The 110281-nt window shown below is 45.7% G+C and overlaps 1 protein-coding gene across 3 annotated transcripts; it reads left to right on the plus strand.

Annotated features, from left to right (window-relative positions):
* Nucleotides 1-2348: 2348 nt before the first annotated feature.
* LOC115099191 (putative cation exchanger C521.04c) lies at nt 2349-106365 on the plus strand. 3 transcript variants are annotated; one of them, XM_029616620.1, is made up of 21 exons: nt 2349-2523; nt 17325-17474; nt 18388-18518; nt 27596-27704; nt 28594-28710; nt 45418-45479; nt 59214-59372; nt 59870-60055; nt 60742-60844; nt 61150-61291; nt 66876-66956; nt 73600-73783; nt 74206-74305; nt 81690-81820; nt 83907-83944; nt 86684-86796; nt 91569-91717; nt 92509-92603; nt 97345-97423; nt 98165-98273; nt 104510-106365. In XM_029616620.1, the coding sequence occupies exons 1-21, from the start codon at nt 2394-2396 to the stop codon at nt 104581-104583; spliced, it is 2442 nt and encodes an 813-aa protein (XP_029472480.1). In that variant the 5' UTR covers nt 2349-2393; the 3' UTR covers nt 104584-106365. The 3 variants fall into 3 exon arrangements, with proteins under 3 accessions (XP_029472480.1, XP_029472481.1, XP_029472482.1); XM_029616621.1 differs by lacking the exon at nt 66876-66956; XM_029616622.1 differs by lacking the exon at nt 28594-28710.
* The last annotated feature ends 3916 nt before the right edge of the window (nt 106366-110281 follow it).

Raw genomic sequence — 110281 nt, forward strand, 5'->3', positions numbered from 1 at the left:
AAAAGTCAGTATGCTTGAAACTTTAAAACACTTTACCTCAATTATTTCAAGCACTCACTAGAATTAAAACTTCTTTATTAATCTGTATTAATTTATATTTATTAGAGTTTATAAATGCACAAGTATATCATGTAAAAAGCAAAGAAAACACAAAGCCATCAATTATGTAATAAAACAAAAATGAATGTATTCTTTCATGAATTGTCTTTGCAGAAAGCCAGAAATCATCATAACTACAATAAAATATCATTAATCATCAGAACAGGTGCAGAGCAGAGCTAGGACAATTCACATTACAACTAACATGAAAAAAAAATTCAAATTCTGGTGTCACCTCAGCAAAACATATACCTCCACTGCTATTTTGTGAAGTAACACAAACTCCTGCAAAGAAAGAGACATCTAGAACCTTGCCATACCATACAGTCACAGCACTGACTCTCAGGACTCAATAACAGCTTCAATGCAAATACTACACCAGGCCCTAGAACATTAATACATCACCTGCTGGAGTAACAGAACAAGCTGGACTGCTACAGAAAAACTACATGCGAGCAGATATACTGCACTTCAGTCACACACATACACACACACAGGCAAAACAGAGACTGACCCTTAACTGATATAGAAATAAGAGACTACAAATTAAAAACAGAAACACGCAAACAAAATCAAAATAGAAAACCTGAGAAACTAGACTCAGAACAGTGGAATACTGAAGAAAGAGCAAAATACAGAAATGTAAGAAATGCACATTCCCAAAGATGGCATATTCCAATTGCTAAAATCTCAAAATATTTTATTTTTTATCTTTTTGTCTGATCTTTGTATTTTTCAATTCAATTGGTCCCGGTCCTTTTTTTCCCCATTGTTCCCCTGTCGCTCATTTCCTAATTCCTTTTCAGTGTCTCTCTTCTCCTACTGTCTTCTTCCCTTCCTCCCTCACACACACCCGCTTTCTCTCACAGATTCCCTCACACACACACGCTCTCCCTCTCATATGCCCTTCTCCCCTACAAGCTCACATTCTCTCCATTCTTATGTACACATAGATACACACCCAGGCTCCCATTCTCACCCACTTACATGCATTCAGGCTGCCATTCTCATCCACACACACACACAGGGCCTTTTCATTAGCACAGCCAAAGTCCTACTTCCGCCGTCGCAGGGATGGGAAGGGAGCCCGCGAAGGCATTGCAGCTCTGGCCCTCCTCTTCGTCATCGCAGGGATGGGATCCTGTGGCGGTGTTGCTTCTGAGGCCCTCCGCTTTGCCACTGCGGGGATGGGACCCCATGGCGGCATTGCAGCTCCAGCCCACTGGACCATGTCTCTCAGCAATTGTGTTTTTAAGAATAGCTTTGACCATTTCACCTGGCACAGACATCAGGCTCACTGGTCTATAATTTCCCGGATTACCCATGTTGCCCTTTTTAAAAACTGGCATCACAGTGGCCACCCTCCAGTCTTCTGGTACCATGGCTGTTTTAAACGATAGGTTGCAAATCACCAGAAACAAGTCTGCAATTTCATTTTTTAGTTCCTTCAGAACTCTTGGGTGATTACCATCCAGACCCAGTGATTTGTTATTCTTTAGTCTGTTAATCTGTTACTAGGTCTTCCAGTTTCACATTGATTCCATCTGAGTAATCACCATCAAAAAATGTTTCTGGTGTAGGTATGACCCCAGTATCCTTCTAGGAAAAGATAGAGGCAAATAATTCATTTAGCTTTTCTGCTATTTCCTTGTTACCCCCTTGATCAATAGCAGTCCAACTGACTCCCTTACAGGGTTTTTTGTGTCAAATGTACTTGATAACTTTTTTATTAATTGTTTTTGCCTTTATGGCAAGCTTCTTTTCAAATTCTCTTTTAGCCTATATAATTATTTTTATGCACTTAATGGGCCATGCTTATGCCCTTCCCTATTTTCTTCAATTGGATCCACTTTCCATTTTTTGAATGATGTCCCTTTCCCTTGAATTGCATTTTTCACCTCACTATTAAACCATGCAGACAGTCATTTGCTTTTCCTTTGTCACTTTTTAATGCACTGAATACATTTTGTCTGGACCTCAAAGATAATAATTGTAAATAGTGTTCATACCTCCTGCAAGTTTTTAACCTTGCAGGAGGTATGAACAAATTTCCCAATTTTATAGTCTCCCTTTTTATAGTTAAATGTATTTTTCCCTATAGATAGAAAATGGGAGAAAACGTTTGGTGAATAGGCCCCTTAGTTTTGGTGTAAGGGAGAAAAGCGGGTAAGCCTGTCTTGGACGCTAGAACTACAAGTCCCGGCATGCTCCTGCGCGGGAACCAGCGCAGGCGCGGCCTTTTATAAACGTCCCTGGCTTAGTAAGTGGGAGGCGTCAACGTATGCCGGGGTTTGATGGGCTTCTGCGGTTCCGAGTCTGACCTGAGTGACCTGGAGGGCAGCGGTCGGCTCCTGCGCTCCGCAGCCGCCATGTCCGCCGAGGCCGAGTACACCCGCCGCAGGAGGTTCACGCACGACGCGTTCGGTGAGAGCTCGCCCGTTACCTGCGCGCCCCGCCCCCGCGGACCCGGGCTCCTCTTCGGCCCCTGCGGGCTCTCCGGAGGGGTTTCCCTCCTCTGTCTCTTTCTCCAGAGACGCGCCTGGCCAGCGCGTTACATTTTCCTGTTGCTGTGTGCCGCAAACTGGTCGCTTATAACTGTTTTGTAGAAGAACTTACTTTTGTTCTTTATAGAGTACAGTAGTCTGCCTTCTCTCAAAGTTAAACTTTACTCTCTCCGGAGCAATCCTAGATAGTGGGTCCATAGGAGCAGCTTGTATTTCTTCCCACCTCATCTGATTTGGTTCTTCCTTGTTTGTTTGTGTTTTACAAAACTTCTGGGGTCCTAGTCTCTAACTGAATAGTTGCGCTGCCATTATTGGAGATCCTTTTTTTAATCAGGAGGAATCTGTTTGATCCTTGTATTTATATGGCGTTTACAGTATGCGAGAAGGTTTGCCTGGGTAGAGTCTTCTGCAGTCCAGCGCTGCAAGGCACCTGGTGAGCAGGGGGTTCTCCTATGCTTTCTTTTAAGGACCCTTTTCTGTCAACGTACTATTTCGAGGGTGCTGGACCAGTTTTATAAATGGTCCAGGGTTAAGTCTTGACTGAAATTTAAATCCTGCTGACGTGGCATCCACCAACCTGCTAATTCTAGGTATTTGGTATTTTGTCACTTCAGCTTGAAAGACTTAATTTATTGGGGGAGATGGTTCCTTGATGGTTGGATGAAATACTTTTTACTAGAACAGGATTCTCTTCCTTTCCTCAAAAGGTTAAGCATCAGACAGCTTTATACTTTTTATTTAAAAAAAAACTCTAGTGTTGAGATTCTTCTAAGATATTTTCTTAAGAACCCTGCCCCTGCTTTGCTAATGAGTGGGTGAGTGTATAAGATCAGGTATCAGCTGTTTGATCTAGGCAGAAATGAACATTGCCTGAATTTATTGCAGGTTCTCGCGCGTTCAGGAAGAGGATATACCTTTTGGTCCTTACTAAAGGCATTTTAGTTTCAATGCTGTGGTTCATTTGGTTGCTTTCGATGTTAAAAGGTAGCTACCACTGGAGGCATTTGCTCTCTAACACGTTGCAGAAACCTCAGACCCGCAGAGCCGTGCCAGAGGTAATACAGAAGGCAGTTGTGGAGAAGATGCTTTGGCAACTTCATAGCTCTTAAGAATTTGCAGTTGCCGAACGTCCTCCTGGTACACTGGTAAAACTGGATATGATATGAAGCCTCTAAATAGTAAGAGACAACTTAAACTGCCTGCCTGTACAGTGCCTAAAGGGGCCTATAAACTCTTATTCCACTCCCATCTTCCAGCCCCAGCTTTGCCAGCGCACTTTCATTTCTTGTGGGGAAAAGGTTTTGTAGGGATCCATTTCTGGGTGAAGACCAGAGGATAACGTTTGGGGACAGCACAAGGCCTTTCATTTCACAACTCTGTATACACTACCTTTTTAAGAAAGTTATCACAAGGTGATGTCTGCAAGTAGTTAAAAACAAAAACAACCCAATCACATGGATAATGTGCACCCTCAACAATTCACATCATTGCTATCTCAAAGCTGCCTTTAAAAATGTATTTTTCTGATTTTTATATTCAAAGCAGATTACATTCAAGTACTGTAGTTATTTCTCTGTCCCCAGAGGGCTTGCAATCTAAGTTTGTACCTGAGGCTAAAAGGGTTTGCATGCATTGGGAGAGAAAGCAGTAATCCGACTGAAGACAGATAAAGCAAGAACATCTTGCCATCTTGGTCGGTGGGATTTGACTAATCATTAAGCTTTAACATTTGGGGATGAATTCAAATCCATCTCTGATCACGGGGGACAAGAACTGTGTTCATGCCAGTCCCCATAGCATTTTTAAGTGATGCACACTTTCTGCTAAAACCTCATTTTCTCCTTTTTTTTTTTTTTTTAATTTTTAGCTTTAAAAATTCTTAACGTTCTCTCTCTCTGATCAGACTCTAGCTCATCTGTGATTTATGTATATTTGTTATTACTTGATTAATTGCAGTTATTATAAATGTAAAACAAAGTGATGTATAAACAATTAGTAGAACTAACAGTTTAATACTAGTAAAGATGTATCATAAAACACATTAAAAAAAACAACCAAAAGTCCGGTCAAGATACATAAGAGAAAAATAAAATGAGTAAAACAAATCAAAAGAACAAAATATAACCAGAAAAGCAGAGAATCGGGCCAAAATTTGAGAAGACATGCATAAGTGAGTTCAGGTATTAACTCAAATGTTGGAAAGCTCGTACAAACAAGTAAGACTTAAGTGCTTTCCTAAACTTTATGAACTCTCTCCAGATGAATGTTGAGAGGTAAACAAATAAGAAAAGAAAATAGCTCTAGAACTTTCAGAACGAATGTTTTGAATAGAAGGCAGCACTAGACATTCTTGTTGTGAAGACCGTAGCAGGTGAGAAGGAAGGTGTAGGGAGAAATAAGAGGCACGATAAGATGGAGTGCCCCAACGCAGGGGCACTAAGAACTGGAAAGGGGTCATCAAACCACAGAACTGGTTCCTCCCCCAACATCTGATACAAACCCAGAGCCGTGGGCCCAGCAGTCTGTGAAATGTCATTATTTTGTGTACACAATAGTTATCTGGCTGCCAGAGCCAACGGTGCCTCCCTCCCTCACCATCCCTCCAAACCTACAGTAGGCAGCTACAGAGCTAAGCAACCGAGCCAGTACAGTGGCTTTCAGCAGCCACCTGCCGGGACTGCTACAGGCCCTTGTGACAGGCTGTTTGTAGTTACTGCTACTTTCTGTTGTAGGTAAACATTATCATTTTTTTTCTTGGCCTTTGTATATCGTCATGTACCAGCTTTTTTTTTTTTTCTTTTCTGGCATTATATAAACAAATTGGAGCCGTTGCTGCGCACTCTTGATCAGAAGTCTGGGATGTGGCACGGTGGGCGCAAAGGTTTGGCTCTGTCTTTCTGCTATCTTAAGCTTTCAGTCCCTCCCCTTCGAAGGCTTTCCGTAATATTTGATTTCTTCTTGATTCCGCTGAAGTTCACAACTCGTTATAACCCCTTGGGTGTTGTGGGGTGGTGCCAGGGTCCCATAGGCTGCGGTGCATGTGAACGTGGCCTGGCCTCTGCCACGCTTCTGGAAGTGAGATCGTGCTTGTGCTGGTCCGTGCCCGGACAGGCAGGCGGCTGGGGTTTGTGGAACCCGTTTTGTGAGCTGTGCTTCTTTCATCAGCTTGGTACGGAAGGGATCAGAGCACCTGATATCTAAGATAAATAAGTGGGGTAAAGGGATGGTAGGAGGATGGTGGTTCCTTCCCCAAACTAAGCAAGCAGCCTATTTAAAACGTATTTTTAAATTAAAAAAAAAAAGCCTAATGCTGTCTTTTCATTCATTTCTGTGTATCCAAGGGCCAACGTGGCAGCCAGGTTCCTTTTTTAAATTGGAGAGGCAGGGGGGATACATGGAATACCCAAACTTGGCTATCTTATTTTTCCATACTATTGCTCTGTTCTTTGCCTGTCGGAGTGGCGCAGGGACCAGAGGTGGCCTTTTGAGCATGATGTGCTGATTCACTGTTTGGTCTAATTTGGAGAAATTCCTCCATAGTGCTGCAGGATTCGTTCCGGTCCCCATATTTGCACCCTTTTGTCACTGGCAGGCTGGGGAGCCGTATGCTGTTTAAAATAAGCTGGGATGCTCTCTGAATGCGAGCATCTCGCACAAAATGGGGTTTGGCGCTCTTTGTTACAGGCGTACGGAAACCGGGACGGGTTTGGTGGGGTGGGGGTGAGGCGCACTGATAGCTCAAGGCTTTACTCCTGCTGCTGTGCATTTTTCCACAGTAAGTTAACCCTGGTATTTAATAGGGGTTTTAATGTGGGAAAAAAAATGCATGCTAAAATGGGAGTAAAAGCCAATGCTAAAATTAGCAGAGGTGCATGCAAATCCCATCCTAAAGAAGGTATTACCTATTCCCTGCAATGCTGGGGGTGGTGTATTACGGGGCAGGTGGCCCGAGGTCTTGAGCTGCATCCTTCAATCATTAATTGTATGCAGATGACCTACAGTCTTCACCCCTGTTAATTCTCATATTAACATCACGTCTCTTTAATTTGTGTGCTTTAAACAATGGCTTTTCCTCACTAAATTAAATCTTATCAAGTTAAGTAGTGGATCATCACCTTTTGCTGTTGCTGTTTAATTTGAAGGGGTGACCATACCCATTGCTGACTAACGGGCCCATTCAGTAAACTCCGCGGGGGAGCCAGCGGCACCTCTCCTGGGCGCACGATTCAGTATTTAAATTGGGACCCGCGCTAATAAGGAGGTGGCTGTCAGCGGGTCTGACAGCCGATGCTTAATTTTACCGGTGTCTGTTGTCTAACCTGCTGACAGCCACGGGTTTGGAACATGGACGCCGGCAAAATTGAGCATCCATTTTCCAACCCGCAGGCAGGTTTTTTTTTAATTTTGGGGGCCTCAGACTTAATATCGCTATGATATTAAATTGGAGGGTGTACAGAAAAGCAGTTTTCTGCTTTTCTGTATACTTGCCCGGTGCCTTAACTCCTGCCTTTGCTTTCTGTATTGCGGGTGACTACCTAATAAGCTCATCAACATGCATTTGCATGTGATGAGCGCTATTAGTTTCAGGGGGGGGGGTTGGCCATGTGTTTTCCACGCGCTATTACTCCTCGCTGTATAAGGGGTAATAGCGCGTCAAAAAACACGCGGCCAAACGGGGGCTAATAGTGCACTCGACTGAGCGCACCGTTCTGTATTGGCCTGTAAGTTAGAAACTTGAGGGTTATTCCAGTCCCTGGATTTGCTTTCAAGTTTGATTATAAAATCAATGTTCAAAGATCTCTTCCAACTTTGTGTTCTGAGGAAGATCAAATCTCAACTTGAGGCCTCTGGTTTTAGAACAATATGCCAGGTCCTAGTCCTGATGGGCCTGGTCTATTGTAATTCTGTTCATCTAGGCTGTCCCCATTATGCCATTAAAGCTTTACAAGTGGTACAGAATTCTGTGGCCAGAATACCAATAGTGCTGTGATCATATTACGCCAGTACCCCATACACTAAGTTAGCTTCTAGTTGCATGGAGGGGTCAGTTTAAGATACTGATGTTGATTCACGAGGCTTTGGATGATGAAAGAGAGAATAGTGAACTATCTACAGTCTGGAGAATTGATGGACCAGAGGCAACATGGATTCACCAGGGGAAGATCCTGTCAAACAAATCTGATTGACTTTTTTGACTGGGTAACCAAGGAATTGGATCAAGGAAGAGCACTCAATATCATATACTTGGATTTCAGCAAAGCTTTTGATACGGTTCCGCACAGGAGACTGGTGAATAAAACGAGAAGCTTAGGAGTGAGTGCCGAGGTGGTGACCTGGATTGCAAATTGGTTGACGGACAGAAGACAATGTGTGATGGTAAATGGAACCTTCTCTGAAGAGAGAGCGGTTTTAAGTGGGGTACCGCAAGGATCGGTGTTGGGACCGGTCCTGTTCAATATCTTTGTGAGCGACGTTGTGGACGGGATAGAAGGTAAGGTTTGTCTTTTTGCGGATGACACTAAGATCTGCAACAGAGTGGACACGCCGGAAGGAGTGGAGAGAATGAGACGGGATCTAAGGAAACTGGAAGAGTGGTCGAAGATATGGCAGCTGAGATTCAATGCCAAGAAGTGCAAAGTCATGCATATGGGGAGTGGAAATCCGAATGAACTGTATTCGATGGGGGGGGAAAGGCTGATGTGCACGGAGCAGGAGAGGGACCTTGGGGTGATAGTGTCTAATGATATGAAGTCTGCGAAACAATGCGACAAGGCGATAGCAAAAGCCAGAAGAATGCTGGGCTGCATAGAGAGAGGAATATCAAGTAAGAAAAGGGAAGTGATTATTCCCTTGTACAGGTCCTTGGTGAGGCCTCACCTGGAGTACTGTGTTCAGTTCTGGAGACCGTATCTACAAAAAGACAAAGACAAGATGGAAAGCGGTACAGAGAAGGGCGACCAGGAAGGTGGAGGATCTTCATCGGATGACGTACGAGGAGAGCTTGAAGAATCTAAATATGTACACCCTGGAGGAAAGGAGGAGCAGAGGAGATATGATATAGACTTTCAGATACTTGAAAGGTTTTAATGATCCAAAGGCAACGACAAACCTTTACCATAAGAAAAAAATCAGCAGAACCAGGGGTCACGATTTGAAGCTCCAGGGAGGAAGATTCAGAACCAATGTCAGGAAGTATTTCTTCACGGAGAGGGTGGTGGATGCCTGGAATGCCCTTCCGGAGGAAGTGGTGAAGACCAGAACTGTGAAGGACTTCAAAGGGGCGTGGGATAAACACTGTGGATCCATAAAGTCAAGAGGCCGCCAATGAAGAGTGGGTGACTCGCCAGAATGATGGCTACTGCCTGGACACAATACCCTTATTCAATAAACATACACATGGTTACTGTGACTCCAACATCACTCTAAGCTTCAACAGCAAGAGGAAATGTGGAAAAAAGGATTTGCACTCACAAAGCCGGGAGTAGCTGGCTTGTTACGGCGGTTACTACCCCAAACCAAATGTGCCTGATACTTCACTTTCGATGCATATCCAGCATAGCTCTCTGCTTCAACGGCAGGGGAGAAGAAAAACAACCAATAAGGGCTGTATAACATAGTCTGGGTTAAAACAAATAAGCATGGGTGTAGCTTGCTTATTGCGGCGGTTACTACCCCTACTACCCCCTAACTAATCAAGCTAGATATTTCACTTGGATGCAGCTCCATCACTGCTCTCTACATTAATGGTGGGGGAGGAAGGGAAATAGAACCAAGAGCTAAAAGAAACAGATAAGTATGAGAGAAAAAATGTGTGAAGCTTGCTGGGCAGACTGGATGGGCCGTTTGGTCTTCTTCTGCTGTCATTTCTATGTTTCTATGATATTCCGCTTTGTATTAGCTCAATTTTGAAGGTGTATCGCCCCACCAGAGCCTGCCGGATGTCCCTGATCCAGACTCTCAAGGCTGAATTTTTCTCTGAAAGAAGGTTTGCTACCATGGCACCTGCTTTATGGGTCAGGATCCTGCAATTATTAATAAGGAAAGAAGCATGTGCAGAAACTTTCAGGAAACAGCTGAAGGCTGCTTTCTTTTTGCAGAAGTATTTAGACTGATCTGAGTATCTTCTTCTTTTTTTTTTTTTTTTTATAATCCATGCTGTACTTGATATTTTGAACACCTCAATATATCTGTCTTATTCATGTTTATTATGTATGTATATCTGTGACCTGCTTAGGGCTTGGATAACATGGCATATAAATATATATATTTTTTTTAATTTTATTTTTATTGAATTTTAACCAAATATACAGAACTAATTAGGTCACAGATAATGTTAATATCCTTAATTAACACTCAAAATAATTATTGCAACATATTTTCATAGGAAATAGGGAGTCAAATATCGAATGCGCAGTTACAGAAAAGGAAATATAATTTCTAACTAAATATCACACCCTTAGGAGTATAATTCCTGAGCATTACATTATTACCATTTCCTGGGACATAATTTCAGGAATGTGAATCCAAATATACACGTAACTGTGCGGGGTCTAAGAAAATATGCCTAGTTTCACGATATATTAATACACATCTACGTGGGAAACATAGTATAAATTTTGCACCCCTATTTATGGCTTCAGATCTCATTTGTAGAAATCTCCCTCTTTTCCTGGGTAACTTTTGTTACATCTGGATAGATCCAGATTCTATAAACGTGAAATACATGATCTTGGTTTCTGAGTAAATTTCTCAAAACAGCATCTCTTTCTGATATAAATAAAAAAAGAAACTAACAGTTTCCCTTGTTTCAATTATTGTATTAAAGTAATTTCAAGCAGTGTAAAAATATTTAAAGATTCTTCTTTCCCTCCTTACTGTTAAGGATTTTCTGGCTTCTTTTCTTTAGCCCTCGGTAGATAATATATTTTGGATAAAGCAGGTAACCCCTCCTCTGGGAATTTCAGAATATTCTTAAGATAACTTTTAAACAGATCTCGTGGTGACTGTCCTTTCGTTTTCGGAAAATTAGGTATCCTCAAGTTTACTAGTCTGTTCTCATTTTCCATTCTCTCGAGCCTACTATAGTTGGCATATATTTATTTTTAAATAAAGGCACATGTTCTGAACACTGGAAATTTTAACTCCTGGGTCAGAGCGGGAGTAAAACTGAATTCACGTTTAGTGGCCAGTGTACTCGTCTCGAGCTACTTCTCCCACCCAGGGCAGAGCAAACAGAATAACTTCGGCCACCAGAAATGCAAGTTTTTGCTCCAGCTCTGACCCAGGAATTAAGTTTCCCGCTGTTAAGCGCCAAATGCGCTTAAGGCGCTTCTCCACAGACACCAAAATTTGTAGAAACAAATATTAACTTTTTTTTTTATTGCACATCAGTTAGTAATACAGGTATCCTTGGGAGGTACAGAGTCGCAGCAGTTCTATGGTGAAATGCTCCTGAGAAGTACTATTTTCTGTCTCACTCTATACATCAGCTATTTCTTCTTTTATAGATGAAACTGGCAATCTCAAAGGTCCCTAAATTGCATGAACCTATGGGAGTATCACATACACAGTTTCTCATGTCAAAAAGAAGATGAATTAGACTTATGTTACTCTGATCCCCTTCCCAAACTGGGGCCTACTTGCCAGGTATTGCATTAGTTTTCTCTTGGTCCTTTGTCCTGTCATTTTTTTCACCCTCAGGGAAATCTTCATGGCTTAGGCTCTGTTTCTTCAGGTGCCGCTGTAATTGAAATTTTAGCCTGAGATTGTGGCCCTATGACCCTCCATCACAAGTTTTAGGCAGCTCCGGCTGCTGCAGGATGTCTTCTGGAACTTCTTCAGGTCTGGCTCAATAGGGCATTTAGGGTTCACGTGGCCAGAATTGCAAGCAGGCCAAGGCGGCAGAGGATTCTGGGTCAATCATTCTCCATATTGGTCTCAGACTCAGGCAAACACATCACAGCACAAGCCTTCAGGGTGTGCACCTACAGCTGGACAGTATGCTGGCGCTGTGCATGCCAGCTTTGGCATACTGTTTAGCTGTGGGTGCCTGCCTCGGAGCACTTCCACTTTTTCGCTAGCTGTAGGTGCCCTCCCAAGAGATTATGCATTGATTATTTGCCATGCCTTCCCAAATAGCATTGCACCAACAGCTGAACAATACACACTGTGCATGTAGCATCCAGCTATTCAGGAAAAGTCAGAAAACCTGTGACTGGTGCCTGCCTCAGAAGTTACACTGGAAGATTTAACTTCTGCATATGAGGTGGAGTAAGCTCACATTTCTGGTGGCCAATGTTATCTGTTGGGTTCAGTGTGGAATTCAATGTCTGAGTTAGGAAGGAGTTGAATTTCCAGCTTAAGCTCTCTGGGGTGGGCACCTACAGCTGGGACAGTATGCACTTTGGTGCTGTGATCAGCTAGGGTCTGTGGCATTTCACCGGGAGTGATTTTGGGCAGATCAGGTGGGCCTTTTTGTTCTTACCCTATATCAGGGTTGGCAGGCTGCAGTATTGCAAAGAACCCACCTACTCCTGAGAGTAGAGACAAGGGGAGAGGTGAAAAGAACCAAAGAGCAGATAAAGGGGGTGCAACCTAGTGAACCTGTAGGGTGGCTGGGTTTCTGGAGGCAGGCTGCAGCCCCCTAGAGACTGACCAGTTCCTGGTGGCTGGGTGCTGTTCAGCAGTGCAAACCTAATAGACCCCCATGTTCAGGTATCAGACTTACTAGTTTTGGCAGCTGTCTAGAAGGCCGATGTAATTAACTAAGTGTTAGAACTGTGCACTGAAACTCAGCACACTTACTGCAGTAAGCTAATAGTATACTAATGCACTGAAATAAAAAAAAAAGTGTGCAAAGAAAATGCTTAGCACAAAGATGTTTATGAATCTCATTTTATGCACAGAAACCCTGAATTACTTATGTTCTCTACTATATCTGTACACACAATGCCCCCAAAACCTGTGCATTTATTTCCTCACCATAACTGACTCATACTGTCGCACGTCTTGATGTCCTTGTCATAGATCACACGGACATCTGATGTGATGGCTCAGCAATGTTTGTTGGCAGATGGTGCCATAACAGTGTTAGCTGCCTTCCCTAGGGCTGATTGCCTCTCCTGACACACCCAACCCCAGCCATCTTCAGACGGTAGGCTCAAATCAGTCCACTGTGATACAGCACTATAGTCCAATCCTGAGGCTGATCCATTTTTTTTTTTAATCCCAAAAAATGCAAAATCTTTGGTCATAATATTGTGGATCAATGCATAGACACTTAGAGCAAAGTGGAGAGTTGTTTGTTTTTTTTTTTTTTTTTTCATTAAATGCTACAAATAAACATAGAAAGTTAGAAATGATGGCCGCAAAGGACCAAATGGTCCATCCAATCTGCCAAGCAAGCTTAAGGTAGTAACTACCAATCTGTGCAGGCTACGCCCATATTTCTCTTAACGGTAGTAGTTGTTGCTGTGTGCAGTTATCCCTAAACCTTGGTACCCATAATATAACAAGTCAGAACGCCACACAAGATACACAAACGGTATTAAGCTCTCTAATGATTTTACTGGTGGTAAGACATTATATAGGATTTACACGTGTACATGTCAAACTCCTAATCTTGGTTACAGATCATCTGAGATGGGATGGAGTCCTCCTGTTCTCTTTGGCATGATGAAGTACCTGGAGTAGAATCCCCACTCTTTGCCTTGGTGGTTCGGGCTCGATCCCTCTGGCTATTAAGAGGGAGGAAAGCTCTGTTAGTAGTACTTACTAATGTGCTACCAGCCCCCAATATGGGCAAGGAGGGCAATTTGGCAGGACACACAATAGGTTCAATTGGTACCTCTGCGGATGATGGAAAGAACCCACTGGTCAGAGGTTAAACACAGCCACTGGTTCGCAAATAACCACAGCCTGCCCCTGGCCAGAGGGTCCATTACCCTGGGTACGGGTGACTGGCTTACACTCCCTGTGGCCTAGTCAAAACTCCGTCCCCAGGTTTGGCTGAGGAGTCTGCTGGGGCTTGGTAGCTCTCTGCTGCCTATGATTGTGAAGGGAGCGAGGATGTGGAGGCTAGAACTTCCTTTGAAAGACTTCCTTGGCCCCAGCCTCGACAGTCTCTGGAGGAGGAGGATGGATCTGGAGTACTGGTGGAGAGCTGTTTGGAGAGTTTCCTGATGGTCCCGAAGTTGGGCCACAGCATCCTTCATCCTGTCTGCAAAGAGATTCACTCTGGTACAGGACATGACAGCGAGTTGTTCTGTACCTCTAGTCGGAGATCAGAGGCCTGTAGCCATGCCATTCTGCAGGTTCAGATTCCCACTGCAGAGACTCTCAATGCTATCTCAAACATCATAGGTCACGCAGACCTCGTGTTTCCCGCACTCCAGACCCTTTGTGCACCAATGACATGAGTGTCTTACTGCTGTTGAGGCAGCTGCTCAGCCACCTGCTGCCAGATGTCCCATGAGTTTTGGCCCATGTAGAGCTGGTAGGCAGCGATGTGGGCAATAAGCATGGCACCTTGGAACACCTTCCTCCCAAGAGCATTTATTGCTCTGTTGTCATTCCCCTGGGGTGCCAAGGAATTGGGTCAGAGACTGCTTGGCTCTTGAGGTTGGATTCAACTGGTGAGGCAGCTGGCTTATTGAATTCAGTAGCCTTCTGGATGACAAACTCCATCCACCTTCTTTAACAGGGAGGCACTGTGAGGGGGTATTCCCAAATCCTCAGCAGCAACTTCTTAAGGATCTCGTGTACCAGGACCACCACGATCTCCTTAAGAGGTTCCATGAACTGAAGGATCTCAAGCATTTTGTGCCTGGCATCCTCTGTTAAAAGCTGGCATGGGATGGCTGGATGGGGGACTACAGGCCTCAGTGAGAGGGACCCGGCAATGGAACGAAGAGCAAAAAGCGTGGAAAAACGCTAGCAAGTTTTCCACTAGGCAAAAGCCAAGATTTTGGAGCTTATTCAAACCATGAGGCTCACAGCTCTGCGGGAACGTGAAGGAGGAACCCTGTGTGGCTGCATGGTAGAGGGCATGCTTAGTGTACCTAGTCAAAGTTCTAGACACTTTGACATAAGTTTTTCGTATCTGGCTCCATCTGATGGCGTCTCCCATGTGTGAGGATTACCACCCTGCTTGTCCTCGGCGAAACTGATGAGCTAGCCACGCTTAATACCTGCCTGCCACCCTGAAGAGTCGACTACCTATCAGAAGAACGAGTGAACTGAAGAAGCTAGAGAGGCAATACTTGCATGGGGGCTCCATGGTAGGATTGAAGCTCTTTGGAGCTAGAGAGAAGTCTGGCGCTGTCGCATGTCACACCACATGGCATGGTTAAGCCTGCTTTCTACAGAGAATACAATTTATGGTAAGCAAGCGTGCTTCTATGGTCCAGCAAACTCCCAGGGCAGAAGTGACCACACTGTTCAAACACTGCCTGGATTAATTTTTATCCCTTCTGCTGAGCTCAAGTCTTCAGCTCTCCAATATGGTTTCATTCTAGCGATCGAGGTAAGGCTGCATTTGGTTTTACATCGGCTTTTGCCACTTCTCATCCTTTAGTTTCCAGCTCTTTGTACAGAAAAGTGGAATAGCTCCAGCACAGAGGGTTTCTTTTGCTTCAGGATCCTTCTCCCCAGTAACCTGTAGTAATGGGGGGCAGGCTGCATTTGCTTTCTTATCAGCAAATTTTAAGTCGCATGGAGTGCCACTTTCAACTCTGGTATTTTTGTTTCTGGATAAAAACACTCGTACAATGAAGAGAGCAACTGAGGGAGGAGAGCATGCATGCCTGCCAGTTATCGACAGAAGTGTGTGGTATAAAATAAAACTGAGGCACACTGACATTTTAGGTAGCTTGTGGGGTTTGTGTGAATAAATATTTACACCATAGTTTAAAAACAGAGGAAACTGCAACACTTGTGCTTTTGTTCTGCTGTTCTATTTTTTTGTTTCTGTGCTATTTTGCTGATATTTTATTACAATTTGTATGCTGGCTGTTTTTTATGCTGCCTAGAGCTCCTTTTGGAAAGAGGTGACTTTTTTTAAATCTGAACAAATAAAATGTGTTTTGTTTGGGGTTTTTTTAAGTGTGAAAAAGTGGGATATTTGATTAAAATTTTGAAAAATACATATGGGGAAAGCCTGAAGTGCTCGTATAGGTAAATGGATCAGAGGTTTTTCAGATTGACTTAGAATCAGAAATGGTGGCTCTCCTTAAAGGTTTAGACTCGACAGCTTATGACCGCAAGATGCTGCTGGTCTGCCAAGTCTTCTTTCATGGACCAGTTCCCAGAAGAATTGAAATATTGCACTGGTAGGTTGACCCTTGGGGTTGCTCTGTCGCATCTTGTATACTAGGGATGTGAATCGTGTCCTCGATCGTCTTAACGATCGATTTCGGCTGGGAGGGGGAGGGAATCGTATTGTTGCCGTTTGGGGGGGTAAAATATCGTGAAAAATCGTGAAAAATCGTTAAAAAATCGAAAAACCGGCACATTAAAACCCCCTAAAACCCACCCCCGACCCTTTAAATTAAATCCCCCACCCTCCCGAACCCCCCCCAAATAACTTAAATAACCTGCGGGTCCAGCGGCGGTCCGGAACGGCAGCGGTCCGGAACGGGCTCCTGCTCCTGCATCTTGTCGTCTTCGGCCGGCGCCATTTTCCAAAATGGTGCCGAAAAATGGCGGCGGCCATAGACGAAAAAGATTGGACGGCAGGAGGTCCTTCCGGACCCCCGCTGGACTTTTGGCAAGTCTCGTGGGGGTCAGGAGGCCCCCCACAAGCTGGCCAAAAGTTCCTGGAGGTCCAGCGGGGGTCAGGGAGCGATTTCCCGCCGCGAATCGTTTTCGTACGGAAAATGGCGCCGGCAGGAGATCGACTGCAGGAGGTCGTTCAGCGAGGTGCCGGAACCCTCGCTGAACAACCTCCTGCAGTCGATCTCCTGCCGGCGCCATTTTCCGTACGAAAACGATTCGCGGCGGGAAATCGCTCCCTGACCCCCGCTGGACCTCCAGGAACTTTTGGCCAGCTTGTGGGGGGCCTCCTGACCCCCACGAGACTTGCCAAAAGTCCAGCGGGGGTCCGGAAGGACCTCCTGCCGTCCAATCTTTTTCGTCTATGGCCGCCGCCATTTTTCGGCGCCATTTTGGAAAATGGCGCCGGCCGAAGACGACAAGATGCAGGAGCAGGAGCCCGTTCCGGACCGCTGCCGTTCCGGACCGCCGCTGGACCCGCAGGTTATTTAAGTTATTTGGGGGGGGTTCGGGAGGGTGGGGGATTTAATTTAAAGGGTCGGGGGTGGGTTTTAGGGGGTTTTAGTGTGCCGGCTCACGATTCTAACGATTTATAACGATAAATCGTTAGAATCTGTATTGTATTGTGTTCCATAACGGTTTAAGACGATATTAAAATTATCGGACGATAATTTTAATCGTCCTAAAACGATTCACATCCCTATTGTATACTACCTAAAGTTGCCCTTCTTATTTTAAGCTGCAGCTCGACAATGCAACAGGACACGGAGGGTGTATTTGTTCTTCAACTCATCAGATAAGACCGAGGCGGCTTGCTTTTTTTTTTTTTCCCCTTGTTGATGAATATAATATACCATTGCTCCTCTGCTTTTATGAGCTCAGAATGCCCTGGATATGAACCTGTTTTTTGGGGTTTTTCCATTTTATATTTCACAATTCTGTTTCTTGCAGATTTTCCCAAGGAGTTTGAGCACCGAGCTGAGGCTTATCATCGGAGGGGGTCACTATGCGACAGACACTGTACTATAAATCTACCCACCGATCTGGACATGCATTCAGGGTCCCATCAGCACAGCTTACTGGTGCCCAGGCTGCTGCCAGGTCAGTGAGAAGGGAACCCAGAGCAGGCCTGGGTGAAAAGACCTGTCGGGAGCCTTCAAAAACTTTACATTCCTATTTCCTTAGGCATGAGACTTCAGAGCCAAAATGGGGTGTTCTGAAATGGTCTTGTGGCTCTGATTTTGATGCTGTAGTATGACCTTTGACTTGAGCTATTTGCTTAGGGGTGGTCTGGGCATGATGCAGGGCCGGTGCAAGGGTATTAGGCACCCTGGGCGACCCTTCTGCCTTGTGCCCACTCCATCTCTGGCTCCAGCCCCATCGCTGACCTCATTCACTCACAGGCCCCCTCTCTTACACACACTTAGGTTCCTTGTCTCCCTCTCTCTCGCTAACACGTTTGCTCTCTTGTACATACACAATCCAACACACAGGCGCTTCTTGCAGCCTGCCAAGTCTCTGCTTCTCTCAGCCGCAAGCAGGATGGGTGCTACTCACGCCCCACATGGCTGCTTCTGGCTGGCGCCCTAGGTGACTGCCTAGCTCGCCTGTTGGGATGTGCCAGCCCTGGTGTGATGTCCTTGGGGCGGCCCCCCTTTCATGGGAAGTATAGCAGGACCCCTGCTGGCAGGAGAGCAGTGCTGAGACAATGTTCCCCCTCCAGCCTATTAAGTGTGGTGACATGTAATTACTTAGGGATGCCGTCTGGGGGTGATATGAGGGAGCTAAACGATTACCGGGTCCTACAAAATTCCTGAAGATAAGTCAGTGGTTAGTTAAGATCCTGCTCTTTTTTTTTTTTTTTTTTCTCAAAACAAAAAAAAGAAATTTCTCTTGAGACAATGACATTTTGAGCTTTTGGAAAGCTTCTGCTCTGAGCCCACCATTGAGTAACAGCGAGCAGCTACACACGTGTGTCGCATGATCTGCTTTTTATTTTGTGCTTATCCCACAGTGACTTCATCAACCCCCACCCATTGCCCGCACAACTCTGAAGAGGCACCCATTTGCGAAGGCTGCCTGACGAAGACTACTCTCACTGCAGAGAATGAGGTGGAGGCTCACAAGCTTTCCAACAACTACAAGGTCTGCCACCGCTGGGGCAGTGATCGCTGTCTAGATAAGAGGATAATGCAGGCTGGGGGGAGAAGGTGCAGCTGGGTTACAATGCCCCCCCTACCTCCCATAGAAGTGAATGTGACCATGTTTAGCTGGGGAGACAGAACTGAACCCGTGCTGGATATGGCCATGTTGAAACTAGATTCCATCCCAGAAAATTCAAAATTAATTTGTGTGTATCCTGCAGGGATGCCACACCTATGACTTTGTAAATAGGAAACCAAGTGGCTCTTAGCAATAGCCTAATCTGTTCCGTTGCATAATCGTAGGTCCAATGGTCACTTAAACTTTTTTTTCTTTTTTTTTATTAGAATAATTTTTCAGATAAGATATTCTTGTAGACACTTTGAAATAAGAGAACAGAACAAATTACATTGTCACAGAAATATTAAACACACATTAAGAAAAAACAAGAAAAGAAAACAAGCAGTTGTGAGACCTGATGTATATATTACCATAAAGAAGGACTATAGGAAAAAAGCCTTAACATCCAGAGACAACATTAACCTGTAAATCCTAATGGGGTATGTAAAGGATATCTGGTGATCAACCAGTCTGTAAGCACCAAACTCTCAGGATTAACTTTAGCAATGTTTTCTGTTTTTAATGCCACAAATAGAGGAACAGTACTCATCCTAACACTACTCGTGTATTTTTAAATTGTTCTGCATCAAGGAACTGTGGGTACCTTCCATGGACACATTATAACCATAGCTCGGTGGCTTGCTTCTTTCAGGAGTTTACCTCTAAGTAAGCCCAACACTTCACTTAAATGTACCCTTCTTCCAGTGGTAACCAACCCAGGGTTGTAGTCCCAAGACACGCCTTCCCATTGGTTTTTTCAACATCCTGACTCATGGCTGAAATTCCCATCCTCCAGCCACAGTAAATCCAGAGAGAGTACTCTTACTGATAAACCTGAATTTTATAGTGAAATGGAAGTCTTGCCCTAGGCTAGCATACCACCTCTCCATTTATTCCCTCTGGTTGGCAAAGTGAAGATCTAGACAAGCTGTTGTGGAAAAGGGCTTCCTGATCTCCTCCACTTGTTACAGAACACAACCCTGAAAATCTAAACACACATGTCCAGCTGTTGAACAATGGTCAACCATCAGGATTTGTTAAATATTCAAACAGCTGCGATGTTCAGGATTTGGATGAGTTGAGGATTCTGACAATGAGTTAGTGAACCCGGTCTTGGATGGACTTCTGGGACCGCCTAAGGCCTTTCCTTTACCAAATAAAGTGAAGAAGTTGGTGGATCGGGAGTGGGAATCTCCCGAGGCAGGCCTAAAGGTAGCCAGAGCTATGGTTAAACCATATCCCTTGCAGAGCAGACCTTGGTGTGTTGGAAGCTTCCCAAGGTAGATGTGTCAGTGACCAAAAAGACAAGCATCCCTATGATAGGTTCTGCCACTCTGAAGAATATCCAGGATCGGAATTTGGATGTTCTGCTTTGAGCCTTTGTACAGAGGTCTGTGGGAGCTTGATGCAGAGAGAGAGCCTGCTTGTGCTGGGTGCAGAAGAGACAAAGTGTCCGTCTGACCAACGAGACTGCTCAAGCTGTCTGCTTGGAGGCAAGAGTGACCTCTGTGGCAGATGCCCTGTACAACCTGGTCTGGTCTTCTGCCAGAAATATGGTTTCTGCAGTGGCAGCATAGACTCCTGTGGTTGCAGAATTGGTCAGCGGATATGTGGTCTAAAGCACAGCGGTAACCTCCCCTTTAAAGGAAAGCTGTTCGGTGAGGATCTGGAACAGCTGATGGGTAACTTGTTTCCCTTTGACTCAAACTGCCTCAAGGATGATACAACCTTTCCTTCATGCACTTGTTTTTGGGACACAAGGAGATTTTGATCCAGCAGAAGTGCTTTGCCTACAGCACAGAAGCAAGGCTTGGGTAGGCAGCAGCAATTTCAGGGGTAGTGTAGGCCTTTCCATGAAGGTGCTGGCCAGGGTGCTAGAGGAGGTAAGGTTGGCCAATGAAGGCAAGCTGGGCCCCTCCTCTCTGGAAGTCAGGGAGGCTGTCCTCCTTTTTTTAATCTTTGGAGAAGGTACAGAGAAGGGCAACCAAAATAAGGGGAAAGGAGCAGCTCCCCTATGAGGAAAGGCTAAAGAGGTTAGGACTTTCCAGCTTTGAGAAGAGATGGCTGAGGGGGGATATGATAAGAGGTGTTTAAAATCATGAGAGGTCTAGAATGGGTAGATGTGAATCAGTTATTTACTCTTTCAGATAATAGACTCGGGAGCACTCCAAGAAGTTAGCATGTGGCACATTTAAAACTAATCTGATAAAGTTCTTTTTCACTCAACACACAAACTCTGGAATTTGTTGCCAGATGATGTGGTTAGTTCAGTTAGTATAGCTGTGTTTAAAAAAGGATTGGATAAGTTCTTGGAGGAGAAGTCCATTACCTGCTATTAATTAATTGACTTAGAAAATAGCCACTGCTATTACTAGCAGCAGTAGCATGGGATAGACTTAGTTTTTGGGTACTTGCCAGGTTCTTATAGCCTGGATTGGCCACTGTTGGAAGCAGGATGCTGGGCTTGATGGACCCTTGGTCTGACCCAGGATGGCATGTTCTTATGATGATTTATAATATACATGAATAAACAACAAAAGGTATATTCTGAACATTAATAAGGAGTTATAACAGCAGGAATTAGTCTTAATAGGATTTACTAGTAATATAACCAGAATTCTAGCCTACTTCTTGGGGGGGGGGGGGGGGAGAAAAAGGAAAATCGACCATTGCAGCTAAATATTAGATTGTAAGCCCTGTGAGGATAGGGAAATACCTATAATACCTGAATGTAATCTGCTTTGTACACGTTGAAGTGCCAAAAAGTGAAATATAAAAATATAAAAATAAATATTACAATGACTACTATACCCTGCTAAGTAACTTGTTCTACAGTAACCATTGAGGATTTATCATTCAAAAAGGTCTCCAAATGAGCAGGATCAAGGAACACATACGACGTCCCTTGGTAAGTTACTAAGCACTTGGAAGGAAATTTAAGGAAAAAAGTAGCCCCAAGAGAAATCATACACTGTTTATAAGAGAGGAATAGTTTTCTATGAAGCTGTGTTTCACAGGAGACATCTGGGTAGACAAAAACCTTTTGACCACAAAATTCCACAGATTTAAAGATTAAATCCTTATCCATATCTGTTAGAAAAGTAACCAACAAGGTAGCTCTTCTAGATATAATATCCTGGGAGTCCTGAAGAAACTGATACATCATGTTATGAATACCATCCACGGCCAACCCAACTCATGCCTGGCCCTCCACTGCTGGTCTACTCGTGGCTGGGATGCCACCGACCCGTGCTCCGACTCCGGGCCTCCTTCGGTGTGCACCTGTCCTGCCTTTGAAGGGCCAATGGTGGGAACTCCAGGGTCGTCCCCAGCTGATAACATCACTAGCCTGTGATACTTAAGCATCTCATTTGGTCTACGCTAACCGACTTGACAACGAGTTCCCTGAGCTCCTCTGGTGCATGTTTCCTGTTCTCCGGACATGCGGTTCCTGCCTCGGATCTCTGGTTGGACTCGGACCTCTGCTCTCTCTGGTTGGACTTGAACTCTGGGAACCTGCTTGGGGGCCCTGCTCGGTGCTTCCTTTCCTGGAGGCCTGCCTCCACACTTCCCACTCCTTAGGGCAGTCTCTGCATTGCTTCTCCAGAGATCAGTCTCTACACTCCCCCACTCCTCTGGGTAGCGCCAGCATTGCTACACCAGAGATCCTGTCTCTACGCTTCCCTGCTCCTCAGGGTAGTCTCAGTGTCATGTTACCAGAGAATCTGTCTACGTGCTGCCTGTTCCTCAGGGCCTGCCTAGCGAGTCTCTACATCAGTGAACCTTCTCTGGTATATCATCTCTACAATCCTTCCCAGCATTGTGATTAAGTTGGACTGACTCTCTCTCTCCTTCCCTGCACCTCGGGGCTCCCCGCAGTACTGCTGCTATGCAGGCGCCAGCAATCACATGGTTGTGACGAGGGTGGTTCGTCTACACCTCCTCTCTCCCGGGCTACAGCCGTGGTCCAGTCGCTCATGCCTCCAGTCTACCTCACCTCCTGACTGTGGGGACCTGAGGGTGTCAACTCCTCAGGTAATGTCAACCCCTACTTCAGGCCAAGGGTCCACGAAACCTACAAAATCCAACACATCAAGACTATTATTTAAGACTAAATTATCAAAGCCCCCCTCAGGACCCTGCATACATTTAAATTCAGGTATATAATGTTTAGATAATCGCTCATGATAAAGAAATTGAGTTATGTAAAGCTTCACTTATCTATAGAATTGTTTAGGAAATATGACAGTCTTGTTTTTGGAAAATTCGCAAACCTTAAATTTTTATGTCTCATAACATTGTCTAACTGCTCAATTCTATTATGTAGAAATAAGCTATGTTTGAATATTATTAGTGGTCTGATTAGTGATAGCCATTTGCCCCCTCTGTTGCAGTTACTCTGTGTTCCAAGTCCGAAAGCTTATTTGAGACTTTTTATAGAGTAATTGCATAACTGAGACACAGTTTGAGATAAGGCAGTCTCAGTCCAAGACTACTCTCCAAATACCTCTTAAAGTTACATTCTCTGGTTCTTCTGGCTCACCTGGTAGTTGTAACTTGTTCTCTAGAGACAGAGCAACTAGTTTAGGAATTGGGACCCTCGTACCAAAATTTTCATTTTCCATATGATGTGTATTAGTCAAAGCAACCAAATCATGACCGAAAGCAATTGGAGTGCTAGTAAATGTTGATACAAAACAGTCAACGTGAGAAGGCTGAGGCACCAAGTCCATTGAGCCTACATTGGAAGGGGTCCCTGATATCACCAAACCCCCAGGTGATTCCAAATGAGGTGCAGGGGGAGGATTCCTACCACCCATACTTGGAGAAAGCTCACCTGAAATTCCAGTTTCTTCTACTTCCCTTTTCTCCCTCTGAGCAGTTTATCTTGTAAAATGTTGATCTAAAGGTCCAGTTATGGGTAGTGTTTGGGGAGTTAAAACCCCCCCAAAAAACCCAAAAAACTTTCCCTTTTTCTTTTCTCCTCCCCCCCCCCCCCCCCCCCCATATTGACAAAGGGAGAAAATTGTCAGAAGGGGCGTGCCACACAGGCATGCTGCATAAGTCCTATTAGCACAGGACCCTGATGGAACGGCCAGAGGCTCTCAGCTGCAATATCAGAAGGTAATCCCCTGGCTGTCCCTGTCTTACAAGGCATGAACCAGGATCATGTCAGGTTTGTGAAGTGGTTAGAGACAGCTATGCCTTAGGCTTCCCTAAGTAGGCAAAAAAAATTGTGATCTCTCCTACCGCCTCCCATTTGGCTAGGGAGATGCAACAGGACACTTCACAGTGGTTACAGCACCTGCATGTAATTGTTCCCCCATCCCCTGCTCCTGAGGGGGAACCGGAAGGGACTCTGTGTATTTTGTGGTTCCCAAGAAAGAGGGGACTCTTCTACCCATCCCTCTTCAGAAGGTCAACGTAATGCTCCCAGGTGCTGCACTTTCAGATGGAGATGTGGACTGTGATAGTGGCAATGCAGAAGGGGGAGTTTCTGGCGTCATGTGGAGATAGGCCTCCGTCAAATCCAATTCCCATAAGAGCCTATCATCAGGGATTCCTAAGGTACATGGTGCTAGAGGAGCATTTCCAGTTTCAGGTGACAGCATTGTAGATTTTCACGAAGGTAATGGTGGCAGTGGCGGCACTCAGGAGGGAAGGAATCCTGGTATGCTCTTATGTGGCTGAATGGCTCATCAGGGCAAAGTCGGAAGTGTAGGGTTGTCATTCGGTTCGACAAGTCATGCAACTGCTGCACTCTGGGCAAATCTGGCGAAGAGTCACTTAGAGCCATCCCAGTTGTCCGGAGTATCTGGGAGCTCAGTTTGATACCCAGGTCAGGAAGGTGTTTCTGACCATGGAGAGGGTGATAACATTGCAGGTTCAGGTGCTTTGGCTTCTACAACTTTCAGTTCCCAGAGTCTGGGACTATTTGCAGGTCCTGGGTTCTATGGTGTTTGTGCTGGAGTTAGTTCCATGGACTTTTGCTCACATATGACCCCCTTCAGAGGGCAATTTTATCCTATTGGAATCTGATCTCTGAGGAATTTATTTCCTTTACCACTTTAGAGGGATGCTAGGTCCAGTCTCATGGTGGCTGTCTCATTCCAATTTGGAGAAAGGGATGGACCTGGCGGTACCGGACTGGTGACCACAGATGCCAGCCTCAGAATTTGGGGGCAGATTTTGTCAAGGGAAAGCTGCCCAAAGTCAGTGGTCACCAGAGGAGGCATCCTGGTCGATCAACTAATTGGAGACTAGAACAGTTTGTAAAGCCTTTCTCACCTTTCTTCTGTTCATTCAAGAACATACAGTGCAATGATGGTGGTATTCATTAATCAAGGTGGAATGAAGTCTGGTGGTGCAGAAATTGTTTACTTGGTGGAGAAGCATCTCGCAGAAGTGATGGCATTGCATGTGGCCAGAGTAGACCATGTTCAGGTGGACTATCTCAGCAGACAACAGCTGGATCTGGGGGAGAGGAAGTTGTCAGCAGAGACCTTTGCCCTTATACAGGTACGATGGGGCAGATTGCAGGTAGACCTCATGTCAGTTCCAGGAAATACAAAGACAGTTCAGTTTTACAGCTGCCGGAGGGAAGACGGCTCCAAGGGCATCAATGCCCTTGTCCGAGCCTGGCCAACGGAGCTGCTACACCCCCCCCCCCCCCCCCCCCCCCAATGGCCTCAAGTCTAGTATTGCATTATATCTAACATTATCCAGGCAAGATGATTCTCATGGCACCAGAGTGGCTGCACTGGCTGTGGTTTGCAAATCTGGTTCATCTCACAGTGCAGTCCCATTCGTTTGACCCATCTGCACGAGTTGTACAGTAGGAGCCCATCTCTTCAGACCAGGCAGATCGCTTTTGTCTAGACTCTCTTGGCTTTTGAAAGGCGATGTCTTCACTTGAAAGGATACTTAGAGCTGGTAAATTACGGCTTTGCTTCAGGCAAGGAGGCCTTCCACATCTCTGGCTTATATCTGGGTTTGCAGAGTGTTTTGAGTCATGGTGTTTGCAGAGCAAGCTGCAGCCATTGCATGTAGAGGTTCCTCAGGTTTTAGCCTCTTTGCAAAATAGATTAGCTAAGAGTTTGGCCTATAATTTTCCTGGAGCCACTGGAGCGCACTGTACTGTATCGGCCTGTAAGGTTGAACATTGGTTATGCCTTAGTTGCCAATTTGTATAATCTTTGTTTTGAGACAAGGAGTCCTAGTTTTAGGGTGCTCCAAAGTTGAGTTTCTGCTCGCCCAGAGTTATTTGGGTTTGTTGGATTGAACATCTTTGCCTGGGTACAAGTCATCACTGAGGGACTTCAGGTGGCAGTGCCTGAATTATTTTTATTCTCTGCCTCAATCTGTTGGTAGGGATGCAAAACCCACTTGTCTGGACTGATCTGTGGTATTCCAGGAACCAATTTTCCTATATAGCACCAAAAAAACATGTGAATTACTATATAAAACCTGTGAGCAATGCTCTGAAATATTTGAGCAATCTCACATGCTCAGCTTAGAGGGAGCTATGGTTCTGAGCCATGATTTAACTCTGCCTGATTCTAAAACAGTATGCTGAGACATACTTATTGTAGTGAAGCTTTACATGGTGGTGACCTTGAAAAAAGGCCCATGTTAAGAGATTTTTCTCACTGGAAGAGCTAGCATGAAACTTTGAATTTGCCCTTCAAACCCCTCTAACAGACTTCAAGAAGCTAAGAGCAAACAATGTCTACTCAAATGTGTCTTGGTGGCTAAAACTGGTAATTTAATGTGTTCAAGCATGTAAAAATTAACAAGCTAAATATCTGAAACTTAAGTAACACTTTTAATGTAAGAAGCTTTGCACATCACTAAAAGATGTCTGTCAAATGTAACTTCTGGAATTTGTCCATCAAATTAAATGTCCAGATTGAATAGCGCAATCTTTTCTGTATTATACAAGAATTCCAAATTTCAAAGTGCACAGTCCTAGATGAAACTGTACACACAGTTCTCCAAATGAAGACTGTCCTAAGTTCCAACCTCAAACTGACCCACACATCTAAGATACTCCAAAAGTCAACTGGAAGGTGTAGTATTGCTGGTGGTTTGAGTCCTGTGCTTTGTGATGAGGCATGAAACTCCGATCTGATATCCAAGCAGCTAGAGGAAAATTTACACAAGGAATCCAGTTTCAGTTTGTGCAAACACAAACAGGAGCCTCAGACTGGCTCCATCGCTGGTGACCACAGCATGCCAACCCCTTCAGCTCTCTAAAGTGTTGCTTGCCAGAACACCACTGCCTCAACAGCAGTCAGAACAACCAATCATCACAGGAGGGAAGGGACCAGAGGTTGAGGTTCACATATAATAGGGAATGGTAGACCTATCCAAACTAGAAAACAAGTCTTCCCCTGCTGCACAGCCCAGTAGCTTGGTTCCTGGATCCATTGCTCGCCCAGAAGACACGGAGGTCAGGGCTCCAAGAGCACAGCAGGAAGCACAAGAAAAAAAATAACAGAAACCAACCACAAAACTCAAAGTAGGGATGTCTCATGTTCATATCGAATGTGAGATTGGATTGCCCCACTGGAAAACAGGCTTTAAGAGAAACATTTACTACCATTTGTTATTTTTAAGCATCCTCTGGTCTGTCTGCAGAATCCCATGCTGGTGGTGGTTTTAGTCATAGCTGGAGGGACTGCTCCTACAGTCTAGAGCAGTTTCTAATATCTGTTTGTACCCAGGGTTCTAGATTAAAATCCCAGCACAGCCCAGTCTCTTTTTTTTTTTTTCTGGTGTAGATAAAAGGAAAGCCATTGGAATTGGGGAGGGGGGCAATACATGTTTGGATAGAGCAGATGGCTTTAGAAACATGAAGTGAATGTCTGCTATTTTTTGGTCCTTTTCCCCAAGAGTACACAGTGTATAAAGTAACACCACTTGTTCAGAGCACATTAACTATCTTTGTTTCCTCTAAGTTTGGCTTTAAGAAATGGAAGAGTCATGTGACCGAGAGGCCATGGGAAGACCGCTCCGAGATTGTGAAAGAGCTCTACTCTGACCTGAATGTCCTGAAAGGTTCAGTAGGTGAGATCTGGCGCAGCTGCCGTGGGCTTCCAGCTTTAACAGTGTTTCCTTCTGCTGGATCTGGTGCACTGCTTGATGGTGGAGGACTGCACATCCCTTCTTGCTTGCTTTTTTTTTCTTTTTTTTTTTTTTTTTAAAGGCATTGGAAGTGCTACTTGTAAAATGGGTAAATAGGGATCAGTTATTTACCTTTTACAATAGTGCTAGGGAACACCATGAAGCTAATAAGTAGCATGTTTAAAACAAATCAGTTGTGGGGGTGTGTGGTTCCCCTCCCCCCCCCCCCCCCCCCAATTCGTTATACAATTAAACTGTGGAGTTTGTTGCCAGAGGATGTGGTGAAAGCAGTCTGCATACCCGGGTTTAAAAAGGGTTTAGATAAGTTCCTGAAGGAAAAGTCCATAAACCACTATTAGCCATGCAGACTTGGAGAAGCCACTGCATATCCCTGGTTATAGGTAAGGATTGGATCCATTCTTTAGGGTCTTGCAAGGGACCTATGACCTGGATTGGCCACTGTCTGAGATGGAACCCTGGGCTTGGACCTTCTTGGTCTGTCCTGCTATGGCATTTGTCCTAAATTCTTTGAAGTTCTTTATTTAGTTGCATTGTTCTGAGCTTGAGACTCCTGAACTTTATGCAAGCACTGCAGGTGACTCCTGTAATAGCAGCATTGTACAATTGTTGTCCCATGTTCAGTCACATGGTGTGGTTCTTGCCTTTGATCTCATCTCTCCCTCTTCCCTGAAGACGTGGAAAGTTAAAACGTCCCTCTTCAACTTTCTGGACTGGAGTACCATATGTCTGAGGAAAATAAATGTGCACAGACTTTTAAAGGAAGGAAAAAGCTTCTCATCTTGTACTCATGCATGCTGTTTTTGTTTTGCAGGGTCCACATTCACGTGTGGAAACGTTCTTTATCTGTTGATGTTTGGGTGGTGGCTTTCCTTATTTTATCTCTTGGTGTCGCTGCTGATGTTTGTCTCCATACTGGGAGCACCATATGGTAGGTGGTGAGGCATGTTTGTGCATTTACTGCAGTCTTGCTGGTCTCCCATGATTAGGAAAAAGTACAGTGCCCCTGCTAGGCTTGTACAACTCTTGTGTACAGCAGCAAAGAAAGCTCCTCCTGTCCTCTTATTGAAAGTGGCAGTTCCTGTTGATACCCCAGATCAATCCAGACAAATGTGTTCCCTGTACGTACCCCGAATCAGTCCAGACTGCTGGGTTATGCCTCCCTTCCAGCAGGTGGAGTCGGAATAAACTGAAAAGGCACCCCCTGATAACCCAGTGTGCCATCCGCGATCCTTCAGTATTTGTCTGACTCCAGCAGGTGGAAGACAGCATAACCTGCGGTCTTGGTCTTACTAAATTGATTCTTAATTATTCTTTATTCAAGAGTGTCTTTATATGCTTTGGTGGCCAATAAGTACAAAAAAAAGGAAAGATTTTCTTTACTTTATTATACAGTTTGGGAGTTCAGATTCCTCCTAATTACTTGAAATATACAATTTCCTTCTAAGCAGGCATAGCTGGACCTTGAGGTCTTTCAGCTTCTTTACCTGGAGAGTCAGTGGCAGCCCTGTGAGTAGGGGAGATTTACCGGTGGGCTGGTCCCTCTCCCCTAAGAGGCAGAGATGTTTCATTCCTCTGCATTCAGGGATGTTTTCATTCCCCTGCTCGGTTTAAAAAAAACAAAAAACTACCGAGCCAGCCTGCTTATTCTCCCCCCTCTGGAAGGGGTAGAGTTTCTACCCAGGCAGATTTTTTTTTTCTCGCGGCAGTAATTGCCATGCTGCGGGGTGTGCAGTGCTCGGCATGTGGAGAGTCGGCGACACGACTCTCCCGCGACTGATTGTTCACGCAAGGGCCCTTCTCAACTGCCTCTGGAAGGCAGAAGATCTCTCCAGCAGCCACGAGGGGTTGCCAAATGGGGGCTGGATATTTATTCTCTGCCAGCCCCATCCCCATGAAGCGTGGGAACGGTGGACATTTTGAGTGGCTCTCACCCAGAGGATCCTCAAGGCTCTGGTGGAAAAGATTTTCCGCCGCCTCCTAGTTTAAGCCCTGCACTGCCTCACGATCCTACATATGAGCCTCTGCCTCCTCTCCTCCCCTATTTCCCCAGCAAGGGGGCCTTAAAGAGTCTGCACCCTTTTTAGTCACAATTTTGTGCTACTCTTACATAAAGCTTATATGGAGGCTGATTTGACTTCGCAGCAACCTCCTCCATCAGAGACCCAGGCCTGCTGACCCTCAGGAGGCACTCTGGGCTCCTTTACCTCGGCCAGTCCCTGATGCAGGGACAACACCAGCTCCCTTGCCTGACTCATGCCCCAAGACCCTGCTACAGATCTGGGCAACGTGGATTCTTCCGCTCTGGTTGAGGGGAATGATCCGCGGGTGCTCAGACTGTTTAGGAGGGAAGAGCTGGATCCTCTAATTCCACATGTGCTTACAGTACTGGATTTTCCAGTTCCACAATCAGTGGTGGATCGGCACCCGGGGGATCTGGTGTTGTCCAGCCTTTGCGCTCTTCCTAGATCCTTTCCGTTCCACCCGATCTTCTTGCAGCTCATGACTCTGGAATGGGATGCCCCGGAAGCCGCTCTTTGCGTTAGCAGGGCCATGGAGAAGCTCTACCCACTCCTGGATGAATTTTTGGAGCTCCTTAAGATTCCTAAAGTGGATGCAGCCGTATCGGCCATTGGCAAGCACACCACCATTCCGGTGACAGGCGGAACCGTCCTCAAAGATCTGCAGAACAGGAAGCTAAAGATCCTTCTTAAGAGGATTTTCGAAGTGTCTGCTCTTGGGGTTAGGGCGGCCATCTGCAGTGCTCTCATGCAGAGAGCCACCCTTAGATGGATACAGCACCTGCATATGGCACAGGAGCTGCCCCCAGCAGAGGCAAAACAGGCGGACTGGATGGAAGCAGCAGTCTTATTCGGCTGATGCTCTGTATGATCTTCTGAGAACCTCCTCACGTATGATGTTATCCACTTTGGCTGTGCAATTGGTCAGCTGATGCCTCTTCCAAGTCTCAGTTGGGATCCTTCCCATTTAAAGGGAAACTTTTTATTTGGAGACTATCTGGAAAATCTTATCAAGGATTTGGGGGAGAACAAGGCTTACAAATGTCCGGAGGACAAGCCCATGTCTACTCATCCTTTCAATTCCTATAGGGGTCATTTCCGGGGCCACGGTGCTTTCGGTCAGGTAGGGCCCTGTCGTTTCCCCCTCGACAGGCTCCGAGGTCCCAGGCTTGGGCACGTTCCTTTCGAGGCAGGCAGCCTCCCCGAGACAGAACTTTCCAAGGATTCTCCAACACCAAGTCAGCCCAATGAAGGTGCACCGGCCCATTCCTCCGTTCTGGTGATAGAGGGCAGTCTCTCTCTCTCTCAAGAGGAATGGGTCAAGATCACGTCAGATCAATGGGTCTTGGACATTATAAATTGCGTTTACGCTTTAGATTTTGCTTGCCCACTGCAGGATCTTTTCTTGGTGTCTCATTGCAGGTCTCTGACAAAAAGGCAAGTGGTACTCCAGACCCTGGTTCGTTTGAAGGACCTGGGAGTGATCGTTCCAGTCCCGCCGGGTGAGTGCAGGACCGGCAGATACTCAATTTACTTCGTAGTTCCCAAGAAGGAGGGCTCATTTCATCCCATCCTGGACTTGAAAGTAAACAGGGCTCTTCAGGTTCCGCGTTTCCGCATGTAAACCATGAAGTCAGTCATTGCGGCCGTCCACAAAGGCGAATTTTTGGACTCTTTGGATCTGATGGAGACGTATCTGCGTATCAGCATACAGGAGCATCATCGAAGGTTTATCCGGTTCATGGTGCTACGAGAGCATTATCGTTTCAAGCGCTCCCATTCGTTCTGGCGACTGTGCCTTGCGTATTCACCAAAGTCATGGTGGTGGTAGCAGCATCTCTTCGGCAAGAGGGGATTCTGGTCCCTATTTGGACGACTGGCTGATTCGGGCAAAGTCCCAACACCTTTGCAGACAGGCAGTTCAGTCTGTGTTACTGCGGCTTCAGTCACTCAGCTGAGTGGTCAACTTCCCCAAGAGTCAGCTGATTCAGTCGCAAGTGTTGGAATTCCTAGGGGCCCGTTTCGACATGGTGGTGGGCAAGGTTTTCCTCCCCGTGCAGAGAATTTTTAATTTATTTTTATCTTTTTATATACTGACGTTCGTGTATAAAATACAAATCACACCGGTTTACAATGAAACTGAAGGTCGCATGATAGCGTTACAAGGAACAGGGAATACAAATAACTGGGATTCAGGAACTTAAACATGCAAATTGGGATACAACATGTGAGAGAATAAAATTACACGATAAATACGTAATGAACACAATTGATAGGATATCAGACCAAAAGGAGTAAAAGGGTGGAAGAGAAATTCCAGATACCGATAAAAGTCCAGATCTGAATGTATTCTTAGACTGAAAAAAACGGAGCTGTTGGAGCTGAAAAATATATAGTGGGAATTATTCTTATAAGGAATAATTCTTATGGGGTGATCCTAACTGAATTAATACTCTAGGTAGGGACAGAGTGGATATAATAACAGGAACATAATAAAGGCATAATAAAATGAGTGGATAAGATATTCGTAGAATGGGTAAATGTGGAGTTCAAGTATTGGGAAATGCTAGTTTGAAGAGCCACATTTTGAGGAGTTGGGGTTTTTTTATGTTTTTTTTTTTTAAATGACAATGGGCATGAATCTTGTCGGAGGTCCGGGGGGAGTGCGTTCCATTGTGGGGGACCCGTAGTAGATAGGGCTCGTTTCCTTAAGGATGTTTTTGCTGGAGGGGCGTAAAATGTGCCTTTGTAAGCTCTTCTAATAGGTCTGGAGGAAGTGTGAGGATGCAGTTGGATGCTAAGGTCAAGAGGTGAGAGATTGTACAAGGCTTTGTGAATTATCATGAGGATTTTAGAGGATTCTGAATTTGATGGGAAGCCAATGGAGGTTCTGGAGGATAGGAGTGATATGTTCGTTTTTTTTTTTTTGTGTTGGTAAGAATCCTAGCAGCAGAGTTTTGCAACATCTGTAGGGGTTTGATGGTGTTAGCAGGGAGACCGAGAAGAAGAGAATTACAATAGTCTACTTTTGAGAGTATGATGGATTGAAGCACCATGCGGTAGTCTTGAAAGTGTAGGCGAGGTTTCAGCTTTCTTAAGACTTGCAGTTTGAAGAAGCATTCCTTTGTGGTGTTTACAAATTTTTTTAGATTGAGGTGGTTGTCCAGAAGAACACCCAAATCTCTCACATGTGGCGAGTGATTTAGGTTAGCGAATTGGGCAGAGATTGGCGTGTTGAGAAGTGTTGTCATGGGAGATGAGGATCTCCGTCTTATTGGTGTTGAGGACTAGATTGAGGCTGGGGTGAAGAAGGTTGATAGATTGAAGGCAGCTATTCCAGTGGTTCAGGGTTTTATGAAGAGACTTGGTGATCGGGATGAGAATTTGTATATCATCCGCATAGAGGTAACGAGTAATCTTTAGTAAGTAGGTGGCAGAGTGGGAGAAGGTAAATGTTGAACGGGCTGGGGAAAGGGAAGATCTTTGAGGGACTCCCAGGTTGGTGCTGATCGGATGAGATTCTTTAAGTCGAACCTTGAAAAATCTGTTACAAAGGAAGGATTTGAACCAACTGAATGCTGTTCCCGTGATACCTATGGTCTGCAAGACGGCATAAGAGAATTGCATGGTTGACCGTGTCGAAGGCCGCGGATAGATCTAGGAGTACAAGCAGATGGGGTTGTCTTTTATCCATGTTCAAGAGAATGGTATCTGTGAGAGAGATAAGGAGGGATTCAGTGTTTAACGATTTGCGGAATCCATACTGCGTTGGGCTAGTATCTTGTGATCCTCCAAGTATTCAGAGATTTGTTTGACACTTTTTTTTTTTTCCATAAGTTTGGCAATAAAAGGCAAGTTGGCTATAGGGCGGAAATTCGCTGGGTCCGCTGGCGACAGGTTTGGTTTTAATAGTGGTTTTAGGATGGCAAGCTTTAGGGGGTCTGGGACTAGGCCTTGTGTTAGAGCAGTTGTTTATGATTTCTGCAATGGGCTTGGAAATGGTTTTCAGGATGGAGATGAGTAGGTTAGCTGGTATTGTGTCCGAAGGATGGGAAGAAGGTTTGAGTTTCTTGAGGATGTTTTCAATTTCGAGAGATGACATGGGCTCGAAAGCTTCAAATATAGAGTTTCCTTGAGTTGTGGTGAGGGGGGGGGCGATCAGATTGATAATTTTTTTTATTGACGTAATTAGCGAGTTCTGTGGCTTTGCTAAGTGCTTGGTCATCCGGGATAGTAGGTGGAGTAGGTTTGGTGAGAGCTGATACATATGAGAACAGGGCTTTGGAGTCGAAGATGAAATGAGAGATTTTTTTCGCAAAAAAAAAACTTCTTTGTTCTGAGAATGGTATTCCTGTATGCGTTGAGGGTGGATTTGTAAGCAGCCAGAGTCGTGGTAGAGGGGATTTTATGCCATCTGTGTTCTTTGCTTCTTAGATCTTGTTTGAGGGACTTCAGTTCGGGTGTGAATCATGGTTTTCTGTTGTCCAGGGAATGGTGTAGCACTCTAGTGGTTATGGGACAAGTTTGGTCTGCTACTTTATTGGTGATTTTGAACCAGGACATGGTGGCTGCTGTTGCATCTGAGAGGTCAAGTTGGGTTCATTCCTTGGAGAGTTGGATGCAGAGGTGATCTGTGGGGCAGGGTTTTCTGAACTGAACTGGACTGTAGTTTTGGGGGAAGGATCGGGGTGGGAGTTATAAGATCTCGAACTGTGGTGATCCGGTGGTCCGACCAAGGGACAGATGAGCATGTGGGCTTGGAGGAATGAGAGATGCCTTCATTTATGAAGATTAGGTCCAAAGTATGGCCCGCTTTATGAGTAGGGCTGTTGACAATCTGTTTGAATCCCATGTAGCTGAGGGTGGAGAGAAATGTTTCACAATTGGGGGATTGAGGAGCAGTGTCAATATGCAAGTTAGTCTCCCGTTGTTGTTGCTGGTGAGTCAGAGTTGAGATGTTTAGCAAGGCATTCAATAAGGGGAGAAGGGTCAGCTTCTAGTATACCTGGCGGAACGTAGATGAGGCAAATTTGAAGATGATTGTATTTGAAGAAGGTGCATTCAAAATTGGGTGCTGGATTTGATAGTTGAAGGGTTAGTCTGAAGCCTTTTTTTGCAGCTAGAAGACCGCCTTCTTTGTTTTTTTTTTTTTGAGTCTAGGGATTGAGAAGATGTCAAAGGTGCGTGGGAAGTTGATTAGTAAGCACTATGTCAGAGGGTTTCAACCATGTTTCTGTGATAGCACAGATGTTTGGTTTGGCTTCCAAGCTGATGACTCAGGTTTGCCATCTGATGGCCCACCCCTTGCCCAGCATTTGGGACTACTTAGAGGTTCTTGGTTCTATGGCTTCTACTCTGGAGTTGGTCCCCTGGACGTTCACTCATGAGGCCTTTGCAGAGGATGCTACTTTCCCGCTGGGATCCCAAGTCCAAGGAGTTTCACCTCCGCTTGCCTCTCCTGGATCCAGGCAGAAGCAGTCTTGACTGGTGGCTAGAACTGGAATATTTACAACAGGGGATGGATTTGGAGAATCAACAGTGGCTGATTGTGACAACAGATGCCAGCCTCTCCGGTTGGGGGGGGGGGGCAGTTTCAGTCACGCTCCTCTCAAGGTCAGTGGTCCATCAATCATTTGGAAATCAGAGTGGTTCGTCTGGTGTTGCACAGATTCCTCCCCCTTGTCCGCCATCAGTCGGTATGAATCCTCTCTGACAATGCCACCGAGGTGGCATACATCAACCAACAAGGGGGCACACTGAGTCGACCGGTGGCTGCCGAAGCAGACAAGCTCATGGTATGGGTGGAACACAATCTGCTTCGTCTGGTGGCATCTCACATAGCCAGGGTGGACAACGTCCAGGCAGACTTTCTTAGTCATTAGCAGCTAGACCCTGGGGAGTGGGAGCTGTCCGAGGAGGCAATGCAGCTCTTGATCCGGCGGTGGGCAGTTCCCCACCTGGACTTCATGGCGACACAATTGAATGCAAAGGCTGTCTGGTTCTTCAGGGGCAGAAGGGGTAGATGCTCTCGTCCTTCCCTGGCCCCGCAACATATTTCTATATGTGTTTCCTCCTTGGCCTCTGGTGGGCAAGGTGCTGAGATGGATAGTCACACATTCTCATAACAGCAGAGTGGCCACGGAGACCATGGTTCGCAGACCTCATTAACTTGGTGGTAGACTACCCCTTGCATCTCTGTCACCTTCTGAACCTTCTTTGTCAGGGTCCAATATATTTTGATCAGGCAGATCGCTTCTATCTAGCGGCTTGGCTTATGAGAGGTGCCAGATGAGGAAAAAAGGTATCCTGAGGTGGTGATTTCTACTCTGCTTCGCGCTCGGAAGATTTCCACTTCGCTTACCTATGTAAGGGTTTGGAAGATTTTTGATTCCTGGTGTAGCGGGTTCCAGGTGTCCCCGCAAAGGGCCACAGTAGTACACATTCTCGCGTTCTTACAGGAAGGCCTGAAAGGTTTGGCATACAGCTCGCTTCGTGTTCAGGTGGCGCCCTTGGGCTGCTTGCAAGGTAAAGTAGATGGTACTTCCCTTGTGGGGCATCCGGATGTGGCATGTCTTCTGAAGGGAGCCAAGCATTTGCACCCACCGGTACGACCAGTCTGCCCTTCGTGGAGTTTGAACCTGGTTCTCCAGGCACTGTGCGACATGCCTTTCAAGCAGGCTACGTTGAAGGATTTGACACTTTAAAACGGTGTTTCTCGTGGCTATCTGTTCGGCGAGATGGATATCAGATACAAGCATTGTCTTGCCGGGAGCCGTTCCTATGGTTTTCAAACTCGGGAGTTTCGCTTCGAACGGTGCCTTCCTTCCTTCCGAAGCTGGTATTGGCTTTTCATATGAATCAGTCCGTTCAGTTACTGGCCTTTTCAGATTTGGATCACTATTCTCCTCAATCTCAGGAGTTAAGAAAATGGGACATTCGGGTACTTCTCAGATACTTGGAAGTGACTAATGCCTTTTGGTTATCAGACCATCTTTGTTATATGGAGTGGTCCTAAGAAGGGACAGAATGCGTCAAAGGCTACTATTGCCAGATGGTTAAAAGAATCCATTGCATCGGTGTACATATGTAAGGGTCGACTGGTGCCTGATGGTCTTAAAGCACATTCTATCAGATCTTGGGTGGAGGGTCAATGGTTTTTCTCCTTTGGAGATTTGCCGAGCAGCGACTTGGACATCTTTGCACACCTTTGCTAGGCATTACCGTTTGGACGTCTGAGCTCCAGATACCGATTGTTTTGGTAGCTGAGTGCTCTGAGGGGAGGGGGGGGGGGGGGGAATGATTCTTCACCTACTGGACCTGGGACGATCGGAGGGTGGAAGAGAACTCTTCTGAAGAATCGGAAGGAGACTATCCTCAGGAGGATGAGTGTGGACCAGGGCATGGATCCTGTGACTACCCAGTGGGTAGTGACCTGGATGTGGAGGATGTTCTTCTTGCAGAGGGGTATGACCCTAGGGTGGTGAGATTGTTCCATAAAGAGTTGTGGCCTCTCATCCCTCAGGTTCTGGAAGAATTGGGGATCAAGGTTGCACAGGAGGATATGAACGAGTGGATAAAACCCAGTGTTGGATGGACTGCATGGGCCACTGAAGGCTTTCCCTTTGCCAAAGAAGGTAAAGAACCTGATTGACCGGGAGTGGGATTTCCATGAGGCAGGGCTATGTCCAGGTTGTATCCCTTGCTGGAGGATGCTTTGGAAGCTTCCAAAGGTAGATGCGGTGGTGACTAAGTCTACCATCCCCATACCAGGGTTGGCAGCATTGAAAGATGTCCAGGGCCAGAAGCTAGAGATCTTGTTAGAGGCAGTTTGAGGTCTCAGCTCTGAGTCTTAGAGCTGCAGTTTGTGCTGGGTGTAGAAGGCGCAGGAGAAGACATCGGGGACCTCTGCTGATTCTAGCCAGGAAGTTCAGTTGGAGGTGGGGGGTGGCCTATGTGGCAGATGCCCTGTATGAGATGGTTCAGACTTCGGCCAGGAATATGGTGTCTTTTTAGTAGCTGCTCTAAGACTCCTGTGGATGTGTGATCAAAAGCACAGCTTTGCCATCTCCCCTTTGAAGGGAAATTGTTCAGGGAGAGCATCTGGAGAAGCTGATGAAGCACTTGGCACATTCTAAAGGGAATAAATTGCCTGAACATAAGAGGGAGTAAGAAAATCTTTCTGCTGCGAACTTAATCTCATCTCACGAAAGTTTGCTCCAAAAGAGATTCTTCCAGATCCACGCAGAAGCAGGGTTCAGGAAAGCAGCAGTCCTCTCGGGGGACCCATAGACTAGCCAGAGAGCTCCAGACAGGGTTCCAGAGGTGCAAAATCTGTCCAGTAAAGGCGAGCTGGTCTACTACTCCTTGAAAGCTATTGAAGGAAGGTGGTCCAAAGTTACTTCTGAACAGTGGATTCTGGAAGTAAGGGACAGCTATGCCTTAGAATTTTCACACCCCATCAAAGAGGCCTTTGTGGTGTCCTGGTTTGCTTAGCCTGTCAAGTGGGCAGCAGTGCGGAACACCCTTCTAAGGCTGCAGCAATTGGAAGCCGCAGAAGGTACAGGGTCAAGGAAGGTATGGTGTGTACTTTGTGGCCCCCAAGAAAGAGGGCTCCTTTCGGCCCATTCTAGATCTACAAAAGGTCAATGTGGCCTTGTGGGTGTTGCATTTTCAGATGGAAACATTGCAGCGGTACGCAAGGGGAGTTTCTCGCCGCCTTGGATCTAATGGAGACACATCTCACATTCCCATCCAAGCAAACCATCAAAAGTTTCTACGCTTTGTGGCATTAGGAGATCATTTTCAATTTTGAGCTCTTCTTTTTGGGCTGGCTACTGCCAAGAATTTTTCATGAAGGTGATGGTGGTGATAGCGGCCCTCAGAAGGGAAAGGGATACTAGTGCATCCGTATCTGGACAACTGGCTCATTCGGGCGAAGTCTGAGGTGGAGCGTCACTGTTCCCTTTGGGTGACAGAGCGACTAAAGTCCCTTGGCTGGATGGCGAAGAGCCATCTGGAGCCGTTCCAATCACTGGATTATCTGGGAACTCGATTAGACACCTGGATAGGCAGGGTTTTCTTACCCCAGAGAGGGTGGTCAGGTTGTAGCCGCAAAAGGTTTGACTCTGATCTGGCGGCTCCCAAAGTCTGGGATTATTTACAAGTGCTAGGTTCCATGGCCTCTACACTGGATTTGGTGCCATGGGCCTTTGCTCACATGCGACCTTCTCAGAAGGTGCTCCTGTCCCATTGGAATCAGTTGTCAGAGGAGTTTCAGCTACCGTTGCCTCTCCAGTGGTGGCTGCTGCATCCCAATTTGGAGAAAAGAATGGATCTAGAAGTTCTGGACTTAGGTGGTGGTGACCACAGATGCTAGCCTCAGTAGTTGGGGAGCAGTAGGTCAGGAATCTATAGGTAAAGGACAGTGGTTGCTGGTTGAGGCGTCCTGGTTAATTAATCGTCTAGAAACGAGAGCACTGTGCAGGGCATTGCTGTTCTTCCTGGAATTCAGGGACATGCAGTGCGAGTGTTCTCGGACAATGTGATGAGAGTGGCCTACATCAATAGACAGGGTGGAACAAAGAATCATTTGGTGGCTCAGAAGGTTCAGGAACTCTGGGCCAGAGCTTCATCTAGTGGCACTAGCAGCTTCGCACATAGTCCACCTGCACATTGTCTGAGATAGCAGGTGTCGACAACAGCTGGACCCGTGAGAATGGGAGCTGTCCGTGGAGGCCTTTGTGGATCTAGTTCAGCTTGCAATAGATGAGCCCGTCCAGTTAACATTCCTGAGGGGATTGCTGCGTCAGGGACCCATCTTTTTGGAACAGACTTATTGCTTCTGTCTAGCAGCCTGACTTTTGAGAAGACATTTCCGCTTGAGGTATTCAAAGCCAGTGATTTCTATTCTTTTTAAGAACATAAGAACATGCCATACTGGGTCAGACCAAGGGTCCATCAAGCCCAGCATCCTGTTTCTAACAGTGGCCAATCCAGGCCATAAGAACCTAGCAAGTACCCAAAAACTAAGTCTATTCCATGTTACTGTTACTAGTAATAGCAGTGGCTATTTTCTAAGTCAACTTAATAGCAGGCTAGAAGATCCTCTACTTTTGGCATATATCAGTTTGGAGGGTGTCCTGGTGTGGGCTTCATGACACTGATCCTTTACAGGTGAATGTTGCCCAGATTTTGGCCTTTTTGCAAGATGGCTTGTCAAAAGATTTAGCCTTTAATTCTGAGTCCAGGTAGTAGCCTTAGGTTTCAGAGGGAGGTTGCAAGGACAACCTCTAGTGTCTCATCCAGACACAGTGGATTTTCTTAAAGGAGGAAAGCATTTGCATTCTCTGGTCTGTAGCATTTGTCTGTCTTGATCTTAATTCGATTCTTTGAGTATTGTGTGGACCTCCTTTGGAACCATTAAGAAGAGCTTCTTTGAAGGATCTTACCCTAAAGACTGTTTGTTTTCTTGGTGGTGATTTGTTCGGCTAGATGAATTTCGGAGCTTTAAGCCTTTATCGTGCAGAGATCCTTCTTTGCGGATTTCCGATGTCGTTTTTGCGTGCAGTGCCTTCTTTTTTTGCCCAAGGTTGTCAGCATTTCATCTTAGCCAGATGGTGGAATTATTGGGTTTTACGCATCTGATTTCTGATTCTCCCCATGCAAGGGAGCTTTGCCTTTTGGATATGGGCTGGGTTCTATTGCAGTATCTCAAGGTGACAAATAGATTTCGGAGGTCGTACCATCTTTGTGGTGTTCATTGAACCAAAGAAGGGTTGTAAAGCAGCTAAGAGCACAATTGCAAGGTGGTTGAAGGAGGTGATTGTTTAGGCCTGTATTTGTAAATGTCGATTGATCCCTGAGGGATTGCGAGTACATTCTGCTAGGGTGCAAGCAGCCTCCTGGGCAGAGTGTCAATTGGCTTCTCCGCAGGAGATTTGTCAAGCAGTGACTTGGTCCTCTTTGCACACTTTTACTAAACATTTACTGTTTGGATGTCAGGGCCCTGGAGGAGGCCTAGTTTGAAAGTGTACTGTGGGAGGGTCTTTCAGGTTCACACCCAGTGTAGAGGGGCTTGGGTACATCCCACTTGTCTGGACTGATCTGGGGTTATGAACAGGAAAAGAATTTTGTTTTTACTTGCTAATTTTCGTTCCTGGAATACTACAGATCAGTCCAGACTCTCGTCCCCTTATTTTGAAAGACTTCTCCTGCTTCTGGATGCTGCTGGTGATGCAGAATTTGAACAAGATTGTGTATAGCTTTCAGCTATTTTGAGATAGGGTAAAGAAAAACTTCCAAAGTTGAAGGTTCAGTTTTGTTAGGGGTTCCAACTTTATTCCTCAGCTTGCTCTAGAGGGAGAAATCCTTGGAGTTTGGGAAGTAATCATTGTGGCTTGGATACAGGTCAATACTGAGGGGACTGCAGGTGGCACTCTCGGTTAAGTAGCAATACCTGAAGTGGGTGGGTTGTTTTGTTTTTTTATTTTCTGCCTCCATCTGCTGGTAGAGATGCAAAATCCACTTGTCCAGACTGATCTGGGGTATTCCAGGAACCAAAATTAGCAGGTAAGAACCAATTTTCCTATCCTGGATTGGCTCTAGCAGCTAGACATCTGCTGTGCTAGTCTAGAATCGATGATTAGTGCCCAGTGTGTGTTCTCTGAAAATCCCTGAATCTGTCCTTCTGTCAATGAGTTCCTTTCATTCAGAAAACCACAATTATAGCACCTTAATTAACTTGTACTTGATGTTGATGTGCTGACCCAGAATATGTATTTGCTGTTATGTTGACCTAGGATATGAATGTTGACCCAGAATGAGTGGTGGTTTTGTAAACATTGTGATCTTCTTTTGGAACGATGGTGTATAAAACGCCTAAATAAACAAATCTTGAGCAGAGCAGTCTTTAGAATAACTAACTGGTTTCTTAATATTAGATCTTGCAGAAAGAAAAGAACAAAAGTGTTCTGAGCTTTGTTTCATGTTGTAACTGCAGTGATCAGCTTTTGCTTCTTAATTGGCATAAGCATTGTACAGTTTATTGATTTGTAGTGTCATCTAATAAATAGAAGCTATCATAGCCCATTAAGGTTAAACCTTTGCAAATTTCAGTACATAAATTATGGGCTTTGAAGTAGTTAATCATGCTAATGAGAATAGCATAGAATTGGGTCTCTGACTAGAAACCCTAGTGCACAGTCGTCCTCCAACTCTTGTCTTCAGCACCTGTAATCGGAGGACTGTGCGTGTTTACATCTGTGTGTTTTCTTGCACCAGCAAGTTGCTCCTGTTTTTCTAGTTCTTAAACTTGACCCATAATATTATCAGGTATTGGCAACATCCTTCCCTCTGATTAGTAGAGGTCCATAGTTGTCACTGTCAGCTCTGTACTTTGGGAAAAGATTCAGACCTTAATCCTGATTTCATGTAACCTGTTAAGCGATATTTCTGCTTGTCTGGAGAAATCCTATACCTCTATTCCTTTTCCTTTTTCAAGCCCCTGTGTTGTACAATGCATTCATATGTGCAGTTTAATGAACAGATTGGGCAGTTGGCTGTGTTACTTGGTTAACTAGAAATCTTAGCTCCACAAGACCTCGCACTCTGCATGCAGTTTCCACAGTAGCAGTGTCTGAGTGGCCTTGCTCCCTGTGTGTAAAAAAAAAAAAAAAGTGCATTACAGCAAAGACCCAAAATCTGACTTCATTATTCATGCTGCTGAGTGTGCTCACTATATCTGCTTCCCACCAAATCATAATCTAACACAAAATGGAAAATACATCTGGGCTAAGATTTTAAAGATCAGTCTCACAATAACTTTATTCACCTTTTTTTTTTTTTTTTTAGTTTGTAGCTTTTGTTCAGACCCCAGCACGGCTGATTGACTTAAATGCCGCTGCAGAGGGCTATGGAACCATCTTGTAGCTGAAGCAATATTCAGCCTCTGGAGAGGGAATGCTCGAGACAATATTAATATACAGGCCGATACAGTAAGGTGCGGTAGAAAGAGGTGCGTTAGTGCCAGGCGTACCCGCATTTGCCGCACGCACAGTCTGGATCACATATCGCTCGATACTGTATTTAAATGGCATGCAAATGCAAGCCGCGTCTATGAAGCGCAATCCATTTTACTCTATAGGCGCTATACAGCGCCTATAGAGTATCCTGGGTGCGCTGGTACCTGTCATTTCAAATGTCATTTCAAATGACAGGTACCAGGAAGTGGATCCCAACTTTAAGCAAAAGAAAACCTAAAATCCAACGCACCGGGAAAGCCACTCTTCAGATCGCGACTAATTCCATGCCCCCGCTCACCTGCCCTGGCCGCGTCCATGGGTGCCGGTCTCCGGAGCAGCCCCAGTCCTCTCTCCCATCCTCCCAGGGGCAGCCGGTGGCGAGAGCAGCCTGGGGCGGATCGCGAGGCGGCTTCCAGCAGCCCCCGCCGGCAATGGACAATGGGCGCACGCCATGACCTCTGACGTCCAGCCAGGCGCTCAGGTCACGGCGTGCGTTCATGCACCCTCGCCGGCGGGGGCTGCTGGAAGCCGCCTCGCGATCCGCCCCGGGCTGCTCTCGCCGCCGGCTGCCCCCCCGGGAGGATGGGAGAGAGGACTGGGGCTGCTCCGGAGACCGGCACCCATGGACGCGGCCAGGGCAGGTGAGCGGGGGCTGGGGGATGGGATTAGTCGTGATCTGAAGAGTGGCTTTCCCGGCGCGTTGGATTTTAGGTTGGGCAGGCAAGAGTTTAGGTTATGCTTTATGTATCTCAGTTATTCCCCCCCCCCCCCCCCCCCACATTGGTAAGAAGTGAATCGGAGATGACCTTTTTTTCCAAGTGACAAGTGATCAGAAAAATAAGAGCTGCTCATCTGTTTTCTCTTATTTTTTTTGTAACCACTCCATCTGTTCTCTGGTAAATAGATTATGACACATAAAGAAAAAAAAAAGTTAATACACCGAGTGAGGCAGTACCTGTCAGGCAATTTGTGTGGTTACGTGATGTCGGCTTTCTGATCTGCTGCATCCGAAATTTTGAATTTTTTGACTGAGTATCCTTTTCGAAACTAGCTACAACTGCTTCTGGCCCATACACAGATCTAGTACTGCTTATTCTCTGCCTCTTTTTTTCTCAACATAAAACATAATTATACAAAAAAAAGGGCTGGTGTGCTCCGCACGCCGCTCTCGGTAAACTGCTGATTGGGCAGGCAAGAGTTTAGGTTAGGCTTTATGTATCTCAGTTATTCCCCCCCCCCCCCCCCCCACATTGGTAAGAAGTGAATCGGAGATGACCTTTTTTTCCAAGTGACAAGTGATCAGAAAAATAAGAGCTGCTCATCTGTTTTCTCTTATTTTTTTTGTAACCACTCCATCTGTTCTCTGGTAAATAGATTATGACACATAAAGAAAAAAAAAAGTTAATACACCGAGTGAGGCAGTACCTGTCAGGCAATTTGTGTGGTTACGTGATGTCGGCTTTCTGATCTGCTGCATCCGAAATTTTGAATTTTTTGACTGAGTATACTTTTCGAAACTAGCTACAACTGCTTCTGGCCCATACACAGATCTAGTACTGCTTATTCTCTGCCTCTTTTTTTCTCAACATAAAACATAATTATACAAAAAAAAGAGCTGGTGTGCTCCGCACGCCGCTCTCGGTAAACTGCTGATTGGGCAGGCAAGAGTTTAGGTTAGGCTTGGAAACGGGTCCTTCCTTCCTGCTCCGGAGCTGTCAGCGCGCCGGCACGGGAGACCGGCCCCATGGACGCGACCAGGGCAGGTGAGCGGGGGCTGGGGGAAAGTTTGCCCGATCCTGGCTCTTGTCCCGGGGGGGGGGGGGGGTGAGGGGGTCGTTTGCCCGTGAAATTTCGTCTCTCTGACCTGACGCTCCACACTAACGCAGGGGGTAAGGGTAGGCGGTAAACTAGCAGGTTAAACGCGCGGCAAAACTACAGGTTAAAAAGGCGATAATCGGGGCGCACGTTAACTGTATGGGAGGGAATAGCTAATCCGATCGTTTACATCTCATATACATGCCGCGGGCGGAAAGGGGTTTCCCGTTGATTTAAAGAAGCGGTAAGGATGGGTTAAAAGGGATAGTGAATCGCGGGTTGGACGAACGCCGCCAAATTGTGGGTACAAAGCGGGTTAGAAGCAGGGTAACCGCGGCCGCGCTTTACTGCATCGGCCTGATAATTAGGTATTGATGAGCTTTCTAAGTTTGCCCTTCTCGTTTGCATTGTGTTTTTTCTTTCTCAACCTATGCTCCCTTGTAAGGCCTTTTACCTCCGTGTGTTTGCATTCGGCTCTCCGCTGGATGGAAGGGGGGGGGTCTGTCATGCATGCACTGCTTTCTAACGTCCCCCATTTCTTTCTCCAGTTTCCATCCTATCCATAGTGCACTGCTTTCTAACGTCCCCCATTTCTTTCTCCAGTTTCCATCCTATCCATAGTGCACTGCTTTCCTGTGGCGGACAACGGCACGGGATGGCGTTAAACATGGCAATGGCTGGCTCTCTGTGAGAGCAGTTTGGCTGCAGCTAACCTGAGGAGTGGCTTTAGGAAGTGGGGGGTTCTGGGCGTTACTTAAAACCCGGTTTCTTTCTCTGTAACAGGGAAGCTGTGCTGGAAGCTCGCTAGCTATTTCCTTTGGCCCTTTGGGAAGGCGATTCAGAAGGTAAAGCTTATCACAGGCTGCACGGTTTGGATGAAATCTCGTTTCAGAAGCTTCTTTTACCTTTAAATGTCTTTGCATGACTGTAGGCCTTTCAGGTGAGGGTGACCGGTGGAGGTCTGGGTAAACTGGTTTTCAGGGAGGGGGGGAGCGTAAGATCCCTTTTAAAAGTAGGCATGGGTGGCTTATGATATCTGGACGGTGCCTGAATTCGTGTGGCCGGCGAGGAGAAATTGTGCTGCCGATTTTTCCTTACTGAGGATCCTGCGGTCGGTGAAACGCGCTTATGAAGTCTAAAAAGGTTCCTGTGAGACCCTTTCCATGTGGCAGTGGGTAAACTAAAATTGTCCTCTGCTTACTCGGAATTTTGTTCAAAATGTTTTGTACTGTTGTGTGTAATGTAAACTTACTAATGAAGCTGCTTTTTTAATTCCTCTCCCTCTGTCACGAAGAATATAATCTGGAGGGAGGTAGTTCTACTCGGTCTGACAGATGGTTTGGGCAATTCCGAGTGGCTGTCAATCTTTTGTACCACTGCTGGGATCCAAGATTTGCTTGTGACAGAGGTGAACAAATTTATGGGTATAGTGGAGTTCCCCCCCCCCCCCCCTCCATTTTCAAAGACTGTTCTGTAGACTTAAGGCTTTAGAACACAATGGCAGGCCGGCCCTTGATGGAAGCAGCTGAACATGTACTTGTATGCTCCAAAATTGTCTTGTCTGGCCCCTTTTTGGTTTTTGTTTTCTTTTTGACACGTTTACAGTTCAAAATAAGTGTTCCTTTATAATGACCCTACTTGCAGAGGATTAAAATGTGTCCTCTCCTGAGGTTCTTGGCTTTGCAGTTCATTCTGCATTCATAGTTGGGATGCATTAGATTGACACCTAAACAATTTTAAACTTAGGCACTCCCTGTACGTACCAGGATCAGTCCCAGACGGTGGGTTATGTCCCCTGTCCAGCAGGTGGAGTCAGACTAAAACTTCAGAGGAAGGTGCCAGCTAAGCCCGCACCCCCTCTATGCCTCTTCGGTATAGTTCTGACTCCAGCAGAGTGGAGAAGGGGAACGTCAGTTCCCCAGTACTCTGGTTTATTTTGCCTTTCTAGCTCTTAGGTCTTTCCTGACTTAACTGTGCTTTGTGTGGGATCAAGTTTGCTATGGGGGGGGGGGGGGGGGGGTTTTTTTTTTGCAGTTTTGCTTCGAGGCACTTGCGGACAGGTCTGTGCTGCTTTTCCTTCTCTGGCTTACTTTCCTGTCTGCCTCCTACCGATGCTTTCTCGCCGTGGTGGTAAGTGCCGGCTTGTGTTTGTTGTTTTCCCTTCACACATTCCTATGCACGCCGCACTGCTGGGGTAATGCTGGTGGGGCCAGCCTCTCCCTCCCCCCCCCCCCCCCCCCCCCCCACACACACACACACACTCTCGGTCGTCTTCTGGCCCGCGGCCCTGCGACGTTACATTCCCCGGGGCTGCCGATCACTGGGAGGCTCCATTCCCAGATGGTCTCTGAGTTTTTTGGATGCAGGGGGGGTGCGACAGCGGTCTGGGACTGAGCCAGACGCACGCGGCATTGAGGGATTTTTTTTCCTGCGCTTCTGCCCTCCCTCCCCCCCCCCCGCCACGCGACATGCCGCGATTCTCAGCATGCGCCGCGTCTGGCCGACCTGGGGGTCACCGCTTCAAGGAGGGGCGATGTACCGACTGCCTCCCCGGTGGGGAGGTCAGCTCGAGGCCGGGGGATGACATGGAGGCGCGCAGTCAGGACCATGCTTCTGGACGGCGGCCATCTTGTGGCAGGAACAGGCTGCCTCCAGCACCTCGGAGGAGGATGGGGAGGCCTCGTCTTTCGGCCCTATCGCCGGTCGGTAACCAGTATGGGCACCGGATTTGCTGCTGCCGTCAGGGGATCCTCTGATCTCTGATCTCGCTGGTCCCACCATCTTTCTCACTGGAATTCGTGGTCTTAACGCATAATGTATTCCTGGCCCGGATGGCTAAATCTATGAATCTCATCTCCGGTTTTCTCTCCCTCAAGCTGGCACGGGCGGATCCTGCCCCTGGGGGAGGCCCCCCCCGGGAGGGGGGACGGTAGGCCTGACCCAGGTTCTTCCTGGACCTTCCGGAGGTTACCCCACAGGACAGGGGGGACATCCGGACCCGGATTTGGTCTGAGATGTACTGCTCCTGGCGGCGCAGATGGAGGGTGTCGATCCTCTGGTCCTGCGCATCTTTCCAAAAGGAGCTGGTGGACCTGATCCCGCATATCCTGTAGGAGCTGGACATCGATGCACCGCCTGATTCTCCTGGTCCCGAACCTGCGGCGAAGAAGGGGGACCCTGTGCTGGCGGGGCTCCATCTATCTGCGAGAGCATCTCTCACCTATCCTACATTCCTGCAGTTGCTTTCTTGGGAATGGGATTTGCTAGAAGCCACATTCAAGGCAGCAGGACCAAGGAAATCCTTCATTCATTCACTACCTGAGGATTTTTCTAGACCTATTTAAGGTCCAGACAGTTGATTCCACGGTCTCGGAGGTCACTAAAGTTTCCACCATCCTGGTGTCGGGGGGGGGGGGGGCACGGCTCTGAGGGACCTCCAGGTCAGGAGGCTGGAGGTGTACCTCAAGACAGTGCTCGTAGTATCAGCGCTGGGAGTGCGAGCGGCTATCTGCTGTTCTCTGGCACAGTGAGCTGGGATTCGATGGCTGCAACAGCTTCTCACGTCGCAGGACCTGCCCCCAGAGGAGATGCACCAGGCGGACAGATTGGAGGCCATGATTGCCTATGGGGGGACACCCTGTACAACCTGCTCCAGTTTCTCACCAGATCGATGGTGGCGATGGTCTCGGCTCAACGCCTCCTTTGGCTCCGGAATTGGTGGGTAGCTATCTCCTCCAAGTCTCGTCTAGGTTCACTTTGTTTAAGGGTAAGTTCCTGTTTAGAGAAGATCTGGATCAGATCATCAAGAATCTGGGAGAGAACGCAGTGCATAGGCTCCCAGAGGAGGGACCGCGTTCCACGAGATCCTACAGTTCCTCTAGGAGTAGTTTCCGCACCTAATGCTGTTTCCCGTGCCACGAGACAGCAGACTCCGCGAACTCCCTCTACTCGCTCACATTCCTGGACCGGGCCCTTTGGGGGCGCAGATCCGGCAGGGAAGCACTGCCGCCAAGCCCCCCCCAATGATGCCAGGCCGACCCACTTGGCGGTACTCCTCACAGGGGGCCGGATTTCTCTCTCTCTCTTCTACGAGGAGTGCCGCTGTATCATGTCGGATCAGTGGGTCCTAGATGTTCTAAAGCACGGCTATGCATTGGATTTTGTATGGGCCCCAAAAGGTTTCTCTTCTCACCCTGCGGATCCCTTCAACAGCAGATTGCAGTTCGCCAGACATTGGATCGGCTCCTTGCACTGGGAGCGATTTGTTCCAGTGCCAGCATCAGAAGTGGACCGGGGACACTATTCCATCTATTTCGTGGTGCCCAAGAAGGAGGGCACTTTCCGTCCTCTCCCAGGCCTCAAGTTGGTAATAGCGGCAGTACATCGGGGGGTGTTACTGGCCTCCCTGGACCTCACGGGGGCATACCTCCACATTCCAATCCTCAAGGCGCATCAGCGTTTCCTACGGTTCAAGGTATTAAGACAACATTTTGGCTCACCCTTACCTGGACGATGGGCTTTTTTTCGAGTAAAATCCTTACCCCGGGGTCATCTGGCGCTCGACCGAGTGTTACACCCCAGCAACTAGAGCAGTTGTATCATCAATTTCGCCAAGAGCAGCCTCACCCCATCTCAGTCGTTGGCCTTCCCGGGCACGAAATTTGACTCGGCAGAGGGCAAGGTGTTCCTGCGGCCGGAGCAGGCACAGGCATCGTGGGAGCAAGTACAGCATTTCTCTGGCCTCTCTTCGCCCACAGCTTGGGATTCTCTACAGGTCCTGGGATCTGTGGCTTCCACTATAGATCTGGTACCCTGGGTCTTTGTGCATCTGCGCCCGCTACAGAGGGCCTTGCTTTCCCGCTGGAAGCCAGTGTCGAGAGATTTTCAGGCCATCATACCGATCCCACAGGCAGCCGAGGACAGCTTCACCTGGGGGCTAGACCCCTTCCATCTGGCTCAGGGCATATCCCTGGAGACTCTGGACTGGATAGTAGTCACGGCAGATGCCAGCCTCTCGGGTTGGGGGTGGTCTGACAGTCGAGTTCTCTCCAGGATCAGTGGACACAAGCCCAGGTAAGGTGGCCATTCAACCGCCTGGAAACCAGGGCGGTCCAGTTAGCGATGGAGTTTCTTCCCCTCGTTCACCATCAAGCAGTCAGGATATTCTTGGACAACGCAACCACGGTGGCGTATATAAACCTCCAGGGAGACTCAGTCGTCAGGTCTACCTGGAAGCGGACAAGCTCATGTCCTGGGCGGAACTGCACCTGACCCAATTGGTGGCCTCCCGCATCGCTGGGGTGGACAACATCCGGGCGGACTTCCTCAGCTTCAACACTTCGACCCAGGGGAGTGGGAGCTCCCGGAGGAGGTCAGGCAATTGATTGTCCACCATTGGGGGAGTCCTCACGTAGACCTCATGGCGACAGCCCACAATGTCAAGGCCCCGTAACTCTTCCGTCGCAGAAGAGAACACGGCGTAGAGGGCGTCTCTGCATGGCGGTTGCTGTGGCCCCGCCATCTTCTCCTATATGTGTTCCCTCTCTGGCCTCTAGTGGGCAGGGGCCTACGAAGAATCGAGACCCATCAAGGCAAGGTAGTTCTGGTGGCTCCGAGTGGACTCGCCGGCCATGGGTCGCAGATCTTCCTAGCCTGGCAGAGGATGGGCCCCTGCGTCTCGGACATCTTCCATGCCTCCTTCGGGGACCAATGTTTTTCAACGAGGCAGCTCGCTTCGGTCTTGCGGCTTGGTTTTCGAGAGGCGCAAGTTGGGATGACGTGGTCACCCGAAGGCCGTGATCTCGACCCTCCTGCGTGCCCGAATGACGGCCACCTCTGTCACCTACGTCCGGGGGTGGAATGTCTTTGAGACATGGTGCACGGCTCAGGCTACACAAAATGGACACGCGTCCGTGTCCCAGATTCTTTTGTTCCTGTTGGAAAAGGGTTTTGGCTTACAATTCTCTTCGAGTGCTGGTCGCAGCCTTCGGAGCCTTGTTTCGCCGGGGGCCGGAACTTCCTCTCTCTCCTCCCATCCGAATGTCACACGTTTCCTGAAGGGAGCAAAGCATTTGAAGCCACCACTCCATCCTCCTTGTCCCTCTTGGAGACTCAATCTGGTACTTCGGACCCTAGGGGGGCTCCCTTTGAGCCTTTATGGATGGCTACGCTCTAGGACCTCACTCTCTCAAGACGGTCTTCCTGGTGGCCATTCCTTCAGCCCGCCGGGTCTCTGAACTACCGGCGTTGTCCTGCAGGGAACGTATCTTTGTTTCACCGACTCGGGGGTCACTTTTGCGCACAGTACCCTTGTTTTTTTTTTTTCTGTCCACACTGGTTTCCTTCTTTCACCGGAATCAGAGGGTGGAACTGCCCTCTTTCTCATCGGCTGAGTATAGACACATACGCAAGATTGAGGTTAAGCGCTGTCTCCTGCGGTACCTGGAGGTTGCCAACGATTTTCGGCTTTCGGATCATCCCTTTGTTTTTTGGTTGGGACCCAAGAGAGGACACCTGGCGTTTAAGTAGTCTATCACTCGCTGGCTGCCGGAGGCCATCGTGGCAGCGCACCTTGGCGGGGGAAAGGAATCCCCACTGGGGGTCAGGGCTCATTCTCTACGCGCTCAGGCGACATCCTGAGCGAAGAGCTTTTCGGTCTCATTGCCGGAACTTTTTAGGGCGGCTACTGAGAAGTCGCTGCATACTTTTGCTAGACAACACCTTCTGGGTGTTCAGTCATCGACTTTTGGGTCGTTTTGCCAACAGTCATTTGAGCAGGACTATCTATGGCCCACCCTCAGGGAAGCTTTTGTACATCCCACTGTCTGGACCGATCCTGGTACGTACAGGGAAAAGAAAATTATTCCTTACCTGCTAATTTTCGTTCCCGTAGTACCATGGATCAGTCCAGACGCCCTCCCTCAGATTGGTTGGGGTTTTTCTCAGGGGATCTACTGCTCGATTCTTCTGTCGGTGACTCTCCTGGTTAGAGTTTTTTCGCTATCCTTCTGGGGAACTGGTTTTCTTACAGTTCTGTTTAGCAAGTTGCTGTTGGTCAACAGTTACGTTTACTATTTCGGTTCCAAGTTTTAGTGTTACTCTGGTTTACTTGATCCCTCAGTTTTTCTCTCTTCTATGGCTTTGATAGTCTATTTACTGAAGAGGCATAGAGAGGGTGCGGGCTCAGGTGGCACCTTCCTCTGAAGTTTGTCTGACTCCACCTGCTGGACAGGGGATATAACCCACTGTCTGGACTGATCCATGGTACTACAGGAACGAAAATTAGCAGGTAAGGAATAATTTTCTTTTTCTAATGCTGCAATCCTTTCATAACGTGCAACTTCCAAGGAAGTCGCATGTTCAGGGCTGCAAGAGCCCCCTTGAAATGAGACTTGCTAGGCTGGCCTGGTGGCAGTGCTGCCCTGCAGAGAATCTGTGGTTGGTTCCCAGCATTTGGGGATGCTGGCATTGGGGGCAGGGGAAGAAGCTCATCACTCAATGTCTACGCTAGCGGCTGGGCTTAGGACCCACGCATGCAGGCCTCGGGAAGGAGGCCATGATGTGCAGCACCGTGCCAAGGGCTCTTTACCGTGACTGGGCAAAGTGAGTTGGGAGATGGATATATCTCTATATATCCATACTAGGGGAATGAAAGCTCATAGTGCCATAGTCTAACAGAGCCTGTTTCTGATTGGGCTGGAACAAGCCCAAAGGAGTAGGGGCATCTACTGGGGAGAGAAGTTTTACCATCGTATACATCAGGCCATCCTTCAAAAGCTAAGGTAAGTAGTGATTTACTTTGCACAAGTTAAACTTTTTTTTTTTCATTTTAGAAACCAATTCTTTGCCAACAAGAATTAACAAACAGCATTTTCTTATGTCCAGTCAGATGAATCCAGAACAAGTAGGTTATGCATTCCTACTAGCAGATGGAGACTAAGTAAACTGACATCACACTATATACACCCCCTGCAGTTATATCAGTCTGCCAGTATTCTCTGTCTTCAGCAGATGGTGGATGTGCATCTTCTCACTGGGGATTGCCTTTTTTTTTTTTTTTTTAAATAAAGGAGGATTAAGGATAAAATTCACCCTAATCTCCTGTAGTGATACCAAATGGTCCCTCCCTGAGGTGATTTCCGTGGTCCCTTGGATGTGTGCCTTGGTCTGGTAGCTGGTTTTGCTGGCATGGACTTAGCTGCTTGAGGCAGTGGGTGAAGGAAGCAGAGCACGGTGGTGACAGCAAGTGCTCTCTACCCCCCCCCCCCCCCACCACAGCCGGCAACAGTCTCTGTACTCAGCCAGGTATGACTGAGCTCTGGTAATCTTGGGGGTTTTTTGTTTTTTTGTTGTACAGGGTTTCCTCCTCCCTCGGTCTCTGTGCTTGGTGCACCGATCTGATCTTCGTTTGTCAGCGAGAGGTCAAGGCTAGGCCCCACTCAGAGGCTTTTCGCTGCACGCAGTGTGGTAGGCTGCAACAGCTTTTCATGCACTTTCTAAGGCTGCCCTCTACAGGATTGTCTGTCTGGCTTGTGCTTCTCACTCTGCTTCCAGGTTGTGCGCCCAATTTTTGGGTGCACAGGGAACCTTGTAGTCTGTGTACACTCATTAAGTGATGCATAGTGGCTGCATACTGGAATTTGTTACCAGAGGATGTGGTTAGTGCAGTTAGTATAGCTGTGTTTAAAAAAGGATTGGATAAGTTCTTGGAGGAGAAGTCCATTACCTGCTATTAAGTTCACTTAGAGAATAGCCACTGCCATTAGCAATGGTTACATGGAATAGACTTAGTTTTTGGGTACTTGCCAGGTACTTGTGACCTGGAGTGGCCTCTGTTGGAAACAGGATGCTGGGCTTGATGGACCCTTGGTCTGACCCAGTATGGCATGTTCTTATGTTCCTATGTTCTTACTTACTTATGCGCACAAATGGTACTATGCGCTTAAGGTTTTGGTTTTTTTGGGGGGGTTGTGCGCTTAATTTTTGGCTGCCTATGTGTGTGTTCCTAAGTGTTGGATGCATAATTTCTAGGCACCTAGTTGAGTGCCTGTCTCTCAAAAAAAAAAAAAACCCAAAAAAAAACCTAGATGTACACCTTGGCTGCTGCTCAGCATGTTGTCTGCCATCAGGCGTCATGATGGCAGACAACATGCTGAGCATCTTTCTCTGCTTGTTATATTCGGGCATCTCAGCCAGGAGTGCCTGCTAGTTTGTGCCACTACTGTTTGGAGGCTTAAGGTGAATTGTCGTCTTCTGATTTCACTAAGCCTGGTTCTTCCCAGCCAGATGTGTGTCTGGGTAAAGACGACTCAGGTGGGGTGTCTGAATTTGGAACTTCCTAACTAATTCCTCAGCAGGGGAAGGTAGCTCAGTGAGTACTTCTCAGGTCCTTCCTGGTCTGGATGCTTCTACTTCTTCATGGGTAGAATTTTTCCAGGGGTTACAATCCTTTCTTCAAGCACAGAACTCTTCCTTGTCCCATGCTCCTAGAGCAGAGATGCCGATCCTGCCGCTGAGGATGGTGAAATTCCCCTGGATTAGAACCATATGTCACTGTTTCATCTTTCATAGAGATGAACTGCCAGCTCTGATTTCCCAGACCTTGAAATTTATCTTGCTTGGGGTGCCCCAGAGGCTATTTTCAAAGGGGGTCAGATTTTGGAAGGTCTGAACCCTCTGGATCAAGTGGTAAGAGAGCACTTGTTTTTTTCCCATATCACTATTCCTGTGTAAGGAGAAGCAGCCTTGAAGGATGCTTATACTTAAAAGATTGAGACTATCCTTAAGCGAGCATTTGAAGCAGTGGCAATTACCTTGCAGATTGCTTCTTGTTCCTTGGTGGTTTGCTCTTGTTTGCTTCTCACCCAGGAGGTGGGTGACTCTGGCTAAACTCCAGGATAGTTGTGGAACCAGCTGCTGCCACCTTAGCCAAGAGGGGTGGCTTCGATAGTAGCAGCCAAGTATCAGTTATGGTTGAGAAATTTGTTGGCTGATGTGACCTCTAAGGCTAACCTCACCAAATTGCCCCTTAACGGATTTTGGTTGTGAGTTGGAGAAACTGGCTAGTAAGTGGGGGGGGGGGGGGGGGGGGGGGATCTCTAGTTCCACATTTGGAGGATAAGAAGCAAGCGCAGCACTCCCTTCACAGAGATCATGCTAGAGGATCCAAGCATTTTCGACCATGTAGAGGAATGACCTTCAGAGGATCCACCCTTCGATGGGGTCTGTCATTTTGTCCCTGACAACCCAGAAGAGGTGCAGGCTGTGGTAGTGGAACTTCCTGAGCCTTCCAATGAAGGTTTGCTGACACACCCCTGGGAACAGGAGATAAGGGGCTGCCTCTCTCTTTTATCAGAGGTGGGTTGAAATCAAATCAGATCAGTGGGTCCTGGAGGTGATACGAGAGGAATAAGCACTGGGGTTTCGCAGTGTTCCTCGGGACATGTTCATGGTGTCTCCCTCCCACTCACCACAAAAAGAAAAAGGCAGTGGAAACTGCATTGCTCCTCAGTATGAGGGCTGTAATCCCGGTGTCCATGTCTCAAGAACATATGGGGCGACTTTTCCATTATTTCATTGTGCAAAAGGAGGGCATCTTTTGTCCTATCCCGGGCCTCAAAGGTGTCATTCATCTAAGAGTGAAGCATTTTCGCTCTGTGATAATGGCCGTGCAATCAGGGGAGCTTCTTAGCTCTCTGGATCTGTCAGAGGTGTATCTCCACACTCCCGTCTGATTAGATCAATGCTTCCTGCAATTCGCAGTTCTGGAATGCCACTTTTGGGTATTGCCCTTGGTCTGGCCACCGCTCCCAGAACCTGTTCCAAGGTAATGGTGGTAGTTGTGGCAGAGTTGAGGATGGACTCCTAGTACACCAGTATTTGGATGACTGGCTGCTTCGTGCCAAGTCGCTGGAAGAGTTGCTTGGTGATTTTTGCAAGGTGATTTCCCTGTTGCGGGAGCTTGGCCAAGTGGTGAACTTAGCCAAGAGCATTCTTCAACCTACTCAGTTGCAGGAATACCTGCAACTGAGTATACACAGCAGGCCAAGAAGGTGTTCTGCCAGAAGCTCAAATTCAGAAGTTGCTAGCTCAACTCACACTTTTGTTGAACACTCGGCACCTAACCATATGGTTTTTACCTGCAGGTCCTTGGCTTAATGGTGGTGCCATGGGTGGTGGCGCATATGCATCCTCTTCAGCGCTTCCTGTCTCTGTGGAATCTGCAGTCTTAGGACTATTCAATTTGGCTCCACCTGCCAATGGAGGTCTTCTCCCAACTCCAGTGGTGGCTTCAGGCGGATCATCTACAGAAGGGAGTTTTGCTATCCCCCTCCAGACCGGCTAGTCCTGAACTCTGAAGCGAGTCTCCTTGGTTGGGGAGCTCACTGTTAGGAGCTGACGGTGCAAGGGCGCTAGAGTGCAGAGAGTGTCTCTGGTCCCCAAAAAAACACAGAAGACTGTCTAACAAAGCCAGGAAGCAGATGAAACAAAACATAGACCAGCCTCCTTAGGTATAAGGATGCCTTTATTTATTAGACGTAATATAACTTCACTGGATAAACAGATATATGCCCAGTGCAGGCTGAGTTTTGCCCAAGGGAAGGGTTGCATCACGGGCTATGACTTAAAACAGGAAATCCCTCACGAAAAGGCTGACCTTCCCAATCGGTGACAGAACTTCATCCGTTGTTCAGTTCGAAAATACATCTGTGCGTGATTCATACTTAAACCCTATACCTAAGGTGATTGGTCTACATTTTTCATCTGCTGAGTCTCTCTGGAACATCAATCACCTGGAGGCCAGGGTGGTCCAGTTGGCAGGTTTATAGTTCGGCTGCAGTGTTGCTCAGTCCGCATAATATGACAATTCAAGACTGTGGCTTAAATCAATCGGCAGGGAGGTACCAAGAGCCAGCAAGTGTCGCAGGAAATAGATAATCTTATGGAATGGTCAGAGGTGCATCTCTAGATCTCAGCCTTGCACATCGCAGGCTAATACAACATAAGAGCAGAATTTCTTAGTAGGGAGAGTCTGAACCCAGGAGAGTAGGTGGTGTCATTCAAGTTTCAGCTGATTTGGGATCACTGGGGTGTCTCGTTCCTGGACCTGTTGGTAACTTTGCACACTGCAAAAGTTTCGCAATTCTTCAGCTGCAGAAGAGATTTGAGGTCATTGGGGATCAATGCCCTAGTGCAGGAGTGGCTGAAAGACAAGTTGCTGTATGCCTTTCCTCCATGGTCCCTGTTGGGCAAATTGATTGGAAGGATCGAATGCCACAGAGGGATGGTGCTCTTGGTTGCTCCCGATTGGCCCAGGAGACCGTGGCATGCAGATCTATGGAGGCACCTGGTGGATTTGCCTCTGACTTCTGCACACAGGAAACTGTTGCAGCAGGGGCCTGTCCTTCATGAAGATCTCTCTTTTGTCTTATGGTATGGCCCTAGACAGGGCTCACTTGCTGAAACATTGATACTCTGTGGCAGTGATCTCCACCTTGCTAAGAGCTAGAAAGTTCTCCACTTCTTCCTTGGCCTGTGTCTGGATTTGGAGGGTGTTAGAGGCCTGGTGCGAGGATCGTGGTAATCTTCCTCATTCGGTCAAGATACTGTTCATTTTGGAGTTTTTGCAGGATGACTTGAATAAAGGCTTGACCCTTTATTCCTTAAGGGTGCAAGTAACTGCGCTCACCTGTTTCAGGGGTCCAATCAATGGTGGATCCTTGTCAGCTCATGCTTATATCCCTTTTCTGAAAGGAGTGGAAAATATTCATCCTTTACATTTCCAGTACCCCTATGGAGTCTAAATTGGTTTTGGATTTTTTGGTAGGCTCTACGTTTCAAACCGCTATGTACTCTGTCCTTGTAGTTTCTGACCTTGACAAGTGTTACTTGTGGCAAATTATTCTGCGCATAGGGTTTTCTGAGCTGCACACCTTGTCTTGCAAGAGCAGTTTCTTTTTTTCCGCACGTGGTCTGAGTTTCAATTGAACCGGTCCGTCTCGCTGCCATCTCTGGTCAAGGAGAGAGATGTAGAAGTCTCATCTCTTGCGGCCCTTGCATGTCAAGTGGCCTATTGTCAGGTATCTGAAGATCACTGAGCCTTTGAGTAGGTCGGATCACCTGTTTGGTGATCCGACCTGTCTAGTATCACCTCCATGGCGATACTAGACAGGGAGAGTCAGTCTCGCAGGCTATAATAGCTCACTGGATTTAGGAGGTAGTCTCGACCGCATACGTGGATGCTGGGAAGCCGTTACTTAGTCTGATTCAGGCCCATTCCACTCAAACTCGGTGTCATGGGCAGAAGTTAGATTTTGTCTCCTGTCAACACTTGCTGAGCTGCGACGTGGTCCTCCTTACACACCTTTCCAGGTATTATCGTCTGGATGTGCAAGCCTCTGAGGACGCAGCCTTTGCACGTGTGGCTTTGACAGGACGGCTGTCAGCCTCCCACCCTATTCGGGTGTAGCTTGGGTACATCTCATTTGTTCTGGATTCATCTGACTGGATGCTAAGAAATGAGAAATTACTACTTACCTGATAATTTCCTTTTCTTTAGGACAGTCAGATGAATCCAGCTGCCATATGATTGCATAATGATCCTCCTGTGTGCCTACGTGTTACAGAGCTTACTGGTTAGTATACTCCTGTCCCTAGACTAGTGTTACATTCTTGTCTGAGCTCAGTGTTGCCAATTGACTGTTTTTCATTGTTTAGTCTGTCCACAGATCCTTTTGAAGATGTAATTGCAGGGGTGTATATACTGTGACAGTTTACTCCATCTCCGTCTGCTGGTAGGAATGCATAACCCACTTGTTTTGGATTCATCTGACTGATCTAATTTCTTTTTCTTTATCAGGTAAGTAGTAATTTCTCAGTTGTACGCATGTATCCTAGTGATCCTCCCAATGCGTGGCATATTGGTCTGAGGCTTTTACTGTATATTCTCATGTATGTCGTAATTTTCGGCTCCAAAATAAAGATTTTTATCTGTCACCTGTGGATAAGTCAAGGGTAAGTGTTCATTGTTAACAATTACCAAGAGTGCTGAAAATGCTTCCTGATATCAAATAGCTTATGTAGACCAGGTACACCAGAGGGCCTGAGAAATAGATAGACTTGATTAGAATCCAGCATATTTGAGTTATTTCTATTCTCACTGATTTTTTTTTTCTTTTTTTAAATCAAGGGCTAGTATAACATGTCTTTTGCTATAAACTTTGTTCAATCATTCCCTCCCTCCCTCTACTTTTGGTGAGTTTTGGGGAGGGTGGAGGGGGTGGGGTCTGTAATACTCTTAAGTCGAGCCAGCATTTTTTGTGCCTTTTTTTCTGGTATAAATTTCTCAACTTGTACACAAGTATATACAGTAATCTTTGACATGTATCAAAATAGCTCCGATGCACAGCTTAAATTAGTGAGGCATTTAGTCTTGTGCAGATGTGTCCTTTTTGTCTCTGGATAATATTGCATTGCATGGTAAGGCAATAACAGTAGGCAAAGGCTTTCACTTTTGCACACAAATGTTTCTCGATTCCTGAAGTGGTTTTCTTTGCTGAACAAATACTTTTTCTTTTTAGAGTAGAATGGTCCACAGAAGATGTTGTGTGAGGTTTAATAAATGTGAGGCTATCCCAGAGGCAGACGAGCTAAGGGAGAAGACTCCTCTCATCGCCAACTGTGAGAGTGCATACAACCTCCAAAAAGGCTCTTCCGTGGCTTGTGGAGTTAGGTACTGGGTAAGTCGAGTCTGTGGCTTGGATCAAAGCTGCTTGATCTCCTGTTACCTATCCTCTGGTAGAGAAACACAGAGAATCTCCATTGGGATTCAGGTTTTTAGCCCTGCTATGACAAGTAGAAACAACTTTGCCATGCTTCTACCCACGTCCAAGTAGTTTTATTGCACCAACACACATCCTACCATGTCCTATCACCATCAAATAATCCATTTCTTTGACATCTTGTGTGGGTGCAGTCATACAGTCTTTATTTTTTTTCCCCAGCACCTTGCAGGAGGGGACAGAAATTCAAGGGTTGTGCGTGTTCTTATTGCTGGTACTGGCAATATGTCTTCATAATCCCCTTGACTGAGTGACTCTAGCCAGGATACCATGATAGTCTCGAGGGAAGCCCTTTCTCTCTGCTGCTATGGTCTCTTCTTAGTGGGGTTTGCCTCCCCTCTGTAATGACAGAACTACGTTTTTGTTTCCACTGTGCTCCATCTTCACTCTTCCAGTGTCGCATCAGCACGTACGTCTGGCTCTTGCTGGGGTTCCCGCCTCTCGCAGTTGTTCATGGCCTTGTGTGCTTTTTCTCCTGGATCCTGGTGTTCTTCATCCCTATTGCCAAAATGAGTGCCAGGACTGTAACGACGATTCTCCTCATGCCCCCGGAGCGCGTGCACATACAGCAGATGAGGAAGGTACTGATCTGCGTCAAGCTTATTCTTCATACAACAGTAACTTGTTGGAGCACAAGATTACGTGACCTCAGTTTATCAATCTTCAAAAGAGAGATGTGGCTAAAATCCACTTTTTAACTGCATAGTCGAAACCCAGTTACGCTTCCCTTCCCCACGCTCCATCCCATCCAGCTAAAATCTGTCAGCACAAATTTTGGAAGACAAACATGGGGCTGGGTTTTCAGATTTAGCCGGTTAGCAAAACATTCAGCAGTAACCAGTTGAACTTGTCCCACAGCCTTTTATTTAGCCATGGATGATTATACAGACAGTTAACTTTTTCAGCTTGGTGCTTTTTTAAAAAAATCCTTTCCCAATGTGTAAACTAAGGAATGGAGCCATGATCTGCAGGTTCGCAGCCTTGGTTTAATCTCTGTGCTGCACTCTGCTGGCTCAGTAGCTTGAACATTTTGTACAGCCGTCAGCACGAAGGCACACAGCCTCTTCTGGTTGTGGACCCTTTAACACACTGTGGCCCAAGCATTTCTGTGCACGCTAGATGTGCACACACTACCCCCAGTGAGGCTTTTCCTGGCTAACCTTAAGCATGATGAGGAGCTGTCTGTTTCCTCTGCTGGTGATGGCTCCCCTCTTTGCTAATGCCAACAGATCTGATAAGGTTCTGATTTTATTTCATGTGTCTTCAGACAGATGTCGGCCATGACACAGAGGTGATACTGTGCTGCTATCATGCCTTAAATATCTACTACTACAAGTACACTATAGATGGCATCAGTGTGTTTGCTGTCAGTATCCTTTGATGTGATGGTCCACCAGCCTTCACGCTGGCTCTGTAAAGACTACAACTGGAGAATGCTTGAGTGACGACACTAGAGGAAGGGTGGGCCTGCTAATCTCCATCGTGACCTGCGGCACCTCCAGTTCAGCACAGAGACCCTATGTACACCTCTGCTAATGTAAGTCCTAATTTAGGAGGCTTTTGGCTAACTTAGGAATGATCTTTGTTACCCCGTCCTCTCCCTGGACCAAGAAAGTTCTGTGTGTGTCTTTAAGCAAAATACTTTCCTTTTTCCTTAAATCTGCTCTGTGCTCAGATCTGATGCTCTTGGTGATCGTCACACTTGCCCTGGGATATTCTGACAGTCAGAACCAGTACTCCAGCTCCCCTGTCAAATTCACCCTCTCGCTGGTCTCCATCGTGCCTCTCTCCTACTGCATTGGCATGGCTATTGCCAGGTGAGACTGAGAGGGGGGTTATTTCTTGCTTTTTGCACCTCTGTTTACCATGAAGAAAAGGATCTGGTTTCTCCCCGGGGTGGGGGAAGGAAACCTTCAGGTTATCAGTATGTTACTTCTCACTTATAGGGCATTTCTTAAGTTGAGTGGTTTCAAATTGCTCTTACGTCCTGCTTAATGGAAATACAGGATGATATGGATGCAGCTATATATAAGTAATGGCACTTTAAAACAATACATCCAACTGCAACTTGTGTAAGCATAACCTGAAGCAGATGGAAAATCAACCATGCAATAACTGAATAGCGTATGAGAAGAATTCTCTTCCCCCACAAGAACTCCCAGCCTTCTGTCCAGAAGAACGCGAACGTTCAAGGTTCAGAAGAGAAAAAAGGTAAGGCCTCAATTAGCAGCCATTCCTAACTGTGAAGTGTGTTCTGTTTTGTTTTGGGGTTTTTTGTAAATCTAATAACACATGACACTCTGATCCCTTTGCAAAACTGAAAAGGTACCCAGAAGATTAAAAAAAACAACAAAACTGGCTGGCTTGTCTCTAGTCACCCCGGTGAGTTGTTTTTTTTTTTTTTTTTTTTTTTCCCCATACCTGCAAAATTTTTCACTTTCTGCATATATACCAAGGCAGTGGGCATTCCTTTTTCCATTTTCTTGCTGAGACTACTTGCTGCTAACAAGGATATACAATAAAAGCTTAAAATGTGTTCTTGCTTGAGAATGTGTAATCTGTATATCCTGAGCTTTGTTCCATTTTATAAATATTAAATGTGATTAGTTTGTATCCAGTTTTTTGTTTTTTTTTTTACTGAAAATCTCACAGGATTCGCTCAACTCTCCATCTCTTATCACCCACATCTGCGGCTCCTGACACTCTAAATGGCACTATAATTCATTGTCAAAGCTAGATATACCCCAGGACGATATTTCTACGACATGGCTAGAGATTCGCAAAAAGACATAGATTGGGTCGGGGAAAACGCCCGAATCCAACATGACGGACTGGACATCTCGGAGGCTGTTTCAGCTCTTTCCGTGTAGTCTGTAACAGAATTGCAATCTGCAGTGGTCAAGGCTTTGGAGCTCCAGTTTCAAAAGTTGTTTAACAAACTGGATGAAATGTCAGGATTTGAGCAGCGAGTTGGAGAGGCTGAACAGAGGGTCTCGGATAATCAAGATGGCCTCTCAGCTGCTAGGGCAGATATCACCATGCTGCAAAACGCCCTGCAGAAGCAGGGCGATAAAATTGAAGACATCTAACTGCTCTCAGCGAGATAATCTAGGGTTTGTCGGTCTACCTGAAACATTTACTGATCAAGAGCTGCCAGCTTTCCTGGAATCCTGGCTTGTGGAAGAGCTGGGTAATCACAGAACAACATGGGAAACTATATATAGCATGAGCACACCGAATAGGGCCCAAGAAATCTGATGACATAAGACCTTGCATGGTGATTAGCAAATTGTTAAACTTTGCCCATAAGATGGAGATTCTTTGTGCGATAAGAGCAAGGAAACCGTTTCAATATGAAAACAAGAAGATATTAGTATTTTCAGATTACTCCGCAGAGCTGTCAGCCCTGAGAAGATCCTTTGCACCTGTCTGTTCTCAGCTACATAAACTGGACCTATGCCCCATGCTACTATACCCAGTGAAACTGCGGGTATCCACATCAAATGGGGTCCGTTGGTTTACCAATCTTTCAGAGGCACAAACATTTGCTGAAGAATGGTCTGTGCAATGTGCTACAGCAAGATCTGACATGGAAATTACCTGAGAGACTGAATACTCAAATGATTAAGTGCACGGAATAATCTTGTAGTCAGGTTCTGGGTTGAAACATGGTTTATAAGATCTTTAGCTGTGTTATTTCTTTCTGATTATCTTGGGCTGTTTGACCAAAATTTCATTCATCTGTTTATTGTGGATGGGGTGGAGAGGGCTGGGGAGCATTCTAAGTGGTCTCCATATCAGTAGCAACTGGAGTTGAGGTAGGGGAATAGCATGGTGGTGGTGGTGGTGGGGGGTATGGATGACATATGTAAGCTGTTTGAGTCACCTTACAGAGGTAGATGTCTTCATAAGGTAGCCAGATTGTCTCCTCACAGATGGCATTTGCAACTGGGAAGATCTGAGCTGGGTAGATCTTTCATAACTTTGGGTTTACCTTTATTAAATGTATTTATTTTTTTGGAACCACCATGAGTCAGGGAACAAAGAAAGCTATCTGTTACAGTGTATAGCTGGAATGTCTGTGGTTAAACGGTCAAAAATTCTTACATATCTTAAACACTCGATTCCGTAGCTTTTTTTTTTTTTACAAGACACATCTCACGGCAATAGAACACCTCAAGTTTGAGAGACTGGGTAGGGACTGTGCACCATGCTTCGGCATAAAAAAAAAAATCAGCAGGAGTAGCCATTTTAATTCATAAAAATATTTCCCTTACTGTTCAGAAAGAAATCAGATAGTATTATATACCTTCCTTTGCTGGTAGCTTCACTGTATAATAAACCACTAACTTTGTGCAACATTTATGCCCTGAATACCTATGATCCCGAATTTTTTAAAGTGTATAGTCACTTCCATTTATGGGAAAAGGGGATGGTAGGAGGCAATTTTTAATTTGGGTAGAGATCCCAGTATGGATAAATCACACCCAGGAAGGTCGGATAAAATGTCACACCCAAAAGGTACTACATTTTTAGAAAATACTTACAACTCATCGATGTGTGGTGGGTTCTTCACCCCACAGATTATACTCATCTGTTCTGGGACCACTATAGATTTTCCTGCTTAGACTATTTTGTAATTAGCCAGGACTTGTTTTCTAAAATAGAGGGGGCATATATTGATCAAATAGTGATATCAGATCATGCCCCAGTTGGAGTTAACATCACATATTGCCCTGGTAATACACTTTTTCTTAACTGGCAATATCTGTACTATTTGGCATGTGATGTGGCCTTCCAGGAATTCTGAAAATGTAAATGGAAAGATTATCAGATGAAAAATAAAGAGCATTTCTCTAATCCTGTCTTGTTTTGGTATACAGCCAAGACAGTATTGCATGGTGAAATAATATATGCAATCCATAGAAAGAGGGTCTTGGACAGACAGATTTTACAATTGGAGTCACAATTAAGTAAGGCAAAAGTTAAATTAGGGAAAGAGATTAACCCATGTAACAGAGTCCTATTTGGCAATATAGGTGGCCTCTAAAAGTATATTGTATTACCAGCTACAGCTATACTGGTATGGAAATCAAACAGGGAAGCTATTGGCCAATCTATATAAAGTCAGTAGGGGATCCAAATTTATATCCACTTTATGGACAGACTCTGGGGCTTGATTCACTCCACTGATTTTTAAAATTTTGCGATGTTTCCGAGATTTTTATGCAAAATTATATGCTGCTGGCAGTTAGTATGAGGAAATGTGTAGGAAATTCTGTGAGGGGATAAATTTGCCAAAGTTAACAGCAGACCAAGTGTGCCAGTTAAATCAATCTATTAATAGGGAAGAAATTGTTGCAGGTATTAGGGGTGCTAAGAGGCTTAAGGCTCCAGGCCCAGATGGATTTAGTTCAGAATTCTTTAAAACCCTTCAAGATCTTCTTGCTGGCCCACTGTGCTCTTTATTTAACACCTTAATTGTCCAAAGGGCTTTTCCTCCACATACCAATAGGGCCCACATCATGGTCCTGCCTTAAACCGAGCAGAGATTCACTGTCTCCGGGTTCCTACAGGCCCATATCACTGCTCAATGTAGACCAAAAACTATTTGCTAAAATTCTAGCAAACAGATTGGCTGAACTATTACCCTTAACCATTGGTCCCCATCAAGTTGGATTTGTTAAAAAAAAAAAAAAAAAAATGTACAGCACTCACAAACATGATCCTTGTTGATCGCCATTAGTTTGTATCAGCGTAGAAGCCAACCCTTCATGGTAGTGAGCTTCAATGCTGAAAAGGCATATGACCGGGTGGAGTGGTCTTACCGCTTTTGTGTTTAACATCTATGGGATTTGAAGGGGAATTTTTACAGGTGATGTTTCATACTCTTTCCTAGAAGCAATAATTGTGGCTAACTGCTCCTAATCAGAGAAATGTTCAATTACCTGGGGCACCAGACAGGGATGCCTATTATCCCCCTTCTGTTTTTCTTGACCCTGGAGCCTTTGCTTCTTAGTATTCAGACAACTAACTCTGTGAAGGGGAAGGTTTTAGGGGATACGGTGTTTAAATACACAGCTTTCGCAGACTATATCTTGATGTTTCTAACTGACTGTTAATTCTTTTGTTTCGCTGATGCAGCTGTTCTCCAGTTTTGGAACCTTTTCCTGGTTCAAACTTAATATTGATAAGTCAGAGGCCTTGGCGGCTACATCTTTAGTAATCACTCTGTGCCAGGAGAACTTCCCACTGAAAGCTGCAAATGACTTTAAATACCTGGGGATACAAATGACGTTAGACCTTTCATGTATTTACGATCTAAATGTGTCTAATTTTACTTAAGATTTCTCGTGCTAAATTGCAAACTTGGCAGGACGTATAAACCTTTTCAAGATGGTTCTACTACCAAAGTGGCTCTGGCTTGCAACGGAAACGGGAGGTGCTGAAAAACAGAGACCAGAAGACAATGGATTCTTTACTGGAGATTTCTTTGGAATAGGAGAGCCCAGAATACCATTATCTTGGCTAAAATTACAGTGGAAGCATGGGGCTTCCTGGCCTGGAAACATACTCTTTGGCTAGCGTTTTGTGCATAGTTAGAGACTGGCTATTAGATGAATCATCTGTTAATATTTAGGAAGAAAGAGCGCTTGGAACGCCTTTGGACTTGCGTTACATTTTACAAGCAAGGCGTACGCAACTCTCACCTTTGATTAAGCAACACCCTTTACTTGAGCTTTTACAGGGAGCGTGAATATCCCTTTCACGTCTACTTGGCACGTCGGCAAACTCTTCTCCTTTTTTGCCTATTCAAGGGAACCTAGATTTTGCTCCTGGGATGGAATCCGCCGGCTTTGTTGTATTCCAACAGAAAGGTCTGAGCTTGCCATTTCATGTGACAAACTGCGATGGACGTATCTCATCATTCATGGAATTACAAACAGCGCATGGTTTCAACTACAAGCAATATTTTCCCTATCTACAACTCCATCACTATAGCCAGTCGCTCCCAGCTGCTGCACTACATTCCTCAGTGCTGGATTTACATGAGGGAAGTTTCCAGTTTGATAGTACATGGAAGTTGTCTTGGGCCTCCTTTAAAAAGAGGACTTTGCTAACTTCCTTGCAGGACGGTGGTATAAGAGAGACTTTTTGTGGTACAGTTGGAGGATGTGCATGACTTTTGATGGACTGCATCACATATGTATCATAGGGAGATGCAATATAAATTTACCTGTAGGGCTTATATATCCCAACATGTGGCATATAAGGCAGGTATTACAGAATCTGCTGAGTGTGTCAAATGCCGTCTGGGGGGTCAATCATTTGTCCCATGCCTTCTGGGTAAAATATTACACTATCTAAAATACTGAATGTGTCCATTCCACTTTCTCACAGGCTCATCTTTTTTGCTAGCTTTCCCAGCATTTGCTTACATGGCACGGGAATAAAGATTTTGACACACAGCTTGTTCAGTAGGTAAGAGATTAATTCTGACTTACTGGAAGTTGCTTGAGGCCCCTTCATACTGGCACTAGCAAAATCTATTTCACAAGGCCATTCAAATGGAAAATGTATCACAAGATTCGCTTAAAGGCAGGATAAAGTTTTAGGCCATCTGGGAGCCCTACATAACAGTTGTTATCCCACAGATCGCGCAGCCTTATTCTTAACTCTATTTACCTGACTTTCCATGTTACATCTATTTTAAGGTGGCTCAAACAATAATGGGGAATTTGATCCAGGATTAAATGGGTTATTTGGGGGGGGGGAGGGGAGGGAAGGGGGAGAGGGATGGGGAATAAGGGTATAATTGGATATTTGGATTAAAGTTGGAAATTCTGAAGCTCTGTCAAGATTGCCTTGGATGCATCAGGGACAAATGTAAACCAAATGTTTATGTACCTTTTCTGCTCAATAAAAATGTATTCACACAAAATCTCACAGGAAAACATGTACATTGACAGTCCAGCATGTCACTCCTTCAACCATAATTATATCACTGGAGGGATATCCTATAGGATCATTGGCCTACTGTATCCTTGCCATGCTGAATTGGCATTGCTATTTGAGGAGGGCTGTTAGGGTGAGAGGGTCTAGCTGAACATGACACTGACCAGAAATGGGGGTTGTGACACTCGCTCCAGGGATAAGTCTTGCACGGGTCATGAGTAGATAGCTTGTACCTCTAAGAAGTGCTGGTGGGAGGGGAGTGGCTCGGCAAGCTGCTGTATGTGTCGCTGCATTCCCCAGGGAGCCTTCTGGTAAAAATAGAGCAAATTTTATTTAAAAAAAACCCCCCACAAACCTTAGAACATTTTACTCCCCTTCTGTTCAGCCGTCTGTGTTTAATAAAGCATTTTAAATGATTGAAAAACTTTGTTTTAAGGATAATGGGGTTGGAGTGTTGGTATTAATTTTTCTGTGGCTATGAAGCAGCAGATCAGAGGTGGATCCACCTTGATTTGAAGCCAGATGTCCTGATTCATGTTTGTACCCCAGATCAGTCCAGACAAGTGGGTTTTGCATCTCTACTGGCAGATGGAAGCAGAGAAACAAAGACTTTGAGGCACTGCTACTTAGCCTAGAGTGCACCTGCAATCCCTTAGTATTTCTGTCTCCAGCAGATGGTAGAAGTGCAGATCTGCAGTCTGGAATAAAAAAAAAAAGTAGAGATGCTCCCTGAGGTGTTACTTTCCTTCATAGGCCGGGCAAGCAGGGGGTTGGAAATCCCTGGGCAGCTTGACCCACAGCGGTTCCAGGGAACTGACAACCGGGGGTCCTGGCTCCCTCTGCATCCCTGAAGACTTCTTCCTAGAAACCTGACCAGCGGCAGGAAAGTATTCTAAGAAGTCTTTCTTTCTGCTGTGGGTTTCTTGTTGCTGGGCTGCTTCTACCTCTACGTTTTTAAAAAAGAGAAGCTGAGGAGCAGCAGCGTTTGGCCATTTTCCGAGCAGGCCAGAGCTGGGGTAAGCAGCTTTGCAGGGTCTGCGACTCGCAGCCATTGGCTCAAGGAGTCGGGGGCTCAGCTGGACTGTCGTTTTTCCCTCACTAGCCCTTGTTGCTTTACTCTCCTCGGGTTCGCGACCATGCAGTGAATTGCAGGTCTGACCACGTGTGCCCAAAATAGTGCCGCTGGCAAAGGCGCCATTTTGCAGGTGTCTTTGGGGGCAACTTAATTCAGCGGCTTTATGCTGCGATTGTGCATTGGGCAGGGAAGGGGGGGGGGAGACAGAGCCTGGTTGTAGGTCCACTCGACCCTAGGGCCCAGTGTCTGACTCGGCAGGGGATCTGGAGGGCCTTGCAGTGAAGGGGAAAGCATTGGCTAGGAGGAGAACGGAGGCATGGCATGAGGAATATTTCTCCCCCCCCCCCCCCCATTGTTGCTGGCATTTGCTTCAGCATAGGAGGTGGGGGGGGGGGGGGAGGATCATGGTAGTCCTAGATTAGATGGAGGAGGACATGGGGTTTTGAATTTGTTCTCCTTATGCACAAAGCATTTCTGGCTAGGGAGAATGGGGGCCTAAGCGATCTTCAGGTCCTCAGGTTCATACTGCTGCAAAGGCACCACATCTCCTTGACTAGTGGGTCAGGGGACCTTCGCTGCCTGGGCCTGGATCATTCAGAAGATCCTGGTGATTTGGAGGACTCTGACCTGAATGGCCAGGATGTGGGGCCCAGGGTTGACCCTGGTGCTGGTGGATCCCGACCAGGTAATCTTTCCTTCAAGTGAAAATTGCTTTTTGGGGAGGACTTGGAGCAGTTGATCAAGGTGCTGGGAGAATCAAAGGGCCGTAAGCTGCCGGAGGAGAAGTCAGCATGCAAGACTTTTCTATCTCATTTCTGTTTTCGGAAAGATAGTGGAAATGTTGTGGACTGTGATAGCGACAGTTCATCAAGGAGAATGTCTGGTGTCTCTAGATTTGATGGAAGCCTATCTCAACATTCTCATCTGAGCAGAGAATCAACTCCTACATGTTTTTGTGGTCCTGGGGCAGCATTTCCAGTTTCACGCCCTCATGCTTGGTTTGGCAACAGCACCATGCACGTTCACAAATGTGATGATAGTGGTAGCGCAGCTGTCCACAGGGAGGGGTCCTAGTTCATCCTTACCTGGATGACTGATTGATTCGAGGAAAATCGGGAGAAGAGTATCTACAGTTGCAAGGCTGCAGGATCTGTTGCAATCCTTTGGCTGGGTGGTCAATTGGGCAGAGTCACCTGTGCCCCACCCAAATGCTGGAGTACCTGGGGCGAGATTCAATACTCATGTTGGAAAATGGTTTTTTTGTTTTTTGCTTTTTTGTTTTTTCTCACTTCAAAGAGGATTCAGAAGTTGCATGCTCAGGTGAGACAGTTACTGAGGATGGCTGTCCCCAGAGCTTGAGATTATCTTCAGGTCCTGGGGTCGATGGCATCTACCTTTTGGATTTGATTTCTTGGGCTTTTGCTCACATGCATCCGCTACAGGGGATGCTGCTTTTGCAGTGGAATCCAATGTCAGAGGAGTTTCATCGATGGTTGCTGCTACTGGGGGCCTCCAGGTCCAGTCTCTCGCGGTGGCTGTTTTGGCCAAATTTGGAAAAGGGGATGGATCTGGAACTCCCAGAGCTTGGTGGCAGTGACCACAGATGCCAACCTCAAGAGTTGGGGAGCAGTCTGCCAGGAGCGGTCTGTGGTCAGTGGTCACCAGTGGAAGTGGCAGGATCAATCAAACTGTTGGAGATGAGGGTGGTGCACAGAGCATTGGTGGGGTTTCTCCCACTGATCTGCAGACAGATGGTCAGAGTTTGACAGTGCCACTACAGTGAAATGTATCAATTGGCAGGAGGAGATGAAGAGTCACACAATAGCCCAGGAGGCTCAGGAGCTTTGTCTGGGCGGAGCTTCATTTGAAAGGAATAGCCGCTTCTCATGTCAGGAGTGGACAATGTGCAGGTGGACTGTCTCAGCAGATAAGTTGGATCCTGGAGAACGGGAGCTGTTAGTAAAAGCCTTCGATCATATCCAGTCCTGTTGGGGCAGTCAGGTCTGGATCTGATGGCAACCACAAGCAATGCCAAGGTGTCAAGGTTATTCAGTCAGTCTGAGCCAAGTGCATAGATGCTCTCGTTCTTCTGTGGCCCGCAGGGATTCTTCTTATGTGTTTCCTCCATGGCCTCTAAAAGGCTGGGTATTACAATGCATTGAGAGACATCCAGGTCAAATGGCGCTGGTCACGCCAGAGTACTGCATTGACCATGGTTCACGGATTTGTTTCAGTTTGCAGTGGACTCGCCCCCTTGGTTTGTGTACAGGGGCTATTAAGACAAGGCTCTATTTTCTTGGATTGGGCGGATCACTTATGTCTCGCAGTTTGGCTTTTGAGAGGAGGCTTTTGAGGTTGAAAAGTTACTCTGGACCAGTGATTTCCATTTTGCTTCAGGCTAGGAGGCTGGCCATGTCTATGGTGTATGTCCGGGTCTGGAGCATATTCAACAACTGGTGTGTGGAGGAAGATATTGACCTGTTGTGGGTGGATATCCTGAAGGTGTTGGCCTTTCTGCAACACAGCCTTTCCAAGGGCTTGGCTCTCAGTTCTCTGGGTTCAGGTGGCAACCTTGGGTTGTCTTACAACAAGTTTTGAGGGAGGTCGTTGGCCTCGCATCCGGATGTCATGAAGTTTCTCAAGGGGGTCAATCTGTGTCCGCTGGTACATAGGTTGTGACCGGAATGGATTCTGAACTTAGCCTTGTGGGTGCTTTGTGGACCTCGTTGAAGGTAGTTTTTCTGGTGGCGATTTGTTCAGACTGAAGAATTTCAGAGCTGCAGGCTTTTTCCTGTAAGGAGCCTTTCTGAGAATCTGTCGGGAGTGTCGTTGCATACTGTTTCCTCCTTCCTTCCTAAGGTTACTTTTTTTTTCTTTTCCTTTCATGTGAGTCAGACTGTAGATCTTCCTGCTTTCCCAACTTAGCTGAATTGTCTGAGTCCAGGGAGCTCCATCTCTTGCATGTTTGTCGGGCGCTGTTGCGTTTTTGAAAAGTCACCAACTGTTTTCGGTGGTTGGATCATTTGTTTGTGTGTTTAGTGGTGCAAAAAAGGGTTACAAGGGCACAATAGCGAGTTTGCCAAAGGAAACTATTTGTCTCGGCCTACATTTGCAAAGGAAGGAATTCCGGATGGATAGCGTGCGCCCTCTTAGGGCGCGGGCAGCTTCTTGGGCTGAGTGTCAGTTGGTGTTGCCACGAGATTTGTAGAGCGGTGATGTCATCTTTACACATTCTTTCTCGCCATTACTGTTTGCATGTTCAGGCTCCAGGTGAGGCATCCCTTGAAGAAGAAAGTGTGTAGGGGGGGGGGGGGTCCTTTTCAGACCCATCCCTGTGTATTTTTTGCTCAAGACTCGGTGGCAAGTCTGTGGTTTTTTTGTTTTTATGGCATACTTTCTGGGAAGAATAGTCAAGTTGTACATATTCAGAGTCTTCAGAAGATGGCTTGGTGATTTTGTTATCCCTTGGGCTGTTGGTAGTTATACTATGCTCAGGGGTTTCCTATTCAGATTAAGTGCTTTTTTTCCCCCTTATTTACAAAATTGTTGGAGAGGTTGATTCTAATCTGGCTTGGGTACAGGTTAATACTGAGGAACTGCAGGTGCACTCTAGGTTATGTAGCAGTGCCTCAAAGTCTTTGTTTCTCTGCCTCCATCTGCTGGTAGGGATACAAAATCCACTTGTCTGGACTGATCTGATTAGCAGGTAAGAACCAATTTTCCCATTTTTGTGGCATGTGGCTCCAGTCCTCTCTGGGCAGCAGACCCTACAGGCAGACGTCATGTTGCTGAGGTTAAAGCAGAAGCACTGTAGATCAGGTAGCAGCGCAAAAGAAAAGTTGAGGTTCCATCCCAATTTTGTATTCTTGCCCTTTCATTCCCAAGGAGTTGCTGGTGCTCAGTTTTTGCAAATTCCCCTTCATAGACAGATTTACCCTGTTGGTTTTGATTTTAAACCAGGGTGAACAGCTGTACATTCCAAGAAAACATTTTAAAAACGTGGCGTGACCATATTAAACGTGTGGACCTCTTCAAAACATATTCTTGATGTAAAAACATAAAACAAGAGGAGGAAAATCAGCACGTGGTGCACTTAGACACAGTAAAGAAACCCAGAAGTCCAATGACAGAGCCCTGCTGTGCATTTTGCAGGCTGCTTCCTCTAGGGGTGGAAAACGGGAGACTGCAGAAGCAGTGTGTACACATTATGTATCCCATTAAGCTAATTCAGTCAAATTAGTAATGCAGGTCCTCAAAATAGTACTTAATCTAAAATATTTTCTCCAGGGCCATTTTAGTGGCTTGGTCACAACAATTTTTTGCCTTGGATTGCCCAGCTTGCTTGCTTTTTGGCCCAGCAGTTTGTTTTGTGGTATTACCCCCTACGTTTAGGGGACATCTTTCAGACTGCGAACAGAAGGGTAGTCTGTGGGTACTTTTTCTGCCAACGTTCAAAGGGGAAAAAGTGCACATAGACTTGCATCCGCTATGCGTGTTACTTTTTCCAGGAGAACATACACATGTACTCTTGGAATCTACAAAAGTGATCATCTAAGTGCCAACGCCTCTTCAGCCCTGCCCCTGGGAATGCCTCGCCTGTCTATGCACAGTTACCCATGTGGTGGCACCACATACTTAACGTACATGCACGTAGGATAAGCGACTTTCAACAATCTTGTTTCTGTGCTTTGAAACCCCCATGGTATTCTGAGCCTAGCCTCGCAGACGTTTTGTTCAAAGTATAGCAAGAACTCCTTTTACAGAGATCATGTCTGCCTGACCACGTATCTCACAGGTAGGACATTGTGCGTTGGTGTGGAAGTTAGTTCCTGACTTTCCTGCTGCCATGTCCACAAGAACACTCCTCCATGCCTGTGCATGCTTATTGGGTTTATACCTTATTTGTACTTGTGGTGTTTAATTAAAAAAAGATGAGACTTAGGAGTAAGACTAAAGAATGGTGACAAACTAACACATTGATTATTCTGGCAAATCTTTATCTAGTATTGCAGCTTTTGAACCTGGTGAACATTGTGGGGTTTCTAACCCTCTCCCCGCTCACTACTTTTGCTGTTCTCTTTTTGCATCTTGCAGTATTTCAGCACAGAGTAGCTTCGCACTGGGTGCTGTGGTGAACGCAACATTTGGATCCATCATCGAGCTGACGTTCTATATCGCCGCGCTTATCAAGGGCGCCCGGGAGGGGAATTTGTGCTATGAGGAGGTGGTGAAGTCTGCTTTGACGGGTACCGTGCTGGGCTGTGTCCTCTTTGTCCCTGTGAGTTCTGCTGAAGCCATGTCCTATGCTCTATAGGCTGCTCCCTCTTACAGCAAAGAGTGATAGTGATCTGTTACCCTGGGAGGTGGGTTAATGGGGAGACCAGCTGACATTACTGCTTCTCCACTCAGGAGCAGACTGATCTAGAAAATCCATTTCTAGGATATTTTTAAATTTGGCAATCGGCTAGGTTTATAGTTCAGGGAAAGGGGCTTGGTCTTCTGGGATAAAATAATTTTTGAAAGTTTCTCTTGGAATCCTAAAGTTGTATTTTCTCTTGATCAGTTTGAAGGAGTAACTGTATCACACTGCCACTGCAGTCATAGAGACTTAAAAGTTTTTTGTTAAAGCTCAGTTCACAGTGTAGAAGAGACCAAATGCATTAGTTCCTCCTGATTCTCTGTGCTTTGGTTTTTCCTTAGGGTCTGTGCATGGTGATAGGAGGCATTAAGCACCAGGAACAAAGGTTCAACAGCAGATCAGCTGGGGTCAGCTCTGCTCTGCTGTTTATCTCTGTGGGAGGTAAGCTGGAAAAATGCAGGATATAAAGTCAACCAGATCTCTCTCCCCTTTGGAAATCCCCTCTGTTGCTGCATGTATCCCTTCAAGGCTGGACTTAAGTTTGATGCTCATAGGCAGAGGACTGGGTGTGGTAGATTTTCACCCTTGCAAATCGTAGAGCAGCTGAGGAGAGCATGTGCCTAAATCCAGCCATGCATTCCTTTCTGCAGAGTGTAGAATGTCGTGCCTCTGAAGCTGGTTTCACATTAAACCTATCAAATGTGAGATATTTGTAAAGAACTAGAAAACTAAGATGCATTCTGAGCTTTTGAGGCACCTCAAGCCTTTTCAGATCTCTGAAGATAACTTGTGAGGTTTCTAAAGCTTGTTTTCTTTTGAAAAAATATATCTATATTGCAGCCTACAAAGGCTCCAGAACCAGTGCAGCTACTAGTACTCTGCATTATTGTAAAGGGGCTGGAAGGGACCTCAAGAAGTCATCTAATCTTCTTCCTGCCTCCAAGTAGGGGACTCTCCTTGTACCTAAAATACTCCTGTCTGGGGTTAGATGTGAGCTTCATATCATAAGCAGAGTTGGTCCTAGCTCTGCCCTAGGGCACATTGGGAGGGACTGCAGCAGCAGCTTGGCTCTGGGCTAAAGGATGCAGTGTGAGGGGCCAACAATCTGTTCCCGCTGAGCATAGGAACGGTGGCCATCTTGAATACATTTGCCACTAAGGGGAAGCCTGCAGTGGGGGATGGGATCTCCCACCCAAGCTTTTTCCAGCTGAGTTCAGCTCCAAAGAGGCCTGACGGGCCCAGAGGAGGCAGTCAGAGGAGGAGATTGATTCTCTGAAGGAGGATTCTGATGGAGCCTTTTTTTCACCTTTGTCCTGTTGATTCACAAGGCATTTTTAGCCTTAGAGGCCACAGAGCAGTCCCTTCTTAAGCAGAGGATGGCAGAATCTCCCCTGAGGAAGAATCCAGATTTTTGGGGGCCACTAGGATTAGGGGGGGTCCTTGGTCCTTCTGGTTCAGGGGTAACCAAGGGTTCCTTGGAGAACTTTGATCAAGGAATACCATCTGGGGATAGTTCTCCCGATGCTGATCCTTCTTGATGCCCACAGGATCTGGAAGAGGATGCAACAAGTCCAGATGATAGAAGGTAACGATGCCAAGGTGGTTCACCTGTTTCAGACCCCTGTTCCTGCCAGTCCTGGTGGAATTGGGAATAACTGTTCCACAGAACCAGGCTGACCTGGAGGAAGTGGATCTAGTCATGACTGACTTTAGAGGTCCCGCCAGGACTTTTCCTTTTCACAAGTCTGTTAAGGAGCTGGTGGTCAGGGAGTAGGATACTCCAGAGACTGACCTTGAGTTTAGCAGGACTATTAAGCTTTATCCTTTGTCCTAAGATGCTTTGGAGCTCTTGAGGGTGCTGAAGGTGGATGCTTTGGTCTCAGCTATTACAAAAAGGACCGCCATTCTGGTAGCTGGCGCAGCAACTCTTAAGGATTTGCAGGACAGGAAGCTCAAGGTACATGTCAAGATCTTCAAGGTGTCTGCTCTGGATATCTGGGCAGCTATGTGTAGCGGCTTCATGCTCTGGGCTAGTTTGAGATGGATACAACAGTTGCAGAGTGCCAGAGATATGTCACCCTAGGAGTCAAACAGGCTGAGCGATTGGAGGCTGTGTGGCTTATGCTATGGATGCTTTGTATGACCTCATTCGCACTTCTTCCAGGACCATAAGGTTGCAGTCCTGGAGCAAGCCATTTTGAGGGCACAGAGTGGGCCGAGACAGCTCCGGCCAGGGGTAGTGGGAGAGCCAAGCACGCACAGTGAGGTGAGGCCAGCCCACTCTTCTGTTAGTCATCGGGGTTCGTCTGGCTTATTTTTACGAGGAGTAGGTCAAGATCACATTGGACCAGTATGTTCTAAGGATGATAGGACAAGGCTACGCTTTAGAATTTATTCGGCAGAAAAGAAGTTGATCATTCAGCAAACCATACTGCAGCTGCAAATGCTGGGGCAATTATTCCCATCCCCCAGGTTGAGCAGGGGATGGGGTGTTCCATTTATTTTCTAGTGCCAAAAAAGGAAGGAACACTTCGTCCAATTACGGATGTAAAAAAAATGTTAACGTAGCTCTGTTTCCCATTCCGGATGAAGACTCTGAGGTCTGTTTATAGAAACAGGGAGTTCTTGGCTTCCTTGCATTTGACTTAGTTTTTGGGTACTTGCCAGGTTCTTATGGCCTGGATTGGCTACTGTTGGAAACAGGATGCTGGGCTTGATGGACCCTTGCTCTGACCCAGTATGGCATTTTCTTATGTTCTTATGTTCTTTTGTTCTTATGACAGTTATATCGGCACATAGGGATTCACCCAGTCCATCAAAAGTACCTCCAGTTAATGATCCTGGGGAGGAGTTTTAAATTTTGCACACTCCCATTCGGCCTAATGACAGCCCCGAGGACCTTCACCAAGGTGTGGTGATGATGGTGGCAGCAGCAGCCCTCAGAAAGGAGGGTGTGCTGGTCCACCCATATCTGGACGATTGGCTCATCCTGGCGAAGTTGGAAGACCTTTGCAGACAAGCAGTGGACATGGTGGTGCAATGTCTGAGATCGTTGGGATGTGTACAATTCTGGTCGCCACATCTCAAAAAAGATATAGTTGTGATGGAGAAGGTACAGAGAAAAGCGACCAAAATGATAAAGGGGTTAGAACAGCTCCCCTATGAGGAAAGGCTGAAGAGGTTAGGGTTGTTTAGCTTGGAGAACAGATGGCTGAGGCGGGATATGATAGAGGTCTTTAAAATGAGAGGTCTTGAACGAGTAGATGTGAATTGGTTATTTTACACTTTTGGATAATGGGACTAAGGGGCACTCCATGACTAATCAGAGAAAATTCTTTTTCACTCAATGCACCATTAAGCTCTGGAATTTGTTGCCAGAGGATGGAGTTAGTGCAGTTAGTTTAGCTGGGTTTGGATAAGTTCTTGGAGAAGTCCACTAACTGTTATTAATCAAGTTGACTTAGGGAATGGCCTCTGCTATTACTGGATCAGTAGCATGGGATCTTCTTAGTGTTTGGGTACTTGCCAGGTTCTTGTGGCCTGGTTGGCCTCTGTTGGAAAAGGATGCTGGGTTTGGACCCTTGCTCTGACTCGGCATGGCAATTTCTTATGTTATGTTCTTATTTTTATTTATTTATTTATTTAAAAGTTTTTTATATACCGCACATATGGGCACTTGCGTGTCCGTCTAGGCGGTTTACAAATTTACATACATAATGACAAAAGAAAATGTACATACGTATTAAAAACAAAATAAAACTTATTAGGTAGGCAGATATCATTGAGTTAGATTCAGATATTGTATTTGTAAGCATCGTTAAATAAAAAGGTTTTTAGCATCTTTTTAAATTCGTTGTGATTCGGTGTCATCTGGATAGTCAGGTATAGAGTTCCACAGGATTGGACCAATAACTGAGAATGCTCTTTTCCTTGTTAATGCAAGGCTGGTTGTTCTGATGGATGGGATTTCCAGTAGGCATTTGTCTGTTGATCGTAATTGTCTTGTAGGTTTGTACATGTGTAACTTATAGTGAATCTGTCCTTCCTCCTTCGCAGGTTCTGGAGTTCTTGGGTGCATGCTTCGGTACCCGAGTGGGGAAGGCTTTTCTCATACAGAAGCGGATTGTCAAGATGCAGACTCAAGTTCGGAGCCTGTTGGAGGCCTGAGTGCCCAGGGTCTGGGACTACTTGCAGGTCCTCACAGTTCCATGGCCTTGACCTTGGAGTTAGTCCCGTGGGCGTTTGTCCATATGAAACCTCTACAGAAGGCATTGCTATCCTGCTGGGATCAGATTTCGGAGCAGTTTCGTCTTCCACTACCGCTTACAGAGTCTGCCATATCCAGTCTTTTGTAGTGGCTTGGCCGGAACCATTTGTACTGAGGGGTGGACCTTGAGGTGCCACAGTGGATGGTTGACTGACACTAGTCTTTCTGGTTAGAGAGCTGTCAGTCCCAGTTGGTGCAAGGGCAATGGTTGGCAGAGTAATTGGCCTGGTCCATCAATTACCTAGAAACGAGAGTGGTACAATTGGCCCTGCAACTGTGCAGTCAGTCCTATCTGATCATGTGATGAGTGGCCTACATCAACCACCCAGGGAGGTACCAAGAGCTGAGTGGTTGGCTCTGGAAGCAGAGTTGCTGATGTCCTGGACTAAACAACAATTGGCCTAGATAGTGGCCTCGCACATAGCAGGATCTGACAATTTGCAAGTGGATTTTCGCAGCCAGCAACGTTTGGACCTGGGAGAATAGGAGCTCTCTGAGGAGGCAATAACCCTAATTTCTCACAGATGGGGCATTCCTCAGAGGAATGCCAACATATGGCATTTCTTTAGACGGAGAAGAGCACGGCACAGAAGGGGTTGATGCTCTGGTTCTTCTTTGACTGCACGACATTCTGATTTGTGTTTCCACCATGGCCCCTGTAGTCAAAAGTTGTGAGGAGAATAGAGGTCCATCCAGGAAAGGTGATTCTTGTGACTCTGGAGGGGCCACAAAGGCCTTGGTTTGCAGATTTGGTCAGTCTAGCAGTGGATGGCACCTTGAGATTGGGCCATCTGCCAAAGCTTCTGCCAGAGCCCTATATTTTTAGATCAAGCAGATTGCTTTTGTCTTGCAACTTGGCTTTAGAAAGGAAGCAATTAAGAAGGAAAAGAGATCTTGAGGACATAAGAACATAAGAAATTGCCATGCTGGGTCAGACCAAGGGTCCATCAAGCCCAGCATCCTGTTTCCAACAGATGCCAAACCTGGCAACTACCCAAACATCAAGAAGATACCATGCTACTGATGCAATTAATAGCAGTGGCTATTCCCTAAGTAAACTTGATTAATAGCAGTTGTTTGACTTCTCTTCCAAAAACCCAGCCACACTAACTGCACTAACCACATACTCTGGCAACAAATTCCAGAGCTTTATTGTGCATTGAGTGAAAAAGAATTTTCTCAGATTAGTCTTAAATGTGCTACTTGCTAACTTCATGGAATGCTCCCTAGTCCTTCTATTATCCGAAAGTGTAAACCGATTCACATCTACTCATTCAAGACCTCTCATGATCTTAAAGACCTCTATCATATCCCCCCTCAGCCATCTCTTCTCCAAGCTGAACAGCCTTACCCTCTTCAGCCTTTCTACTCTGTTGCATGCTTGTAAGACTACTTCTTCCTTGGCATATGTCAGGGTTTGGAGAGCTTGAGGCTTTGTGTATAGAGCAGGGGTTGATCTTTGAGCTTTGGTGGCACAGATTCTGGTCTTTTTGCAGAGGCCTGTCCAAAGTTTGTCTTTTAGTTCCCTGAGAGTGCAAGTGTCTGCCCTGGCTTGCGAGGCAAGGTTCATGGAACAGCCCTAATTGCACATCCAGATGTGGTAAATTTCTCCAAGGGGCGAAGCATTTGCATCCCCCTGTCTGTCAGGTGTGCCTCTCTTGGAGCCTTAATTTGATCCTCAAGGGCATGTGTGAGGTGCCTTTTGAGCCTTTGAAGAGGGCCACCATAAGATCTGTCTTTGAAGGTATGTGGTTTTTTGGGGTTTTTATTTTTTGTGGCGATTTGTTCAGCCAGAAGGGTGTCAGGGCTTGAAGCTCAATCATGTAGAAAACCCTTTTTGTGGATTTTGGATTCTGGGGTATCTCTGAGGACGGTTCTGTGTTTTCTGCCAAAGGTAGCTTCAGCGTTCCACTTAAATCAGTCAGTGGAGCTTCTGGCTTTAATAAATTGCGAGGTTGGTGCATCTCGCACACAATAATTAACTGTTGGATGTCAGAAGGACCTTATTGTAGAATCTGGAGGTCACTAACAGTTTCAGATTGTCAGATCACCACCTTTTTGCGCTATGGAGTCAAAGCGTCTATGACCACAACTGCGCAGTGGTTGAAGGAGGTTATTTGGTCCGCATATATTTGTCATGGTCGTCCTATCCTGGAGGAGTTAAGGGCTCATTCTACCTGTTCCCAGGCGGCGTCCTGGGCAGAATGCCAACTGGTGTCACCGCAAGAGACTTGCAGAAGTCTTTACATACATTTGCCAGACACTACCAATTGAACGTCTGGGCTCCGGATGTTTGCAGCTTTGGTGAAAGTGTCCTTTGGGCAGGACTCAGTCCCACCCCGGTTAGGAAAGCTTTGGTACGTACAGGGAAAGGAAAATTTTGGTTCTTACCTGCTAATTTTCGTTCTTGTAGTACCACAGATCAGTCCAGAATCCCGCCCAGTGGTGGAGAGAAGTTTGAGAATCCACTCGATCTGTGTTTGTTCTTGAATAACTCTGGAGAATGGCACAGGTTTCTCGTTAATCTTTTCAGTAGCGTTTTTGAATTGCATTATAAATTTTACTCTTTCCTCTGCTTGTTTTGGGGAATTCGATGGTGTTGAGTATTGGAAATCTTTTTGACTTTTTATGCTTGGGTACTTGGTAATACTGAGACGCTGTAGGTGGCACATCGGGTTAAGAGGTGGTGCCTGTGAAACTCTCCGACTCCATCTGCTGGAGGGGAGGCAAAACCCAGGAGTCTGGACTGATCTGTGGAGGTTCAGGAATGAAAATTAGCAGGTAAGAATCAATTTTCCTTTAAAGTCTTTCCTGATAGGTGATACTTGTGCTGCTTTATTTCTGGGATTGCTTAAATCTCCTGGAGAGTGTCTATCCCCCAGCTTTTTCATCTGACCCACAGACGTCCTGTCCAACATCAGAGACTGGGACTCTAAGTTCTGTGTGTTTATAACAAGTTGTGTGTCTTGGCTCTTGATTTGCATGTGATGCCCACCTGCTGTGCCTTGCAAAGTTAAAGAATCATCCCCAGGTCAGCTTAGTATTCTTCCCTATACGTGCAGGTGTCTGTGTCCCATAGTCACAGGATGGGACAGACATCTAGATGTGGGTATATACAGGCCTGTGAACATCTTTCACGCACCTTGAGATGTGTGAATCCTAATTGCTCGGCACTTCTCATCTCCCTTGGGTTTTTTTCTCATTCTCCTCTCTTCAGTCTTCTGTTGGTTCCTTCTTCCTCCGCACCCCCTACTATCTTTTGCACTGTTCTGCAATTTTTAGCCTTCTCACTTTTTTGTTTATTTGCCCTCCTTTTTTTTTTTTTTTTTTTTACTTATTTTCTTTTACGTAGAGTACTTTCAGCATTTCCCACAAAACGCCTTTGCTGCAGCCTGAAGTAATGAAATGGAGGCTTGGGTATAAGACCCTGACAGGCACAGAAATTCTGCCTAACCTGGCGGCAGCTGCTGCTCTGCTCTCCTCTCTTGGACTTCGCTCAATGCTTGAATCCAGTCCTGCCCATCTCGATTTGATGCACTGCTCCTCCTCTTTCTCCAGGTATATTTGCTCCAACCATGTTCTCCAAAGTGTATGGGAAGCTGGTCTGCGGCGATTGCTGGAGCATCAGCCGGAATTCCACCCCGAACGCCCCGCAACTGTTCCTCTGCCAGAGCTGCCAGCCAGAAACGGTGGGGTGAAAATACCTCTTCCCCCCCCCCCCCCCCCCCCCCCCCAGCCGTTTCATGTCCCCTGAGAGCTGCCGGTGGAAACTTTTAAGGAAAGGGTCAGAATTCCCCCCAGGGTCTGCTCTCCAGCCTTCCACTGCACTGCCTATTTCTATTGTATTCATTCCCCGCCCCCTTCCACTCTTGTGGCTAGTTTTGGGGAATATCTAGGACCCAGGCTCAGTAGTGATGCTCTGCTCCTGTAAGGGAGGAGGCTGTAGTACAGATAGGCAGTCACCAGAAGGGAGGTCTTTGACACCTGCCCCCCGCTATGTGCAGGTAAAAATGTTTTTCTTTCTTTACATGTGGTGGAAGCAGGAATTCTGGAGGTGGAGGGATTTGCAAATAAGTGCTTGCTTTTTGAATTTTCAGAAGTATTTGTGTATTTTTGGACAGGAAAAATGTACTCATATAGAAAGAAGGTACAGATTTGTGTGTGTATAGTACAGAGGTGAAATTAGTCAGAGCACAAATGAGCAGGATCTGGGTGTGATTGTATCTGATGATCTTAAGGTGGCCAAACAGGTAGACAAAGCGATGGTAAAAGCCAGAAAGTTGCTTGGCTGCATAGGGAGAGGAATGGTCCGCAGAAAACGGGAGGTGTCATTGCCCTTGTATAGGTCCTGGTGACACCTCACTTGGAATACTGTGTACAAGTCTGCAGGCAGCACCTTGAAAAGGACATAAACAGGATGGAGTTGGTCCAGAGGGAGGCTACTAAAATGGCCAGTGGGCTTCCTTCTAAAGCATATGGGGACAGGCTTGAAGACCTAAACATGTATACCCTGGAGAGAAAGGGAGATATGATTGAGACATTCAAATATCTCAAAGGTTTCCATTCACAGGAGGCGAGCCTTTTGCAATGGAAAGGAGGCCCTAGAACGAGGTGGTTATGAGAAGAGGTTGAAGGGGTAGATTCAGGAGTAATCTTAGGAAATATTTCTTTACAGAGAAGGGTGGTGGATGTGAGGAACAGCCTCTCAATGGAAGCGGTAGACACAAAAACAGTAACCGAATTCAAGAAAGCCTGGGATAAATTCAGGAGACCTCTATGCAAGTGATGGGAATGATAAATGGGCAGACTGGATGGGCCATGAGGTCTTTTTCTGCCATCATGTTTCCTCGGAAACTTACAGATTATTAGCTGAGGTAGTAAGTATCACCTTTTGGACACTGGCAGCATAAGACATCCTTTGGCTATTCCAAAGGAAAAAGGTAAAAGCCTCTCCTAAAGAAAGGATAACGTTTTTTTTCCCCCCAGTTTCTTTCCTTTAGGGAAAAATCTGGTCTAGTTTAGTTTGAAGCTGGAAACTTTATTCTTCCCTTCCATTTGTTCTAAGGGGAGTGATTAGCCTGCGCGTCTGGAAACGAGCAGGATTTAAATGTACCACAACCCAAACAAGGTTCTGGCTAACTCGGACTGAATTTGAGCCCTAGGAACAGGAGGCGATTGGGGGAGCAGACCCTATCCACTTTGAGATTGCAGTATATTGACACACAGACTGGCATGGTTTTCTTTTTTCATCCTTTTTGTTTGAATTTCTTTTCTCTCATTTCAGTTCCTGCTTGTCTTTTTTGCTTGTTTTTTTTTTTTTTTTCCACAGTTCTTCTTTTTACTTTTTCTGTTCTTCTTCCCTCCCTCCCATTGGTTCCTCCTAGCTGCCTGTGCTAATTGGTCCCCGCTAGTTTCCCTGCATCTTGCCTTCCAGCGCTCCCGCCTCTGTGGTTCAGAGAGCAGTCCCAGGTGTAGGAGGCAGGCACTTTCCTGCAATCGTGTGCTATCTGCCTTAGTCTAAGGGGAGTGACTGGAAATGGTCAGAAGGGGGATAGGAGTTGGATTAAAATTTGCCAGAAAGTATTGCCAATTTTCTGAACCCTTTTGGGAAAGATGTGAGAGGGAGGGCTTCACAAGACACATTGTGTAACTTGAGGGGATAAATGTGTGAGGGGAGGGCACTGGAGGATGCGTGGGTCTTTTTTTTTTTTTTTTTTTTTTTTTTTTTTTTTTTAAACTGACAATTGCTTCTTTCCTGTGCCTTTTGTTCTGCAGGTGGGAACAAACAGCACCTTGTTCTACAAGGAAGTGATGTAAGTGTCTGGTAGCAGAAGGGGGTTGTTATAGTCTTTGAAGCACCAGTGTTCAGTACCTTTTATCCAGTGGTGGCAGCTGTGAGTAAACAGAGCTTCAGCGTTCTTGAACAGTAAGAGGACCTCTGAAGGTTATTGGGCACATCTCAAAGAGCAGTGATTTGCAAAAGAAACCTTTTCAAGTATAAAGCTCAAGAGAACCCAGTTTTGCAGGCGTGGCTGGTTCTAATGTATGGAGACCCCAGAATGCCCAGTCTGTATCTCCTAGTGCCCATCTGCAGAGAGAGTGGCATTGAGCCACACTCCGTGCTGCTCGTGAGAGATTCTGCTTAGACTGAGGAACGTAACATGCGATGGCAGTTGTGTGCGTGCTCTCCTTTGCTCCTTTTTCACCTAGGGTGGATGCTTTGCATCTCTTATGCATGGAAAGTACGTTCTAATAAAAGTATATAACTTGCTCAAAATTCTGTTCTGCATGTACCCTGTACTGGAGAAAGTACAGAGAAGGACAAACAAAATGATAAAAGGGTATGGAATGGCTAAAGAGGTTAGGGCTGTTCAGCTTGGAGAAGAAACAGCTGAGGGGGGAATATGATAGAGGTCTACAAAATCATGAAAGGGTTTGAATGGGTAAATGTGAATGTATTTACTCTTTCGGATAATACAAGGACTAGGAGGCACTCCATAAAGTTAGCAAGTAACATACGGTACTTAAAACAAATTGGAGAAAATGTTTTTGTTCAATGCACAATTAAGCTCTGGAATTTGCCAGAGGATGTGGTTAAGGCAGTTGGTGTAGCTGGGTTTAAAAAAGGTTTGGATAAGTTCCTAGAGGAAAAATCCATAAACTATTACAGTAATTAATAAGCAATAGCAGCTTGTGATTTATCTAATGTTTGGGTACTTGTGACTTGGATTGGCCACTGTTGGAAACAGGATGCTTGGCTTGATGGACCCTTGATCTGACCCAGTATGGCATTTCTTTAACCCCACAATACTGCACCTCAGTCACACAGGCAGAACACAGACTGACCCTTACCTAATACAGAAATAAGGGAATACAAATTAGAAATAACATGCAAACAAAACTGAAATAGCCTGATAAACCAGACTTTGAACAGTGGAAGGCAAAAGAGCAAAATAAAAAATAATAAAAAATGCACATACCCAAAGATGACATATTCCAATTGCTAAAATCTGAACATATTTTTTTTACCTTTGTACTTTTTATTTTTCTAGTCAGTTGGTCCAAGGCTCTCTTTTTTTCCACTTTCCCCTTGTCACTTTCCCTAATTCTTTCTCCAGGGTCATTCTTTTTCTGCTTCTTCTCCTATCTTCTTCCCTTCCTCTTTCTCACAAACACAAAGGCTCATGCTTTCTCGGACTCCCTTACACACTCAAGCTCTCACTCATGTTCTACCACACACTCAAGCTCTCACTCAGGCGCCCAGGCTCCCATTCTCTCACACATACACTGGAGCTCACCACAAACCCCTTCTTTGCCGCCACAGGGGCAGGCTCCCGTGGCAGCCTTGCTTCAGCAGGGATCTTCGCCGCCCCACAGACTCTCCTGTTGCTGCCGCTGCCCTTCCAGTGTGCCGGGAAGTTTAAAAAAAAAAATCGCATGAATAGGGCAATCCGCCCCGTACCATTTAGAGTGGAGTTTTGTCTAGACTCTGCTGGAAGGAGTTTCTCACATTTTCCAAGACACGTAGGACCTCTAACTATATATTAACATAGTATATGAATTGTTCATTTGAGACATTGACTAATGCTGTTTGCTGTACATTTTTCTAAGTCACCAATTGGGTTCAATTCATTCCATAGGCTTATTGTTCTGTTGCCTATTGTTTGCACAGTGACCAAAACACACACCCCCAATAATAATCCACTGGATAGGCTGTACCCCTCCTTACATTAGCTCAAGACTTTTTTTTTTCCTGCTTTAATGTCTCATTTTATTCTAGAGAAGAGAGATGGGGGTGGCTTGCGGGAATGACTGCTACCACCTGTGATTAATACCCTTATTCAATAAAAGTTCACACGGTTAATGCGACCAACATAGCTCTCTTTCAACGACAAGAGGAAATGTGGAAAAGAGGATTTGCATTCAGGCAACAACCAACAAGGCAGCACAGTCTGGGTAAACAAGCATGGGAGTAGCTTGCTTGTTACGGCAGTTACTACCCTAAACCAATTAAGCCTGTTACTTCACTTTCAGTGCATATCCAACGCAGCTCACTGCTTCAACGGCAGGGGGAATGAAGAAATAGGATTTACATCCAGACATCTAACAACAAGGCATTGATCTGAGCAGTATGTGTTTACAACCATCGGGGTAACTTGCTCGATACGACGGTTACTACCCTCAAACATTAAGCCTTATACTTCACTTTGATGCAGCTCCAACACTGCTCTCTGCATCAGTGGCGGGGGTGGAAGGAAACTAGAATCAAAAAGTTACCAATAAGGGTCCTGAACTCAGCGGTCGGAGTAACATAAGTGTGATAGCTTGCTGGGCAGACTGGGTCTATTGGTTGTCTTCTGCCATCATTTCTCTCTTTCTTTGTTTCACTTTGACAATGTTGCTTGTCAAATAAAATGAGTGTAAATTTTTGCTTTGATAGAAATGCAGTGGGAATGGGGAGCTGGGATTGAGTACCTCTGTATATCTGTCTTCCCTGTCCTCTTATGGATGTAATCTAATAACTTAGCTAATGCTTTGTGTTTTATTGCTAGGCCTCTGGTGTACACCGTGTCAGGTCTGCTTCCTACAGCCTATATCATAGGACTTGTTTTCACACTGAAGACCCACTCGCACATCTATGACATTCATATCAGTGACTGCCATGGTAAGCTAGTGTGGACTCTACTTATCACGCTTACAGCCCCTCCACTGCTGCATGGAGTCTGATTTAGTATATTTTCAAACTGCATCACATTTGTTTCTTACCCAGGCAATTTCTGTTTCATGTTCTGTCCCTTTTCTATTGATATGCAGTGGGTTGACCTTTCCCTGTATGTATCCAGATCGGTCCAGACTTCTGGGTTTTGCCTCCCTTCTAGCAGATGGAGACAGTTTTGCTGACATTGCCACACAACCTGGTGTGCCACCTGCAGTCCCTCAGTATCTCTCTGTCTCCAGCAGATGGTAGATGTGCAAAACCTGCAGTCTGGAATTTAGTTTAAAAAAAAATAAATTGTTGGAAGATTTTTCTTCCAGGAGGTTGGCAGGTCCTGGTGGGACCATCCCTCATGTGCTGAGGTGGACAAGCAGGGGGTTGGGGACCTTTAGCTGGTGAGTCCAGTTCCCTCTCCCTCAGGAGGACTTGCGGAGCTTGCTTCCCTTTTTCATGTTAAAAGGGGGGACTCTGTTGGAGGATGAGGATTCTGATGATCCTACAGCCTTTTCATCAGACTTTGTCCTTTTGATACATAAAGTGTACCTGGCCAGGAAAGCCACCGGGCAGCGGGTTTCCAGGCAAGAGGGGTCGATGGGCCTGTGGCCCAGGAAGAGGTCCAAGTTCAATAGGCTGAGTATATTCAGCAAGTTCTTGGTAGGTCTATGCAGTCAGATGCTGTGGACAAGGCCTTGGAGGATTGAGGATGGGGATCTTCAGTGGAGAAGCCTCCTGAGGTGGATCTGGAAGAAGGGCTGGGACAAGCCCTGACTGTTGAGAGGGATCTGAAAGTACTTAGTCTTTTTTTCCACAGGGAAGAGCTGTGGCCTCTGATTCCCCCTATGTCCTTAAAGAGTTGAGGATAAAGATTTCACAAGAGAAAACAGATCAGGAAGAGGTGGATCCGGTCATGGATGACTTAAGAGGTCCAGCGAAAACTTTCCTCTTTCATATGTTGGTTAAGAAGTTGGTCAGGGAGTGGGATACTCAAGAAACCAGTTTGACGGTCGGTAGAGCAATGGATAAACTATATCCATTGCCAGAGGTCGCGCTTGAGCTGATGAGCCTGCCAAAGGTGGATTCCTCAATGTCTGTGGTCACTAACAAAACCATTCTGGTGGCCAGTTCTGCAGCACTGAAGAATATGCAGGACAGGAAGCTGGAAGTCCATCTCAAAAAGATTGTCTCTACCCTAGGCAGACGTACTGTGGTTTGCAGCAGCTGTATGCTGCAGACTGGTCTGCATTGCATTCAGCAGTTGCAGGCTAAAAAAGTGATGTCTGCATCAGTGGCGAAGCAGCCTAGAGGCTGTGGTGTCCTATGGAATAGATACATTTTATGACTTCAGCAGAACTTCTTCCAGAACTGTCAGCGGTCTTGGCCAGAAGACTCCTTTTGTTATGGAACTTGTCTGTGAATGTTTGGTCCAAGTCTCGGAAGTGTTGCCTTTTAAAAAGAAACTGCTCTTTGGGGAGGACTTGGAGAAGCTCATGAAACATCTGGGAGAGAGTAAAGGGCATAGATTGCCAGAGGATAAGCCGAAAAGGAGAGTTCTTGGCTTCCCTGGATTTGATCAAGGTGTACTTGCACATAGAGATCTGACCGAATCATCAAAGGTTCATGATCCTCAGGACACACTTTCAATTTTTGTGCCCTTTCATTCAGGTTGGTGACTGCTCTGAGGACCTTCACCAAGGTGGTAGTCATGGTGGTGACTCAGGAAGGACAGCATTCTAGTTCACCTATATCTGGGTGATTGGCTTATTTGAGCAAAGACAGAGGTCCTTTGCAGATAGGCAGTGGCATTGGTGCCACAGCAGTTGAGATCCCTGGGTTGAGTAGTAAATCAAACAGTCATCTTACCCCTACTCAGGTGTTGGAATTCCTAAGGGCACATTTCAACACCAGGATCGGGACAGTGTCTCACCAGGGAATGCATTTGAAAAGTGCAGAGACAGATTCACAGTTTTAGAGAGAGTGGTCCTCAGGGTCTGGGATTACCTGCAAGTTCTCATTTTGGAGCTGGTTCCTTGGGCATTTGCTCATGAGGCCTCTGCAGAGGGTGTTGCTTTCCCAGTGGAATCTGTCTCGGCAGTTTCATCTGCAACTATCTCTTACGGAGATAGCTGGGACCAGTTAGGGTTTGGACTAGACTTGGAGGTTCCGAATTGGATGATAGTAACCACAGATGCCAGTCTCACCGGATGGGGAGCTGTATGCCAGACTGTCGGCACAGGGCTAGTCATTGGCGGAAGAGGCATTGTGGTTTATCAATTGGTTAGAGATGAGGGCAGTGAGGTTTGCATTGCGTGCCTTTCTACCTCTTGCGTTAGTTGGCCAGTAAGCATTTTATCGGACAATGCAATGACTGTGGCTTACAAAACAGGGTGGTATCAAGAGTTGGGCAATGGCTCAGGAAGCCCAGGAGTTAATTTTGCTGGGCAGAGCAACTTCTGGCATTATTGGTGACATCTCACATAGCTGGGTTAGATAATGTGCAGGCAGATTTTCTCAGTCGACAACAGCTGGATCTCGGGGAGTGGGAGTTGTCTGAGGAAGCCATACATTCTTATCCGTTGCAGGTGGGGCATGCACCACATAAACTTGATGGCAACTCAGCGAAATGCCAAGCCACCATGCTTCTTCAGTCGCAGAAGGGGTTGATGCCTTGGTGCTTCTGTGGCTGCTGGTGGGCAAAATATTGTAGTAATTAGAGGTTCATCCGGGAAAGGTGATTCTACTGGCGCCAGAGTGGCCATGGTTTCCAGATCTGGTCAATCTAGTGGTGGACGGGCCATTGTGGCTGGATCATCTACCAAAGCTGCTTCACAAAGGTCCCATATTTTCAGATCAGGCGGCTCCCTTCTGTCTTACAGCTTGGCTCTTGAGAGGAAGCATTTAAGATGAAAGGGTATTCAAAGGATATTTCCATTCTGCTGCAAGCTAGGAAGACTTCCACATCCTTGGCATATGTGAGGGTCTGGAGAGTTTCTTTGAGTCTTGGTGCACAGAGCAGGGGGTTAAACCTACTCGGGCATCAGTGGTGCATATTTTGACCACCTTGCAATGAGGGTTGGTGAAGAATTTGGCCTTTAATTCCCTCTGAGTTCAGGTGGCGGTGTTGGGCTGTCTTTGAGGCAAGGTGCAGGCCTTAGCTGCACATCCTGATGTGGTGTGTTGGGTTTTTTTTTTCTCCAGGGGGTGAAGCATTTGCATCCTCTGCTACAGAAGTTGTCCCTCCTGGAGTCTTAACTTTGTCCTCAACGTTATGTATGTGGCTCCCTTTGAACCTCTTAGAAGGGCAACTATGAAAGATATCTCCTTTTTAAGGTTTTTCTGGTGGCAATTCCTTCCACTAGAAAGATTTCGGAACTTCAGGCTTTGTCATGTAGGGATCATTTTTTTGAGAATTACTTGTCTCGTTGCTTGCGGTTCCTTCTTTTCTTCTGAAGGTGGTATCATCAATCAGTAGCTTCCAGCCTTCCCAAACCTGGATGCGAAGCACTTCATGCATGAGTTTATGCTTGGATATAAAGCGGGCATTGTTGCAGTATCTTAAGGTCACTAATAGTTTCCAACTCTTGGATCATATTTTTGTGCTATGGAGTGGTGCAAAAAAGGGACATTAGGCTTCCAAATCCACCATAGCGCGCTGGTCAAAGGAAGCAATAGGTTCAGCTTACATCTGTCAAGATTGTCCTATCCCTGACTTGATCAGAAGCGGCATCTTGAGCCGAATGTCAGCAGGTATCACCACAGGAAACTTGTAGGGTGGCTACTTGGAAGTCTTTGCCCACTTTTGCAGGATTTATCGTTTGGATGTCCAGCCTTCAGAGGCCATGGGCTTTGAAAGAGTACTTTAAGCAGTACACTCACAGTCCCACCTTGTTTAGGGAAGCTTGGGTACATCCCAGGAGTCTGGACTGATTTTGGGTATATACAGGGAAAGGAAAATTTGGTTCTTACCTGCTAACTTTCATTCCTGTAGATCAGTCCAGAGTCCTACCCATTTAATGTGGGGAGAATTAGAAAGTCCACTTGATCTATTGTAAATAGGCTGAAGATTGGCACAGATTTTGTTTAGTTTCTCACGTTAAGGTTGGAAAAGTTTTTCCGTTACAAGTTTTCACTTCCTACTGTTCGTTCAGGGGGATGTGATTAGGTGGTTTGTGGTTATGTATGTTGGTATCTTGGCTTGGGTACAGGTCAATACTGAGGGACTGCAGGTGGCACACCAGGTTGTGGTAGTATCAGCAGAACTTTGTCTCAACCTGCTGGAAGGGAGGTGCAACCCACGAGTCTAGACTGATCTGTGGTACTACAGGAACAAAAATTAGCAGGTAAGAACCAATTTTCCTTTGCAGTCTAGTCTTAAATTAATCTGTATTGGGATATATTTATTTTTATTTAATGGCTTTTTTATACTGATAAGTTTGCACATCGTATCGGTTTACAATAAACAGTAACGTTTACATAGAACAATTGTTATATATTGTTAACAGGAGAAAAATTAAATACAGCAGTCAGGGGGTAATAAATGGTTAAGAGGATAGCATTAACATATTAGGGTTGGATTATGTACAAATGATAGCATATATATGTTAGGTGATGGTGGTAATGCCACGAGTGAAGAGGTTGTGTGATGGGGGGCGCATGCCCCCCATATCTGGCTGGCTGTCCCAGGCTGGGTTGTGACCTACTCATCTCTCATGTCTTTATTCTAGTGGCAGGTCACCATCACAGTGCTGTTGTTCATTGGTCCCGTTGGAGATCAGTGATCGTCCTCATCCTTGCTACCCTGTGTATGTCAGCCTGTGCAGATCTGGCAACTGAGCACATTAGCCCAATCCTCTCTCACTCCAGTGTCTCACAGGTAGATGTATTGTTTCACGTTGACCATGTGGGTAGTGGTAATGCAAATGGAAAGAAATGGAGTCATCTGCCTGAAAACCTATTTTTTATTCCTTAAAGCATCAAGGGGACTGACTCTTAAGTTCAGTTCTTGGACACTGTTCTTGCATGAATAGCCGGCATGACTGGGAGAGCTGCAGAAGCAGCAACTAGCCTTTTGGTATACGTCCTAGCCATCACCACACCGCAGGGATAAGGGTACACCTGTACTGGGAATTGTAATCTGTTCATCAACTGGAGGAAAGCAGCTGCGGTGGGCTCTTAGTTGCTATGAACAAGGCCCACAGCATCACAACTTTGGACCAGTTTTTTTGCTTGTTTCCTTGTTCAAAAACAGAGTAGGATTGAGCCAGGTTCCAACAGGGTTGCAAGTAAGGAGTCAAAAGTGGAAATCCACGCAAAGCCCTTTGATATTGTAAACTTGACTGATCATGAGAAACTGTTTTGGGAGGTCTAAGGGTTAATGTGTGAGGCTGGGGCCATGGGCTTGGGCTTGAGCGAGTAGGACAGAAGGAATCTATTTCATTCAGCAGTATGAAGAACCATTCACAGAATAGAGTTGGATCCTAGTGTCTTGCTGGGTAATAACTCATAGGTGTCAAACAAATGGTGTTGCATGAATCAAGATTTTTAATCCGTAAGGGTCCCACACAGCCCCAATGGAAGTCCTGGTTCTCAGCTGCATCACATGTGAATGCTGGCATTTCTTTGTTGGCCATTATTGGCTGATACACCTGTTTTGCTTCTTTGCAGTATTTTATTGGTGTGACTGTACTGGCCATGATACCAGAGCTACCTGAGATAGTCAATGGGATCCAGTTTGCCCTGCAGAACAACATTAGCTTAAGGTAAGGCCACATCTCCACATTCTACAGCTAGTTGCATGAAAGTAATGACTAGATGGGTCTTCTGAAGTATATCGCATTTAATTTATGCAACTAAAGTCCATTTGAGTATTAACACATTTTGGATGTTGAGGCACATCATTCTGTTGTGTAAACCTTGGTTGGGGATGCAATAACATGGACAGTAACCATGCACAGTTCCTGGCATTCCCTTTCCTTCCAGGGGCTTGACACTTGTCTGTGTTTTCAGTGTGTTACATTTCTTGTTTCCATATAAAACTCAAAGGAAGGTTTTAAAGTGTTTGGATTTATCCAGTGCCTTCTAATATTTAATGCTTAAACGCATACAGTTGGGGCTGGCCTGGTGGCTTAGTGGGAGAGACCTAGTTTTGATTCTCAGCTTGGGTCTTCTCCCAGGGGCACAGAGGACGCTGAGGTGGTGGCATTCGTAGCTCCTGGAGGGAGAAAGGGGGTTGAGTCCATGTTCATGCGGTGGTGACACATGCTGGCTGGACTTAGGGCCTGTGATTGCAGAGCTCCAGAAGGAGCCACTGGCCAGGGGCACTGGCTGCAGTGATTGGACTGAGGGGAAATATCCCTGGGTTTGTGAACTAAGGCTCATGGAGCCAGCTGAAAACCCAGAGGAGCAGGACACCTCTCCCACCTTGGGGTAGTTGCCTGACAGCCCTTCTTAGCCTAGATTGCATGTCAAGGGTCCATAGCTGTGGGGGGAGGGACATTGTTGCTATTCAATTGAAGTTCAGTAACTGGAGAAATTGTGACTTCTCCAAGGTCACGCTGTCAGTGGCCGAGGAGATGGGATTGCATGCCGGGGCTTCTCATGACTTTTTTATTTCTTTTCTCTAACCACTATATTGCACCTCATTAGACCACAGGCAATGCTTTGCCTGCACCAGACTGACAGAGAAGTTAACTAAATCCATTTGATTGTAAGATAATTGCATATGTTGGATGATGATTGCAGATTTGTAAACAGTTATGATGGCTCTACCGAATAATGGTATATAAAACCCTACAAATAAATAAATAAATAAACTAGGCCGTTCCTGTAATTCTAAGTGCAGCAAGAAAGGAAAACTACTCCCTTTTTCTTTAGTGGGTTTCACCTACTAAGCTTGCAAGAGAATCTCAGTTTTTAAATGACCTTTCAGTCTCTCAAATCCTTGTCTTCAATTCCAAATCAGAATAAAAAATGACAGAAGAACATAACCTGGGTGTGCCATACCCTGCACCCAGTATCCTGTCCCTGCTCCATCCCATCGTCCCTAAAGCCAGTAGCCACGCAATGCCATATGCGTGTGTCTTTATTCACCACAGCGGCTTTATTTAATCCTACATGAAATGCAAAATCCTACCTCACACAAGATGCTCTAATCAGCAAGGTGGGTAGAGAGGGCGTGGCATATCCCAGGTAATTCAAGTCTTTCTAACTAATCCATCAGATACCCTGTTTCCCCGAAAATAAGCCAGTGTCTTATATTAATTTTTGCTACCAAAGATGCACTAGGCCTTATTTTCAGGGGATGTCTAATACTGTAGAGCTGCTGGCTGCCCCTGCGTCAGCCATGCCTCACCAGTGTGCTGTCAGAGAGAGGTAAGAGTGTGCAGCATTCATGGGAGTCAGCTTGGGCTGACTCTGCTGCTTTTGAACCTCTGCACACTGCTTGGAAGGGGTCCCCCGACTGGTACTGCCACCATCCCCAGATGTCAGTAATCTTGCTGCCACTGTCACTGCTGCCACATGACTATTGGGGAGGCGCCGATTGCTGCTACTGACACTGAAGCCCATTCTGCTGCCTCCTCTGTGCAGGCCCCGTGGGCTTCCACTTCCTCCATGCTGATCTCGTACATTGTGAGATCTGCATAGAGAAAGTGCTATTCTTGCACATTCCCAAAGATTACATGTGCCAAACACTAAAAAGTAATTTATTTTTTTTTTACCTTTGCTGGCTGATGTTAGTTTTCTAATCGGTTGGTCACAGGCTTTTTTTTTTCCACCTTCCCTTTCTTATTTTTTTGCCAATTCCTTTTATATTGTCCTTTTTTCTTCCGTATTTCTTTTCTCTCCATCTTCCCTCAAACACAGTCAGGTTCTCATTCTCACATGCATTTCTCTCTCTCACACACACAGGCTCTCACTGGCACATGCTCTCTCTCATACAATCATTCATACACACAGGCTCTCACTGGCACATGCTCTCTCTCATACAATCATTCATACACACAGGCTCTCACTGGCACATGCTCTCTCTCATACAATCATTCATACACACAGGCTCTCACTGGCACATGCTCTCTCTCATACAATCATTCATACACACAGGCTCTCACTGGCACATGCTGTCTGACTCTCACACACACAGGTGCTCTCACTGGCACATGCTGTCTGACTCACACACACACAGGTGCTCTCACTCCCACATGCTGTCTTGCTCAAGCATAGGCTCTCACCGTCACACGCTGTCTCTCTCACACACACAGAGGCTCTCACATGCTGCCTCTGCAAACATTCAGATCCTCACTCTCACACACAATCTCTCAACTCATCTCATACACGCACGCACCCTCTACAGACCCTCAGCCTCTCTCTCACCTCTGGGCCTCCTCTTCGCGGGTCGCCGCAGGATGGGCTCTGCAGCGGCCCTGAACTTCTCGGGCCTCTTCCTCGGCCCTGCTACCGGGCCTCTTCCTCTTCTTGGGCCGCTGCGACTTGGGATTTGCAGCAGCCCGCAGCGGCTCCTCTTCTTCACGCGCTGATGCTCTTTCTCCTTCCTGCCCATGCGGCTCCGGCAACGTTTACTTCCGGGCCGCACAGGCAGGAAGGAGAAAGAGCATCAGTGCGTTTGAACGCGATCTTTTTCTTTGGGCAAGTAGGCTCAGTGGCCGCATGAGCCTCCTTGCGCCTGGGCGCATCGGCTCCCCTCCGGATACCACTGCTCGCATCTGCCCCTAATACTTTGCAAACTTTATTTTAAAAAAATAAAAAAATAAATAAAAAATGACGTCACAGGATTGACCGGCCCACCGGGGGAAGCCCGATCCCCCGATAGGTCAATCCGCCCCTGTTTACAAGGGATGTCTTACTTTCGGGGGAGGTCTTATATTTAAGAATTCGGCTAAATCCCTACTAGGTCTTATTTTTGGGGGATGTCTTATTTTCGGGGAAACACGGTAGCAAGGTGATCACAGAGCAGGATGCTGCTGGGTAAATGCTGTCCCTAAGGGTGTAACAGCTCTTCTATGCTCGGTGTCTCCATTTTGCTTTGTTATACAGCCTTTCTCCAAAGCCACCTCTACCAAGCTCTGCGAAAAGAGTAAAATCATATCAACTGCCCAGGGTGTTAAAAGTGCCCATTGCCACAACCACCCCGGTGCCCCCTGCCTCTGGCAGATGGCTTCACCCCAGTGTTATACTGAAGCGCTGGAGAACTCAAAATGGCCGCCACTCCTGCTCTGCTGGCCTCCCCCTTACACTGGAGCCCAGCTACGGTTTTCCCGTGACTGCTCTCCTTGATTCTGTAGCCAGGGAGAGGGGGCCTTCTGAGAGATCCTCTGCCGTCCTCCCTATTCACTAGAGCCCCCAAGGGTAAAAATTAGTCCCCACGGACCCTCTTCTCCCCCCACACAGGGCTGTACTTCCTGTGCACCACAGGAGCCGCCCTGAGAAGAGCAGCGCACTACGCAGCAAACTTAAATAACAGACCTGCTCCTCCGCAAACGGCTCCCTCCCCATGGGCAGGAATCCTTGTTCTAAACAGCCCACACTGTGGGCAGTACAGCTGTGCCGCCACCTTGCCAAGGCCTCTCACGGAATGGCTTGCCTTGTAAACTATATATTTTTTTCTCTAACTCTGGGCAAAAGCAAAACACAAAATTACACTTCCTTTAAAGGAAGTCTTCTGTTAGAGACGGGGACTGAGGGAGCCAGCACCACTGGCTTTCAGATCTTCCTCACTGTGGGGGCACAAGTCGACCCAGGGTCACAGACTCTGCTCAGCCAAGAGGATGGCGGCAAAGACCTAAAATTCCTGGGAGCAAACTTTTTTTTTTTTTTTTTTCCTACCAAACTCCAAACTGCAGGTTTTGCACCTCTGCCATCTGCTGGCTACAGAGAATATTGAGCGACTGCAGGTGGCACAGTACCTTATGTACCAGCAGTAGAGGAAAGCTTTTCTTCTTGGTCTCCATCTGTTGGTAGGGGAGGAAAAATCCCCTGATCTGGGGGATAAGGAAAGTGCCCATTGCCACAAACACCCCGGTGTCCCCTATCCAATAGCACCGGAGCAAACCTGTTCAAGTTGCATCTCTTTCTGCATGAGAGGGGCCACTGCTGTAAGGGGGGGGGGGGGGGTTTCTTTTAACCTGCTGATCACTGAAAAGGAGACGTGCTCCCTTTTTCCTGCCCTATTTCTATGTCCCCGGTACACCCCCCACCCTCTGCTCCCTCTTGGGATCAGCCTCTTTCCTCCCTAGCCCTTATCCTGCCTATTGAAACCTACCTACACCTTCTCTTACGTTCATCTGTGCTCCTGGACAGCAGCCCCTGTTGTATGGTCAGTGCTTCCTGCAGTGACCGAGTCTTTGTAAGCTAAAGAGGCAGGAAACCAAACTTGGGCCATTTCAGATGATCTTTGCATGTGTCTAAGCACTTTTCCTTTTAAATCCTGCCGCCTTGCATTGAGGATTAGGATTTAATGTGACTGTTTTACTTTTGTTCCTCTAGCCTTGAGATCGGAAGCAGTATTGCCATCCAGGTCTGCATGCTTCAGATACCCATTCTGGTGTTGTTCAATATATTCTATGTAAGTATCTCATTTCAAAAGCAAATAGTGCCAAAGCCGTCTTCACAAATCCTTGTCTGACTGTTGTGCCATAGTCTCAACTTTTCCAAAAAAAGACTGACACAGAAGTAGGTCCTTAAGTTTACACTCTAAACTTCTGCTTCCACCCCTGAAATCCTGGAGTCCTCTTGCTATCCCTTCTTTCCACAAGGATAGGATGCTCTATGATGCCACCTGCAAATGTCTTGGAAATTTTGCAATTCCATGGTGGCTGAATGCATCCTGAGCAACGGCGCAATGCCAACAGATTTCTGAAGCTGGCTTTGGGTCTGTAGCTGGCTCCACATACAATAACTGTTCCTGTGCCCATCAGATGCTGCATGCACTGAATATGGCTCGGGTATCCTGAGACGGTGCTGCTAAGTTAGCCATTCACTCATTGTGTAGCATGATGTGGCTTCCCAATGTGAAGCACCAAAAGCTTTAATGAGCCTCCTGGCTGTGACCCTGGAGAGGCTGAATTGTGGTGATCCCAGGTGACTGAAAAAGGGGAAATCCTGGATTCATAGTAACAACTTAGCTACCATGAACATTGGCCTTCTCCTTAGGATTGTCACTGCTTTAGCTTAAGGATTGAAAAATCAGGAAGCTTCCAGATGGTAGTATCCTCCTTTCTCTGCTTCAGCCCAGGCCCCCTCCCCTTTCATACACAGCCTCTTATTTTGTCTCCCTCATGCTATATCTTACACCATTTCTCTGCAGCCAACAGGCTTTACCTTGCTCTTCAGCGATCTCCACGTCTGGGCCAGCATCTTCAGTGTCATTTTGATGAACTATATTTTCATGGATGGAAAATGTGACTACTTCCAAGGTAGGTCTAGCTAGTCCCTATGGAAAGTGGGTTTGCTCATATGACTTGCCTGTGCTCCACTTACAATAGTCCTGAGTAAGAGATTCTCCTGGTTTCTAGTAGGGGAAAATATTATTCAGGTAGAGGGACTTAACTACCAGATGCAAGATGCCCTCCTCTTCCCCCATTTGGTCCCCAGTTGGGGAGGCAGTGATGTGTATTTTAGCATTCCTGGGATGATGAGTCAGAAAAGCACCATATCCTGCAAGCAGCTAATGCTGCCCTGTGTGATGGCTAACCTGAAACCCATATTGTAAGTGGTGCAGACACTGAGCAACTGTGAATGTGAGGTAATCACTGATGCTAGCTAAACAAACACAGCCCATCTTGGATCTTATTGAGATGATGCAAGACTGAAAGGAAGGGAGGTCTGGAAAGAATGGATATTCAAAACATTTATGCAAGGAAAATTGTCTGAAGGGGACAAATGCCACTCAGTTGGAAACAGTGCTGTGTAAATAGCTCTCATGTCCTTTCAAGAACTGGGTCAGTGTGAGTCAGGAGGCTTCACGTAATAGCACCAAAGTTCAGGAAATTAATGAACCAAAAAGCTGTAGTCTGATTTGTTCAGGTTTGGAGTCCCCCATCCACAATGTTTAAAAGTGGATTACTGCAGTAGAATTGTAGTACATGCAAGAGAGTAAATAGGAAAATGAATCAGAATTGGAACACCAGAAGCAGACCTTATGGCATCTGAAAGCAGGAAGGCTTGCAAACATAAGGAGTAGCTTGTGATTTTATAAACTTCCGAGAATATACACACCACAGGCAGAGAGCTGATAAAGTACCCAAGTTTAATTACAGAGGTCTCCTGATTAATTATACACTTTATATTTTATTTATTTACATCTTTTTACTATGCCGACGTTCAAGATGAAGATTCTTATCACACCGGTTTACATCGAACCAAAATTGGAAAAATTACAAATAACAAGTATCTTCAATCAAATCAATTAAAATTTAACAGATAAGAGAATAAAGTATAACAGGATATAACGTATGACAAGGGCTGAACAAAAAAGTGTAGAAAACCCCGAGTGAGGAAAGAACTGTATTACAGACTATCTCCGAACATAGTAAGGTTTGTGAATAGATGTAGGGTAAAAAGGGGTACTAGGGAGAGGGGAGAGGCCAGGGGGGGTCAGGAAGGGAGAGAAATTAGACGTAGTAACAGCAAGAATTGCACGTTACAGCACAAGTGAAGAGAGCTAGTAATGTTGCTGAACATAGCAGAAGCTGCATTTCCTTTCTCACTGAAGAATACATGTTATGTGAAGTTAATAACTTGTATATTCTTTCTCTGACTTTATAGGTGCAAAAATTGTCCTTTTCCTCAGTTTGTTGGAAAGGATTCTTATTAGTTTCTCCAGTTGTCCATTCATTTTTTCCATTTTCTAGACATCTGAAAACCTGCTATTCTAAACTTAGTTGACTACATGCAGGGAATGCAAATCACAAGCCTAATAACTCTTGGATTCCTATTCTCCCAAATTAATCTCTAGGCTAATTATCTATAATTGCAATGTACAAATGGGCTAACCCTTATTGGACACTTAGGGGCAGATTTTTTAAATTACGCGTGGGGGTACATTTGTGCACGCTACCCGGCATGCACAAATATACACCCGATTTTATAACATGCGCGCGCTGCCATGTTATAAAATCTGGGGTTGGCGCGTGCAAGGGGGTGCACATATGTGCACCTTGCACGTGCTGAGCCCTAGTGAAGGCCCGATGGCTTTCCCTGTTCCCTCCAAGGCCGCTCCTAAATCGGAGCGGCCTTGGAGGGAACTTTTTTTTTTTTTGTTCACCCATCCCCCCTACCTTATTTAGTTAAGTTATGCCTGCCTCTGGCAGGCGTAACTTGCACGCGCCGGCTGTGTCGGGGCACTCGGCCACGCCCCACCCATTTTTGCAAGCCCTGGGACATAAGCTCGGTGCGCGCAGGGGGAGGGGTTAAGGGTTACGTGCATAACCCTTTTAAAATCAGCCCCTTAGTGTACCAGGTATGAAAAGCATTTTCAAATCAATTATAGGCTGTGACCCCTCCCACTCTTTCCAATAACTGTCAGCTCTGGGCTATCGCTTAAGCTTTGTTAAACTTTAGGTAAATTCCTATTTCTATTATTACTGAAAGTTGTTACCCTAAAGTTGCTACCCCCATCTAATATTTATATCACCTGAAGTTTAGCTGCTTCAGAAATGTGTCCAAATTGCAGTGTTTAGCAGGGCATGCTGCTGTGCTGCCAGGACGCTGTCGTGTGCTTCCAGCACTTCTGTTGTCCATTGCAATCTTCTTGGTTTAGATTTCTGTGCTGATTTTTGTATGTAGTCATCCTAGGAGGAGTTTAGCTTGACGCCACCTGTATCTGGATCATAAGTGACTGATGTCTGATGCTAGACCTCTTTCATTCTTTAGCCAGTTCAGACATCTGAATTATTGGCCTTCCAGATATCTCATGAGCCTTATGACAATCAGAAGGACAATCTGCAATGTCGGCAAGTTGTTACCAATTGGCTAGAGTTCATTTCAAACCTGATTGGATTTAAAGACTGTCAGACCATAATTGTAATCATGGTCTGTGTAGCAAGATGTCCATAACTTTCCTGAGTTTTATATCTGCAGTTATTTGTTTGGATGACATCTAGTGCTGTAAACTCTTGTACAGGTCTCAAGTCTGTCTGCTTCACGCTGATAAATCAAACCCTAATATAATATTCTTTTGATATCTGCAGTTAAACTCAGATTCATTTTACTGACCTAGTCTACCCTTCCTCTTCATATTCCTGCCTTTTTCTAACTTCTGAGCTAGGAGGAAATGGCTTTGGGAGTTTGTCCCTATCTCCAGCCATACATCTGTAGGCAGAAGTTAATTTTCTTGTCTCTATGAAATTGATTCAGTTTTTGTGTAAGTTTAGAAAGGTAAAATAATATATAATAGAAATGTGTATATGTTGTAAAGGGTCTTATTCATATGCTTCTCAAATTCTGTGATGTATTCATTTTGATATTGTATGCCTTGGATGGATGCCTTCACATATGAGCTATAACTGTGCTTTTTTTTTTTTTTCATTTTTTCCTTGTACGCCTTCTATAAAACAAAACCTTCAGAGTACTATGTGTTGGTAATGCTGTTAAAATCTATGTTAGGATAGAAATTCCCCCCCCCCCCCTTTCCTCCTCCCAGATAGGAATGTTTCCCTTCCTGGTCATTCTGAATCCAGTTTTACAGAACATCCTGGGAGATATGACTGCCTGTCTGCAGACGCCCGTATTATAGCAGCTGCTTACCATGAGCCCAAAGCCTAGGATTGCAATATAAAGATTTCACCCATAAAGAAAAGCCCATCAGAGAACTTGTCAGCCACCACCACCTTCTCTAAACTTCGATAGGGTGATTCATTGCTGTGTTAGTACTTATTTATTTATTCTTTTTCTATACAGGTGTTCATGGTAGCTTCACACTGGTGTACAATAAATAGCAAGTGCATAAAATAAAATATACACATAATACATATTTTAAACCACCTCTTTCCTTAAGGCCAAACATTTTTTTCTACGGAGCTGAGTGTTCCTAATGAGGTCTGGATATATCCAGACTCTCTCTGCCCATAGAACACTTTCAGCCTACTAAAAAAAAAATTTCAAAACATTTTCTTTATCGGTAATGAAGGCAAATTTTACCAACAATATTCCCCTATTTTTTAACATCAATATCCTCTTGGGACTTCTGAAGAAGATCTGAAATATTGATTGAGGTTTCTGCAAGAGACTTTTGTTCTGTTCTTTCTTTATCATCCAGTATTTGGTCTCATTCTTGTTCCTTCTTTATTCCAATGTAAAAAGCTCTCACAATTACAGGCAAACACTGTTCAGGAATTTAACACCTGTTATATAGCTTTTGAATAATTCCACAGGACTCATTTGTTTAATTATTGGAAAGTTAATTCTTAAATTCAATGCATGGATAGAATTTTCTAAATTTTCAATTCTTTTGTGAAACTCTCCTTCTGTTTTTACTTTAACTCTGAATTTTTTCAAGTTGTGTAATACGCTCATCCATATCACAAATTTGTCTTTGAGTTTATATCATTTCAGAATTTTTTTTAAATGAATTATTTGTTTCCATCACCGCATCTGTCAAATTTACAATTGATGTATCTAATTTAGCGATGTAGTTCCAGAGTGTTTCCATTGTAATATTAACTGGTTTCAATATCACAGTTTTGGTGACCTTAGGCTTAGTTATACCACTAACCTGCTGCCTATTCAATCCAAAATTCTCTATCTTCGTTGTGCTTTCTTCCTTAGGAGTCAGGGGAGAACTCAGATGTTTCAAGTGATGCCTGAAAAACAGGCTCATAAGATGATCTAAAAAGATTATATTTCTGTTTTTCAAACTATAGATAATCATATATAGATATATAGAATATCATATATCATGCTCTGTAATTTCCAATGGCAAGATTTTCTTGTAATTGTATTTTGAAAATTCAATAAATAAAAAAAGTTATAATAAATATACTAAAAGTAAAACAATAATACAATAAAACATTTTTCAATCAAATACAAATAAAACAAACTAATAAAACAAGAATAAAGTAAAATAGGAGTCTGTAACCTTCATTAAGACAAGTAAAAGCCTGTAAAATAACCATGTTTAAGTTCTTTTTAAAAGACTGCGTATATTTTTTCTAGCCGTAATTCGTTCCATAAACCAGGACCTGCCAGGGAGAGTGCTCTTTCACGAATTTCAAATGTGCAGTTCTCTGTGATGGAATTGTTAGTAACCCTTTTCCTGCAGAACGTAAATTACACTGAGGAATGTGCAGGCGTAAAGCAGCATTGAACCATTCAGTGTTGTCGTTAAAAATTGTCTTGTGAATTAGGACTAAAACCTTTTGTTTTATCCTAAAAGAAATGGGTAGCCAATGCAAATCTTTCAAAATTGGCGTTATGTGGTCATATCTTCTAGCATTTAAGTCTTGCCGCAGCGTTCTGAAGTAATGGTAGCGGACGAGTGGTGGATGCTGGGAGACCCAAAAACAGGGCATTGCAATAGTCTAATTTAGATAAAATCAAGGCCTGTAAAACTATTCTAAAATAGTTAGCATGAAGTAGTGGCTTCAGTTTGTTTAGAATGTGTAACTTAAAATATCCTTCTTTTAAGAGTACTAATAAAATGTGTCCAACTTACTTAACTGATTATAATAATTCCAAGATCTTACCTGATGTACAATATTATATCTAGGCTTAATAGTATTTCCCATGAAATAGAGTCTATCATTTAATTTACTGCATATTAGAAAAATCTGTTTGAATTATTTAATGATAAACTCATATTTAGGATCCATACTACGACTTCTCTCTCGTATATTTCCCAAAGTTTGTGTATTCTCGATGGAGTCAGTAATCTGCCATTTTCCTTCCTGTCTGCTCATCTCTCAGGCCCAAACTAGAAACAAACCACAGCAAGTCAGGTTAGCAAGCTTGCCACGCCTGGTGTCGCGTGCTGGCTGAGGTAGCAGGATACCTCTGTCGGTACTGTTGCTGGTTTCCATTTGAGCAGCAGAAGCTGCTTAGGAGTTTGGGGGGGGGGGAGCAAATGGAAGGAGGGTGGGTCTGTTGCTCGAAGTGAGATGTGAGCATTGCACAATCAAAAGTAGACTAGGACAACGTCAGCTGTTACTGGAGTAATCAGTACAATTATGGAAAATGCACACCTTCTATTCTTTGGCCCAGAGGAGGGCGGAGGCCCTGTATTACTGAACTATTTTTAATGAAGACAAGGGTGATTACAGGGTTCATGTATAGTAATCTTTACTGTGCATTTTAGTCGCTTGCAGTAGGAGGCTGAGATTTTAGAAGCCATCTCATTTAAAAGATATTTTAAATTAATAAGTATGATGCCTATTTGATTCCAACAGTACTGCAATAGTGGAAGCTAGGCTCCAACTATCTGAGTGCATTGCCATGCATGGAACAGAAGATAAATTCCTGCTGTTCTAATTTAAAAATGTAAAGACTTTTTTTTTTTTTTTTTTTGACAATGTGAGGCTGACTTTGGAAACCATAAGTGATCAGCGATGTAAAAAAAAAAATTAAAATTAAAAAAATAAAATAATCTGGTTAGTTACACGAATTGGAGACTCAAGTTCTAAACACTTTTTTTTTTTTCTCTTCCTTTATCTCACAGGCACTGTTCTAGTGATGGTGTACCTCATCCTCCTGGCCATGTATTTCTACGCTCCATCCCCGGCTGGATGCTAGCAGCCCATGCTGCTGAAAGCTCACCCTTTCCATGTTGCACTTTAGATACAAACTTGGAAGTGATGCAGCCTAGCTCTGGTACCTAAAGTTACCCTCCTGCCTTGTTTTACATGAGCCAAGCACAGAGCAAAAGGCTAAAACCTGGATGGTGCTTCCAGCCCCCATGGTCTTTGACCTTGAGGACTGACTTTCTTTTTTTTTTTTTTTTTTTTTTTCTCTTTTGGCTGGGGCTGCATCTGGTTTCTCTCAAACCATCTACACAGAGACCGGAGAGACTCTTGGGTCTGGAGAAAGCAAAATTTAACAGTTCAGCTTCCTCTCTTACTAAAGCAGTGAGTGAAGGGTATCAGCCAGGCTCCCTTTCTTTTATTCTTCTACTTGAAAAATAAAGATTTGATTAAAAAAAAAAAAAATCTCGAATTTAGGGCAAAGTATTGCGAAAGGCGGTGGGAGCAGGAATCTCGTCAGCGAGGTGTAGGTTAATGTTTCGGGGCTGCAGAGGTTAAAGCACCACTTTAAAAAGATGATGCTCTTGGTGACACATTCTTCGAAATTTAGATTATGCTTGAAAGTCTGAGGTGGCAAAGAAAGTTCATTTTTAAGTTGGCAGAATGTTGCCGTCATTGGTGCAATGTTCTAATTGAAGGGGGCCTGGAAGAATCTGGATTCCTTTTTAAAGCACTAATAGGGAGGATGCACTACGTGATCTGTCTAAATCTCACAGGCCTCCACTGCTGCTCCTTTAAATGGAAGAAACCAGCTTTATTGAATGGCTTTAGACTGTAATGTTGCACACGCCTAAAGAACAACTTTCAAAGCCACAAAACCAGGTAAAGTGACCCGTCTGAAAACTGCTGCCCTTTGGCCAGCTGAAAGTGTGCATGGGCTTCTGCAGTGGGTGTACTTTTAGTTGGGTTAGGAGGAGGTCTGGAGTAAAGCAAATGTGTCTGCGTTAAGACTTTTTAAGTGTGAGCTGTTTTACTACACCCCCTGCGCAAATAGGAAGAAAGAATGCAGATGCTCTTATTGTGCATACTTGCAGCTCACTGATTTTCGGAAGGGATGGGGGTGGTTTCACTTTGAAAGTTGGCTATAATGCGAGTGGGTTAAAAGTACTTGTGTAGGTTTATAACTTGGCCTATTCAACGGTCCTTCAGTCATATCAAAAAAAAATGTCATCTTGTGCTGCTGCTCTACAAGCCTTGATATTAAATACCTAGAGATGCAAAATCACTTATAGAAATGGTCTGTGTTCACCAGTAGCAAATCCATCTGCTCTGGCAGCAGAGGAAGGTGAAGAGCACACTGCGTATGATGCAGATTTTAAGCCACTTCAATCTTCTCTCTTTCTTTATTTTTAAATTCTTTCTTGCTAGTACGCATGCCTGCAGGATCTGACGAGCCAGGGTTGTGCAGTTCATGGCTATGCTGCAGGGGCCTGGGTGCTGAATCTTCGAGGGATTTGGCTATCCTGCAATGATGTGTTAAAGTGGGTGAGACCCCAAAGAGAGAGTACGGTAGACAGAATCTTCCAGTACATTAGTCCACCTCTGGTTAGGAATACTTTTACTTCCAATATAGGATGGGAGTAAAATGTTTCTTAAATGGGATGTTTTGAGTTTCAGAACTATTTCACAATGTATTTGGACAATTTAAAATGTAACTAGTATTTGTTTTTATTGTATGGTTTCATGGAAATGGAATATTTGCTGGTTATGAGGGCCTTTAAATACACACAATAATGGTGGTTCCTGTATTAAAGTAATTTTGTATGACCCTGAAGCATCTTATCTTGTCTTCCTTATGGTCCTATGCTATACTGTATTTTTAAGTGCTTTTCAAGCTCATTCTGTAAAAATCCCAGCAGGAGACATTTAATGCATGAAAAATACCTGCCCTCTTGTGCTTTAGTGGATAGGAAGTTTATAAAGGGGCCATGAGATGGCATAATGAAGCTAATATTGCTTTATTGAAAGGGTGGTAGATGCATGTAAGACTCCTAAATAGGGAGAGAAGTGCAAAACCATATGGGTCAAGCACAGAAGATCCTATTAATTGCATCAGTTGCATGGGATCTTCTTAGTGTTTGGGTAATTGCCAGGTTCTTGTGGCCTGGTTTTGGCCTCTGTTGGAAACAGGATGCTGGGCTTGATGGACCCTTGGTCTGACCCAGCATGGCAAGTTCTTATGTTCTTAAATGATAGTTGGCACATCTCTTGTCTTAACTGTTTAAGTTCCAGCATGGATCAGTAAAAGGTTATGGTAAAGATGGTCTAAACCTCACCAAAGCAGGAAAAAAAGAGCCTGAATGAAAATTTCAAATCCTTGGGTATTTAAACTAGAGCATGGGGCAGCAGAAGGACTTGGAATGTCACCTTCGACAAATAACCTCCTGATGGGAGAGAAATTAAATGTAATCAGTTAATCTGCTTTTAAGCAAAAGGGCAGGAAAGTTGACCAGGAAGAGCAGCATAGAAAGGGAGGATAGCTAGAAAGCTGAGCGTGCATGCTCATAGTCTACTCCTGGGGGAATTCTGCAACAAAAATTGAAAAATCTGTGCGCACCCTTTCTAAATTCTGCGCATTTTATTTATCAAAATAACACTATTTTCTTTGCAAATTTTGCAGTTCAGTGCAATCTAGTATTTTCATTTAACAAATAGTACAGAAAGAGCCTTCACATTTTTCTCACTATCAAGCCGATACAATACAGTGCGCTCCGGTGGAGCGCACTGTTAACCTGTGTTTGACGCGCTAGCTTTACCTCTTATTCAGTAAGGGGTAATAGCAAGTCAAAAGCATGTCCAACCCCCCCTCTCCCTCCCCCCCCCCAAAATAATAGCGCCCGCAACATGCGAATGCATGTTGATGGCCCTATTAGTCATTCCCGCATGATACAGAAAGTAAAATGTGCAGCCAAGCCACACATTTTACTTTCAGAAATTAGCACCTACCCAAAGATAGCATTAATTTCTGCCGGCGCCAGGGAAGTGCACAGAAAAGCAGTAAAAACTGTTTTTCTGTGCACCCTCCGACTTAATATCATGGCGATATTAAGTCAGAGGTCCCGAAAGTTAAAAATCAAATTTAAAAAAAAAGTTTAAATTGGCTCACAGGTCAGAAGATGGATGCTCAATTTTGCTGGCGTCCGGTTTCCGAACCCGTGGCTGTCAGCGGATTTGAGAACAGACGCCAGCAAAATTGAGTGTCAGCTGTCAAACCCGCTGACAGCCACCGCTCCTGTCCAAAGAGAGGCACTAGGGATGCGCTAGTGTCCCTAGCGCCTCTTTTTTTTTTTTTTTTTTTTTTACTGCAGGCCCTAATTAGAATTTTTTTTTCTGAATTGCGTGCACAGGAGAGTGGGCGCAATTTGAGAAAGATCTCAACTCAGCACCACTGACTCAGTGACACTAGGATAGTCTTTCAGCAATGGCAGCAGCAGCTGCTGTCACCCATCCAGCTGCATGTCCCTGGCAACTTGGCTCATCTGCCAGAGCTAAAAGACAGGGTCCTGCATGCCCCACTCTACCATGGGGCTAGCCCTCTAAGGCACCTAACACTGCTGGGACAATAGTCTGGCATTTTCACTAAATTAAAATAAAATAGAACAGACTACAGATTTTGTACCTCTACCATCTGCTGGAGCCTGAGGGACTGCATGTGGCACATGGTCTTAAATAGCACAGTCTCACTAAAGCTTTTTTTTTTTTTCCTGGCTGCAGCTGCTGCTAGGGGGGTGAAAAACCCATGCATGTGGACTGATCTGAGGGATGAGGAAGAATGCAGTCTTGTGTGCATATTTTTTTTTTGTATGGAAAACTTGTTGCTGCATCAGGCAGAACTGCACCCAAAAAATGTGTGCACAGTCTCGTGCATCCTCCATCAGAAGGGCAACAAGGTTTAAATTGTTTTATTCTGAATCTGAAGTTCATTCTGCAGTTCAGGTGCAAACTTGGCTAATGCGTCTGGATGAGTAGTGGATAATCAAAGTCACTTGTGAGCATTGCATACCCTGCTGCAGCCTTTCCCTTTTGCAAAGAATGGATAATACTGAGCTACTGCCCATTGCCTCGCCCATTCCTCCTTGTATATCTAGCTGCAGGCACGTTTAAAGCACCAGTTTTGGTACTAGGAGGGGAAACTCTTAGCAGCCGTATTACTAAAGATAGCACTGGTGCGAGCATGGAGCCTGGACCTAATAAGCAGGAGTTAGGACACAGCTTGAGTTGAGTGGCTCAGGAGCAGCTTAAGAACAGGTGCTTCACTAAGCACAAACAGGCCGATGCACTATTGGTGCACATTAAACGGGTGCTGATTGAGTGTCCCCTCTTGATGCAGGCTGATCCACCTCTCCCAGCTGCCTGGTTTCATATTTAAATGGACTGCTGTAGTAGAAAGGAGGTGCTAGGGAAAATTTGGCAGCCCTAGTGCAGCCTCTGCAGCAGGTGCCCAGGAGCAGTGGCTGGCAGCAGTTTAGGAAAACAAATGTTTAATTTTGAGTGTCCATTTTTCCTAACCTGTGCACAGCCAGGAGTTAGGAAAACGGATGCTGGGTAATTGAGCATCCATTTTCCTAACCTGCTCCCTACTGCCACTTTTTTTTTTTAATTTTTAAATTTATTTTTAGGTTCCTCTGACCTAACTAATACTGCCATAATATTAAATGCTTTTCTGTAAACGTTTGGCACTTAACAGCTACTCTGGGGCAAGTGTTAATTTTTGAGTGAAAATGTGCATGTTGGCTGTACCTTTTTTTTTTTTTTCTCAACATGAATGTAGATGTGATGAGCACTATTAGCTTGCTGCTTGTTTAGTGCATCCAAAACCCACATCCAATCTTCTTAGTGTGGGAGTGGTTTTGGATGTGCATCCACGTGCCCGTACAGTCGTCTGCTCAGCTGAGCATGTACTGTATTGCATCAGCCTCCAAATTAATTTCACAAAAAGGTGGGGTGACTTCTGGCTAATGCAGTAACAGCCCCGTTTCTTCTTTGTTAAGGTGGGAGGACCTATGACATTTAGAAATCTCTAATGTCACTACTCCCTGAGTGATGGTGGGAATTTTACTCTTCTGCTGCCTTGGGGGGGCTTATTGTAGAAGCAGGAGTGCTTGCCTCCCTAAAATTAAGCTGACCTCCATACCAGCAGCAGTCTTTAGGACAACAAATCCTAGAAAGGGAAGAACACACACTCCATATTCTTAGCAGGAGCCTAGCTAGGCCTGGCCTTTTTTGGGGGGTAGAAATTTAAGTGGAGGCTGGTTCTGTTTAGTCACGGAAGGTGCCCTACTGTCCAGCTGTAAGAGCTGAGCCCAACCTTGGTTCATTACCGTGGGCATGCCCTAGCTTCCTGCCCTCTTGCCAACAATGCCATCATTCAGTAAAGGAGCATTATGGACACAGTCGTAGAAACACGAACTTAATCAACATCCACAAATAGTTTGCAAACTTTAACCTTCTATAAACATGGACTCCACCTGTGGGCTGTTACCCCACCACACCCACTTGCTGTTCCAGTGAGGCAGCAGCCCTCCACCCGTCTGCTCTGGGAAGGTGGTACCCGGTGCCACTCCAGCACCATGGGCTCCTGCCTCTCCATGCACGCCAGGCCTCCATTTGGCCACCATCACAGTCTGTGCCATGGTTTGCATAGATCCATCACCCTCTGCTAATTAATAGGCTAATTGCACCCTGTGCCA

This window comes from Rhinatrema bivittatum, chromosome 9 (genome assembly GCF_901001135.1).
Source record: "Rhinatrema bivittatum chromosome 9, aRhiBiv1.1, whole genome shotgun sequence".
In the NCBI taxonomy this organism is placed as follows: Eukaryota; Metazoa; Chordata; class Amphibia; order Gymnophiona; family Rhinatrematidae; genus Rhinatrema; species Rhinatrema bivittatum.

What these genes read in the sequence shown, in the direction of transcription:
- LOC115099191 (XM_029616620.1), top strand. Translation starts at nt 2,394, where the DNA reads ATGGGCTTCTGCGGTTCCGAGTCTGACCTGAGTGACCTGGAGGGCAGC. An exon ending in AGAGCTGCCAGCCAGAAACG is followed by an intron (nt 81,821 to 83,906) that starts GTGGGGTGAAAA and finishes TTTGTTCTGCAG; the next exon opens with GTGGGAACAAACAGCACCTT. An exon ending in CAGAACAACATTAGCTTAAG is followed by an intron (nt 92,604 to 97,344) that starts GTAAGGCCACAT and finishes TTGTTCCTCTAG; the next exon opens with CCTTGAGATCGGAAGCAGTA.